This window comes from Pogona vitticeps, chromosome 2 (assembly GCF_051106095.1).
Source record: "Pogona vitticeps strain Pit_001003342236 chromosome 2, PviZW2.1, whole genome shotgun sequence".
Taxonomy (NCBI): Eukaryota; Metazoa; Chordata; class Lepidosauria; order Squamata; family Agamidae; genus Pogona; species Pogona vitticeps.
In genome coordinates this window covers 89,125,103-89,255,209 of record NC_135784.1, presented here as the reverse complement: position 1 = coordinate 89,255,209, position 130,107 = coordinate 89,125,103, and the positions used below count along the sequence as shown (strand labels likewise).

The 130,107-nt window shown below is 41.1% G+C and overlaps 1 protein-coding gene and 1 long non-coding RNA gene across 2 annotated transcripts; one reads left to right on the top strand and one right to left on the bottom strand.

The window, feature by feature from the left end:
- Window positions 1-17,531: 17,531 nt before the first annotated feature.
- Window positions 17,532-111,333, bottom strand: CLINT1 (clathrin interactor 1). Its single transcript, XM_020791329.3, has 12 exons — window positions 111,098-111,333; window positions 54,682-54,786; window positions 54,027-54,123; window positions 52,358-52,466; window positions 51,249-51,413; window positions 46,787-46,964; window positions 37,662-37,896; window positions 33,818-33,890; window positions 26,292-26,372; window positions 21,559-21,854; window positions 20,658-20,862; window positions 17,532-19,322 (listed from the first exon to the last, which is right to left on the bottom strand). The coding sequence occupies exons 1-12, from the start codon at window positions 111,136-111,138 to the stop codon at window positions 18,985-18,987; spliced, it is 1,923 nt and encodes a 640-aa protein (XP_020646988.3). The 5' UTR covers window positions 111,139-111,333; the 3' UTR covers window positions 17,532-18,984.
- A 49-nt stretch (window positions 111,334-111,382) lies between these two features.
- LOC140704445 (uncharacterized) lies at window positions 111,383-123,891 on the top strand. Its single transcript, XR_012083645.2, has 3 exons — window positions 111,383-112,639; window positions 113,297-113,341; window positions 117,458-123,891. It is a non-coding gene; the product is annotated as an uncharacterized LOC140704445 (long non-coding RNA).
- Window positions 123,892-130,107: the final 6,216 nt, after the last annotated feature.

Here is a 130,107-nt window from a genome sequence, read left to right as displayed (position 1 = left end):
GACGACAACGGCAAATGTTTAAACATTTACACATGGCCTCAAATCAGAGATTGTATTTGGTCACAAGCTGTGGACTTGCCCATATAAGCGCACATTAAAACATCCCACTTAGTCTTTAGGGTGCCACAATGTTTTTTGTCTTCCTTATTTGTTATTTTTGTTTTGCTTTTGCCTGATCCGTTAGCACAGGCCAACACGGCTACCTCTTCTAAAATGACAATGATGTCACGGTCCCAGATAAAATGCAAAAACCATCCCCTGAAAGACTAATACAAGCTCTGTAAGGGAACAATGGAGTAGGATGTGGGCTTTTCTTCGTCTTCTTCTTGCCACCAAGGGGGTCCTAGGCTGTAATTCCATTAAGCACAATAAACCTCCAGTTGAGTGAGTCAAGTGGTGTGAAAAGACATTGTTGATGCTGTGTGAGCTGTGGTGGTGCACTTCACCATGTCAAGCTTCTGAATGTCAGCTTGGGGAATCCCGCCACATCTTCTAAGCTAAAAGAAGGCACAGCAGGTTTGGCTTGGACTGAGGAAAGTTCTCCTCCACCCCCACTTCTTTTCCACCTCAGCTCAAGTTTTCTCCCGTACCCGCAGCTAGAGTGGTGAATGCATCACTACCAAGGGAGCTCAGAGCACAGCCGGTCTTTAAGTTGTTTGGAGATACCTCATTCACGCATACAAATGAACCTAAAGTGCATTTGCCCCCCCCCCCCGAGGACTTGAACCCATTCAATCTCTTTCCCCACCTCCGTGGGTAGATCGAACTAGTGCCAAAGAAAGGAAGAAAGACGATTTTGGTAACCCATCCTGGCATTGCCAACATTTTGTAAAAAAGACTAATTGCCAAGTGTCATATGCACGTGGGACCATTAGTAATTCCGTAGCTATGCAAATTAAAACAGTGATGTATGATTTATAGCTTTAATAATGTTCTGAAGGCTCTTAAATTTTAATCACTCGCAACATCCTTTTTAATATTCAATTACTTTATTAACTAATTAGGTCACTTGCTGAAAAAGCACATAAGGTTGGTGCTATTTTAATATCAGCTGAGCCTCACAAAATACCTTTGAAATAACGTGAATGGTTTATTTATTTTAAACAGATCATTAAGATGCTATCATTAATAAACCAATTATAGGGGGAAAAGCAGAACCCAAATTGCAATTGCTGTGGCCAAAGGCTTAGCCACTCGATAGATACACAGTTGCTCAGGTACAAGACTCAGGGGGCGCCGAGATAAAGAGGAGGGCTAGCTTAAATCATTTTATTAAATACCGTAGATTTCTGGTAAATGGGACCTTAAGGCTACTGATCAGTCTTGGAAAAAAACAGAGTGATGATGGCCAACTATGCTTTCTGTCTCTAGATATGTGGTGTGTACTCCCTGTTACAGAACAAGAACTAGGCTTTCCATTGGAGAAGACCTGCTGATTCTACACACACACACACATTGGATATATATTGGACAGCATCTCCATCCTTCACAATTCTCTCCATCTGTCAAGACCTGTGTGAGATGTCTTGTTTTGGATTTCTCCTATGAAGGTTTCCCCAAACCTCACGTCTTGGTTTGAAAGTTAAAATCTCTACAAGAACCACAAGGGGGCTATTATTCCAGGAAAAAACCTAAACCCTTCATTCTTTTAATGGGTTTCTAGTGGTGCTATCCTGAGTTCCAGAGTTCTTTGATCTAAGTTGGAAAATCACAGCCCTTTGTACATTCTTCAAATATGTATCTGTATTTTGGGATTACTTAGACCTGCCCTCTATCTCAATGTCAAAGTAAGGTGATTCCATTCAAAAGTTGCTCACCACACTTCCAACATGAATTGCTAACACCCAATGCCATTTCTGGCAATTTTACAGGTATAAGATGCCATCTATAAAACATCTTTAAAACTTTTTCTCTCAAGATTACTGGTTTAATCCATCTATAATTATGATTCCAAATTCGAGTCCAGTCATCTATGTCTATATTATAACCAACATTTTGTGCCCATTTAATCATCACTCCTTTCACCATTTCATCTTCTAAATTATATTCTAACAAAAAAGTATACAATGGTGCCTCGCTATACGATGATAATCTGTTCCACTGAAATCGCTGTTTAGCGAAATCATTGTCTAGCGAAAAGCATTTCCCCATTGGAATACATTGAAACCTGTTGTGTTCCAATGGGGAAGAATCGTCGTTGTCTAGCGAGGACCGGCCATAGGAAAGCCGCTTTGCGAACCGCCGATCAGCTGTTTAAATCGCTGTCTTGCAAAGCTTAGGTCCGAGAACACCTGTTTGCGAGCGCAGAGAGAGCTGTCAAAATCGCCGTCTAGTGAAAATCAGTTTGCGAAGCAGGGACCAAACATTGTCCAGCGAAATTCCCCCATAGGAACCACTGTTTTGCGAATCACTATAGTGATCGCAAAAAGCCAATGTCTAGTGAAAAAACTGTCATGCGAGGTAACTGTCTAGCGAGGCACCACTGTATATATATTTTTATAATCTTAACACTAGTATAAATCCATAACCCATCCACCTGGACCTTCCCTTCATAAAAGCCCATTATTTTGTCTTTTTAAAACCTTGATTCTAATTTTAACATTACCAACCAGTCCGCTGGCGACTCAGTTTCTAGACGGCTTAGGACAAACCAAGTGGATTCAGCATTGTGTCGATTGTTTAGTACTATTACAGCAGGCTCCTGCCCCTGTGTTTTCTCCTCGTTCCTCTTTCCCAGCAAACCTGTTTGCCATTGCATGTCAGTGTTACTGGAAGAGAACTGGAAGCTACAAACAAGCTGTTACTTGCCTCTTTGAATGTAACAGAATATTATGATTTGCCATAAAAAAGGGAATCAGCAACATGACTCCAAAGCTTTCTCACCTGAAGCTAAACTACAGTGAAGAGAAACTCAAATCCATGGTGGGAGTAATAATAATTGTCCTCACTTAAAAGATTTTGTGGGGATTGCAAGAATATCTTAAAGCATTACTCAATACTTAGCATCACTACTGTGCTGCTTTTCCTGATTTTTGTTGTTGTTAAGGATTCTGTGCTGGGCTTTTGTCTAGCTTCACTGGGCTGAATAAATCTGAACTGAACTGATTAATCAGGACGTTTCCACGTTAGCCGCTAGATTGAGATAATATTCGTCTCGTCTCTTGTGTGTTTTATTGTCACAGTACCCTGGTTTCCAATAAATGCCACTGATCCGGCCCTTACAGAGATAAACATTTCCTATGTTTGCTTCTTCAGTGTGGGCGATTCAGGGATGAGTTGTGAGGAACAGAACATTCCACTGTTGTGAAAGGTTTGAGGTCCGCTGTTTGGAAAAGCTGATGATACTCCTTCTCACTTTTAAGCAAAACCCTATTTGGATGATAAAGCTTTCCATATTTCAAGAATACATTGCCAAAAGCACAATTATTCAGTGATTAAACATAACATATTTATTTATGTATGATAATAGCTTTGTGGCACTGGCTGGATTTCAACAAAAATCAGTGACAAGCAGAAACACACACAGCCTTAGGGCTAATAGAAGTATTTACAGTGCACTATGCAGTATCAGTGGTTTTGAGCCCAGACACCAAGGTATGCCCAGTATTAGGCTGAGATGAAATTACCCTTAACATCAGCACCAAAGAATTTCAATTCCACTTTTAAGACCCGTGACAGATTAAAATGACAATATGTATTTATTTCTTATTTATCGCAGGAATGTCTGTCTCATCTTTCTTGGTTTAGCTTCCAAGGGAAGTGAATGAAAATCTTTCATACAATAATATTTTTTAAAATTTAAAAATTAAAAAGCAAATGCTACAATTATCTCATTACAGTATTAGTGAGCAGTGGCTAAAGTTCAAATAACAGTCATTCTGTCAACTGTGGACAGAAACAAAGACTGTTTTTTGGGGGGAGGGGGTTCCTTTAAAATTTAATAACCAAGGAAGGTCCTGCATATCTTTGTTGAGATATTTAATAATGATTGTGTGCTGTCAATTCTGACATGATGACCCTTTTCAGGATTCTCTAGTTAGAGATATTACAACCATATAAAACTTAAAAAAAACCCCCCTAAATTACATATTAAAAAAACAGTTCAATGGAGCATCTATCAGATATGTGTCTCCAGACAAATGTATAAACATGGAACAAACCAGGGGCATTTTTGTGACTCTGGGGTGACAAAGGGCTTATTGGGCAGATTAATATATCTATCAATCCTACATTTTGTTGGAGAAATAATAGTGTTGCATGTCAACCTCTTGCATTGCCAGATCTGCGTTGAATAAAACCCAGCTAATCCTGGACTTAATCCGGGATGAAACAGCAGATCAGGCTTGTATCAGTGAGACCTGGGTGGGCATAGAGGGCGGTGTAGCCCTTTCACTAATCTGCACACCCGGGTATTCCATCCAACATCAGGGTAGACTGGAGGGTCAGGGAGAGGGAGTCACCATTATCTATCAAAACACCTTAGAGGTTGTCAGGCTCTCTGCCTTGCGTATCTGTCCCAGGCCATCTTGGCAGCGGCACTGAGGTCCACCAGACTACTTGTTCTGGGCGACTTCAATGTCCATGCCAAGGTTGGGGCCACAGGTCCAGCTGTTGAGTTCTTGGAAACCACTTTCACCTGAAGCGGATTGCCCAGCTGTGTCCCTACCGTGACACCAGGTCCCTCATCACACTGGCCCATGCATGGGTAGTCTTGAGATTAGACTACTGCAATACCCTCTACATGGGGCTGCCCCAGAGACTGCAACAGGTCCAGAATGTGGTGGCAGACTACTGAGTAAGGTTAGAAATTACCAACAACCTGAGCGGCGCTCAGAGGCTTGTGGGTGGGGTAGCCAGCTAGGAGTTGGTTGGAGGGAACATGTGGGAGCTGTGACATTGTGTGGCACAAGATGTATTATGGAGAACGACTTAAGTTATTACTATTTCTAGCTGAGACTGCAATTTCTTCTTCTTCCCTCTCTTTTGTACTTCTGATTGTAACTAAAGTGCTCACATACATTTTTTCTATTGCTGTTGCTTTGTTTTTAATACACTCTGCTAACTAGAAAAGGGACTTACCAAATACCCACAACAAATTTTCCACTTAGCATGTATGGGATTAAAATAAATTAATAAATAAAAAAGTTCAGCAGTTTGAACTGAGGAAGGCAGAAATCACAAGTATCTGTGGTGTTGGTAGACTGAACTGCTGGTGTCAAAGGAGAAGTCAAGTGACTGCTGAACACCCTGCCCCGCACCCAGCCCAGAATCTCTCCTGGACATTCTAGTCATTGAGGCAAAAGAGGAGGCTCAGATCCCCTGGCAGCCAATCCATCAGCCCTTTTGCAGAGCTACAGGGGAACATGAGGTAGTTCTGTCACAGTGTGGATTAACCTTTAGTTTTTGGACTCCTCTCTGTTCTTCTGTCTTCGTTTAGTTTCCTAAACTTTATTTATTACTAGTACATGAACACAATTAAGACAGAGTGTGTGTGTAGGTGTGTTTGTTGTATGGGCTTTGAGCGGGAGTCACAATAATTAAGATGTTAGCATCTGTTTCTCTTGCCAAACATATTTTCCACATCTTCCTTTTATTTGTGGTGCAAATACCACGGCCTCCTGGCCTTTGTGCCTGGGGAACCAGCCTTCCTCTGTATAACAGTCTCCTTTGTAGCTGCCTGGATCTCATTCCTGAGAAAACGCATGTCCCAACACAGCACATCACACTCAGTAGTTCAGGTCTACCATAACCCATGGAGAACTCAGTAAGGTTGAGAGTTCGATTCCCCACTGTGCCTCCCAAGCCAAGAGCCAGCCTGTGTGGCCTTGGGCAGGTTGCAGCATGCCAGGGCACACCCAAACCCTCATTATCTCCACCTGTGGGAGGGTGTTCATACATGAATATGAATACCCTGTCTCTACTCGTGACCCCCATTTATAATAGCCAAGTAACCTGCGCCCACTGCCATGTTTGCATAAAAAGATATTTTTAATAGGGCAAAGTTATCTCTTCTCAGGAAGTAGAGGCTTCTTTCTCCCCCAAAGGGCCTGTTTCTCATACACACACATACACACTAACTTTAATATCCCACTCTGAAAGGTCAAGGAGAAAATTACAGTGGACCCTCGACTTACAGACAGCTCAACTTTCAGACTTTTCAAGTTACAGACTTCTCTGGGCGCAAAATTTAGGTTTGACTTGCAGCCGGAGAATCGACCTACAGACCAGGAAAAAACCCAAATGGAATAAAAATAGAATAAAAACCACTGGTTATGGGATTAATCGGTTTTCAATGCATTGTAGGTCAATGGAGACTCGACCTACAGACTTTTCGACCTGCAGCCACCATTCCAGTATGGATTAATTCCATAAGTAGAGGGTCCACTGTATTCAGCAAAGGCTACAATGCATCTAAGGCAACCCACAACCCCCTAGAAAACACTTTCCAACCTCCTTGGGGGTCACAACCTCCAGGTTGGGAATCACTGTAACAGATGGACATTGTAGTATTTGGGGGCTATGGAATTTAGAGGCGGCAACACGCAACCGGACATTTTATCCTCAACTTTGGGCTGGGCTACTCTACTGGCTTATACATGTAATATAAATAATTCATATAGTGCATACAGTGCACACACAAAAATAAATAAATGAAGAATTCAGAATCTCCTTTTCAGTCCTGAGACATCCTGAATCAAAGACCGAATCGGGCTTTGTTCTGCCTGAAACCCTGAAGGATGGAATGGGTGGTGGAGACAAGAAGAGACATGTGAGCTCTCCCCCTTGTATTGCTTCTCAATTAGTAAGGAAGATGTTTGTGTGTTTAACACCAAGGACATTCTGCAAAGGAACCTTCAGGTGCATTCAACTGAATGCTCTGCCTGCACTCGTATGATAGGAGCCTTATCAGATCCTGCAATGATACTGAACATGCTTACAGGCTCCTTTGCAGATCTTCACATTCAACATGTACAGATCTCGCTGACCCCTTGTGGGGAAGAAGGGATGTGGCTTACATGTTTCCTCACTACCCAGTGAGTCCCTTTTATACTTTCAGTTAAAATGCCTGAAATGCGCAGGGCTTTCTTGACATGCATCTCTTGGGACCAAGGCAAAATTGAAGAAGCTGAAAGTACATCTCGTGTAATAATCAAACCAAGTGCTGGGTTTGAGACAAAGAGCACTCTGATGTTTGATGACTATGACTGGGTTACCAAGTGACCTATATCAATCGTGACTAAATCTGTAGGTATACGCTTAATTAAAACGTAATGTGTATTACTCAACAGCCATGCATGCACAAATAAACTTTTTCTCTGCTTGCATGTAAGAACTTTCCCATTTGTCTTGAGCAAAGGAAAGAAATTCAGCTATTACGCATAAACCAGGATTATCCAATCTGCCAGCAGTGATGACTTCATGCACCAAAGGTGGCAACATGATTCCCCCTTTCCCACTTTTGGTACTTAAATAGAAAATAACTGTTATTTTGCAGCACCTACACAACCTCACTTTTAGATGCTATTATGATGGTTTCTTCCTTGGGAAGCTGAATCCCATTGAGGCGTGTTGACTGTCGAAGCTGCACTTAAAGTTTAGATTAATAATTTGTAAACTACTGTTCTGTCACAAGAATATGATCATTTAGTGCCTGCACTACTTCATGACAATAAATGTTAGCATTTTGGTAAGAATAGCATGTTTGCACCTAAAGTGAACGGTGTAAACCCAGTCGACACTCAGATGATGAACTATGAATTTTCTATTTAAGAAAATGGGGGGATGGGCAATTTGGTTGACCTGCTTATTTCTGGTAACTGCTCTTGGCAGACTTCTCTTTAAAAGGGTCAACTTAATTTGTGAGTAGAACCCTTGCAAAGTCCTGCAATTGGGCCTAGGAGCGAGCGTGGTAAATGTATCCAAAGATTAAAAATCACAGTGCCTCTAAAACTCATGCTCACTTCTGGAATTCAATTTTAATACCAGAAATAAGTTCAAATAAGTTCATATTGTGTTTCATGCAAAAGTTTATGCCTAGTTCTTCCTAACCCAAGCTAATTCCATTTTATTAATTTCTTGATGTGTGGAGTGGAATGAGGAAGAGACCTTTTGGCGGTGGTATTCATAGAATCAGAATAATGGAATTGGAAGGGGCCTATAAGGCCACTGCGTCCAACCCGCTGCTCATTGCAGGAATCCACATCAAAGGATATCTGACAAATTGTCTTGTTTTCTCTTGAATGCTTCCAGCGGTGGAACGCTTGCCACCTCCCAAGGTAATTGGTTCCATTCTCCTTCCATTCTCCTGTTGCTCTAACAGTAAGGAAGTTTTTCCTAATATTCAATTGAAATCCGGCTTCCAGTAACTTGAGCCCATTTTTACATGTCCTGCACTCTGAGATTATCAAGAACAGATTTTGCCCAGGTTTTGTTTTTTGTGGTTTTTGTTTTGTTTTTTGAAGTCAGTAGGAGATAATGGATCGCTGGTTGTAGCGAACATCCGTGCCCTCACCTGCCTGTCACCGCAGAACCTTGAAGAAGGAGCCTATGAGTGGATGGAAGGCGGAGCCAAAGGGGGCGGGGCTGGATATATAGACCAGTGTATGGAGTCTGAGAGAGATTCTGGTAGAGAGAGACTGTGTGAAACTTTAAAGTGAACTAAGAGTGAGTTACAGATCTGTAAGTTTTAAAGTTATAGCAGATTTGATTCAAATATAAGTGATTAGCAGCCTGTGATTTTTCTCTTGAATATTAATCATATATTAACCTCCCTAATCTAGTAAATGACTTAAGTTTCAAAAGCACATGTCTCCATGATTAAATGGTATTAAGGCAGTAATACCTGAAGAAAGAAGAAGAGCGAGAACCTCGTGAAGGCCTGAGGGGATAGGGGCTTCAGAGGAGATCGCTACACTGGTCCTATCTTAAATCTTACCACTTTTAGATCGGAGCAGGGAGGGGGGAGATGGAGGCAGATATAGATAGTATACTTATTGCAGTAGATAAATATGGATGACCCTGGTATCAGAGACCAGATGGTCTGCTGTCTTCTTCCATAACATTTGAATAGGAGGAACAGAAATAAAATGAATTAGAAATGGTTTTGTGTTCCTTTGCAAACCTTCTGTATCCAAATAGGCTCTAAAGATAAAACCTGCAGCTCTCTTTCACGCAGGTGTGTTTGATTACAACCCCACTTAGTTATCTATCCCCTTATTTGCATGTTGGAACAGAGCTGTCCTGAATGAATTTATACTCTTAAACCATCTTCCAGCTCCTCCAATGCAGATCAGTGTTCTAGGCTGCAATCTGATCTGGATTTATCTCAGAGTAAGACCCACTGAACTCAATGGGACTCCTTTCTGAGCAGATACTGTACGGATAGGCTCATACTGCTAGTTATGAAAAAGAAACAGGGAACTCTCAGCTTGGAGGGAAACCGGCAGCCACCTTACAGCTCAGCACCAGGACATAAAAAGGGAACAAAATGCAGCAAATGCACCCTGCTGTCACTTCCCATGTCTCGCAATGGAGGAGAAACAGAACTCTGTTTGCCAACACAAAGACACAGGTACCAAATAGTTGATGGTTAACCTCACCAGCCCAATTCAATGTGACAGTGACACTTCACAGGACATTGCCTCCAATCTCATTTGAAGCTGACGAAGATTGTTTCTGCTTTATATCTATTGGTTTATTAATGGACTACAGCCTCTTAAGCAGATGCATATTCATTAGGTAGCCAGCTGTTCCGAGGTTCCCAGATGTCAAATGTAGCTTTGTCTTAGAATGTGTGCACTTTTTTTTAAAGCCCCTTATCATGAAACAAAGCAATTGAGGGCCTATTAACAGAGTTTGTTAATTACTAAACTAGTACCTTATGGCACCCAATCATTTTTCACCTGTTTATGGTTTGAGTCATAAAACTCTGGGGATTTCCAAAAAAAGTCATTAAGCGTTTTAAAACGAAGCTCTACAGAATGTTAGGCTTTGCAAAATGGTGTCCGCAAGTAGAGTGGACCAAGATGGAGGGCTGAGTTAATCCTTCCAAGCTGAGGTGAAAGAGACTCAGAACCGTAATCATAGCTGCCTGGGAAAATTAAAGCAGGCAATTTGCATTCCACCTCCACTGCTGCCACATAGTCTTTTTGTTTTAAGAGAAAAAAATCCTAGTAGGATTATAGCTTCTAACTGGAGATGGGAGAAATGGAATGTATCTCTATAGCGGGTCAATGAGATGCATTTAAAAGCATTTTTACTGTAATTTCCTAATAGTTCAGCATGATTTTCGCCTATCTCTGAGCAGACCTTAGTTCTTCCTCTGTTCTGTACCATGCATACTTTTCACTGAGTGAGGAAGTAGAGATTGAGGAGAATAGTACAGATACAGCTATGTCATCCTACACGTAGAGCTGGGTCCCACCTCATTCATATTGCTCTTTCTCCACAGAACCTTGAACCAACTGGAACTGTTTGAACCCAGTATCTAGTGGCTGAAAACCATGGGAATATCACAGCACTGTAGTGCAGGAAGTACTATGTAGGTGTAATTCTACCATAGCAGCCTAAGTAAAACCTTATAGGAAGGAAGTGGAACAACAACAACAACAAATTAAAAAGAGACCCATTTTAAAATTAAAGAACATATTCCTTTGTAATAACCATATTCCCCTAATATATTTGCCTTAGTGCTTTGCTTCAATTTAATGTATTAGTTAAGGCCAAGTTTAATGAGAATTTTTATTTTCTGGCACTGCTTTACTATAATGTTCAAAGACATAATATCCTGTTCAGTGCATTCTTGTTGAAGACAGTCTCATCAGTACATTTTAAAGTGTTACATAAAGTGGCCGTCTGATAATTATCTCCGTATCAGCTGTAGCTCCATCTCAGAAGCAAAGGCATATAAATCGGTTGGTACTGGATTTAGCCAGTATTGTTTGTCAGTTGCTGGTGGGAATACGTTCAGTCAGAAATAGGAGCAATAAAACTACAAGCAGCAGCATTGTACCAACAACTAACCACTACTAGTATTTCATCTCCAATTACCTGCTGTGACAAACTTCAACATTCTAATGTCAATCAAATATTCTATATCAATGTACTGTATATTCTCACGTCAATCAACTAGAATATTTTGGATGCCAGAATGCTGCTGAGATTCCCTGAATGGAGCATTAGTCTTGATTTTAGAAACAATCCTCTTGCCAAGTTTCATCCCACCCCCCAACCCCCCGAGAGCCATCTGATTTGAAACAGAGCTTGGAAATTACTTTTTGGCTGAAAATTGTTGTGCAGTGTAACTTATAGATGTGAATTGCTGTAAGATAAGAACTCTCTATAGGCGTGTAGAATGCCACAACTCAGAATACAACAGATAATGTCTATGGAACTTTTTTTAAAACTTAGAGCAATTTCCTTCCAAAATGTCAGCACAATAGGATTTCAGCCTTTGAATAACTTTCACAACCCCAGCAAAGATATTTACCAGTGGTGCCAGATTTTTTGGAGAAGTAGTCCAAAACAGCAGCTTTTCTGAACCCTCAGTCATCTGACTCTTTTGTCCAAATTGATTAGGAATGTGGAAAAATCCTTCTAAGCACATCCGTCTTGACCATATCCACAAAATGGGGAGCTTGGTTTGACATTGTTCTAAACCATGCACCACCTCAAGAGGAAAGCCAGCTTCATCTATTCTCAGGCACTTACTTCCCTGTGAATGTTTCTGGAATCATAGGAATCACATCAGCAAATTTTCCTACATGACCTAAAACTCTCAGGCTACCTTTTCTGTAAGGGACTATGCAGCAAGCACATTAGATCTGTGATGCCACTAAAACTTTATCTAGTTAATATGGATAGACTTTTTGCTTCTATTTAAGTGTGAGTATATACATAAAATGTCATTGTCTTCCCTTTCCCCCCCTTTTGCCCATGGTCCCCACAATCTATTTCACAGAGCCAAAGAATTCTCCAGAATAGCACAGGTGACAGAGGGGGGGGGGTCTGTATCACTGTAGCCCCATGTTTTTCATTCTATGTTTATTTATTTATTTACAATATGTTTTAGCCGCACCATTGCCAGTGGCTTCAGAAGTAATACAAAATTAAGAAGAAAGGAGGTGAGGTGAGGGTTTGCCATTAAGGAAATGCTGTCTCCCAAATTCCATCACACCTTCACTCAAATTCACATTCTTCACATGTAGCAGAATATTGTCAACAGTCCCACTGTTGCTTTTAAAACACCTTTTTAATGGGCTGCTGCTGGTGGTATTGTTTGGTGCCACAGAAAATGACAACATATTTTGGATTGTGGCAGTTTAATCTATTAAAGGTACTGTACTGACCAGAGCACAGAGTGCTGTCCTCTGAAGATGCCGGCCACAGAGACTGGTGAAACGTTAGGAAGAACAACCTTCAGAACACAGCCAAAGAGCCTGAAAAACCCACAACAACCGTACTGTATCGACCTAAGACAACAGGTACTACTAAGACTTTTCATCACATGAAGTGGACAATCATCAAACCTGGAATAAAAAAATACTTCTAAGTAACTGTAGGAGAAACTGGATAAAGTATTAGAACATTCAATGCCAATTAAAATTCCACACTTCAAAAGATAGCTCGCTATCAAATCAGAAATGAAAGTAACAGTCTGTTTTTCATATATATTTTTAAATGAAAATTGACAATCTGAGTAATTAAATCAATGCACACCAATGTCTGTTTGCACTCATTGCCACTAGAAATCTGCGACACTGAAAATGAATGTCACTATTATGGAAGAGAAAAACGGGAAAAATCAGTGAGATCACCCAAGAGTCAAGCATACAATCAGGGGGCAGTGTGATGTAATCAGGGGATTTCCTTTAGAATGTGGAGGAAACCTGAGCAGAATATTCAATTTCTAAAAATTGCACAGTTGAAATTTCCATTAAAAAACCCCCCACATTTTAATGGAATCTAGAAACATAATGAAATATTGAGAGCCCAGCAAGAAACATACTGCATATAATTTTTTTTTTCTGTCTGCAGAACGTTGTAGTACTGAGGGCCCATTTTCAGGATATACCACTATTTCTTTCCAGGGCTCCCATCCAGAAACAGCACCTAGTGGCGACTAAGCATGTTTAATCTTAAACTGGTCTTGGTCCTTCCTACTTCCCCCCCCCCCCACATATATACAGATATACCCATATATCTGAAGGTATACACATACCCCTTCATGGATTACTGCCTTGTCGTGGCGAAGAGGCTTGACTAATTCAGAGAAGCTATGGGCTATGCTGTGTAGGGACACCCAAGACGGACAGGACATAGTGGAGAGTTCTGACTAAATGCGATCCACCTGGAGCAGGAACTGGCAAGCCACTTCAGTATCTTTGCCAAGAAAACTCCATGGACAGAAACAAAAGGCTAAAAGATATGATGCTGGAAGATGAGCCCCTCAGGTCGGAAGGTGTCCAACATGCTACTGAGCAAGAGCAGAGGACAAGTACAAGTAGCTCCAAAGCTAATGAAGTGGTTGGGCCAAAGCCATAAGGATGATCAGCTGCGGACGCACCTGGAAGTGAAAGGAAAGTCTGATGCTGCAAAGAAAAATACTGCATAGGAACCTGGAATGTATATATATATGAACCTTGGGAAGCTGGATGTGGTCAAATAGGAGGTGGCAAGAATGAACATTGACATCCTGGGCGTCAGTGAACTAAAATGGACGGGAATGGGCGGATTCAATTCAGATGATTATCATATCTACTATTGTGGGCAAGAATCCCGTAGAAGAAACGGAGTAGCCCTCATAGTCAATAAAAGGGTGGGAAAAGCTGTAATGGGATACAATCTCAAAAAGGATAAAATGATTTCAATATGAATCCAAGGCAGACCTTTCAACATCACGGTCATCCAGGTTTATGCACCAACCACCCATGCTGAAGAGGCTGAACTTGACCAATTCTATGAAGACTTGCAACACTTTCTAGAACTGACACCAAAGAAAGATGTTCTTCTCATTACAGGGGACTGATATGCTGAAGTAGGGAATCAAGAGATAAAAAGAACAACAGGTAAGTTTGGCCTTGGAGTTCAAAACGAAGCAGGGCAAAGGCTAATAGAGTTTTGTCAAGAGAACAAGCTGGTCATCACAAACACTCTTTTCCAACAACACTAGAGGTAACTTTACACATGGACATCACTCATTTCACACGCTAGCAAGGTTATGCTCAAAATCCTCCAAGGCAGGCTTCAGCAGTATGTGGACCGAGAACTCCCAGAAGTACAAGCTGGATTTTGAAGGGGCAGAGGAACTCGAGACCAAATTGCTAACATGCGCTGGATTATGGAGAAAGCCAGAGAGTTCCAGAAAAACATCTACTTCTGCTTCATTGACTACACAAAAGCCTTTGACTGGCACACTATGGCAAGTTCTTAAAGACATGGGAGTCCCTGACCACCTTATCTACGAGTATCTCCTGAGAAATGTATACATGGGACAGGAAGCAACAGTTAGAACTGGATATGGAACAACTGATTGGTTCACAATTGGGAAAGGAGTACGACAAGGCTGTATATTGTCTCCCTGCTTATTTAACCTACATGCAGTCTACATCATGTGAAAGGCTGCACTGGATGAATCCCAAGCCATAATTAAGATTGCTGGAAGAAATATCAACAACTTCCAATATGCAGATGATACCACTCTGATGTGAGGAGGAATTAAAGAACCTCTTAATGAGGGTGAAAGAGGAGAGTGCAGAAAATGGTCTAAAGCTCAACATCAAAAAAACTAAGATCATGGCCACTGGTCCCATCACCTCCTGGCAAACAGAAGGAGAAAATCTGGAGGCAATGACAGATTTTACCTTCTTGGGCTCCATGATCACTGCAGATGGTGACAGCAGCCATGAAATTAAAAGACACCTGTTTCTTGGGAGGAAAGCGATGACAAACCTCGATAGCATCTTAAAAAGCAGAGACATCAGCTGACAAAGGTCCGCATTGTCAAAGCTATGGTTTTTCCAGTAGCGATGTATGGAAGGGAGAGGTGGACCATAAAGAAAGCTGACCACCAAAGAACAAACCTATGCATTCTGAAGGAAATCAACCCTGAGTGCTCACTGGAAGGACAGATCCTGAAGCTGAGGCTCCAATGCTTTGGCCATCTCATGAGAAGAGAAGACTCCCTGGAAAAGACCCTGATGTTGGGAAAGAGGGCTTGGGGCAAGAGGAGAAGGCGACGCCAGAGAACGAGATAGTTGGACAGTGTCATCGAAGCTACCAACATGAATTTGACCCAACTCCGGGACGTAGTGGAAGACAGGAGGGCCTGGCATGCTCTGGTCCATGGGGTCATGAAGATATATATATATATTTGGTGGGGACAGTGCTTCAACAAAACTTGGGAGTCTGCCAGTGTTCTGGATAAACGATATTCTCTGTTAGTATATGATTGTAATAAGCTATGCTCATAGCTCAGTTTAAAGGCAACAGAAATAGTACACCTCTCTGGGACTCTGAAGACCTAGGAGAAAATAAATGGTCTTTAAGCATTTGTTACTGTTATTGTCATCACCTTGAGTGCAGCATGCCTGCTTACATTATGCAAGACTTCATTGATAAATCCCTCCTGTCCCCTCTTCTGCCCAAGACATGTCAGGCTCCTCGTTGCTGACAGATCGAGATGAAACAGATGCTGCCATAAATACTCTTGTTGAGTGGTTTCAGATGCAGTTTCTGTTTTGTAGAACACAGAGAGGGCTCCTGTTATCCAGGAAGCCGGCACCTGTGCTATCCACTCCTTTGCTAGGCTGCTTGTGCTAGAAAGCTTGGAATAAAAATGGGATTGTGAAGGGCTGCATCCTACAAAGAGCTAAGGACACTGCTTTTGATGCAAACGACTCAATCATCTGGATTTTCAGATGACACTTTCAGTCTGGAATGTAGACAGCACTGTAGTAAAGTGCACTCCTCTGCCTCCTTGCTAAAGAATTCATTTGATAGGGCTTGGGGCATCAAAATGTGAGACAAACAGGACATTGGGGTGGGGGGAAGGTAGGACTTCCTTGAGAACAGTTCCTGTTGCTGCAAAGGAGGGCTCCGAGTGTGATGAGATGGGATTTGTAGTTGAAATCTTGTAAGGAACATGGGTTTTGTAATTAAGAAATGTGCAAGAGAGGTTCCAGCCAAGGAATTTGTAACGGCATTATTATTCTGCTGAGCCCCAAATGGCTGTTGTTTTTCTGAGCATTGGGTCAGAGCTGGACTATTTCTGACAATTGTATCAGCACATTTGGCTGGATGCATTCATTGCCATCATCCATGAAGGAAATTCAAATACCGCCAGGATTATGTAAGACAGGGCTGTTTTGAAGCTCTTCTTTGCTGTCCTTTCTTGGACATAAGAAAACATAATATGATATTTTTTGGGGGGGTGGGTGGGGCTTGTATTTGGTGCCCTCATTTCAAAAGGTGTGTTGGAAAGTTATCACTTTCATATTTGCTGCTGGCCTTGAATGTGTGGCTATCCACCTAGTCGTCTCTGGAGAGCAACAGGACACAATTAAAATATATGAGGACTTCGTGCACCAAATTTGAGAGGTTTCACAATGTTTTCTCCCCAAAGAAATAACTAAGTTCAATATCACCACTGCTTGGTTCCAATTACTTCCAAAGCATTCTAGTTGAAAAATATATGGCTTGGCCTTTTGCTGCATTCAGACAGCCTTCCTGGATGTTCCTTACGTATGCTGGCTTCCCGACAGTACAATGAGATTTAAAACAAGACAATTGTTTTTAAAAAATCTACTCCCTCCCTTTATGCAGTGGCTTCTTGCGCACAGAGTTGTCTTCTACAACAGTTATACAAGGGAGTATTGTTTTTAATGGGGTGATCTCTGCCTGTGGAGCAGTGATATGATGCAACTGCAAATAGGATTCTGGCCACTTTCCACAATGCATCTTTCCCACCACGAAAACCAGTCTGCTGTTACCTCTTGTGATATGCATACTTCTTAACATCTGTCGCAATCCAAAGTTATAAAGACAATTCCCACAAAAAGTTCAAGGGTTTCAAAACTGGAGCTGAAGAGAAGGCGATCCGTCCCGCTCAGGCAGTAAAGCTTGTCTTGATTACTTTGATGTAACAACACTTGAAAGCTCCTATTCTTTGAAACTAATTTAAACACACTGAATTGTTGAAAGATTAAAAACCGCAGTCAGCTAATTACACTCACTCTCATCTCTTATTCAGCAAATGAATCACTTTTCATTACCACTTAGCTGAAGTACATGAATTTCTGCCTAATTAGAAATGTTGTAGATGGAGCATTAGCAAGGCTGGAGTGGGTCAAGATATCTTGGCTGCTTCATTTTTAATTCCTAACAGTACAGTCAGATAGGAAAGGCGGGAGATAAAAAGTCATTAAACAATTTTAAATTATTTATAAAAATTACTTTGCCCAAATTATAATTATTTTCCCCCCCAACCGCTTCCACAAACGTCAAATGGAATGAAAGAACCAGCAGCCCAAACATTGTTTTTAATGAACAGTTTAATGTTATGTATAACAGAACATTATGAAGACAATGGAAATAAAGTTTTATCAATTTAATAATAATAAAAAATATCCAACATAAGAAAAGGGAAGGCAATAAAGTTTCATACCTAGAATATAGTACTTATTTTCAATCGTAGCCCTGGCTTTGTGAACATAAACTGAACCTCTGCATTCCAGACTAAAAATCATGATCTGTGTGTGAACCTAAATACAGAATTATAGCTCAAGAAGGGGTTGGGACTTTAATTTGTTCTTTCATTTCTTTTATTTTCATTAATTCATAAAATCTGATTGCTACAGGTTTCCTTTAATAATATATATATATTTATATTTATTTACTGAACTCCTCTCTATTGGATTCCAGAATTGCTAAGGCCATATTTACAGAATAGACATGAAGTCACTGGATGAATAAGAATGAAATTCCACTGCTGTTGGATTAACAAAATGTCTAAAGGTATTCATTGCCAACTTAAAAGATGCAATTCTTCTCCCCGCCCCGAATAAAGTTACAAGAAAGTAACAATATATATTGTTGCTTCCCAACTGTCGGTGATGTAAACAGTGGCCCCTGAGTGCCCTAGGGAGTACGCCAATCATGACTGAAGTAGGACTGCAGAAAAAAACATCCTGAAACAAATCCCAACCATACATGTGTTTTCTCTAGATTCTTTGACAGGAAACTGTACAGCACCTTCAGATGAAGTTTCTGCCAGTTCTGCTTTGGGTATTACAGCAGGAAAAGCAAGAAAACACTCCCCAAACTTATTTATCGGCAAATCACTTGAAGAGGTCTATAATAAAAATTTGGGTACTAGAGCTGTGTTGCTGGAATAGTAGCAAAAGTATATATACATTCCAGGTCCCTTTGAATTAGCCATAATCACATATGTAAGCCATTTTTGGACAAAAATATATATATATTCTTATAAAAAATTGATCAGTATACTTTGTCTCCAAATTTGACTTAAGTGGTAGGAAAAGGAATGGATCCAATTACGTTAAACGGTTTCTAGGAAGGGGAAAAAGGAAAAGAGAAAGAAATCAAGTATAAAATTAGATTCACACAGATTTACTCAAGCCCCGAATTCTAGACTTCCCACAAGTTTCAAGTTAAAACTGGTTCTGCCAGCTAGAAAGGCTTTTAATCGTCTTGTTAAAAACAAGGCCTAGTCACTGCAATGTCAACCATTGGATTATCTGGAAGAACCTTTAATCTCACCAAAGCTTGAACAAAAGCAGTTTCAGAGTTTATAAAATGACCTTTGGGTGGTTTTTTAAAATGTGGGTTCTTTAAATGAAAGCGATAAAAGAAGGGGGGGGGAGAAGAAGACAAGGGGAAGAAGCATTTGATCAGCATTTTCCACCTTTATCCCAGCTTTATTTGTGCAGCTAAAATCCTTCATTCAATCTGATTGGTTTACAATCTTTATTTGCTAAAATTGGCAAAATTGGCAAAGGCATCTTGCTTCGGTTGCACAGTTCCCGGAGTCATGGAAGATGCCACAGCTATATTAGGGACTCCCATGCCCATTGTACCTGACAAACCCATTCCAGAGGCTGGCACTGCCATGTTCACATTCATTCCCATCATGCCCTGGTTCATCCCCATTGCACCAGTCATCACTGTGGGCATTCCCATTCCCACAGGAACAGTCCCTCCCATCAACGGGTTTACTGGAGGTCGAACAGGCATCATGCTGGGTGGTGAATTGAGACTCAATGTTGCAAAATTCTGAGACATCACATTCATAGGTTGTTGCATATCTGCAAGGGAGAAAGACCAGAGGTTTATTTCTTTCTCTTCTCCACCTGGATTATAGTAAGAATAAAGCAGAAAAGAAGTCCAAATTGATGCCCAGTCTTTAAGGGGTATTTATACCTTTCTATCTGCCTGACAGAAATGGATGACACAACTCCTAGATCTCACAGTTCCCGTCCTCTGATTCCCAGATGTTCCCCCCATATCTTCACCATGCTTCCATTCTACAAAGGGTGACAAATCATTTAAGCTCAGATATTTTAAAGCAGTGTTCCCAACCTTGGGTCCCCAGATGTTCTTGGATTAAAACTCCCAGAAGCCTTCAATACCAGCTACGCTGGACAGGATTTCTGGGAGTTATAGTCCAAGAACATCTGGGTTACCTAAGATTGGGAACCACTGTTTTAAACAATGGCAACTAACATGACTAATGGTAAAGGACTATAGGAACTGTAGTTCTAAACATCTGGAGGACCAAAGGTTACTCCACCATCCTCTGAACAATCACTAGTCACTATGCTCAGGGACCCACAAAGACAGTGTACTCCCTACACAGATTTTTTAAGGGACACTTTCCATTTTGAATTCCCCTTGCTCCTGATTAAAAGGCTTAGTAATGAGAAAGGGGCAAGGAAAATTCTTCCCAATTAGTACTTTTTTCTTCATTGCTTGGCGAGGAGTACTTCAAGAATTATGTTTAAAGAAGAAGAATGTATTTTATTTATTTATTTATTTATTTATTTATTTGATTTTTACCCCGCCCCTCTAGACCATGTAATCCATGAGAGCTCACAAAAACCTAAAATTCTGTTCGTCTGAAAGGTGCTACCATGTTTTTGTTTGTGCAGCAAGAGACAAGAGCTGGGAGAATGGCTTGAAGAGCTGGGAGAAGTTCCTGCCCCACCAAAGACTGTACTAGACCTCTGGATTCTCTGAAGTCCAATGCAGCTCAACATACACCTATTATTTTTTACACCTACTATGGCTAAAAAAAGAAGGGGCTGTCAATTCAAGTGCCTGGAAGCAACAACCAATGGTTAGTGGTCAGGGTCTATGGAGACTCCAACTAGAGCCTTCCCAGCCTTCTGGAGTTTAACTTGTTAACCTGAGTAAGGAAATATCATGGCCTACTACTATTCAGCAATTGTTCCTCCCACCATTTCATTTATGCGCACAATATATGCTGGTTACAGAAAAGAGGGAACTACAGGGGCTGAAGTAATCGGCAGCTCTGTGGTTTTTAAAACACAGCGTGATCATGAACATATTAAGAAGCACACCAGCAAATCAACCTCGTTAAAAGCAGTGTGGCAAGAGCGAGAGTGCAGAGGATCACTTACTCTGTTGCTGAATCATCGTGTTCAGTGACGGTTGCTGGGGTTTGGAAGGTTGCATACCAGGAACTAAATTGTCCAAACTGATATTAACACTGGGGTCTGACCAAGTGGAAGGCAGAGTTTTGCCGACATTTTTGGGGACCATCTCTGTGCCCAGGTTATACAGTGGATTAGGCTTCTGTATCATTGGGTTAACATTTTGCAAAGGCTAGAAACATTTAAAAGAGAGAGAGAGAGAGATCTTTAGAATTACAATATTCATTGACAATTATTGTTTAAGGTCTAGAGGGGGTAACTCATCCAGTCTCCCCCTTTCCAAAAAAGGAAAAAGGAAAAAAGAGGTGGACATTTATATTTGCCTGATGAACAGAAGAAGCTACAGAACAGACATTTCTGCAAATAAATCTTTCAAAAATCATATCTTCAAGTACTTTTTCTATCAGCTGGCAGCTTGCTGGAGCTATGCCAAGTGTCCTGTTCCCTCCTTGCTCCCCTCAAATATTTATCCCTCCCCCAGCAAGTCTATTATGGTGTCTGAAAAATTAGTTGTGAAGCTTATCGAGACAACAGGAGCAGACTTTTGACAGTCAAACACCTTGTTAGTAGGATAAGACTAATGTGAATGAGACGGTCCAAGACAAATGACAACCCACCCCTATACTGCCAAGTCAATGGGAGACGGTTTGAAGCTCACTGTACATTCTAGAATCCTGTGATTAAATTAACGAGGAAGCAACTGAAGTAATCAAACCACAAACAATGACCATCAGAGTAAAAACAAAAAAAGACAAGAGAGTCCTTGATATCTGTAGAAAAGATGCTTTAAGCTCAGGGTTCATCAAAACTACTCACAGAAACTATTTCTTACATGCAGGACTTTAAGGACTGTGTAGAAGCATCATACCTGAGACCTTGACATAGGCAGATTGAGGCTGACAGTGTTGGAACCCATCATAGAGAAATTCATGCTTTGGGAAGAGGTCATGGTGGCTTGGGAGGTACCCATCAAATCAAAGAGGTCAGCAGAATTTGAAGCCGCTGGAGGCTGGCCAAGAGACTGCTGAGCAGATCCAACAAAGAGCTCAACAGCTGGCGGAGCAGAGCCACCAAAGAGCTCTCCAGCTGAAGCAGCAGGGCATGGAGGGGCTTGGTTGAAGGCACTCCAGTCTCCAAACTCTCCATTCCCACTTGTAGCTGTACCTAGGGAGGAGAAAGAAAGGTAAGAGACTTTGAAGGAGGCATAGAACAAATGCCACATTCCATGAACTGAAACAAATGAGAGCCGAAGTGTGTCCATCCAGATTAACATCTGCAGGTAGAATCTCCATCTGGACATTACTTCCCTCATGAATATTCCAGCCATTTTAACAGGGTAGCAAAGAAAATTTGAAACACCCATGCCACCACCAGACAGGATGGCCAGCTAATGTGTCACCTGTGGACTCTGCGTGAGTGGGAAACAGATTTCCTAACAGGCAAACCTGAAGGAGCCAAATAAACTTCCAGTAAAACAAGTATGCAGCAGACACTGAAGACACCAAAGTTCAGTACCTGAACAGATACGCAGTACTCCAAATTCTGGAGCCACAGGCAAAGATGGGAGCATAAACTGGTCAATGCTTTGAATCAATCACTGTGAATAAGGCTGGCTCTATAATCGTAAAACTGGCAATTTGTTCAAACACCTCTAATTACATATAAATTATTCTTAAACTAGTATAACTAAGTGGGATACCAATACAATCATGGGCTTTTTACCTTAGCTGCCTTCAGGTATTTATATCACGTCTATTGTGCTTGTTGACAGCCTTGTGTTGTATTTACTGAGTGCTCTACGGGTGATTTGATACATAAGCATTGAAGTCTTACACAAGATTCCCAGTCTTTGCACATCACACATACAAGGAACTTTCAGGAAATGAATTCTGTTTCTTCTTCGAATGGAAGATGGCTTTCCCTCCATATTTTTTTTAAAAAATACATTCTACTTGAAAAAACATGGGAGCACATTTTCATGACACACAGTATGATGAAAATGTCTATTCTCCCTTTACAGCCAGGCAGTGTTCATGGAATCATCCCATGTTACCCACTACACTGGAGACATATACTGTATAACAAACCTATCTGATAAAGTGAAGAAGAATTTATGTTTTTGGTCTGATGGCTAGGCATATGTGAATACACTCCAAAATTACTTGTTCTGGAGATGAACCACTTGAAATTAACACAATTCCATTCTGCCACGGTAGTGTAGACAGAAACAAAAGGGGTTTCATGACTTGAAATCTGTAATTACATGAGCACTCCATGACTTTCGTCAGCTAAATGAATGAAAATGTATGGTTTCAGAATAATCTGGCTTGCACAGCTAGCTAGGAATTAGTGGTCTACAAACTTGCCTATTACCTAGAATTTAACTCACCTGATCTTAAAAGATGCTGCAATAATTTACACTCACATCAATAATCCTTAATGCTACCTGTGCACCTAGGTATAAAAACCCTTCCTTTAATTAATTTTACCTTCATAGGCGGATTAAAAATTTAAGGAAGGAAGGGCAGGGAGGGGAAAGATGGGCCACTTACATCTATGCACTACCCCCCCCCCCTTTAATGCAAGTAGTGCACTGAAATTCATTAGCTTGGGGCCTGACTGAAACATCTGCTTTGATCTCCCTTACAAAAGGGACTTAATTGGGAGTATTTCAATTAGTACTGCCTATTAAAAATTTAAGCACACTTAAAGTATTCCTGATGGATAAGTAAATGCTGAATATACAGATTCTCCAGTTACTGGACACTTATATCCATACACACAGAAAGGAAATGGGGAGAACAGAGACACATTTGTGACCCCTCCATCTTTGGAAAACTTTACCAAAGATGATTAATCAACAAAGATTTGGGGGGGACTTTATTATTACAGAAATGATTAATCATTGCTGGCTGCTTGCATAATGGTGATTGGTACAGATTAATCATATTAATACTGATAAACAGATATAACCAAATGAGATGGCATTATTTGCATAATGGGATTTGGGCACCTGTAAAATCAATGCGGAAGAGTAGAACTAAAAAAGTATTTAAGGACATAATTCTCAAATTAGGTCAATGTTTGACCTCTGCAGCGAGCACACCTCGCTGTGGAAGAACCTCTCCAAGCTGTGGGAGGAGGGGTTCAATTTATGCCACACAGCAATTCTTGTAGCACTACGCCAAAAATACAACAAAGACAATAATGGAGGGCCAATCACAACATTTGTGCTAGCACCTTCAACCCTGCTAGGGCTCTCAATGTAAAGTATAATGCCTTTCCTCCCTACTGGGCAATTGTAACTTAAGTAAACCAATATTAAACCAAATTAGCAATTCCCTGTTCTTCTCTGTCCCTGGACACAACAAAGTATTGCCTAAAGCAAAGCATCTATTTTCTGGGTTAATTTCAGCCTTTTCTCGCTACACATTGCACTGGGAGAGACGAATCATATTCAAATACCATATGAAGTCCTATCAGAGGCAAAATGAGAAACAGAACTGCTTTCCTAAGTTACTGCACATACACAGATCTTTTATTTACTCTTGCTTTATTTTGACAAGCTTCTTGGTCTAGAACAGCTCTTTTATAGCCACTTTCATACTGGCATCAAAGTGAGATCTCTGGCACTACCCCATTTTTAAGATTATGTAGGAAAAGGGTTCCACATCAGAATTAATCTAGGTTCATGCCTACCATCTCTTGTCTTCCAGGTAGTTTCCCAACAGTTTTGTTCCATCCTCTATTCATTTGGATCAAAATTTACTTACAATTTCTACTCAGCTTAACTTTGGACCTATTAAGGGGCTAAAATCCAGCACCATAATTTAAGTTGAATAAGGCTGAAGATGTCATCAGCTGCGGCAGTTTCTTGGAAATTAAAAATTTCCACCTGAGGCACCCTTTGAATCCATTACATGCAGGATGTACAGGGGAGTCTTTTGTTTTTGAAAATCACCATTGGTGGGATGATGTTACTGGCAGCAGTGATTTCTGGCAATTAAAACCTCTCCTTCCTGTGGTCCCGAAGGGCTTCCCCGTGACGAACAGGATCAAGGAAGCCTTGGGAACTTTGGGGGAGATTTTAATTTCTGACAAGCCTCCATAGTCGATATCAGACTGATGTAGTGCAGTGGTTCTTAACCTTTGTTACTTGGATGTTTTTGAACTGCAACTCCCAGAAACCCCAGCCAGCACAGTTGGTGGTGAAGGCTTCTGGGAGTTGCAGTCCAAAACTCCTGAGTAACCCAAGGTTAAGAACCAGTGATGTAGTGCACGTTACACTCCTGGATTTCAGCCTGTGATTTAAAATGATACAAAAATAACTAGTGATTAAAAAAAGAGAAATAAAATAGTTTGTGTCCAGAAATATGGCCACCTGCAAAGTATGTGATGCCAATTAAACGGTACCACATTTTAAAGCTTCTTGAAATCTATCATGTTTTGATTGCCGCTGGACAAAGTTCTGGAGAAAAGGGCCATTATATGGCAGGACCTGCTCCTAAGCTTGGATTGGTAACCAGCAGGTACTGAACCAGTGAGAGGCCAAGAGAGCTAACACCAGGAATCCTGATTTCCCAGAGCCCCTTCCATCTGGAACAAGCTTCCTATAGAAGTTTGCCAGGCAACATACCTATCAATTTTTAGGAGGTATGTAATTTAAATCTGCCTTTCAATGGTGTTTTTAAACAAGGATCTGAAATGTCCAAACTTGTTTTAAATTGTTTAATTCTGTAGGTTTTTAGCTAGTGACAGTGTTTTACTTATTTAACAGTATTGTCAGAAAACCAGCAGTCGTAAGATCGAATCCACGCGATGGAATGAGCGCCTGTTGCTTGTCCCAGCTCCCGGCCAACCTAGCGGTTCGAAAGCATGCAAATGCAAGTAGATAAATAGGGACCACCTTGGTGTGAAGGTGACAGCGTTCCGTGTCTAAGTCACGCTGGCCATGTGACCACGGAAGATTGTCTTCGGACAAACGCTGGCTCTATGGCTTGGAAACGGGGATGAGCACCGCCCCCTAGAGTCGAACACGACTGGACAAAAAATTGTCAAGGGGAACGTTTACCGTTACCTTATTGTATATTGTACTGCTGATTTTAATGTGATTTGTTGTATTGTGAACCATCCGAAGGGTGTTTGCACTATGGGGTGGTATAAAAGCTGAAATAATAAACAAATATTTGAACTTCAAGAAATTGTTGTTGTACAATGATATTTATGTATATTTTATATGGCAACAATGCATGTAGTCAATTCTTTTGGCACGTGTAAGTCAGGTGTCAATGAGTCCCCCACAAGGCTATAAAGACAACTGCCTTACTTTAGGCTGAATTAAGTCTGGTCTAAACATCACAAGAAAACACTTCCATCAGAAAGAGAAAGCTGAGAATCAATGAGAAGTTTTGTTGAAAGGATAAAATCAATGTCCGTCCATTAACAGCCTAATTTTCCTTCCCAACTACAACCCCCTGATATCTGTGCTGGGTGGTTGGTTAGAGCAGATCTGTGGTTTGCAGAAGGAGGAAAAATTGGGGAGGTCTTTTAAAACTGAAAAGAGCAAAGTTGTTATCCTGTTTTCCCTGGAAGGCACTATACCTTGCGATGAAGCACAGGTTGCAGAGGCGGCGGCGGCAGAGTTGAAGTCAGCAAATCCTCCAAAGGGGTCAGTGGAGCCACCTGAAACCAAAGGAATTGGGGGAAAAAAACATTGTTGCGAATTACTGCAGTACCACAATAACTTCATCAATACCTGACTTCACTTCATTCAGTAACACATACATTTTAAAAATGTATCTGAGTTATATAAGAACAAGCCCTCTTGAGGTGTTCAACAAGATCCAAGAAGGGAAATCAGGTTATTTTCCTTTCCCCTGGTATCTTCATGTTTGGAAAAAGATCTACATTAGAATGATAACTTATGTCCTTCCATGACATCTTGTAGGGAACTCCAAGTCTGGCATCCAGGTTCATCTGAATGCAGCTCATTTTCCTGCAAACCTGTCCCTGCAGTGCTACTAAGTGTTGTTGCGAGATCCCCTCAGATCTTACTGTGCCTCTGTGTGAATCTGAGGCATGTGTAACATGCATCTGACTTGTGCTTGGTGCAATGCAAATATCTGGGCACCTCTCATGATCTGCAACATTTTACTGCATAATTTTCTTATACAGTACTATACAATCTGGTATCTACAGTATAAACGTCCTGAGACCCTGGATTGCATTATGTCTGTCTGTCTGTCTGTCTGTCTGTCTGTCTGTCTGTCTGTCTGTCTGTCTGTCTGTCTGTCTGTCTGTCTGTCTGTCTGTCTGTCTGTCTGTCTGTCTCTCTCTCTCTCTCTCTCTCTCTCTCTCTCTATCTATCTATCTATCTATCTATCTATCTATCTATGCAATCATGCCCTTTATGGTCTCCACTGGCCAGTTACAGAGAGTTTTTGTCCCTGTGTTTTTGCCTAATGATACCATTCTGGTCTGCACAATACAACATACATGTAAGACAGCAGTTTAAATCATCAAGAGAAGTAAGCAGGAATTAGTCTAGAAGGCTGACAGCCCGCAGTGGGGACCAGGAAAGAGAAAATCAACACTGGCACAGGACAGAAGCCCAAGCAGCGAACGGAAACCCCTCTAAGCAATACCAATCAAACCTAAATTGAGGCCCATAACAACCCAAGTATTCTGTCCCTCCAATTCATGGAGATAATTGAGGTCAGGCAAATAGAACTACAGTAATACCTAGGTCTACGAAATTAATCCGTCATCCGGCACGTTACGTAATGCGGAAATTATGTAAGTCGGAATGCGGATTGCCATAGCAAAGGGGGTGGCGCTAGAAACCTCCAGGGGTGATGTGTCCTTTTCGTACAACGAAACCCCCCCCCCCCCGCAAAAAACATAAACCGAGGCATTATTTCTTACGGATTTCTGTTCATAAACTGAAAATTATGTAAACTGAGACTACGTAAACTGAGGTACGCCTGTATTCCTCCATATAGTTTGGATACAATTTACCACTTTCACAGTACACAACCAATGGCCTACATCTTACATCACTGTTTCAGTCATACAGCTCTACAAACAACTACAGTAATAATGGTAGAAATATTAAAATGGTAAACATTAAAATAATTACCCCCCAAGGACTAGAGAAAACATACAAATCCCTTTTGTTTGCTAATTCTCTTGCCTTCTATGAAAAATATAGAAAGTCTTCACGCATATTAAACCTGATGTGAATGAGCTGTCTAGGATTTCAGATTCCAGATTCCAAGGCATAAAGCCTACCCTGGTATTCACTTTTAAAGTATGTATGCTTTCTTTCCAGAAGAACATTAACATCCCAGTTGTAACCTACCAATGAATTATTTACTGCAAAATGCAGCATTTTAGCCATTCTTCCCTACAGCATATTTTATACATCAAAATAGAAAAGCTTCACATGATCTATACTTCCGATGTTGCAAGCTAGGAAGTGGCACTCTATGGGTAACGTTTTATTCTAAACAGTGAAATCCCTTTGTAGACGGATGCACCCTCTTGTGTTAACCCTGAAGGGCAAACCAGATGCAATGGCCGCAACTGGGGATGCATTATGTGTCCTGGGCAGGAATGGGACTACAATATGCAAAGATGAGGTCTCAATCCATTCCCATCTTTTTTGAGGGACAGGGAGCGGGAAGTGTCACACTTCTGACGAATAGCACCTTCCTTCCAAAGCTTTTATTTAATCCACCAAGAAAGTCCCCATTTCTTTATTCCTTTCTTTATAAGTGGTGTTTGTTAGTTGGCTTTTGAAGATTACCTTCAGCCTGTTATTGCTTCTTCACAGCCAGCCTCTCTGTAATAAAAGGGTTCAACTTGAGTAATGCATTCAGCAGTCATTTTCTTCCCCAAAACTACTAAAAGAGAGTTGGCCTTAGCTGTTACACTTTGTCCTTAAAAGATTTCACCTCCGAGCAGGCACACCCTTCGAAAGAGTAGCAGCCGCCGCCACTGCTGCTCAATTATTCTGCTTTTAGTGTTTGCGTACATTATATGGGTTACATCACAGCTGCTTAGCCTGCAGTGCTTAGAAACTAGCCAGGTGGGACTGTAACATCTGTGTTGCACTCAAACACCACCAGGGACAGCTTCCAACATCTGGTGCCATTTCTGAATTGTCTTATAGCTGCAAGACATTCTGCTCCATCTGCTGCTCTCAACTCTGTTAATTAAACTAGAACCATCTCCTTTTTAATAAATAGCCAGCAGTAACAAAATGAACAGTTCCCTGTCCTACTAGACATGTACTTGTATTTCTTCTTAATGCTATTTTATTTTTTGCCAATGTTAGGGATGCATGCCCAGCTTTCTGGTGGGAGCATCTTTCTTCAGAACATGTAAGAATCTGTTATCGAGTAGGAACTGTTAACAAGGCTATGACCAGAAACCTCTCAATTTTTACCAAAAGGTAAATACTGTATTTCATAGTCTCATAGCAAAGACACACAGGCTGTTCATTTACCAATTCAGACCCATGAAGCTGAGCTGGAGATTTATGAAGAGCTTCAGTGTGACTTCATTTATTCAATGGCTTGAGGGTGGACAATACATTTAGCTCACCAAAGACAAAATAAACGGAGCTGTTCTTTACCTAGGTTTGGATGCAACTGAGCCCTTCTACTGATAGAATGGCTCTTCAATCCAGTGGAGTCTTCCATGACCAGACAGATAGCAAGGTGATTTTCCCAGATTCCCCCATCTTCTACAGCCCCATGTACTCTCCATAACACTGCACCACAAGTTTCTCCTAACTTTCTGGAGCAGGTCTTAGACACATATAAGGGATTTGAGAAGGAAGGGGGAATCAGCAATAATTGCTTCTCTGCTCTGGACACAAAAGCCTACATGAGATCAAAGGCAAGGAAACCCAACTGCACTGAACCCACAGTGCATGCACTGTGCGAACATGTGCATACACAATGACACAGAAGAAATGAGTAGCAGGCAAGCCAGGCAATCAAAATAAATAATCTCAATCAACTGGTAGAGTAGCACAACAAGCTTATGAAATTTGCCAAACTTAGGTTCTCTAGAGCAGTGGTCCCCGACCCTGGGCCTCCAGATGTTCTTGGACTTCAACTCCCAGAAGCCTTCACCATCACCACTGCTCTAGGGGCTATCATAGGCATATGTATGTATATCTCCAGGGGCCAATTCATCAGATTTAGGGAAGGTAAAACCAACTTTGAAAACAGAGCAAATAGTGGTTTGTAGATTATAACCTTAATTCTTGGAACTACAGCTTTCTCACACCAATTCATTTTCTTAACTAATCATTTTGTTCCACGTCTTTGAAAGGAAGGGCTCAACTTTATAATCCATCCTTTGAATTGTGTCTAATCTGTTCCTCACAATTAGCTGAGAAGTTGAAAGAGTTCATAACAATCATAGCAATATGTTCAGTTTGAATAAAGCTTTCTCATTGAGAACCCAAGACCCTCCAGATGTTTGAACTTCAATTCCCAGAAGCCTCATCAGGCATGGGCAGTGGTAATAGATTATAGGAGTTATAACCCAAAACATCTGGAAGGCCAAAGGTTTCCCATCTGTGCTTTATCTACCATTTAGATAAAATTCTAAGTGGTAAATCTGAAACAAATAATACAACTTCTCTTCCTAGCTTTCATAACAATCATATTGTTTGCCTAACCATGTTACTTGCTTTATTATGAAATGCTTCATACAGATTTTTGAAAGCACACTCTTTGCCTTCTATTTTCTTTACAAAAGAAACCGAAAGTGGTCTTTCAACTTTATGCTTTTTTGCTATGGGTTCATATCTTGTACTGCAAGTAGCATGCTGGTCAAGAAAAGTGACCTGCTTATGAAGGACAGTGCTAATCTTCACAACGTCATCAGCTAGCCTTGAAGACTCCCAAGTGAGACCTGTCGTTATAAATTAACTCCTTCCATCTGCCTCCTTAGGGCATCAGAGACATTATTTGTGGTGGCCAGCTGGTACCATGTCTCATCTCTAGAACACATCCTAAATACTGATGTGGAAATAGGGAGCAAACTCAGTTTCTACCACAGCAAGAACAGGAGAATAATGGACATTAGTCAAACTGTAAACCCAGAAAAGGTTTCTCATTAGCAGGAACATAGCTTGGATGAAAGAGCTACATGTGTTGGTTTCAAAGCAACAGTCTACAAAATTGGGGTCTGTTGTAATACAGACATATAAGGATGGTTGAATTCTTACCCAACCTAATCATGGCAGGGTATGTGTACGTGTATTCCATAGTGCGAATATCCATCGCACTATGGAATGAGGTTTGTGGCTGGGATTTAAGGTATTGGAAGCAGCTTTTGTTTGGTGGGGTAGAAGCCACAATGAATCATCTCCCACAGGCCCCTTGATCTGTTCAGAAGGGTCAAAGCGACAGGACTCCTTCTATTCTCTATACTCTACTACTCTTCCTCTTGCACAGAAACAGTTTTGGAAAACATAAACATAAATTGTATTCCACAATAAACAGACTTCTGGCACTATTTCTCTGCAGGAGTTAAAATATAAAATATTTGCCACCATAGTGTTACAAACAGTCTTTAAGGAGAATTATTTTTAAAAAAACACACCACGGGATTTAAAGAGAATTATGAAATTAAGAACAGAGGTCTCAATACCATCACTACATACAACACATGCAAGCTTATATTAAAAAGGAACATTTAAGTACGCATAGAACTGCACTGTTTATAAATGTTAGAACTCCTATACAAAAATCAACATAGACAAACTGAAATAATTGTACCAGGGGGCAGAGGTGAGTGGTGGCCAGAGGAGATAAGGGAAGATTGCAAATGTAGCAGCAAAGATCCAGCCTGCCTTGCCTCCGGGTCATTACAAACTCCTTTGGTAACTACAGTGGTGCCTCGCATTACGATGTTAATTCGTTCCAGCGAAATCACTGTAGAACGAAAACATCATAATGAGAAATAAAAAAAGCCCTTAGAAACGCATTAAAACCTGATTAATGCGTTCCTATGGGCTTGAAACTTACCGTACAGCGAAGATCCTCCAAAGAATGGCCATTTTCGCTGCCCGTGCAGTGAGGAATCCATCCCAGAAAAGAGCGGGGAGCCATTTTTTTAACCCGGCGGCCATCTTGAAACTGCCGATCAGCTGGCCGAAAATCGTCGTTTTGCGAAAATCAGTTCCTGAAGCAGGGAACCGATCACCGCAAAGCGAAATTCCCCCATTTAAACCATCGTAAAGTGATCGCTTTTGCGATCGCAAAAAGTTCATCGTAATGCGATTTCGGCGTTAAACGGGGCGCTCGTCTTGCAAGGCAACACTGTATACATATTTTTTCTTAATACTGGGACCTTTTATCCACATTTGTTGCCATTTAAAATAATCATATACGCAGGAATCCAGAATACCAAATCATACTAAGAAAAGGCATACAATGCTGTCTTTTATCACCCAGTAGACTGGGAACAGCAAAAAATGCCTCAGCAACGTTTTTAAGTAGCTGCATGTGTTTGTGAGTCTATTGCCTTACAACAGAGTATGACCAGAAATGTCAAAAGTAAAATTAGACACTTTAGATGCAAATAAATTTAACTACCAAACACAATCCTGGATGTGCATCTATATACTTAAAAAAAAAAATCGTATTACCCAATAACCTAATTCTGCCAAACCTTTCTTCATAAAAGCTCACAGCTACAGCTGTGAAAAAAAAACTCTGCAAAGGTCCACAGGAGAGAGAGTGCCCCTGGAGGCTATGTCTGTACAGCCCAATGGTCACCTTTCTGTGGAAATTTGTGAGACACAGAGATCCTCGGGACTCCCATAATGCAACAAGGTGCTTCCTTTCCAAACAGCAACAGTAGAATAGGAACAGAACAGAGGTACAGAGAACTTCTGTAACTCTGGTTTGGGGGGCTTTCATTCCCATAATTCTGCCTGTGAGGTTCTGGGCAAATTATGGGGCTAAAAAGCCTGATTTTCCAAAAGCCCTATCTTTATTAATTGGCCTTTCCCGGGTGATGGCGATAGTTCAGGGAACTCTTTCTGCAAGCAATATCAAAAACTGTCTAGTTGGATTAGAGACATAGTACTATCTGGATACAAACCACCAAGACCATTATGAAACTGATAATGTCCCGAATAGTAAGGCAAGTATGATCTAGAGGTCACTCTTAGCTGAATTTCAGGAAGTGGCAATAACAATGTTGGACCAAGACAGGACTGTTGAAGATGCATCTCCTTGACTCGGGCTCACAAGAATGGAAATGAACCCTCTACCCTGAAGGTCTCTTTTATTATACATGCATAGAACTGTGCCAGGTTTCTACAGCTCCATATCTTTAGAATAGTGATGAAAACACACTATGAGTTGGGGGGGGAGTTCTTCCTTTGGAACTCTCAGCTTTCTCATTTAAGGTTATTGGCCTTCACATGCCCAAACCAACAAAGATGATCCTGCCTTGAAGTTAAACAGTCTGGAGCAGGCACAGGAAATGGAGAAGGTAGTTAACAAAGTTGGATTTGGTTTGGAGAAAAATATCACACTGGTCTGCTTTGCAGAGCAAAACAAAAATAATAATATTCAGTGAGAACCTTCTCTTTGCTTGGCATATGGGCAGGGAGAGAATATCAATTTTAAAGGGAACAAGAGAGATAATATTTCTACCGTCAGGTTGGGTCACCCAACTGTCATTGGACAGACAATGGCAATAAAAACTAGTGAGCTCACTTTTGCTGTATACATTTGATGTGACTTATGAATGCGAGTCATCCATTTTTACCACTGTCTCTCTCACACAATGTGTAACACAAGAGAGCTTTAGAAACTGACTGGATTACATGCTTTTAAAATTAATTATGAATAACACTGCATTCTAGAGTCATCATAGTTCCTGACAGACTGACCGAGCATGTACACTTCTAAAGCATTATTAGTCTATATAATATGGTAATTTGAACGCAGTTCCATGAATTTACGCACAGCTTTATGTTTAAGAGAATCATATCCTTCTCCATGGCTTTACAACATACATTATTTGGTATTTCAGTAAAGACTACACCTCCAGCAATTGCTCAAAGAGAAAATAAAAGGGTAGATTACCTGTTGGGACTGATTGATCAGCACCATCAAACAAAAGATCAACCAGGTCACTGGACGACTTGCTTCCGGGAACCTAAGGACAAACACAATTGCATTATTTGTAGAGATACTGTCTAAAAGAATGTACTATAGGCTGAAATCCTGTTGCACGGTTCCACATGTTCAGTGCAAATCTGTGTAGCATGTACGGTTACTGTAATAGAGTGGGTGGTTCATACCAAAAGCAGCAGCTGTTTTAAAACACTGAAAAAAGTTAGGTCCCAAATAACCAACAGTGAAAATGTAACACAAAAAGTGAGATGCCAGATGATTAAAAGGGAAAACCTAGGCAATCTTTTTCTACCAAGTTATTAAAGTTATTCCCATTTCTTCTCTTGCTATGAGAAATGGAATGTTTTAATGATATGATCCACTGATTAAATATTTTTGTGCACTTCATTTCATAAGGGCATGACGTCCTCATTATTACCGTATTTTTCGCACCATAAGACGCACTTTTTAACCACAAAACGGGTGTGTGTGTGTGTGTGGAAAGTCTGTGCGTCTTATGGAGTGAAGAAAACAGATTATATTTTCCTGTTTTCTTCTCCTAAAAAATTGGTGCGTCTTATGGAAAGGTGCGTCTTATGGAGCGAAAAATACGGTATATGTCTGACTGAATCTCTAGTTTCTATATAGGCTTTCAAAGGATGACAATGGGTGGGAAGTTGCATTTCCTAGAGCACCATGTCGTTTTTAACAATCCATGAAGCTTGGCACAGAATCAAATGCTACTATGGCAAATATACCTGAGGGTTTCTAGAAAACCTGCTCATTACAGTATTACTGATTAAGCAGACAAATAGCTCACTTTCATTTACTTTTAACAAGTTGTTCCAGTAGACATGTTACAAACTTTCATTCTTGGAGAATGCAAGCAGAAAAGTATGCTAAGTGTATCTCTGGATGTAAGAAAATTTGCATTATAACGCAGCTCTGATTATAATAAATGGAGATGGGCCCAAACTGGTTCTTGGTTCATCAGTGTCTATGAAGATGCTATTTTAAAAAAAAACCTGAGTTGGCTCGTGGTACAATTTGGTTTGGGCCCATCTCTAAATGAAGAGGGGGGACTTCCTCTGTAGCTCAGCTACATAGAATGCTCTTCCTCATTGGTTTCCTACGCCATGCCCCCTTGTATGGGCCCCAACACCCACTTTACTTGCTCCAAGTCTCCCCGCCCTTAACTGCCACCATTCCCCCTCCCTATATAATTCCCTATATATAGCTCAACAGGCAACAAAACTGGAAGAAGGCCCCAGATTAGCAGCAGCAGGGAGGAGGAGGCGTTGAGCAAGTAAGGTAGCTGCTGGGGCACATGAAGGGAGACTTTTGGGGTATGCGTGCAACTAAGTGAAATGAAACACCAATGATGAAAAAGTTCCTGTTCCTCCCACAAAACAAACCATGAACTGGCCTATTTTGTGGGTTTCTTGGTTCATGGTTCATTTTGTGCCCATCTCTATTAATGAACAGAATACCTTAGAACATAGGTCGGGAAACAGGGGTGAATTACCCCAAATTGGGTAAAAGTGAAAATTCTGGGGGTAATGAGCAGACTGCTACCCCTCTCCCTCCTTCCCTCCCTCCCTCTCACCCCACCCTCTGCAGCCAAAGCTCAAATTGTAAGCCTACTTCCTTCATTGCAGCAGGGCACTTCTAAGTGCTCCGTTCTTTCAGTAGATCGGGAGATAAGCCTCCCTAATTGGTTACAGCTGGGGATTAGCCCCAGGCAATCAATCAATCTGGGGCTTCTGAACGACGGCTTCCTCCAGAAATGACTGCAAACAAGCAGGAAGATAGAGAGGATCAAGAAGCAAGCAAGGGAAAGGAGGGAAGAAAGGTGCGAGAGACCGAGGACTTCATCAAGCTTATTTAAATGTACAAAATGGAGGGAGAAAATGGAGGGAGGATGGGTGGGTGGGTGGATGGATGTGTGTGTGTGTGTGTGTGAGAGAGAGAGACTTGACTCAAAACTGTGAAAATGAACAGGCAAGCAAAACTTTGAATTAAGGTGGCGGAAAAAGGGTGGCTTTTTAAGGTGCTGTCAAGGTTTATCATTACTTTCCTTCCAAGAAGCAGGCGTCTTTTAATTTCGTGGCTGCTGTCTCCATCATGGAGCCCAAGAAAGTAAAATCTGTCACTGCCTCCATATCTTCCCCTACTATTTGCCAGGAGGTGATGGGACCAGTGGCCATGATCTTAGTTGTTTTGATGTTGAGCTTCAGACTGTTTTTTGCACTCTCCTCTTTCACCCTCATTAAGAGGTTCTTTAATTCCTCCTCACTTTCTGCCATGCTTTTGCGTAGTCAATGAAGCAGAAGTAGATGTTTTTCTGGAACTCTCTGGCTTTCTCCATAATCCAGCGCATGTTAGGAATTGGGTCTCTAGTTCCTCTGCCCCTTCAGAATCCAGCTTGTACTTCTGGGAGTTCTCGGTCCACATACTGCTGAAGCCTACCTTGTAGGATTTTGAGCATAAACTTGCTAGCATGCGAAATGAGTGCAATTGTATAGTAGTTGGAGCATTCTTTGGAACTGCCCTTCTTTGGGATTGGGATGTAGACTGATCTTTTCCAGTCCTCTGGCCACTGCTGAGTTTTCCATTGATGATGATAAAAAAAAGCACACTGGTCCTTTGATATTGGGCTTTGGCACCAGGATGGGTGACCTTTAGCCTGGTTTGTTCCTTTTTGCACACCACACATAGAATGATTAAAGTGGTAGGGAAAGCCCCCCCCCCCCAATTCTGCATTGGCTGTCTCTAGCAAGCATGTCATTGCTAGCACCACTCTGGTGATGATTAAATCCTCTGCGAGCTAGCAAAAATTTAATGCAACTTGCTAGGAACGTTGGACACCTTACTACTCCCTATACCACATCATGGCTGGAGTACGTGTTACAGCAAAATAGTGCACATCTTTATCAAATTTGGTGCATCCTGCTAGTTCGGTACACAGCCTGTGTAGATACAATCATATTTTTAATTCAAATAATGTATGATTTCCTTCCTTTCGAATCAAGGGGGCAATGTCAGCGTATATAAATTTTTTTTTGGGGGGGGGGAAAGGTAAAAAAAGTCCCCTGACCCCTGACTTAGAAAATTGCAACCAATACCTTTTTATGAATTTGCCAACAGTTTCTCCAAATCTAATCCTGGTCAATTCTGGCCTAGGGTTCTGGCTCAGTCTCTTGAGTAGGCTGGTATGTACAGTGGCCAAAAACCTTTTGCTCAGCTACATAGTGTAACTTTTGAAGACAACTTGCCCCAAGTTAAGAAATCATTGTTGAGTTGCATGCTAAGTTACACAATCCTACTTGGTTCTTTTGGACAATCTGGGTCCATGTACCCACACCATGCAAGAAGAAGGACAACACTGCTCCATGTACCCACACCATGCAATTCGTCCAAGACTGGTGAAACCATCTTCCCAATGAACTTTGCAGGTCTTCTTTCTTTTGAAAAGATACATAATTTAATTTTTCCAAAAGACCTATGGCTCAAAATTGGTTTGGAGACTTGTGATACTGCTGAGGAAAGTTATTCCAGCTCATTTTTCATAGGGGAATGGGTGTGATGCACTGAAGGCTGATATTTCCTGACATCTATAAATCATACACATTAATCTGTGAGGTTCATGCCCTTGACTCCAATTTACTATTAATTCATAACCTATTGCTGTTACTAAATTATTCAAATTGTAATCTTGAAAATTCCAGATTTACCTCTTAAAATTGAGGATACCTTTGGTCAGAATGAAAGGAAAGGAGTTGTAGTACTGTGCCTTCAGTTACCCTCCTCCTACCTTTGCTGTAGACTGTGCAGCATTCTGCTCTGGACTTCCTTTATCTCCTGTGTAATGTGCAGCTGCTCCCAAGTCAATGGTTTTGGAAGGATTTGCGGTGCGTTTGTGCCTGGTGGTGGTGGTCTCTGTGGCTTGTGTAATATGGATGTGTTTTGTAGTCACTGTCTCCTCTTCATCTTTGAAATCTCCTTTTGGTGATTTACCTCTTCTAGATCTCTTCTCCTCATCGCTATCACTGAGAAAATAAAAAACAGTAAGAGCTATTCCACAGCCATAAAAAGAAACTAAACAGACTGAAAGTGATGTAGCCGATGTCAAGTAAATCATCTGCTGAAAGGTAAGCCCGTGTCACAGTTTAGGAGCAACACACCAGGCCCCTGTGTTCAGAGACATTATGAGAAGCTATTGTTCCTGGAGTAGTTTGACCCAGTCACATGAAAGGAGGAGCAAAGCTGGGGCAAAAAGGCTGTCTAGCATGCACTTCCATTTTATTCATTCCTATGGAGCCAGGAATCCTGGTTGATTATTATGTGTGAACGTGGCCCACGCAGAACAACTGTTACAGTTTAATCCATTTCTATACCACTCAGCATGCTTAACAATATCTCAAAGCAATAATAAGAATATGGAGAACGATAACGGTGAGTTCAATCAGAAATTAGCTGTGGAAGTTATTTTTTAATACTGCAAGAGCGTAATAAGCCCCCTGATTTAAGAAAGGCTGTCTTGTTATCAGCATGGAGGTGATATCAATTATGGTATACCCTGTGGGTAGCTTTTGTTTTCTACTAACAATAGTTTGCCTATTATTATTATTATTATTATTATTATTATTATTATTATTATTATTATTATTATTATTATTATTATTATTATTATTATTATTATTATTATTATTATTATTATTATTATTATTACTACTACTACTACTACTACTACTACTACTACTACTACTACTACTGCTGCTGCTGCTGCTGCTGCTGCTGCTACTACTACTACTACTTAGTTATGCCTCCTACTTCATCTCTGTATATTATCTACTAAGCCGTAAGGGCTGTTTAATTCATTAAGACCTCTGAACATATACCCAGCATTTCACTTTCTCCTCCATCAGAGATTACATACGCAAAATGATAAGTGGGACTAAGAGCAAGCCAAGTATAAAAAAATAAATCCACCAAGCATTGTTGCAGAGCAATTTCTCTTTGTTTCAAGAGGCTATGTGTAGAAACGCAAGCTCAAACAGCATGATGTAGTGACAATTCTTGAGCACACTGCTTCCATGGCACATAATGCACACTGCCAGATTCCCACGTAATTGTTTTATTTGTTCACTGATTTCCTGCCTTTAAATTCAAAATGCATTTTCAAGGCAGTTTATGCAACAGGTTGTTAACATATAACAATAATAAAATCAACAAACCATTATACAGCATATCCAATAAAACCTCAGAAGAAGAAAGCTAAAAACAGGCAGCCTTAAGAACCCTAAGTTTACATTAATTAAAACTCTATGCAAACAAGGCAGCCATGGACCTGGTGCCTAATACTGAAATGTCAGACAGCGCCCAAACACTAGTGGTGAGGTGACCACCATAGAAAGGACCTTGGCTACTATCTTGGTGGAACAAAAGTCATGGATATAGTCATGGCTGTTTTGGAAGATGCTGGTTGCGCAACCAGCACTACATCAAAAAGCCACAACAAAATCCATGACTGCACAACAAAGAAGCCAGCAGGATGCTTGCCCTTGTCTCTGGCTGGCAACAGCCTAACCAGAGATAGAGCATCTAGAGTGGCCTCTAATAATCACTCTAGTCAATGGACAATATAGGAACATCATACAGAAATCCTAAAGGAACTGTCAACAGCTCAGACCCCAAGAGATTACTAATACCAGCAAAGGATTATGATCCAGACATTCTTCTTGTTTGCGTCACTATCTCCATTCTAAATCCAAGATTAATAATCATAGAACTGCGGAGCTGGAAGGGACCTTATGGATCATCAAGTCCAACCCCTGTCAAGGAGACACAGTGGGGAATCAAACTCCCAACCTCTGGCTCTGCAGCTTGATGCCAAAACTACTGAGCCATCCATCAGATTCAGGTTAGATCTATTTTACTATGTCCAGCACCTGCTTCCCCGTCACAGAAACATGCTTGAATTGGGAATTGTGTCAAGGAAAATTCTAGGCTGGATACACAGTAATTTAAGCCCTCTTGCTTTAGATTATTTAAAGAATGCAAACTTGACTTAAAACCAATCCAGGGTGTTGTACACAACCTTCTGCCCACTGTGCGTGTAATTAGGATACTGCATGCATACATAAATGAATGCAACCCCTTTTGTCAATAAACTTATTTTCCAGCAGTTTGAGACAGAGGTACCGCACTCAGCACAATTAGATCCTGACCTGAATCACTAATAATTGCCATATTTTAAAAAGTTGCACTCACTCCCGTTTAGACCACGGATGCAGTAAAAAGGTGAAATGTGAATGCAAACAAACATATGATTTGAGCATTTCAAAAGTAATGTTCTATATTGCAGAAACAAGAGTTATTACAGAAAGGCAGACAATTAGTTATAGCTCTAATCAGGTGTTACCCTTAAAGATGGAAGGGTTGTGATTGTGTTACCGGTAAGTCTCAACCTCAGTATCCACAACTGACCTGGATTGAATCAGGTATTTGCATGTACTGGAGAAAAAGCTGAAAGGATATTGTAAGCATGTTTGGTTGACCATGCTTATAGTGCTTCACGACTGGGGAAATCATATTTTAAGTACCCGTGATTTTAACCACAGAAACATTGTGAGTGTAGTCAGTTAAACACACTTAAGAGGGTATTTTTGGATTTCTGTACTGAACACATGAGGGCCTAACTGACACCTAGGGGGAGACACAGGCGGTATCTGTCCTCATGCACTCACATCAGTAACAGGCATACCTGCTTTTAGGCTATAATACCTATGCAGATTTAGAATATAAACATAGGATTCTGGCAGCCCTGCTTTTAAAACTGAAGTGGGGACCCTGTCATTCCACCATTTTTTGTTACATGGCAACTCCTGAATATTGGCCTATGGGCTGAAATTCATGGGAATCTGAATCCTACAAGACCTAGAGGTCACGTTTCTTGAAGCAGATAGGAATTCAGAAAAAAAAGTTAACAACTATTAAACTGTTATAGTGAGTTCTTACTGAAACAGACGTTGAGCTCACTAAGTTAATAGAACTGTTAGTCCTTTTATTCACTAACTTTCCCAGCTCTCATTTAAAGTAACAGGTGCTTCTAAAGATGATCTATAAATGAGAAGCACGGCCAGAACACCTGACCCACTGGCAAACGGGTCTTCATGTGGCTAGTTTTGTTGGATTTAAACATGAACAGCTTGGGTGCTAACCAATTGCAGAAAAGAGATTATGCCAAACCTTTGGAATGAAACAAAACACAAATCCACAGGTGGGTAGTAATTTTACTAGACTTCACTATAAATTCACAAGCATATGTGAATTTCTGAATTCTTGAGAAATCATCAAGTGAGATGTTAAAAAACAGGGGAACCATGGAAAGGCAAAAATTATTAAGATGCCACAGCAGTCATTCTGTAAAAGAGTATGCTGTTTCGACCAATTCTAAAATAAGTTTGATTTTTTTAAACATCGTTGTTCTGTCCCTTTGTCAGAAGTGACTTATACAACCCTAATAGAACTTTCATAGTAGGAGAGATATTTACTTTCCCCATTACACCATGTTAGGCAACATTACCATTTTAATGTTACCATCATGCAGTATTACAGATAGTTTTCCCTCAAAAGTATTAATAATGCAATATAATTTTGTAGGAAACTATATATAGGAAATAAATTTTGGTAAACTCACAGAAACAGTAGGACCCCCCTCCTCAATAATTTTTTTTTAAAATGCAAAAAGTAAACTTCAATTTATTTACTGATTTCAAGTAAATCAGTTAGTGCCTACTCTTTCCTAGGAGTTTGCCCACCCCCAAAAACCTCAAATTATCTGGACTTTGGTCTGGTCAACCTATTTATTTATTTATTTATTTATTTATTTATTTATTTATTTATTTATTTATTTATTTATTTATTTATTTATTTATTTATTTATTTATTTATTTATTTATTTATTTATTGGACTTATATACCGCCCCATAGCGCTACAAGCACTCTCCGGGCGGTTTACAATTTTTAATTATACAGGCTACACATTGCCCCCCCCCCAGCAAGCTGGGTACTCATTTTACCGACCTCGGAAGTATGGAAGGCTGAGTCAACCTTGAGCCGGCTACCTGGGATTTGAACCCCAGGTCGTGAGCACAGTTTTAGCTGCAGTACAGCGTTTTAACCACTGCGCCACGATTGCTGATGCATGTAGGGCTTTGTCAGGATTATAGTGGCCCACTTTACTGCAAACACCTCTCTTTTTCCTCATCCCACTGATGCTTACACAGCAGCCAGTATGTACTGATCCGAAGCTATGTAAGCTCTATTCAATGCTTAGTACATTTTCATTCCATGGTACAATCCTGATAAAATGTTATGCCCAATGCACTCATAGAAAAAGAAGTGGAAAAGGAGGCAGGGATCTACACAGTGGTTTATAGCTTCTAAAAAGATCTGAATCAACATTGAAGATCTAGGATTAATGTTGAGTATGCATATATAAGGAAAAGGAGGAAAAAGAAACCCTGCTAGAACTTGAAGCTGTCTACACTCATTTGGGGGCCAAGCCTTTTCCTCTGTATGCTTTGTGGAGATATTTTCATAGAGAAGCAACTGAACCAGCTTGTAGGCACTGCCTGGATGTGTAAGAAGGACATCCACCTTTTCAGGAACCAATATAAGCTGATTTACTCCCTCTAGTGTGCAAGGCCCGGACAGATAGAATTTGGCAGAATGAACTAGAATCATGTTTCTGGAGCAAAGTAAAAGAACAAGACAAGCGTACCCATGGAATCCAATAAAAAAAGGAGGAAAAAAAAATACTTCAGTGCATTAAACATAAACCTTCTCACACACTAAAACCATGAAATAAAAAAGCAATCATATTTAGAGTAAGAGGATGCTGGTAATGGACAACAGAAAGGCAGCACTAATGTATTTCTCTGTTATTATCCTACTGGAAATACAAGGAGGAGGGAAAACCAAGCACCCAACCTAATCTCTTCCCATCACTGCTCAAATTTAAGCACTGCATTTGTAAACCTAAAGATGATACGGTATTTTTGGGAAGGGCTTCATGAGTAATTTATTATCTGGTTGTGGTTTCCCTGGTCAGAGAGTTTCAGAATTGTCTCATATTTCTTTTATTCTTTCTTCAGATTGATTTATGTACAATTATTTTTCTCCATATAACTGGTAATGCCTGTGTTGCTCTTCTAACAACTTCTCTGCTAGTAACCTTCTGAGTATATTATGTATAATCCGAAGTCTGAGTTCAGACTTTTCTTTAATTTTGAATCTTACTGGAAAGTTCCATTTTCATTTTTAGCTTCTTTTGAAAAAGCATAGTTTGTATTTTTTCCCCATACTTGATTTTTTTTTTTAAAAAAGTCTTTTAGGGAAAAAAAATCCCCAAGCATATCAACCAACAAATGCTGAACACACAAGTTAACATTTTTTCAAATTGCATTAAATCACTTTTTGAAAATTTGAGCCTCATGGTACAGTGATTAAACGTACTGCTGCCAAAACATTGCTCACAATCCGGGTTCAATCCCAGGTAGCCAGCTTGAGGTTCACTCAGCCTTCCATCCTTCCAAGATCAGTAAACTGGGGCACCCAGCTTGCTGGGAGGGGAGGCAATGTGTAGCCTGCATAATTAGATTATAAATTGACAAAGAGTGCTTTAAATGCTATGGGGCAGTATATAAGCAGAACACTTTGCTTTTGTTGTTGTTGTTTCTTTGCTTTACATTTTCTTGGGTTGTGGGCAAAAAGAGTATGAGTTGATCAGTTTAATATAACATTTCCATTCCTCTCTCAAAACAATTTTAAACTCCATGTGAAGAGCTTAAGATACTGAAAACTTCCAGCACCTTAATTTTATTTTTATTCTTTCAATACAATGTGGAAAAAACATGAGAGCTCCTACAGCTTTTATCTTATCCCGATGAAATTTATATAAATCGCCCAGAGATGTGTTTATCACTAATCAGCACGTCATACAAGTTAAATAAATAAAAAAATAAATAAAGTTTTCCATAATAATATTTAAAAAACTAAGTATCAGCTTGCTCTGTGGATGATGAAAGTTTGACCTAGTTGCTGAAAGGATAACCTTTGGAGGCAACACAGGTAGCAAAACTTGAAATATAATTTTACTTTCACAGACTGTTAATGGTCATACAAAGAAAATGTCCACTGTACTTTATGAAAGGGTTGGCTAAAAAGAGAGCACCATTATTACAAGTTAAAATGTTTTATCCTTTCTTGCTTAAACTTTCAACAAGATGCAAATAAAAAAGAAGCTTTATTTTAATTTTCTTCCACTCAGCCTCTACAGTCTAAAAACAAACAAGTTACCTCTTAATTATTTCTGTCACTGAGGCAGAATGAGACCAAGGCAGAATACTGCGGACTAATAAAAATATTGCCAGTTTCTGGACTACAGTGTGTAACTTCACCACAGGAAGCAATCTCTGATGTTTTTAACATTTTTCACAAATTATATTAAAATAAAATAAAAGCCTGCCCAGTCGGAATTTTACTAATATTGCTCGTGAATATACTGCTGTGACTTATATTCTGGCCAAACAACTCCACATTCTTTTTGTAGTAAGCAGCTAGAAATGCCATGGGTTGCAAATAACTCCATACATCAGGGTTGCCTCATTTGGATTGTCCTCCAGCCACATGATCATCCTGTATAACAGTGGTCTCCAGCCTTGGGCCTCCAACTCCCAGAAGCCTTCATCACCACCTCTGCTGGCCAGGATTTCTGGAAGCTGAAGTCCAAGAACATCTGGAGGCCCGAGGTTGGGGACCACTGCTGTATAACACAGACTGACTACTCAGATTTACCCGGGAGCTCACAAAGAAGTAAATGGCCATGCCTCTGATCTTGGGTTCCATGGATGTAAAGTGTTCAGTCAAGAATGTGTGAAAAATAAATAAATTTTAAAAGGCAGAAATACAACAGAATCCAAACTATAGCCTACTTCTTTTATGACAAACAGGGACCCTTCTGTTACTTTTGGCATCTGGAAATATCAAGGAGGCCAAAGGATTCCAGAGCAAAATCAGAGGAGAGTCAGCTTCTCGTTACCAATTTCTCCTTGGCATTTTCTGTACACTGTAAGTTGAACACTTCCCAGTCAATGGCCTACAAGACCTTTAGCACTCTCTGCTAGGAAGCCTCTAAATTTATGACCAGAAACATTCACAGACATTTACGTCAATGTTCTCAAACACTATCGTACCTGCTGAATATATGAGTCATGAGGACATTAAGGAAATGAATTAGAGATCTCACTGAATTTTGCCACTAATGGAAAAGGAGATCAATTTTGCGAGTTCTCTGTAGACCCACACACAAATCCCCACCCCCAAAATTGTAGGGCCACGTGTTGCTGTAGGCTGTACGCTCGTCAGCCTCTTCTCCTGGATCAAAGATCTTTCCCAGAAACTGAATGAGCTCTTCAGCACAGAGAAGGACAGCTCTGATTCTAAAACTTCTCTTCCAATTTTTAACATTGATCAGGTGAAGGTTTTATTAAAAAAAACCAACAACATGGTGTGTATGAATGATGTTTGCAAAGTAGAAACACAGAAGATACGACACTGATCCAAATCAAGACATTACACGGCTCCTCATTCCCACTTTTCCATGTGATTTAAGTAAAGACTGAATGACCACCTTTTCATCATCCCACAACTGTGAGAATGACTGAAGGTGAAAGTGAACATTTTCAATTTCACAGATATAAAAGCTGAGCTCCAAACTCATTAGGGGAAGATAGCAGCTCATCAAAAATGTTATTATTGAGACAAACTGTCTAAAAAACTGAAAGTAGATAGCTCAGTGACTTCGGCATCTGGTTGAGGAGTTGGGCATTCAGTTCTTCACTGTGCATCCAAGAGGTGCCAGCCTGTATAGCCTTGGGCAAGCTGCACAGTCCCAGAATGTCCCCAGAAGAAGGGAATGGGAAACTATTTCTGAGTACTGTCTGCTAAGAAAACACTGAAAAGTATCACCATAAGTCAGAATTAACTTGACGGTGAATTATACTGGCCATATAGCTCAGTGGATTAGGCCTCTGGCTGAGGAGCCAGAAAGTGAGATTTTGATTCCCCACTGTGCCTCCTGGGAGAAGAGCCAGCCTGTGTAGTTATGGGTAAGCTGTACAGTCCCAGGGCATCCCAAGAAGGGAATGGTAAACCACTTCAGAGTACTCTCTACTAGAGCTGGGCATGAATTGCTGGTTCAGCATGGTTTGTTTCCCTGCTGTACAGCTGACCCGTGGATTGGTGCCCTGCTTCCTCCAGTGGGCACCCACTTGGTGGCAGTGCCTGGAACCAGTGGTTCATGCCCGTCTCTACCTAGAAAACTCTGTAAAAGGTTGTCATAAGTCAGAATTTACTTGACACTGTGCAATTATAATTTATTACAGGGGTACCTCGCTAAACGATGACCCCGCTAAACAACGAATCCGCATAACGATGACTTTTTGCAATCGCTATAGTGATTCGCAAAACAGCCATTCCTATGGGGAATTTTTGCTGGACGTCGATTAGGTCCATGCTTCGCGAACCATTTGTTCACAAGACAACGATTTTTTCGGCTTCGCAAAATGGATGCCCTGTGTTTTCCGGACCCATGCTTCGCAGGGCTGCCATTTTTACAACTGATCAGCGCTTGCAAAATGGCTTCCCTATGGCGATCTTCGCTGGATGATGAAGTATTTTCCCCATTGGAACGCATTAAACTGGTTTTCAATGCATTCCAATGATGAAAGGGTTTTCACATGACGATGATTTCGCTAAACAGCGATTTTCACGAGATGGATTATCGTCGTCATGCGGGGCACCACTGTATTAGGTTGTAAAAAAGACTGTTAACAGAGCAAATGCTGTGTAACACAGCCGTACTAAAAGTACCTGCATCTTTCTGGAGAGTCATCTCGGTCTTTCCTCCGAAATTTACTGATAGTGTCATCGATTGTACTTCCAATTTTGTCACTCAGCTCACCTAGTTTATCACTAAATGGAAAACCACCTTTGTTTTTATCCCATTCTTCATCCCATTTTGATTTGGGCTCAGTATCATACCTTTCACCTGCAAAATCAAGGAAGAAAGAAAAACAAGCAATTAATCTGACAATGCACACTTTTTTGTTAACATTTTAACTGTACACATACTTTTACCTTAAAGAGTTTTAAAGCAAACAATGTTTATTGTGTTGAATCAACATTACCCAATCAAAGGCCATTAACTGGCATGAAATGCACTCAAGATATAACATTTACAACGATTATACAATCGTAATGTACTACATGTCATCAAAGCTACCAACATGAATTTGACCAAACTCCAGGAGGCAGTGGAAGACAGGAAGGCCTGGCATGCTCTGGTCCATGCAGTCACGAAGAGTTGGATACGACCTAACAACTAAACAACAATGTACCACACAGGATATCAAAATAGTGCCTTAGAGTGCAGAAGCAGGCTGAAAGGCAAGCTTCCCCATACCTACTGGCATGAGTCCTGGCTGTGTGAACTTGTGAGGAATACTGTAAAGCCCTTTCAATATTGTAAGTTTTCAGTATCATACTTTCAGGTAGCTGCTGAAGAAGGCTGAAAACATTTTAGGGACTGCAAATGTTTCCAAATTTTCTGAATACAGAAGGCAGTTATATCAAATCTTTAAAAACAGATATAAAAATGGATATCAATTTTTCTAACCTCAGATTTTAAGAGATCTTCATGAAGTGAAAGTGGAGCAACCGACTATTTCAAGTGTGAGTTAGTACTCATAATTTCTCAACATGCGATATCACTGCCAAAAAAAGTATCCACAGAAACAAAATTTGCTTAATCGCATAGATTTCCAAAACTTCTTACTGGCTGCTAACTGCAAGTGGAAGATGTCACATGTGCTGTCAGACCTGGTTAAGTCTGAATTTTGTTTAGCAATTTAGATTCCTCTGATCAGAATTTTGTTGTATATTTGCACCAGCAGAAGTTACCAGTGCAACTCTCAGTGGTCAAAGCTCAGAAAAACTTTCCGATGTCAGAGGAGGCATTTCCTCTTGCACACTGAGTCACACAGAAAGGGTGTTTACTAGCAAATGCCTATGATGACTTCATATCTTGGGGCAATTTGCACTGATAGTCTACCAGCAGGCACAGCTAAGAGGATCCCCGCCTCTATGTATCTTAAACCAGCTGCATTGTATAAACAGGTAAAACCATATGAGCTAAAATCCTGAAAACTGAAAATTCTACCAGTACAATATCCTCTAGAATCCCTAATAAAATTCCAATTAGGTATGTCAAAATCTTTCAATCTGAGGCAAAGGGTGAGAAATGTATTTCAAATGGAGCCCCCTTCTTCCCAGAGCCAGATTTTATTTTATTTATTTAAAAAATAGGACAAGACCACGTTTTGAGGGTTCCCCAAAACCCCTGGGTCACTCAACACCTGCAGATTCCCTATCTCTGACCTAAGGGGCTATCCTTGGCTCAAAGACATATTAAAGACCTAAGCAAAATCTTCTGCTTTCTGTATAAGGGTCTTACAGTCTGAGCCATAGTCATTTAATCTTCTCTATGGGACTTTCCAGAACAAAGATTGCCATTTAACTCATCTATGGAACTATCCAGGATACAGCGACCTACAGGAATCAAAAGCATGTCACCCATTAATTATAGAGGTGTGTACTATCCAACTGCTTTAATCATACGGAAACTCCACTCTAGTTTGTACTGGAAACAGGCCATAATCCTGCTGCTCCAAAGCACATGAGGCAGCTTACATCAAACAAAGGCTGCTCAAGACTCAATGGAATATCTCTTAACACGTATCTCTTGCCATCTGTAGCACTTTGAGGAAATGGACTTTTTTTTTGTAATGGAATACATTAGCTGCAGAAAGCATATACCCACAACTACTGTCCAGCAAGCTGATAGTTTTAAAGTGCAAATACTTTATAGAACAGTGAACAATCCTTGTCCATGTGCTGCCTTCTACTTTCATTTTGATCAGAATCCTATTATTTACAGCCACTGGTGTAAAGTCCAACAGCATGGTGAATTGGTACGAGTTAGGAGGTTAGTGCTTATATCTATTGTCACATAGCCCTCACTTTACTTGGCGTGCAACAAGAAATACAAGCCTGAACTTCTAAACTGGCAGCAATTTGTAATTAGGATCCATGCGGGTGCAATTCGACTGGTGGGTGCAAGTAATGGGAATCTGGCCACCCTTTACTGGGTTTTTAAAATGTTGTTCTAAAATAAGTCCTGCTTAAATTGATTTACTGTGCCATCCTGACTCAAAAGTGCACCAACAATAAAGGTTTAGCATTAGGCACAAAATGCTTCTGTCAGCAGAATCCTTCCCTGCTGACCACTCTTGAGAAATCTACTGAAAGAAAAGTCTGCTGACAGACCTGTTCTGCTGGCAGAAGAGTGTGAAAAGGGGGAATGGCAATGAATAAGCCAAGTTATGCCAGATCCAAACCTCCTCCAAGCTGGGGACATGGGCACAATGCTGGCATTACAGTGCTGACACAAACTTAAGTAATAGTGAGGGCACCCGTATGTAATTTTCAATATCCCAAGCATATGCGGGACTTGGATTTAGCATAGCTTTAGTTGGTCTCACGTTGGTTCAGTTGATTCCTGACCACCTTTTCCAGACAGAATTGTGCTTTTGGTATGTTTCCACAGTTTCCTCAGCATGTTCTTTTTCCTCGGGCCTTCTGTGCCTAGAAAGACCTTTTGTTGCCTGGGCTACATGAAGGACTTCCACATTTATCAGTGCTAAATTTAACAATCAGGCCCTTAGAGGGAACTATTTCAACAGCACATGACCACACCATCAGTTCCAGCCCCCTAAAATGATCAATAGCTTAGTTTCCTTTTACTCAAAACCCAGGATGAACAGAAATCACATACATATAAATATATTAAGGTCGAAAAGTATATTAAAAAGGAAAAGGAAAAGCTGCTTGGAAATTGCTTCTCCATGGTGTGATCCCATGTGCTGTGAAAGGTGCATCACAGCCACAAACAGAAAGAAATCCATATAGCTGGCCAATGTGGGAGGGAGGGGAAAAAACTTTGCTTATTACCCAAAGTAATTGACAGTGGTAACAACTGTTAATCAGTCCAAAGCTAACAGCTGAACTGTGCTGACCCAAATTTGATTATACTACCAAAGGATTCAAGATGTAAGGACCCTGCCTTTCTGTGATTGCTCCAGGCATTCAGAAGAGAGTCTAATGGAAAACTTCCACTATATACTTCTTGTCTTTTCTTCGAGACCAGAAGTAGGCAACATATCCTTTTCTTTTTAAGTAGAGTCTATGGAGCCCCAATCTTGGGTGTCAGCAAATGTGGTGCTGAAAATCCATCTAAATTGCACTTTTTGCTGCAAATAAGACATGGAGGGAGTATACATTTCGTTTTAATGGGGAACTATATTCCTTGAAACCTCCAGGATGTATTGTTCTTTAAAACAAGGTATCTGCTCCCCATGTACCATATTTTTCCGTGTATAAAACAACACTTTTCCCTAAAATAATTAAAGGAAAAATCGAGGGTTGTTTTATACTTTGAAGTAAGGGGGGAAGGGATCAAAGTGCTTTGATCCCTGTTTCCCCATCCAGGTTTTGCAAAGAAAATGTAGGGGGAAAAGCGATTTCTGCTTTCCCCTTACATTTTCATTGCACAAAGCAACTTTCCTCCTCCAGGTTTTGCAAAGAAAATGGAGGGGGAAAGTGATTCCTACTTTCCCCCTACATCTTCTTTGCAAAACCTGGAGGGGGAAAAGCTGCTGTTTGCAAGAAACTTTTTTGCAATCCAACTTTCTTGCAAAGAAAGAAATTTTGATTTAGAAAAGTGGGGGACGTTTTACACATGGGGCGTCTTATACACGGAAAGATACGGTACCTTGTTCTGAGCAAAAAATTATAGCTCTGTATTTTTAGCAGCAAGGTACTGATATGATGTGCAAGAAGTTCCACCTGTGTTACAGACCAAGGCTAGAACGTTAACATTGCTTATGTGGGGAGAAATCACATTGAATTTAATGGTCCTCTAATCACTTTCCTATCCCAATAATTTGGTATACAAGATCTACTAAAGCAGTAGTTCCGAATCTCAGGTAACCCAAGTGTTCTTGGACTACAGTTCCCAGATGTTCACCACCAGCTGCGCTGGCTAGGATTTCTGCAGTCCAAGAACACGAAGAAACACTATATCACACTGAAAACATGACAGCCATGTGTATTAAGCCACGCAAGTTGCAACATACATTCCTTATCCTGTCCCCATAAAGTCGAGCCAATATCATAACATGCAACAGCTCTGACCCTTCAACAGTGTTGGACTTACTGTATCTGAATCCTCCAACACTATCTGAAGAAACCCCAATGTATTTATCTTTGTTTTTCTTTGCTTTTTTCCTCTCTTCACGAAGTCTGTCATCATCCTGGGCAAATTCAACCATTTCTTTTACTTTCTGGCGTATATTTATTCCTTGGTCTTTGCCATTCTCATCTGTTTGAAAAAAGGGCACAGAAAGTCAGAATTAGGGAGCTCTGGTTAACCTCCAGCAGAGGGTATTTCGAAGAAATGCAGACAGAAACTGGATGTACTCCAAAATATAAGATTATGATATTCTAGAGAAATTCTCTAAAATGAGTGACTGCTAACATTTTTATACACGAACATTTACCTCAAGGGATAGCACTAAGCCACAGGATAATATCTGAGAGAAATTCAGTTTAGAAAGTGTGTTAACTGGTTTTGTTCTGTTAAGAAAGGTTAGCGTTGGGTTCCTTTTTTTAGAAACAAATTTAAAAACATGATGCTTGGAAACATGGTTTCTGCCAATGTTAACCCATTTAGAACAACATTCCCTCTTAGCCTTTTTTTTAAAGGGGGGAAGCCATCTCTCCCCTCACACCCCTTCCCCAATGCTAATTGCTAGATCTCTCTGTCTTGCTTCAAAACGGCATTTTTAAAAGGCTGTCAGCTGGAGCACACTACAAACTAAAATTTGCCTCACTTCTCGAGGCCTCTTTCTTATTCAGAACACACACTGGTCTTGCTGCCTTTGCACTGTAAATATTATTTGGTGGGAGGAAAAGAAATCCCTAGCTTCAAACAGATGTGTATGTTTGGGAGCTCTAACCTTTTCTTCCCATATGATTAAAGCTATTCCTTTACACACACCACAGGGGACCAGTCTCTAGTGCATATTTTAATATAAACCCGAACACTCATGTTGTGTTGGTTCTGTTGTTATTAGCCAGTCTTTTCTGCAAGTTCTTGTCTTCACTAATTAATACTCTAGGGTCCCACGTCTTGGATTCTGCACTCTTCACACAACCGGCAACAGTCACATTCTAATTAGAGTGGGGAAGCTTCTAAGCTGGTTCAGGTGACTGACAACTCCAACTACTGTTTTAATTTGCTTATAAGATTTTTCTATCGCTCACCTACAAAGTGGTAATTTTCCAGGGATCGCAAATCATAAATGTGTTCTCTGGCACTTGTAACAACACGCTCTGATCCATTCCTTATGAGGTAAGATAGGAGCAGCAGAGACTATAAAAAATACAAAGCACCTTATGATTATATGAACAAAAGCCATCAGTATTTTAAATGTAATAAAAAAACACCCAGCCTAAATGTAAAAAATTAGTGAAGAAAAAAAAACAGGATTTGTTCCTATTCAAACAAGTCAATTATAATGTTGTTTCTTAAAGCAAAAATAACTGACAGTACAGTGCACAAATGTAAAACTGCATTTACTCACCAAGATGCTAAAAAGTAGAGCATTAAATTATAAGTTATTTGCCTGAAGAATGACTGTTCTTGAACAGGGGGAAATGATGGTTAAGGCAATTTAAGAAAAAACAACTCTACAGAAAGAAACAATTTTCTTTTGTGTCTCCCTTTTTTTCCAATTGCCTTATTCCCCAGTGTTTTTCCATTTAAGAGCAATTTTTATGGCAATTTATTTATGTAGCTTTCTATGGAAAATGTGTTGATGTACAAAATTCACTATTTTCAGGTACATTTAAGGAAACTTCAAAACAAAAATAAGTAGAAAAGTATTTTAATTTTGTGAACTTCCTTACTGCAGGATTTCCCCTTTAAAAAAAAAAAAAACTATATCTGAAGTTATTTTGATGTCAACAGAAGCATGCTTATAATGTACAATATACTCGGAGCTGGCAGATAAATCGAAGTATCCTCAAGAAGATTAAATAATATGCATGGCGGCATTAAAAATTAATCTGCATTATGCTTTAGGGAAAACAATTACTATAACATAAAACCTACATCAAAAACCCATTCCAAAAAGGGAAGTATCTTAGAAAAAATTCCACTGAGTAGGCAGTCTTTCAAATCTGAATGACTTTTCCTGTAGCACCTTTTCCAGCACAACAAGACATGGAAAAAATGAGTACTGTGATGCTAGGAAACAAATATTTTATACTGAACATATTTACCAAAATTGCACCAGAGGGGCTACAGGGAGAAGAGGAAGAAACAATTGTTAAGTCTCCAGATAGATACAAGATAGAATATAATTAATAAAATTGTTCAGAGAGTGAAGCCAACACAACACATGAGAGATGCTAGAGATAAATATTGTGTCTGTTAAACAGATTTAACATAAACATGCAGAACAACTATTTTTAAAAACCCCAACCAAACAAAGCAAGACCAGGTCTCTCAGTAGTAGGCCAATAAGGTTATTTGCTTGTTTGTTTTAAAAGATCAAATTATGGAGAATCCCCTATTTAGCATTTAATGAAGCAATAAAAATTAAAGTTGCTAGAAGGCATTAATTTAAGAGCTATTTCAGAGAGAGTGAAAGAAAATATCTTGTTTTTTTTTAGCACAGGCTTCTTTCCTAAAACATACATTAAAAAGCAACTTGATTAAAATCAAGCTCATGCTAATTGCACACAGAGGATCTAGAAACCTATGAAGTTTAGCATGGATATTATGCTAATGAAAGCACAAAACTGAGTTAATTATGAGAGGACACTGTGGTAAAATTAAAACATTCACTTCTGTTTGTTATTCAGTACGTGCAATTTAGAACAAAATTAAAACTCAGAAAAAAGTGTGAAAAGCCACTTAAATACATACCTTATAAACTCTCCTCCAGTTCTTTTTGTTGTCTTTTAGCATTCGTGTCCAAAGCATGTTCATAAGTTCTGGAAACTGTTCATACATAAAAGTGGCCCTAAAAAAAAGAGAAGGAATTATTTTTATGGAGCTATTTTCAGTAATGGTCCGCTAGGACCTACCTTTGACAGCAGATGGCAGAACTGTTCTAAATTAGAAGCTCCATTGCCTAATGTAGAGCTACTGAGATTTGTACAGAAGTATTTCATACGCAGAATTACTCGGTAGATTAGCAATGCTGATAAGTCTCCCCCCACTATGGAAATAATGAAAAAAACTAGAGAAAGCCCACTGTTATTTTAGCCCATCATGACATTCATCTGCCCTCTGTGTTTATGAAGTAGCCCCAACTTCCTCATTTTGTATTTCTGAAAAACAGTTTGCAAGATCCTGGCCCATAGGAAATCTTCTATGCTCCAAATTATAATGCATTCAGAAAATAGATTTTAATAAACAGTAGCTGGTGGCCATCATTCTGAGTGTTGTACAGTTAATACTTCTTTCTCTTCATCTCATATTCCTCAGAAATGATGAAGCAGGAGCAGTCCCTTCCCCCATCATATATTTCTGCATAAAGATGTACCTTTCTTCACTGCTGAGTCAAATTATCACTTACTTGGCAATCTCTCCCATGAGTTGCCCTGAAGGTCCCCATGGATCATCGTTGGTTGCTTCTCGAACCTTAGACTCAATTTCTGAATAATTCATAACCACATTGGTGCTGGAAAGAACAGAATTAAATGCATGCACAAAGATTAGCATCAAAACTGAGAAACACATGAAAACTTAATAATGACACTAGTGGGTACCTTAATGAGATACCTCTACAGGGTGGGAAAGAAAACATCTTTACTGGAGAAGCTACCCTGAGGATACTCCAACACATTTAACTATCTTTAAGAAGGTTTTACTATTCCATTAACCTTCTCGAGTATAGATCTGAGACTACAGATTACATTAGACTTGGATCCAGTCCAGTTCAAAATGGCTTTGATTCAAATTAGAAGTAAAAGTGAACTGCTGACAACAATAGTAGCATTCCCTGTCATAGCTAATTTGCTTTCTTCCACACACGCCAGAGCACACACAACAGTGTTTTGCAACATATTCAGAACTTGAGTCAAATGAAAGATGTACTTTTTCAAAGGCACCTACATATTAAAAGCTAAACAACATAACATCGCTTTGGCAGACACCAACTCCACTACAAGAAGCAGGGAAAAGAATCACTTTCTTGACTTGGAGGTGGTAGTACCACATGGCAAAAAAGCATATTACCTTCCTCCTTCAGACAAAAATAATGCTAAATATCATCTATATATTCAAGTTGTGCTTGTAAATGATTTATGCACAAACACAAGAAAAATAAAAAGTTTTAGTACCAGCAAAATAAAGTACTTCTGTCCGATTCCCAGCTTTTTATTTTTCCTTTTTCAAATTTCTGTATAAATCCTCAGTGGCAAGGTAAGGCTAATTAATATGCCTTTACAATTTTCCAATGCACATGGGAAAGCAGATTCTTCCTTACAGAACATGATGGCAGCAGATATTTTAAAAAATCGGATGTACAAGAGAATTGCCACAGGGAAACTTCAAGAAGAAGACTATTTTGGAACCACTGTGTCTAGAGCAGAGATATCTCCCAAATTCAGGAGGAGAATTCAAGTCTGAACATTCCACTATATCCAAAATGCCCCAACTGCTAAGAAACTGAGATGTTCTTCTCAGCTAGTCTTTTAACAGTTAGGAAGTTTTTTCCCAATATTCAACCAAAATCTGGTTTTCTGTAACTTGAGTCCATTGTTCCATGTCCTGCACTCTGGGATGATTGAGAACAGATCCTGCCCCTCCTCTGTATGACAGCCTTTCAAGTATTTGAGAAGTGTTATCATATCACCCCTCTATCTTTTTTTCTCAAGGCGAAACATATCCAGTTCTTTCAGTCTTTCCTCATAAGGCTTGGTTTATTTATTTATTTATTTATTTATTTATTTATTTGATTTATATCCCGCTCATCTGGTAAATCTATACCACTCTGAGCGGTTTCCAGCCTTCAGTTGAATATCAGGAAAACTTTCCTGTTAGAGCAGTACAACAATGGAACCAATTACATTGAGAGGTGATGAGTTCTCCAACACAGCAGGCATTCAAGAGAAACTTAGACATTCACCTGACATATATCCTTTGATTTCGAGCAGGGGATTGGGCTTGATGGCCTTATAGACCCCTTCCAACTTTACAACTCCTTGAAGACCCAGAAGTATCAACTGGGTGTCAGCTCCCTATCCATCAGGCTCTAGTTTAAAATGACCAAGGTAGCCTGATCAGGCCTGGCGTGCTCTGGTCCATGGGGTCATGAAGAGTCAGACACGACTTAATGACTAAACAACAGGATTTTGCAGCTTTCAGCACACTAAACAACAGCCTGATCATCCTTCAGGAGCTACTGAGATTCATGACCAATACCTTGAGATAATACTTCAGGTCCATGTAGATACTTTCCAACAAAAACAGACAAAATCTGAATCCAAGGTAGACAAAGGAGGGTTCCCATATAATTCCATTTGTGTGCCTGTTTTGGATTGGAAAACCTTCTTATTGAATGGACAGCTTACTGAATGAAACTAGTTATCTTATCAAACACCTGATATTAAAGGTGATAGAAATTTTACCCATTGCACCTAATATACCAGATGCAACTCTGGAAACTGAGTGAGAGGAAATAGTGTAACAGAACAGTGAAAGAAAAAGGGAGATATTATTGACTGCATGTGTCAGCTAGGAATGCTTCTGGCTTCACTAGTAGTCTCCATGAATAAACTGAGGTTGGCTATGGCCAACAGGAAGTGTTAATAAGCCTTTTCCAGAAAAACAAAGCTCTTGTTACAAACACACACCCATTTATAGTAGAGGTTCAACTATTGCAGAGTATTCCCTGGCCATTGATGAAAGAAGATTCATTAAGATACTGGAGCAGCAACTGCATTAGCTACTCCTTACCTTCCAGGCGTGCATCATGGCATAGGTTCTTACCTATACAGAACTTCATGAACTCGGACCTAGCTAAGAAAGTCTTGTCTGTTCTCTTGCACACTCTGTACATCTTAAGCCACAAGGGTCATGGTCAACATTATCCAATGAAGGAGATAAAAACTGGACAAAACACTCAACTTATTTTAAGAGTGGCCTTCCATTTGCAGAAAGTGTTCTAAAAAAGGAGGCCTTCCCCTCATTGCTTATACTGCATTTTGCCAACATTTCATTTTTTTAGTTTCACTTTATTATGGTGTTTCAATATGCCATGTAAGACTCTGGAATATAGATAAGGAATGACAGAAACTTGAATAAATAAATAACAATCTTCACAGCCAATGCCTGAGATTCAGCTTTATGTATTCTCTGTCTAAAGAACATAGACCCTGTGTTTCTGAATTAAATAAGTCAACAAATGAAAACCATTACATATATTAGAATATGTGTCAAAACAGAGCAGATCTGTATAGCAGCAATTAGATCTCTGTTTATTCACCATTAAAGATCATCTCATCAAAACATATGACTCAAGCCTAAGGTTCTGCAATTCCCTTTTACTATAGGCAAATGTTAACCTCATGCCGTTTTTGATTCCCATTCATATGGAACTTGTTTTCAAGACAGGCTTCAGAGATTTTGCAGCTTTCAGCACACTAGTTTCCTTGTCTAATGTAAGGAATACCTGTGGATCAAATGGGAAAGGTTCTGTTTTTACGACCTTTCCCCAAGCCCTTGTTTGAAGGGCTGGGGGAAAGACTCTAAGATGAAGTGTTTCCTATATTTCTTCAAGTTAAATGCTTAAGATTGCAAGTCATGCAGGAAAGAAAAGCCACAAATCACCCATTAACACCCACCCACACCACTTCAGTTAGAATTGAAGAAAAGTTCAAGACGCAAGTAAATCTACGAGAAAGGCAAAGGAAGAGATCAGGGAAAGCTAAAAACACACACACACACAACTCAAAATTACAAGCCATAAACAGCACTCCGTGGGGCAACACACTCAGTTTCTGAATCCATCCTGCTATAAAAACATTGTTCTCCGTGAACAGAAGAAAGTACTCATAAATCCCAAGAAACGAGGTAACATTCCAGAAGAAAAATCTTTCAGTCACATTTCTTTCAGCAACAAATGTAAACTGGGCAGCGGAAGGAGAAGGCGGGAGAAAGAGGGTTGTGTAATTTGGCTACGTTCCAGGCCATTTAAAAATAACCATTTCTAAAAAGGTGGAAATCTAGTTTTATTCTTCCTTTCCCATGTTTTCTATGGCCCTAAACCCATGCCCTACCCATGATGCCTGTGACCTTTGAAGCAGAAAAAAAAAAATTCACTTCCAGATGTGAGGGGAAAAAGTGACTAGTCTGATTGCCAAGACTTCCTGTGACGGATATAAATTTGATTGTGGAGGACACTTTCAGACACCAGGGGGGGCTCTCAGTTTAGTTTATACTGGGCGTCTTCCAAGGAATCCTGTTGGATTCCATGCACAAAATTCTTTGCAAATAAAAACGGGCTGCACAATAGCTGGATTGACAAATGGACTCTGAATACTTTAAGCTTAAAGCTTCTTATAATCCAAAACATTGTCTGGCAGGGACCAGCCTGTTATTTTTAAACCTAAGCATCTGGATCTCTGTCATGAACATTTCTGAAAAATGACCGTACCAATAAAACTAAACAAAACTCACTTCCAATCTCATTGCAGTTTGAATAAAAAGTGATGTGTGTGGGGACAAATGTTAGACATACAGTCAGTGTTGTAACAGCTATGAACAAAAACAAGACCTCAGGCCAGGTGAAAGTTTAATATTTGTTTCCAGCAGCTTCTTCATGAAATAGGTACTATAAAACCCCAGTCAGCTATTAAATTGAGTCCTGTTCAGACACTCAAGATTATACATCGCTGTGCACACAAGCAAGGCATAGGCCTGTATGTTATAATCTTATTCTTACACCTGTGACATGTGTATTTGGACATTTGTGTGAATATCTGCAGAAAGGAAATCTACTCAAATCTGAGTGTAGACTTTCCTTCTGCAAACATCTGCATTAAATTCTGATGAATTTGGGGAAAATTATACTCTGAAAGTCCCATGCTAAGTAACCAGTCTTATCGAACATCAGTATTCAAGTAAGAGATGCACCAAGAGGCAGGAACACTTGGGGAAGGCAACATCATGTGCATGGCATGGTAGAGGGCATGCACGTGAATGGACACAGACATGGGCTTCTGAAGACCTAACTAATGTTTTAAGCTATCTAAAATTTGTATGTCACTCTCATATCTTCTTTGCTAGATAGCATATAAATTTGGTAGTACGACTGCTAAGAAATTATGCAAGAGTAGACCTCTCAGGAAACAAGAGAGTAGACATTTATTCTAACAGCATTTATCTTGCTGTTTGGTTGAGAATATTGGCAAGGTGGAAGTAACCAAGACTTCTGGATTTCTTTGATTTCAAACCCGAGAGGTCACCACGAATTTCCCTAGACAGAATTCTGTGAGCTTTAGCAAATAAATCAAAGTCCTCACAAAAGTCCTCAGTTATATGCAGGTGGGGAATGAAGGTTCAATCACCTATTTTGTTCCCATGAAGAAGACAGGGAGATAGGCGGAAGTGTCTAAGCTCCGTGGGAGCTGCAAGGGATTAGGGGACTGATAGCTTTTTGAGTGGCATCCTGTAATGCAGAGGTCATCAACCCCCGGTCCGCGGCCCATTGCCGGTCCGTGGCTTAAACCTCACCGGGCCGCCAAGACAGACCTCCCCCCCGTACTCACCCCCGCACAGGTTGTCTGCACCTGCGCGCATGCTTGTGCGCCTGCGCAAACGGCGGTGCGGTCTCCCAGAGCCCGGCTGGAAAGCTAGCAGTGTGGAAGGACCCATCGGCTGAAGACAGGAGCCCAGGAAATTCAAATGGCCTTCCCATGTGGCTCTGTCTCCCGCTGCGGGGTCCCTCCATGCTGCTGGTTTTCCAGCCTGGCTGGAAAGCCAGCAACATGGAGAGATCCCACGGCGGGAGACAGAGTGGGGGGAGATAGGCTTGCAAGTGAGAGCGGGCGGGCAGCAGCAGGGAGAGACCCCACAGGAGGCAGGAGCCTGGGCGATGGTGCAAGGCGAGGAGGGCTCTGGACAGCCCTGACAGCCTGCCCACTCTCCCCTGCAAGCCTGCCTTTGCCCCCCTGCTCTGTCTCCAGCCTCTGTCTCTGGCTGGAAAGCCAACAACATGGAGAGATCCTGCGGTGGGAGGCAGAGGGGAGGGAGGCAGGCCCACAAGGAAGAGCGGGCGGGATGTCAGGGCTGCGCGGAGCCCTCCTCGCCTTGCCCGATCACCTTTCACACCCAGCCGACAGAGCCCTGGAAAAATTCAAAAGACCTTCCCCCTGTCCTGACTCCTGCAGGGTCTCTCCCTGCTGCTGCCCGCCCGCTCTCCCTTACAAGCCTGCCTTCCCCCCCCGCTCTGTCTCCAACTGCGGGGTCTTCCTGGAAAGCCAGCAGCAGGGAGAGACCCCACAAGAGGCAGGAGCGGGGGGGGGAGATCTTTTGAATTTTTCCCAGGCTCTGTCGGCCGGGAGCGCAGGGTGATGGGGCAAGGTGAGGAGGGCTCCGCACAGGACTGACAGCCCCCCCACTCTCCCTTGAAAGCCTGCCTTCCCCCCCTGCTCCATCTCCAACCGCGGTATCTGGCTGGAAAGCCAGCAGCAGGGAGGGACCCCGCAGGAGGCAGGATGGGGGGAGGTTTTTTGAATTTTTCCAGGGCTCTATTGGCTGGGAGCGCAGGGCGATGGGGCAAGGCTAGGAGGGGTCCATGCAGCCTTGAAATCCCCCTGCTCTCCCTTGGAAGCCTGCCTTCCCCCCGCTCGCCCAAGAGGTGGCCGTGTAACACATGAGCGTGAGGGGCGTGCCATTCATAGTGGGTGGGATGTCAGGGCTGCGTGGAGCCCTCCTTGCCTTGCCCAATCACCCTGCGCTCCCAGCCGACAGAGCCCTGGAAAAATTCAAAAGACCTTCCCCCCCCGTCCTGCCTCCTGCGGGGTCTCTCCCTGCTGCTGCCCGCCCGCTCTCCCTTGCAAGCCTACCTTCCCATCCCACTCTGTCTCCAGCCGCAGGATCTGGCTGGAAAGCAAGCAGCAGGGAGACCCTGCAAGAGGCAGGAGCGGGGGGGGGGGGGAGATCTTTTGAATTTTTCCCAGGCTCTGTCGGCTGGGAGCGCAGGGCGATGGGGCAAGGTGAGGAGGGCTCTGCACAGCCCTGACAGCCCCCCCACACTCCCTTGCAAGCCTGCCTTCCCCTGCTCGCCCAAGAGGTGGCCTTGTCACACACAAGCGTGAGGGGCGTGCCATTCATATGCACAATCTGGACACGCCCACCCATGAGCATGGGGATGTGCCCACCCCCGAACCTGTCCACGCATGGAATCCATACCCCTCAACCAGTCTGTGGTTCAAAAAAGGTTGGGGAACGCTGCTGTAATGGACAGAGACACAGAATTCTGGTTCAGCAAATTCCTGATGAATTCAGGGGAATAAACTCTGAAAGTCCCATGCCTATTAACCAACCTAATCAAACATCAACATTCAAGTAAGAGGTGCAGCAAAGCAATATTTGATTTTTCTGTTAACAACTCTTTGTATGTATAGCCACTATTTCTTGAATGGCTTATTCTAGGGATGTAGACAAAGAAAGTATTTGTTTTTGTTTATTTTGGGGGTGCCTCTATTGTTTTTGTTGTTTTCCATGAAAGGGACTGGCTTTTTCAGGTAATTTCATTTCATCTTCCCTCATTTGTTCTTCTGACACTAGTAAAAAAAAAAAGCCTTAAAGAACCCATAAAACAACCACCCCCCAAAAAAACAGAGGCAAGGCTACAGCGAATAAATCTACTCCAAAAGCAAGCAATTGTACAATCAACCACCACAACACAAAACAATTCCACCCAAAACACATCAAAATTCACAACCTTATCAGTGCAAATATACAGTGGCTGAAATCCTGTTGCTTAATGAGTAGCAACCACTGTAGAGAATCAAATCATTAAATCAGCCTACTTTAGTTATGACTTACTACTCTGAGCAACAGGATTTCAGTCAGTAAATTAACCAAATAACATTTTTATAAAAAAAAAAAATCTGTGAAATAGGGCAAGCACTCCCTCACACAGGGGAAAATTAGCAAAATAAATACACACACATACAGCCACCAATCTCAAAACCCAAGTAAAGCAAGGCAAGAAAAATACTCAAAGATATCCCTGGCCCAATGACTAGGATATGGGGAGATTTCTCTCCCCCCACCCCCCACTTGATATATTTCTTCCCTTTGAGTCCAACATAGCAACAGGCACAAAAATAATCGTCAAAAATATGGGAGAGCAATCCCCCCCCGAAAAAATCAAGGAAAAAGACGAAAGACTCAAGAGACATAGGCAGGTAGCTGGGCAGAAAGGGAGCACAAGATGGAGGGCACTAGGAAGGCGCTCACATATCTGCCAGAAATGAGTAGAGTGGAATGAAAAAAGCACTCCCGCTGGGTTCCAACCAGTCCAGGCCATTTTACACCCATTTCTGCCCAGCCCAACAGCAGCCCTCATGACACTATTTCACAGACAATTTCCCAGGTGCTTCAATACATGTTGGATGAAATGTCAAACAAAAGAAGGCAAATGAAAAATGCAGAAATTTTCAGGTACCCTTTCATTTAAAAAAAAAAAACCACCTGTTTTTAATAGGATCCTTTTCAAAAGCCAATGAAAGATCATGAAGAAAACAGAGCCTCTTTCGTGCATTTTTTTTTAATTTTTGGGAAAAAAAATTCCCATCCTTACCTGGTTCTTGCCAATACAGATATTATCTAATATAGTGGTGCCCCGCAAGACGATTACCTCGCAAAACGCTTAATTCGCTAGACAATGAGTTTTTGCGATCGCTACAGTGCTTCGCAAAGCGGTGGTTCCTATGGGCAATTTTCGTTGGACTATGTTTCGGACCATGCTTTGCAAGACGGTGGTTTTTTTTTTGAGACGGTTTTTTGCAGGGCAATTTTGACAGCTGAGTCCGCGACTCGCAAAACGGGTGTTTTCGGGACCGTTTTTTGCAAAACAGCGATTTTTTCAGCTGATCCGCGCTTCACAAAATGGTTTCTCTATGGGTGATTTTCGCAAAAAGACGATTTTTCCCTACTGGAACGCATTAAACGGATTTCAATGAATTCCAATGGGGAACCACATTTCGCTAGATGATGTTTTCACAAGACAGCGATTTTTGCTGAATGAATTAACATCATCTTGCGGGGCACCACTGTATTCAAAATTTCCTCTAAAATTTAGTTCCCAAATAATGTATACCCATTTTAATAATGAAAATACACTGGAAAGAGCTTTGACCATAAACACTTCTTTCCATTATTTTTTTTAAAAAACAGAAATGCAATTTCAGAACTTTCCATATAATCACCTCATAAATTTGTTATTAAAAATTTCACTTGTGGCTTTTTTTAACCAGTCTAAACTGTAAGATAACAGGTCAATATATTACAGATTCCAAGTGATATTTCCAAAGGTTTAAGAGCACTGTAAAGCAACCCGTTGAACATAATAGTTCAGTGAGCCACCCACTGTTTCTCATCTGAAAGTGACCTCCTGTCCTGAATTTTTATTACAAGGAAAAGATGGACATGGAAACACTGTGTTTCATTCACACTGAATTCTTTCCCCAATCTCCTAAAGTTAGCCTTCTCTACTGTAATTGTAATTTCTGCCATCCTTCACAAATGCCTCCCTGCCTTCATGGAGCTTGTTCTTTAAGATCTACATAAACTATGAGATTTGAAGCAACTTTTAAGAGAGATGTAGTAGAAAAAAAGAAGAAGAAGAAGGTATTGGTAAAGACTATTTCTCTTTCTTCCCCACAACCAGAGTATGAGTAGCATTCTGTTTCCAAGTATTCAAGGTAAAAAAAATCAATGAATTATTGTGAAAGTGCTGGAAGAAGACTTAGGAGTCCTGGTTTCAAGTCCTCACAAGCCCATGAAACTCACTGAAAAAGTCACATTCGCCCATCGTAAGCAACTGACAGGTTTATTGTCAGGACAGAGCAGAGGAGGACAACCATATACACTTCCTAGATCTCAAGGGTGTATGTGTGTGAAATATAACAAATCAAAATAAACACCTGAAACAAAATAAATAGAATACTTAGTGTCAGAGGTGATAAAGCAATATTCTAGAGGAAATTAACTAGAAAATATTTAATTCAATTTTTAGGGATGTTCTCTATGAGGATACTGTATAGCAGGGGAAAATAGAGAGACACTAAGCTAGTGTTTTAGGTACACAAAAATGGAGTTTAAATGTTGCAAACTGTAAGGCCTGCCAATGCAATTACTTGGCCCTTGATACCTACAATATATCATCATTACCTTATTGATTTGTGGGCGACACCTGTAGACTATACCAATGCAGAAACATATACCCTGTCTAATTTTGTAACATCCTTAGTTGGAACACAGAAAGTAACATCTGTAATAACTTCTCTTAAAGTATGCTTAGAAATTATTTGATCTAAGAAGGCTAATGAGAAACATTTCTCAAACCTCTGAAATGGCTGAGGAAACAAGCAATGGAAGTATAGTTACATAGTTAAACTTTATACTATCCAATGTACATTACAAAGCAATTATGGCATTGAGCATAGATGGAATTTCTGAGGAACAGGTCTATTAAGTTTGCAACAAAATATTATGGTTCCTGAAAAGTATCTCAAAGAAAAATATTTTAAAAAGGCTATGTGCAATATATCCTTTAATGCTCTGTTCATGCAGCTTACAGAACAATCCTTAAAACTATTTCTATCAGCTCAAGATGATTGTCATAAACTGAGGCAGCATCAAGTGAACAACTTTGAACTGAGGCTAAAACTCTGAGCACACACATCTGGGAGTCACTGCACACATGGAGCTCAGCTAGACATTGTTCCAGGCAGGCAAAGAGAATCTTGCCCTGCAAGTCCTTTTTCATTAAAAAAGGCATATTTCTTTTTTTCTTGGCAGAAATGAGAAGTGTGCATCAGAATCAGCCAAAGTCTGAAGGCCAAGTGGGCCCATTCAAATTGGTCTTTGTGCTTCCCAAGAGAACATCTCCAAACCTACCAGAAGAGACAGTAACTCGAATGAAAATATTCATTGGCAACCTGTGCCTTAGAAAGGAAGATACATTAATCATAAAAAGAGTCTATTTCAATGAAAAGACTGAAGGTGGGATTTTTACAGGTTTGCACTCTCAAAGCCTCTATCAGCTTACCTGGTGACAGAACGAGGCAATGACCCTGGAGGAGTGGCATCTAAGAGTTCTTGACTCAGGCATATGGCTTGGCAGTGCCTACCATTTGGTGCAATTTTCAACAGAAAATTGAACACAGACTTCCAAAGAATAGCAAGGAGAGACAAGAGGGCCTTCTTAAATGAACAATGCAAAGAAATAGAGGAAAATATTAGAAAAGGAAAAACCAGATATCTGTTCAAGAAAATTGGAGATATTAAAGGAACATTTTGTGCAAAGATGGACATGATGAAGAACAAAAATGGGAGGGACCTCACAGAAGCAGAAGACATCAAGGAGATGTGGCAAGAATACAGAGAGGAACTATAACAGAAAGATCTGGATGTCCCGGACAACACAGATAGTGTGGTTGCTTACCTTGAGCCAGACATCCTGGAGAATGAAGTCAAGTGGGCCTTAGAAAGCCTGGCTAACAACAAGGCCAGTGGAGTTGATGGCATTCCAGTTGAACTATTTAAAATCTTAAAAGATGATGCTGTTATGGTGCTACACTCAATATGTCAGCAAGTTTGGAAAACTCAAAAGTGGCCAGAGGACTGGAAAAGATCAGTCTACATCCCAATACCAAAGAAGAGCAGTGCCAAAGAATGCTCCAACTAATGTACAATTGCACTCATTTCACACGCTAGCAAGGTTATGCTCAAAATCCTCCAAGGTAGGCTTTAGCAGTATGTGGACCCATAACTCCCAGAAGTACAAGCTGGATTTTGAAGGGGCAGAGGAACTAGAGACCAAATTGCTAACATGAGCTGGATTATGGAGAAAGCTAGAGAGTTCCAGAAAAACATCTACTTCTGCTTCATTGACTACCCAAAAGCCTTTGACTATGTGGACCACAGCAAACAATGGCAAGTCCTTAAAGAAATGGGAGTGCCTGACCACCTTATCTATCTCCTGAGAAATCTCTAGGTGGGACAGGAAGCAACAGTTAGAACTGGATATGGAACAAATGATTGGTTCAAAATTGGGAAAGGAGTATGACAAGGCTGTATATTGTCCTCTGGCTCATTTAGCTTATATGCAGAATTCTTCATGTGAAAGACAGGACTGGAGGAATCCCAAGCCGGAATTAAGATTGCTGGAAGAAATATCAACAATCTCAGATATGCAGATGATACCACTCTGATGGCAGAAAGTGAGGAGGAATTAAAGAACCTCTTAATGAGGGTGAAAGAGGAGAGTACAAAAATGGTCTGAATCTCAGCATTAAAAAAACTAAGATCATGGCCACTGGTCCCATCACCTCCTGCCAAACAGAAGGGGAAGATCTAGAGGCAGTGACATATTTCAGTTTCTTGGGCTCCACGATCACTGCAGATTGTGACAGCAGCCACGAAATTAAAAGACACTTGCTTCTTGGGAGGAAAGCGATAACAAACCTCGACAGGATCTTAAAAAGCAGAGACATCACCTTGCCGACAAAAGTCCAAATAGTCAAAACTATGGTTACTCTAATAGTGATGTATGGAAGTGAGAGCTGGACCATAAAGAAGGCTGACCACAGAAGAATTGATGCTTTTGAATTGTGGTGCTGGAGGAGACTCTTGAGACTCCCCTGGACTGCAAGGAGAACAAACCTGTCCATTTGTTCATGGATAGGTTTTTTTCTCTTCTTTTTCTCTCTATTTGTTCCTATCTTTCAAAAGTTTTATTATTTATGCTGTTGTATATATGTATACTTTTATTATTTGAGGATTGTTAGCCGCCTAGAGTGGTCCTGAGTTGGCTAGATAGGCGGGATATAAATTAAATAAATAATAATAATAATTTTGAAAGAAACCAACCCTGAGTGCTCACTGGAAGAACAGATCCTGAAGCTGAGGCTCTAATACTTTGGCCATCTCAGGAGAGGACTCCCTGGAAAAGACCCTGATGTTGGGAGAGTGTGAAGGCAGGAAGAGAAGGGGTCGACAGAGGATGAGATGGATGGACAGTGTCATCGAAGCTACCAACATGAATTTGACCCAGCTCCGGGAGGTAAGTGGAAGACAGGAAAGCCTAGTGTGCTCTGGTCCATGGGGCACGAATAGTTAAACATGACTAAACGACTAAACAACAACCATCTGGCGCTGTCCCTTTGCTCTGCTAATTGCTTCCATCACCTGCCTCTGCATACCTGCTTCCTCCAGCACACCTGAAGTACAGCCTCTCTGGAAGGAGCCAACTGCTCAACATCTGCTACTCTGCATGGCGCCCATGCTGCAGCTGGCTTTTTCTCTGCCTGCCTACCTCGGCCATCTCACCTGACTCCCTGCTCTGCCAGTTTGTAAGACTCTACCACCAACAGCTGCCAATGTCAGCCTCTGCCTGCTGCCACCAGCTAGTTGGTCCCTTGATGCAAAAAATCTAGCTCACACACCCAGCATATCATCAGCCACTTAACACAACAGGATTAACCAAACAAAATCACTACCTTCTGCTTCTGCTATTTGCCCACCTGTCTGATATATTTTAGGCCTCTGACATATTTTTAGGCCTCTTCTATTACCACAGAAACATGAAGCTCTCATGCACCAACAGAGAGCAATGTCCCCTTGACAAGAGTGACTAACTCTGGATAGCTCTGTGACTTCCTGTTTTTTTCACTCCTAGCACCTTCCTTCTGGCTAATGAAGTGTTCAGTTGCTACTGCTCTCCATGTTATTTTTGCAGGCTTGAAGCTCTAAGTCGAATCAAGCCTTCCAAATCCATGAACATCTGCATGGCATCTTGACTCAAGTGAAGTAAGACTGTCAGAGTATCTTACCCTTGTGTGGATCCTAGATGCACTAAAACTAGTCAAGTTGTAACACTAGTTTACTTTGCCCACAAAAGACTAGGTTGCTACAGGACTGTGTAGCAGAGACTGTTCATCAGGAAGCATACCCAGTACATATGAGATGGGATGCAGCAAAGACGGAACTGTATGGTGGCTATTCTTCTAATGCCACCATTTTATACTATTAGAAAAGTTTTTAAATGGTTTCCAATAATCATTAATTCCCTAACCTCTATGCTTATTCTTCTATAACTCTGTACGCTTCTCGCTTGGGGAAAACCTCTATATGTGTCGTTTTCATAAAGCCTGACCAATGTGTACAAAGACACACAGGAAAGTGAAGCAAATCATCCTTTCCCTCCCAGTTTTGGGGACTGTACTTCCATTGAAAGACCATGCCACCCATCTTTTACACTCCATTTAAAGGTCCTAACTTAAAGCCAAGTTTATTCTGTGTGTCATTTTCAAAATTCAAGCTGATGACTTACACTTTTCAGTTTCTTCCAGATCTGCTATCGATAGACAGACAGACATAGACAGACAGGCAGGCAGACAGATGGATAGATAGATACTGGCCATTACATTTTATACTTTTAAGGCATGCACCAAAACAAAGTACAAAAACAAAATACAAGAAATAACTCTGTAGCTACTTATTTGAAATCTGGCAGGCATTACCATGTTCCTAAGGAGCTACCATCTCTGAAAATTTCACCCAATTCTGACAAACACAAAAAAACGCACAAATGTTCCAATGATAGCCAATGGGAGACCAAGTTCTTTGGAAATCTGAATCTCAACTCAAGGGTGTGATCCCAATTAAATCAGTCAGGCTTCTAATTAATCTGAACCAAATCTCAGCCAAATTGTCTGAATTATCCCATCAGGCACAAAACTGAATGCTGTGGTCATGCACCACTGACAGAAACATTGCATGGGTTGTTAAATTAAGAATTAACACATTTTGCATTACCTTCTCTACTTTGGACTGCAGACAAGCTACTTATTGTGTATGTTTATATGTATTGAACTTATGTGTATTGAACTTATTGTGTATGTTTATATGTATTTCAGCATTCTGGGGGCCATGGCCCTTGTTTAACAATGCTGAATAGAACAAGCAATGCTAGCATTCATTACAAGGTCACAGGAACATAAGATGCTGCCTACTTTCACTGCTACCAAAGTTCTCCCGCATTATGGTACAGAATGAATCTTAGTTACATGGGAGCCTTGCTATTGCATGAAAAACATGCACTATGTATGTATACTGAAAAATCAGCATATGATGACTACACTCCAAAACACATGCAATGTGGGCAATCTTTGCAGCAATGTTCTTTATAAAATATAGTGGTGCCTTGCAAGACGATTGCCTCGAGGGACGAAAAACCAGCAAGACGATTGGTTTTAGCGATCCCTATGGTGCCTCGCAAGACGTTTTTTTCTATGACCATGCTTCGCAAGATTTTTTTTCAAGACCAATGCTTCACAAGACTAATAAATTTCATTCGTCTTTATGGGAACCTCACAAGACAATTTTTTTGCAAGACAGCGATTTTCGCGGAACGAATTAAAATCGTTTTGTGAGGCACCACTGTATACCCTGTCTAGGTTTGCTTTTGGTACTATAATGTTCAGCCATGTGCTTTTTGTGGACTCTCTCTCTTTTAACAGTTTAGTTCTTCCTTCCTACAGGGCTAGGAAACATATCTTAGTTTTAGAAAGGTGATCCCACTTTTAAATCCAATTACAAGCAACTGACACGGTGCTGCCTTCCTCCCACCCAGCTCCATCTGCCAAAAAGAGTCTACTGTAAGTGGTTTTCCAGAAATATTTTTCATTTGCAATAAAAATACTTATGTAATGCTTCTCCAGCTGAGCCTGAAATGTCTTCACCAGAGCATTTAATCAGTAACAAGAGAAGCTTGGGCTCAAGAACCCCAGCACTGTTCATGAGCCACTAGAGGCCAGCAAAACACGTGAGAAATATTAACATCTACACCTACAGAGAAGGAAGGTTCTACCCTAAAGAACTGATCTTTGGCTCCAGTGAACTAACCTCCATGCAGTAACCTGTTCTAGAGTCTCAGAATACAGTGGCCAATTATTCTACATTTGAACGAGATTTAAAATCTTCCTGTCTCAAGATGACTAAGGCAACTAACATTAAAAAATAATTATGCACACAATAACAGTGGATATGTTGCAAAACAGCAAATAATACAATCACAGAAATAGTGGCAGGAAACCTGTCCTTATAACCATAATTATATAAAAATAGATAAACTTTGTAAAGCCATGGCTTTGCAGCCTTTCTATAGGATGGTAACTTATTTGTGTCTTCTTCTACCTTAAAAGTTTTAGTTTTTCCTTGGAAAACACAGATACAATTGACCTTCACTGATATATCTGCCCCATTCTCACAAATTAGGTTCCTCTAAAATACCAGAGATAAGTGAACAGGAGAGGGACCTAAATTGTCCCATATCTCATCTTTCTGATTTTGGGTGCACCACGGAATCCTCTCCCTTCCTAGTGCCAATGCTGAAATGAACCAAAAACAGGAAAGCTACAAGAGGACAGGTACCTAGATTCTGTGACATGAATCAGGTTAACAGAAATAGGACTGCCCAATTCAATCCTCTACTTCAGCCTCTTGCAATCTAGTGTCTTCCACACAACTCCAACCATTCTTGTACAGTGACCAAGCCAGCCATCATCATATTAATGAAAAACATCTGTATGCTACCTGTTCACTTAAGGCCATGCACAGGGATTGCACAGAATAATTTGGTCCTTCAGCAAGATTTCTGAAGCCAGCAAGCTGGATTCAATATCTTATTCTTCATTTATTCACAAGCAATCCACACTCTTAACAAAATTCACCAACTCTAATATATTTCAAAGTATTTCTGGTTGTAGCCAACGATAGCAAGATAAACTGGGAAAAAAAATAAGCCAAGCAAAACATCCTGACGTCCACTATTTGAGTTATGACTTAGGGGAGGAAGGAACTATAAAAGCTATTTCCTGCTCCTCACAACTTCTGTGGTTAAAAAAAAAACACAAGAAAACAAGATAGCCCATTACATAGAACACTTTTTTTCCATGATAACTGAACATTGAGAACACACTAGATTTTTACCTCAGTCTCACTGGAGACTCTCTGTTGTGTTAATGGAAAAACTTCCCTTTTAAGCTGAGCTGAAATATGTGTTTCAGGACTTCCATATTTGTCAGAATGGTTTAGAGAAGTTTGAAAGATTAAATAGTAAGGGAACATCTTACATGAGCATTTAATTAAAAGTCCTCCCTCCTCCAAAAATATTTAAAGGCCGCAAAGGCCTAGTTTCATGTTTTGTGGGGAGGAAGTCACCTCCTGCTGGTGAGGGTTTTAAGCTATTTGGTGGTGGTGGGCAAAAAGCATCAGACTGATCTTTCTTTCCCCTTGTAACTCATTTCATCAGTGAACAGAGAATGAACATTAAAAAAGAGTATGAACTTCGTCCTTTTAACACTTTAGTGCCTTTAATTTTTTTCCTTTCAAGTCTCTCTCCCCTTATTCACATTTTTGTCACTTTAACCTTAGTACAGCATGAATTATATTTCAGGGCATATTCTTGTGGAGGATTTGGTATTAGGTGAATAAAGTTTTAAAGTCAAGATATGCTGTGACACCTCAGAGGATAACCCATTCAATGCAGTAGAAGCTTTTCATAAGCAACAGCTTACACTGAGTCTGTATTAACTGGGATGAAAATAGGGCATAGTGTTTTAAAGTTGAATTCACACTTTGCTTTACTGGCAAGTGAAGGGACTGTACTATACTTGATTACGGTCAAAGATCAGTAAAAGTGAAGGGACTAAGACTGAGTAGGCTGTGCTTGAATTCTGTAGTTTGCAGTTAGGCAGCCAAACAAACCCAAACATTGTCTGGGTATTTGGGAAACCTGGATTCTTCAGCTTGGAGAGATCAGAGATTTGTTTGTTTACAACATCTATATTCTCCCATTATCTGTAGATCTCGGAACATAGTACGGCAATAAAAGCAAGGTGAGATTATTTTAAACCTGTCTAAACAATCTAGGGACGTGGTGGCGCTGCGGGCTAAACCGCAGAAGCCTGTGCTGTGCAGGGTCAGAAGACCAAGCAGTCGTAAGATCGAATCCACGCGACGGAGTGAGCACCCATTGCTTTGTCCCAGCTCCCGCCAACCTACCGGTTCGAAAGCATGCAAATGCAAGTAGATAAATAGGGACCACCTCGGTGGGAAGGTAACAGCATTCCGTGTCTAAGTTGCACTGGCCATGTGACCACGGAAGATTGTCTTCGGACAAAACACTGGCTCTATGGCTTGGAAACAGGGATGAGCACCGCCCCCTAGAGTCGAACACGACTGGACAAAAATTGTCAAGGGTAACCTTTACCTTTACCTAAACAATCTAACATAGTTCAACATTGTTAATCTGAGTAAAGGAAACAGAAGGAAAAACATACATAAGTCAACACATCAGGACGATGCCCTGGCCAGTGACTGCAAATATTTGAATGATGAGCTGAGCTCCATCTCAATGCTGAAATAAGGCCAAAGTTACCACCAACCAATCATCCCTCCCAGAGAAGGACACTGCACAACCAAAGTACCATAACAGAGAAGGTTCTGTCTTGGATTTACACATAACATGTCTCATCTAATGGGTCCCAGTTGTGGTTCATGGAGGGCAGTCTCCTTGCTCTCAGTGTTCAAGCAGCAAGATACAGGAAGTGTGCCAGGGTTTAAAATGAAATCACCAACACTTTGGGACTCAGAACATAAGATAAATCCAGTTTTCCCTAAAAGATATAATGTAATTCCTACATTTTGTTCTGGGAAGTATTACAATGCTTTCTACATGGGGCTGTCCTTGAAGGTGGATCAGAAGATGCGACAAGGGCAAAAAGGAGCAGTCAGGCTGGTGTGATCATATATCACCTGACATGTTTGCACTGGCTGCTAGTATGCTTCCAAGACTAGTTCAAAATGCATACGCTGACACTTAAAGCCCTAAAGGACTGGATGAATCCCAAGACGGAATTAAGAAAAAATATCAGCAACCTCAGATATGCAGATAATACCACTCTGATCACAGAAAATGAGGAGGACTTAAAGAACCTCTTAATGAGGGTGAAAGAGGAGAGTGCAAAAAATGGTCTGAAGCTCAACATCAAAAAAAAACTAAGATCATGGCCACTGGTCCTATCACCTCCTGGCAAATAGAAGGGCAAGATCTAGAGGCAGTGACAGATTTCACTTTCTTGGGCTCCATGATCACTGCAGATGGTGACAGCAGCCACAAAATTAAAAGATGCCTGCTTCTTGGGAAGAAAGTGATGACAAACCTAGAAAACATCTTAAAAAGCAGAGACATCACCTTGCCAACAAAAGTCCAAATAGTCAAAGCCATGGTTTCGCCAGCAGCGATGTATGGAAGTGAGAGCTGGACCACGAAGAGGGCTGACCACAGAAGAATTGATGCTTTTGAATTGTGGTGCTGGAGGAGACTCTTGAGAGTCCCCTGGACTGCAAGGAGAACAAATCCATCCATTTTGAAGGAAACCAACCCTGAGTGCTCACTGGAAGGACAGATCCTGAAGCTGAGGCTCCAATACTTTGGCCATCTCATGAGAAGACTCCCTGGAAAAGACCCAGATGTTGGGAAAGTGTGAAGGCAAGAGGAGAAAGGGATGACAAAGGACGACATGGTTGGACAGTGTCATCAAAGCTACCAACAATTCACCACGGAAAAAGAAACAAAAGGCCAACTCCTGTTCTTAGATGTCATGGTCATATGCAAAACTGACCTCGGACTGGGACACAAGGTCTACAGAAAACCCACCCACACAGACCGGTACCTACACAAAAACTCCAACCACCACCCACAGCAAAAAAGAGGCATAATCAAAACACTGGTAGACCGTGCAAATCGGAACTGTGAAGCTCAGTTTCTCCAGCACTGAACACAACCATCTGCATTGGGCCCTACAGGCAAATGGCTACTCCAAAAATGAAATCACAAGAGCCATCAAACCAAGAAAACAACACCAAACTGAAGAAGAAGAAAAAACCCACTAATAAAGTATTTCTGCCATACATCAAAGGGGTCACGGACCACATGGGGAAACTTTTGAAAAAACACAACCTACAAACAGTATTCAAGCCCACCACAAAAATACAACAAATGTTACGGTCAGCAAAGGACAGAAGGGACTCCCTCACCACTGCAGGGGTATACTGGATACCTTGCAGTTGTGGCCAGGTATATATTGGAACCACAAAACGAAGCATCCACACCAGAATCAAAGAACATGAGAGACACTGCAGACTAAAACAACCAGAAAAATCTGCAGTAGCTGAACATGCCCTAAAACAAATGGACATGAAATTCTATTTCAAAATATGGAAATACTGGACAACACCAGCAATCATTATGTGAGACTGTACAGGGAAGCCATTGAAATCCACAAGCACCAGCAGAACTTCAACAAAAAAGAGGAAAGTTTGAAACTCAACAAAACTTGGCTCCCAGCTCTCAAAAATACAGCATGCAAAAGGTCAACGAACTCTATCCAGCCACAAGGACCGGAGATCACTACACACAAAAGACCAGCTAATGACACCCATCAACTACAGTGACAGATAATCTCTCCTTATCACAACAATACACCCACAACAAGACACACTAATCACCCATCTACAGAAAAAGACAAAAGCCCATCTCACAGCCATAAATACTCCACTCCCAAGCCAACTACACCAGAGCACAGAGTGCTATCCTCTGAAGATGCCGGCCACAGAGACTGGCGAAACATTAGGAAGAACAACCTTCAGAACACGGCCAAAGAGTCCAAAGAACCCACAACAACCATTACCAACACGAATTTGACCAAACTCCAGGAGGCAGTGGAAGACAGGAGGGTCTGGCGTGCTCGGGTCCATGGGGTCACAAAGAGTAAGACACGACTTAACGACTAAACAACAACAACAAAAGCTCTAAAAGGTTTAGGACCTTGCTACTTGTCTGAGTGCCTCTCCCTCAAAACCTGGCACTCATCCCACCTGCAACGCATATACTGGATGCTATGGGTGGCCACCCCAAGGGAGGCCTGGATATTTGCCAGCCAAAACTGGGCCTTCTTTATGCTGGCTGCGTTGTTATGGAACTCTCTCCCGATAGAGGAGGAACGAGCCCTTCCCTCCTTGGCTTCAGAAAACAAGTCAAAACATGGCTTTCACAGTCTCACCCTGACTAACTTGGTTTTGATCACCTATACTCTGTGAATTTTGGAACAACTATTAAAAAAATTAAGTATGAAGTGGAATAGATGGCAGCAAAACAGCAACATACTGTATATATAAATTAAGTACCAAGTGCAACAGATGGCAATAGATATATCCTTTTTTATATCCTTTTTTGCATTAGTTATTTTATTCTTAAGATACCTGGTTTTGTGCGATATTTTATTAGTTTATTACTGTAGTTTTATTATAGGTTTACATTATGTTATTGTAAGCCACCCAGAGGAAGGACGAAAGGAAGGACCGACCGACCAACAGGCAGATGGATAGATAGATAATTCAGCTGCTGCATTCTGTGTTAGCATACTCAATCTCTATGACTTCCTAAAACATTTGAAAAAAATTAAGATCTAGATTCTAACATGACTACTGTTTCCCCGAAAATAAGACAGTGCCTTATATTAATTTTTGCTCAAAAAATGCATTAGGGCTTATTTTCAGCGGACGTTTTATTTTACAGTCATGTCATCTTCTTCTGGTTGCTGCACAATGGTGGAGTGTGGGGTTTTACTTAACTGGGACTTATTTTGGGGATAGGGCTTATATTATAAGCATCCTGAAAAATTATACTAGGGCTTATTGTCAGGTTAGGCCTTATTTTGGGGGAAATAGGTTAGCATTTTGAAAGCCTTCAGTGTTTTTCAATTAGCAACAAATCAATAACTAGCTATTCCAAACAAGGGCCCAATAAAATTGCAAGAAAATTGGGCTCTTCTCAAGTTTCAGAGCAATGTCATTCTACCCTGACCTCTATCGCCCCTGTAACAAGCATGTTTTAATTTGCCGATTTGTTAAGACATCTACATAACTTTACTTAATCCTGGTTTTTTCAAGGACTTTGTGAGGCCCACCAACTACAGGAGATAACAAATATGTCTTTCATTTTATAATTGCAACTAAGACTAAGTCGTGCTGACCCACTATGGCATTTTACAGATCCCACTTGAAGTTAACTATGATAGACTTTAAAAAAAATCTCAAAATTTATATCATAAACTACTCTGTTAAAAGACACGGGCCCAAAGCAGCAAACGGTGTTCTACAAACAACCATCCAGCATGAATTTGTAGACTTCTGACACAAGAAGAATGCAAATATGAAGCATGGTAGTGATTTCCTTACTTAAACACTTGACCCCTCATACGGAAAAAAGCTGTTTATTCTTCACTGATGAATATACTAGCCTATTGATGGCTGTTAATGAGCTCTCTTGTTACTGTTTTAGTAGAGATTGTACCAAGATTTAAGGAGATCAAGAGCATGTGATTATGTTTGACTGCCACTTTAATCATTTAAGGAAGTTCTTGAAAAACACAAGTATTAAGGGGAGAAAACATAAACTGAATAAATAGAATATAGGAGACATCATTTCACAACATTTAAGCCCAATCTTTACTGTCCTTCCACAAGCAGGCGAAGTCCTTTCTCTTCAGGCAAGCTTTCCCTGAGTGAATGGCTGCTGAGTGGGATTTTTAAATGAATTGTTGTTGTTTAGTCATTTATTTATTTATTTAATTTTATTTAATTTATGCCAAGGCCTATCTACACCGAAGTCTACTCTAGGCAGCTAACAACAATAGATAAAATAAAAACAATATAATAAAATAAAATAAAAACAACAGTAGTAATATAGCTCAAGATGGGAAAAATATTCAAGTGATGATGACAGGAGGGAAAGCCTGCCTAAAGAGCCAGGTCTTAAGTTTGCTTTTGAAAGTCGTGTTAAGTCTTTTCCGACTCTTCGTGACCCCATGGACCAGAGCACGCCAGGCCCTCCTGTCTTCCACTGTCTCCCGGTGCTGGGTCAAATTCATGTTGGTGGCTTCGATGACACTGTCCAGACATCTCATCCTCTGTCGTCCCCTTCTCACAACACACGTTCACACTTCACACTTTCCCAACATCCAGGGAGTCTTCTCTTCTCATGAGATGGCTAAAGTACTGGAGCCTCAGCTTCAGGATCCTTCAAAATGGATAGGTTTGTTCTCCTTGCAGTCCAGGGCACTCTCAAGAGTGTCCTCCAGCACCACAAATGTGTTTTGGTGTTGCTTATGTTTTTTGGTATTGTACTGATACAAACTTTTGTCTTATTGTTACTGACATAAATACTGTCTTTTATTGTTGTGAGCCACCTTTGATCCTTTTTAAGGAGAAAGACGGGTTAAAATATTTTAAATAAATAAATATAAAACACACACTAGAGACAATTTTCTCACCTTGTAGTTTTCACCCTCCTATTTACTCTGCCCCTTGCATTTCAACTCTGAGCCAACTGTGAGTCACATTCTTTCATTAGATTATGGTTAAGCAAAGATTTTTCTTCACCTAGCAAGTGTTAATTAGCTTATCTATGCTTATATGTACTCTGTCAACCATCTCTTAATGACACCATTAAAAGCTCCTGTCAACCCTAAGCACTATTAACAACCCTTAATGACCACTGATTGACTGGACAGGCTGGACCCTTTTTATTTTTGTCACTTTTCATGTTGCCTTCTTCTCTTTGTTTGTACAGTATAAACATCTCCCTAGGAACTAGTGAAACTGCACTGTATGTCTAGGAAAAACGGGATGCATACCATGAGTGTTTATGTCCAATACTTTAAAGGGCTACAAGACACTGTTGCTGTTTTTCTGCAACAGATGACTAATAGAATTACCCTCTGGGAAATACCAGGGTTCTCCAGGTACGGCTAGGAAACAATCTGATCTGAAAAACTGGTCAGCTGTTATTGGTTGCAGTTGGTAACACTGAACTAGATAGACAGATAGATTCTTATTTTGTTAGTTGATTGTCTTCCTCTCTTCTTTCTGATTTTGCTGGGGCGAGGCAATAGGCAAGGCTAGCTAGATTGTCCCAGAGAAGTATTTCCAAATAATCTCTGGTATCAGCCACCTCCAGCTGATTTTGATCTCCTTGGCCAGAAGCTACTTCTAAACATTTAGCTCCAGAGTGGCTACATACAGTGGTGCCTCGCTTAGTGATCTTAGTGATTGAGCGATTAAATCTCTTAGCGATGGACTTTTTGCCATCACAAAAGCGATCGCTTAGCGATGGTCCCTATGGGGAAAATTCGCTTTGCGAGGATCGCAGGGAAGCCATCATCGCAAAGCCTCCATTTTTGCATAGCTGATCAGTGGTTTCAAAATGGCTGCCGGAAAACAAAATGGCCACCCGCTGTTTTGCCTCGCTTAAGAGGCAGCGAAAATGACAGCGCTATGGAGGATTTTCACTTAAGTTAAGTTTTTAAGCCCATAGGAATGCATTAAACACATTTCAATGCATTTCTATGGGCTTTTTAAAATCGTTTAGCGATTAAATCACTTAGCGACGTTTTTTTCCAGAATGGATTAACGTTGCTAAGCGAGGCACCACTGTATAAGGGACTTAAACTACTCATTAGTATGTGTCTAGGATGCAACAGAATAAAAGCTTTTTTTTTGTCTGTGTGTGATGGGCAATCAAGCCATGTTCAATTTATGGTGACCCTAGTACTCTTTCTCAGGGTTGCTATAAGTTGGTTCTGTCTTGATGGCACAAAACACAAACACAGTAGGCTTTCTGAGGTGGAATAAATAAGTGGAATGGACACAGAACACTATGCTATGCTGACTTTCCTCTGTATCAGGGCCAGTATGAACATCAAATTTTTTCTTTGTTGCAAAATGCTACAGACATGGTGATTTCATCATCACCCTAGGAAATGGCATACTAGTTTTCCTTTTCATTGGTTTTGCTATTCAAAAAAAAAAAAAATCAAGTCTGATGTTTCATGTGATACTGCACGTCTTTAGCACTAGTCAATTCAAGCATAGCTTACCAAATTACTTTTTGCTCTCTTACGCAATAGGGTTTACTACAGCAATTAGCTGACGACTTAAGCGCCATTTCTGGGGAGCAAAGTCCAATGAATTCAGCGGCTATTTCTTCTAAATACCACAGTACTTTGGACTGTGCTCTATGCCCAATGCTCCAGCAACTTCTTAACATTACTTCTTAACGTTAGGCAATTCACCTTCAGAAGTTACACTGCTAGGGTACCACCTACACAAGATTTGAGTCATGAAGTCAAATATGGCTGAACTACTGAAATTCTTCCCAAATGACACTAACATTGTTGAACTTCCACACTATTAACGTGGCTTTAAGATAATTTGGTTCTTCTAATCTTGAGAAACTAATTAAGATAGAGGCAGAAACATGGCCAATTAATTTGAACTACTTGCTTGAAATCTACAATAAGGACACATTTAATGCTATAGTTCACATTAAATTGGTGCAATCCATATGAAGGTTGTGAAGAAGACAGGAGCATAGATTTCCTTGATGGCAAGCTGTTGCACTACAATCCAGGGCTTACTGCATGTCCCAAAGAGAGAGGGGAAGAAATATGAAAGCCCCAACTTGCCACCATGCCCATCTCACTGAGGGAAGAGAAAGAATAAATGGAAGGCAAGATCAGGAGAGCCAACACTGACCCAGAGTTGACACTGGTAGAAGAAATGTCAGTTTTTGGACTGAGTAAGGGGAGGGGAGGTTGAGGAACCAAGACAGGCATGATTCACTGGGGAAAATTTTCCCACCTACCTAACCTCATGGTGGGCAATATTGGCTCCCATGCAGGAGCAATGTAACAACAGAGGAGCCCTGACACCAGGACCAAAGTGAGTAGACTACCCAACACCCCAATAATTGGAACTGGGCTCATCAGAGAACGCTTGAATATCCCAGTGAAGGGAACTGGGAGGTTCAAGACTTTGGAGCCAGACACTGGACTAGTGCAATTAACTAGGACTGAGGACTATGAACTTACTGTATATTTATTGGCTGTTATCCCAGTCCAAGTTCTAATAAATCCAGTTGAGTTTTACCCTTCATGTTGTGAGCTTATGGAACAAAAGATAGAAGGGGGCATTCCAGAGATGGCCAGGACTGGCAGGGCTCAGAAAAAGTGCATTTCAGAGTAGACATGGGAGGGGGGGATCAGAAAAAAATAGACTCCCCTTTTAGAATGGGAGTCCCCACCAGATCAACAGTGTGCACACAAATGGAAGTAGGAAGCTGTGAACCATTACTACTGATTCCTGAAGATGATACCAAACAGCTACATGTTTCAATCTGTATTTTAAACCTCAACCATCCAGAATGCTTGGATGGTTTTGAGTTTTTGAGTTTTAAGAAGCCATTTTGCCTGTGCTGCCTAAGAGTAAGAGACAAAATCCTATATTAGAGGAAAATGTATGAAGTTTAAATGGAAAAGCCTTCAAGCAAACATCAAGCTTTTCCCCTCAAGCCTAGCCTCTACTGTCTTATACCCCAGCCCCAAAACAACAGCACTGTTTCAGGTGGAATAAAGGTTTTGTTTCACTTGCTCCTCTAACCTCCATTTTGTTCCATTTCTTTCAAACCTGGCCTTCCAGAGTCAAGCAATGCTACTGCATGGCCTTGTCATCAACTGTTTCATGATGATGTTCCCCACAGCGCTACTGCAACCAAGTCTCGCAGAACTTTATAAAACTAATAATATATAATATTCAATAAGTGCTTACCGTCTTTTAAATAACTGAAAATAAATTCTTTCTTTTGAGACAAATTATATGATTCCTTTGCTATCTTCAAAAAGGCATGTAGTATCTGGTTAGTAGTATCAATTCTACTTAAACAGTAATGTGATCAACATCATTCTAAAAGTATTAAGAAAAAGCAAAGCACTGAATGGGGGGGTTGGATTTAATGGCCTTATAGGCTCCTTACAACTCCATTATTTTATGATACATAACCATATATTAGACAAATTAGACATCAAAAAGATATTTTCAAAACATTTACAGTATTAAAAAGTCTCAATAATAAGCATTATGGCCACATTTGTTGCTACAGCAAAGGCAACAACTGCATTCTCATTAAGTCATGAGTTCCACACTTTCAACTAGCTTGAAATTCAAATACAAAGGCATCTGAAAAAGAGCTAGTACGGTTTTTTGCAGTCACATTTCTTTACACACTTGTTTCCTGTAAGAGGCTACACCCTGTTTATCTCCAAGACAATAAGAAATCTCAACAACTTAAGAGACAGCATTCGCGAAACTGGTTATACTAGTTGAACAAATAACCATCGAGTCCCAGAAATACAGAAATATACCACTTTGTCAGCAAATATACTTAAGACATGAAATGAAACCGGGTAAAAGAGCTTAAATATCACAACTGGATTTACTCCCCCTTGCCACCTTAAACATTTCAAAAATGTGTTCTGATGGGCTTCCAGTTCTCAAGCCAGACTTTGAGGGTGTATAGTGGGGGGGGGGAGGAGAGAAATCACCCACACTCTATTTTTACTGGCAGAAACCATTCTGTACAAAATGGCAAAATTTGATTGAACCCCAAGCTTGTTTAATGTTCACATTTTTAAGTACAGTGGGGCCTCGACTTCCGAACGTCCCTACTTACGAACATCTCGACTTATGAACAGCTCTGGTCGCAACATTTTGTTTCAACTTGAGAACAGAGCTTTCACTTACGAACAGAAAAAAGGCAGGGGAAACAGGCAGGCAATTCAGATTTCTAACTGTAGGTGGTGACCGAGGCTGCTTTGTACTGTAGCTCTTTCACTTTCGGCAGTTAGAGAGTGTCATTGTTGTCGGCTTGGGAGAACCTCCTTCTGCTTCGAAGTTGAGTGTGTGTGTGTCTGTGTCTGCAGGGAGGTAAGCTGCTGTTTTCTCCTTTTAAAAACTGTTCTGGGTGGGTTTTGGCTGGGGCGGGTATGTTTCTGTGCTGTGTTGTTGGTGGCTTTAGTGTTTATTTTTGGAGGTTTTTCTTCTTCTTCTTAAACCTCAGCAATGGAGATGGCTTTGTAGCATTCAGGCCTGCCCTTACCTGTCCGTCACAGCTGGGCAGTGGAACATCAGCCAATGAGGGGACGGAAGATGGTGCAGAAGGGGGAGGAGCTGGGATATATAAATGGGTGGATGATGTAAGTGAGGGAGAGAGATTTTGAGAGAGTTAGTGATGAGTGTGTCTATTATTTATTTATTTATTTATTTATTGGACTTATATACCGCCCCATAGCGCTACAAGCACTCTCCGGGCAGTTTACAATTTTTAATTATACAGGCTACACATTGCCCCCCCAGCAAGCTGGGTACTCATTTTACCGACCTCGGAAGGATGGAAGGCTGAGTCAACCTTGAGCCGGCTACCTGGGCCTTTGAGCCAAATAGTCAGTGAGGGAAGAGTCTGTGTGTGTCAGTGAGTGAGAGACCTTGATTAACATCTTGTGATTTAATTACTTTATTTTGTTAAACCAACAAACAAGTTTTTGTTTTGAAACAACACTTGTCTTTTTAAATATTGGATAAAATTGGTGGCAGCAACTGAAGAAGAAGAGTGAGCACTCCTGGAGGCCTGAGTTGGTAGAGGCTTCAGCGTGCTCGCTACAGGCTTTAGAGTTTGTTTTTGGAGGGTTTTTTCCTTCTTAAACCTCAGCAATGGAGGTGGCTTCCGATCGGGCTTACTGTGTTCTTTTTAATTTTTTGTGATTTTTTTTCTTCAGCCGGAACAGATTAATCAGTTTTCAATGCATTCCTATGGCAAATGGTGCTTCGACTTACAAACATTTTGACTTACGAACACCATTCCAATACGAATTAAGTTCGTAAGTTGAGGCACCACTGTACACAGCTATCCTGATTTAGCATTCCACGTGTACTTTGCTGTGTACATCAACAGAGTTTCCGTATATAGAGACTGCCATGTGTATCAAATGAAGCTTTGTACACCTATGCATCTGGACCGCTCACCTGTCTGCAGGTGGGAGAACTCCCTTGCAGGATGCTTCATCTAGGCACTTCACCACCCAGAAAAATTCCTCTTGGCTCTAATAGGCAGATATAAAACTACAGTGGTGCCTCGCTTGACGTTAATCCATTTCAGCAAAATTGCTGTAGAGCAAAATCGTCGTCAAGTGAAAGTAAAAACCCCAGTAGAATGCATTAGAAACCGGTTAATGCATTCTAATGTGCGAAATACCTCAGCGTAAAGCGAAGATCCTCCATAGGGCAGCCATCTATAAGCATGGGGAGGAGGTGGATGAAAGGCAATGTAAAATATAGGTAGCATGGTATAGGTCTTATCACTGGCTGATAATGGTCTATATGTACTTGAATTAAATTTATGGTACACAAATTTATGGTATATAAACTACACAAAGCTTTAAGTGGTAATGGTTCTTAATGCCACTGTTGACTGCTGTTCACTTTACATGGTTCAAATGTTATTCTGTTATAGTTTATTAAATATTTTATTACACTATTTGGTTCAGAATATATTTTCCCTGTTTTCCTCCTCTAAAAATTATGTGCGTCTTAAGGTCCGGTGTGTCTTATGGAGCAAAAAATACAGTAACTCAAATGACATTTGAAATAGTATCTCTAACAATTTGGGGGCACAAAAGAGAACAAATAGGTGATCGGGTTAGGTTTATGATATGTATTATTCAGAATGCATTTAGAATTTGAAACTATAGTCAATAAGAAACTGCAACAACTCATACCAATTCTTTATAAGGCTTTTCATACATATGACCAACTGCTTAAGAAACTTAGAAAAAGATAAGGTGCCCTAATATGCACAGATCATTGGAACCCTTAAAATGAAGGCACACAGGGAGGTCTGAGGACAAAACATAGCGTGTCATGCGAATGTTCAACATGAACATTCAAAGGGTTTAATGTGGGGTACAAACCCTATCTCCCTACATGCCCAACAACTCTGAAGATCTTTGGATTTATTAAAGGGAGGCTTGTGTGTTTTAGTATGAAAATCTGGGAATTTCTAAATGCGAGTTCAACATGCTTGCAAATGTCTCTGGGCTCAGGAACCCTGATAAGGCAGGATTCCCAATTAAATATAGGTGTGTTTACCTGGATGCACATGAAACTCTCCTGCAGACATCAACACTACATATAAGCAGTTCTTTAGAATTATTGTTCATTTAAAAAATTGTACGCCACTTCTAGTGCCCATCGGGGGAAAAAGGATAAAAATAAAATACAATTTAAATAAATAATTAAATACACACTCAGGTATCCAGGGATGCATTACCATCACCCTTTTAATCTTTTTGTGCAGAGACCGAGTGCTTGCAGAGGCCTTCTTATGTGCTCTGAATATGTTAAAACATGGAATGGTGAGCGCCCCAACACTGGAGACATTCAAAAGAAAGTTAGGCAGTCTTCTGTCAGATGTACTTTGACTTGGATTCCTGCACTGAGCAAGGGACTGGACTCAACGGCCATACAGGCCCCTTCCAACTCCATTATTCTATGATTCCATGGCAAGTATTTGATTGCTGGGTCAGACAAAGGGTTTAACAAGTAATCCAACATTCACTGTCGTTCAGATGCCTCTGGAAAGCTTTATAAGAACTGGCCTGACTGGATAAGTCAGTCAGATGCCTCCAGAACGTCTTCATAAAATTGACTGCCTCCTTTTGTTCCTTCCCAGAATCTTGAACGCAGAGATTCTAGTCTGAGATGAAGTGGTGGTGGTGAGGTTAATTGATTCCTACGTAAAATTCATGATAGAGAAGCTGACTACACAGCTATGGTAGCCAACTGACATTCCTCACTATACAGGCACCAAAAATGGAGGATCTTTGCTGGATGAGCAGGTATTCAGCCCATTGGAATGCATTAACCGGGTTTTAATGCGTTTCAATGGGTTTTTTGTTTCGTTTGACAATGTTTTCGCTCTACAGCGATTTCGCTGCAACGAATTAACATCGTCAAGCGAGGCACCACTGTATCAGACAACACAGAACTGTGAAGATCACTTCGTGAAATAACACAAAGATGTATAACAATTTACCAGTGCCTTGTGCTAATTTTTTAAAAGTACGGATTCAAATATGTTAACAAGCAAGAAGACCATAACCCAGGTATGGGTGGAGTATCTAAAATTCAAGTACAGTGTAAACTTGTAATTGACTTCAGAAGTGAAAATTTGGAGAGGAGGGGACAGTTCATGTGGAAATATAGTCAGGCTGTATATTATATGGAAAGATGCCTTGATACAGTATTATATTTGTTCAGAACTCCTATCTCAAAACCAACCAGGGTTAAGCTATTAAATTGCTGGTGCATGTTAAAGGTGCATTGCTAAACACCCTTTAGTTAGACTATTACTTCTAGCAGATGGCTTTTAATGTCACCTCATGCACACTGCTGTGGCGGTTTTATGTGGTCCTGCAATGCCATTATTATCAGCACCACAAGTATTTTTATTCTCACCTGTCAAATTGCATGCATAAAGTCCAGAGGCCTGGAACAGATGACTAGTTTCTTAAACAGACCCCAAAGAGAGGAGTTTATTTTCCCCTTGATGTATGTAAGAAAAATTAAGGAAGTCCAAAAGCAATTCAGGGGTGTTCACTGCTGGCTGCAAGAAACCATCACTATGTAGTTACCAAAAACGTCAGGGAGAAACAGACCATGAAAAATTCTACTCTCCCCTCAGTAATGGAGCTCAAACTCCAATAAAGGGGCAGGGAGAATTAATGCTCTCCTTTAACATCTTCACTTAAAGCGAACAAAGCAGCTCACGCTGTCACATACCAATTAATCTACACTTAACAGCTAGTGCTTTTCACTAACTCCACAACCCATGCTGCCCTTTAATTTCAGCTAACAGTCATCATGTGGCATTTAGCAAGAAGTTAGACAATTCAAGTGCTTGTAGAGAAGTTATTTGCTGAAGTAATAAAAAAAATTGGCTTTGATTAGAAATTATGAGATTTGTTTCAGGACAGCCTAGTTAAAATTAACTACACTTAAGTGCTTTATTCATGCATATGCTTTATTCATGCATACAATGCCTTCCTTATATCTATAATAGAAGGCTGCATGATCTGGAGAAGTAGCAGATCCAAGAAAGTTTAACCATGATTCTGCTCCAAGTTTAGTTCTGACTTGATTATGTATTTTTACTCTTGTTATTTCCACAATGCCTATATAATTTGTGATTACCTTGACAAATTTTCTGGGTTTTCCCTCCCATTGACCTAGGACTGTACAAACAAGGGATTATCAAGCACCTGTCAGGCTACAATTTATAGTGAGTGGGCACCATTCAGTTTAGTGCAGGGGTGTTGTGGCTTGCCAATTTTGGGGCTGTAGCTCCCAGCAGCTATGTTGGTGAAAGTCAAGGTTCCCCCTAAGATGTGTGGTTGCGTGCGCGACTCCACCTCCCTCCCCACAGTCTTCCTCCTCTTCCTCCATGCCGCAATCATTTTCAGCCCCTTTGGTTCCAGTTGCGACAAAACCCCACATGTGGGGGGCGGAGGCGCACACACAGGAGCACAGCCTCACCCACCAGGACTGAAAATTAGATGTTGGTCAGAACTGATGGAATCTAACAACAATGAACTGCCAAATAGCTCAGTGGTTGAGGCATCTGCCTACAAAGCCAGAGGTTGGGAGTTCGATTCCCTTCCTTGACACAGGCTGGACTTGTTGATGCATAGGGTCAATTCCAGATTTGCAGATCTAAGATAATAATTCTAGGAACATCTGGAGGGTTAAAAAATTCCCTACATGGGTTTTGTAGATCGCAAGTTACGATGGACCAGTCTGGAATAGATACCATACACAGCACTAAAACATTTTGTTTGTACAGCAGATTCCCATATCTGTGGGATCAGTATCCACGGTTTCCATTATCCATGGTTTACTGCAGCCCTGTATACAACATACAAGAGGGCAGGTCTTTTGGCCTTTAACCCACCCCTTGTAAAGCTTTATTGTGGGCTTTGCTAATATCCAGGTATCAGGTATCTGCAGTAGATCATGGAAAGGATATTTAGTGGATACAGGGGTCTTATTGTAGAATTATTTATGAAAAGATTAGCATAGCATTTTAAACCAGTCACAAGTATTCTGATGTTACTAAAACAGGCACTTGAGAATCTCACATCTACTGTATTTTTTGCACCATAAGACTCACTTTTTTCCCACAAAACAGGGGGGTGGAAAGTCTGTGCATCTTATGGAGCGAAGAAAACAGATTATATTTTCCTGTTTTCTTCTCCTAAAAAATCGGTGCGTCTTATGGAAAGGTGCGTCGTATGGAGCGAAAAATACGGTATGTTTCAGTCTACTAAAAATTTCCTTGAAATGTTTCTGCTCTCAATTGTTCATGTATTTCACTGCAAGTCATCACTGTATCTGTGGACTATATCTAAAGTTACAATTTCAAAGATGACTTAACTATCCAGAGATATCAGTGTGCAGGAGAGGGGTCAATCCTTTCTTCTTCTGATGACCAAAGATTTCCACAAGCAGAGCAACAGCAGGAAGATTTTACTCCATATCTTAAAATTATTTACATCCAGTCAAACTATAGTTTCAACGCACATGAATGATACACATCATCTATCCATTTGTGGGGAGAAAAGCAGCAAGTGCTATCAGATTAATACAATGACAGCAAATTCCACTTCCCCTCTTTTGTTGTTTAGTCGTTAAGTCGTGTCTGACTCTTCGTGACACCATGGACCAAAGCATGCCAGGCCCTCCTCTCTCCTAAACTTCTAAGCTTCTAAACTTCCCCTCTACCACATACTTATCTCAACATCTCATCCCTCTTCCTGACCTCATAAACTGTGACAAGCAACTGAGACCAGCCCAGCTATGCAACGTTCATATCCATTTGCCTTGTGAACTTTAATATGTGCAAACTATTACTGTAACATTGTCTAACCTGACTTTCCAAGAACCACAAAAGAGGGTATATGGAGCTGATGCACTCCCAGAGCTTGAATAACCTGCAGCGTGAGGGCCAAATGAGGTGACAAGGTGACAGACACTGAGTTAAACTTGAAGAAGACCACAGCCAGTGCTTAACAAAATGTAAATTAAGCACAACCCCCTTCCTCATATTAAGCATTCACGAAGGTCAACAACCCCAAAACATGTGCCTGAAAGATGATGAGCAATTTCTTCAATCATTTTGTGCATAGCAACCTACATAGCCTGGCATGTGTACGTAGTACTTAACTGTTTAAAAATCTGCGGTCTTCCTGGAAGCCATGCTCTTTTTTTCTGGAAACTACAACACTGTAATCCCAAAGTTACACTGACCTTCCTGCCATTTCACAGTGGTGAGAGAAAGACGCCACCATGCTCAAAGACATTTGTCTTTACTGTTGCCTCCAGGTATCCATACTTTAAATCCTGTTACTGAAAACAAGGTTGAATCAACTTATTCATAAGGAACATCTGATGAAGAGCAAGCAAAGTCAATTCAGTCATGTAGTGCCACGAGAACATCTATAGAACAGACTGAAAGAGCTCATATTTGTCCTCTGTTCGTTGGCTGAACAGAAGCCTATGAAGAGGATGGATGATCAGCGACAAGCCACTATTTGACAGCTTTCCTCTTTGAGCTTTTTGGGAGGAAAAGACACAAAGGATGACAAGAAAAACGTGCACATTTCATACATAAAGCGGTGTCAAAAAGGAATAGGAGTTGAAGTTAGTCACACAAACTACAAACCTGTCAGATATAACCTAGGTTGAAGGGAGATGATTTAGAGGAATGACTTTATAAAGTCTGCAAAACACAGTTATGAAATCACACACAAACTTTTTATATTAGTGACATATTCAAGATGTACATACACTTATTCTTTATACCAAGGAACATGTGCACAAGTGCCAAAGACTTTGAACAATTTCCTTTGGAGCACATAATAAACATACAGGTAACCTTCATAGTTAAAGTATAACAACTAAATTGTAGTTTCAAATACAGTGGTGCCTCGCACAGCGAGGTTAATCTGTCCCGGATTAACCCTCGCTGTGTGAAACATCACTGAGCGGTAAGAAAAAACCCACTGGAACGCATTAAACGTGGTTTAATGCGTTCCAATTGGGCCGAATACTCACCGTTCAGCGATGCTTCCCTATGGCCGGCAGCCATTTTTGCGCCCTCCCCTCGCTGAACGAGGGCGCGGAAATGGCTGCGATCAGCTGTCCATCGGGTCCAAAATGGCCGCCGGAGCAGCTGAAATGGCCGGCCGCAGCGTTTTTCGGCTGTTCCGGCAGTGTTTTCACGCCCTCCCCTCGCTTACCAAGGGTGCAAAAACGCTGCGCGTGGCCATTTTGGGGTCGCGCGGCAGCCATTTTGGACCCGCCGGCCAGCTGATCGGCGGGTCGCAAAGCGAAGGTCGGTAAGCGAACTGCTTACCGACCTTCGCTCTGCGATTTTCGCCCATTGGAGGCATTGCTCTGCGATCGCAAAAGCGTCACCGTAGAGCAAATTCATCGCTCTACGGTGCGCTCGTTCTGTGAGGCACCACTGTATATAATCTGTGTTGTCTTTGTTAGGAAAGACTTCATTTAGCTTCTAAACACAAGGTCCATGAGAAAAACCCAGCTTATGACAACTTAATTAACAATCTTACTGCATTTGTCAGTGTTATATACATCTGTTTGAATTGTGGTGCTGGAGGAGACTCTTGAGACTCCCCTGGACTGCAAGGAGAACAAGCCTATCCATTTTGAAGGAAATCAACCCTGAGTGCTCACTGGAAGGACAGATCCTGAAGCTGAGGCTCCAATACTTTGGCCATCTCATGAGAAGAGAAGACTCCCTGGAAAACACCCTGATGTTGGGAAAGTCTGAAGGCAAGAGGAGAAGGAGACGACAGAGGACGAGATGGTTGGACAGTGTCACCGAAGCTATCAACATGAATTTGACCAAACTCTGGGAGGCAGTGGAAAACAGGAGGGCCTGGCGTGCTCTGGTCCATGGGGTCATGAAGAGTCAGACACAACTTAATGACTAAACAACAACAACAATCTACATCTATCATAAATTTCATCACAGAGCCAGTGGTCATTTCATATTCTTGAGAGTGAGAGGACATGTCTAGACTGGACATGTCAGCAAGTAGCATCCTGCCTGTAAAGCACACCATTGTTCAAAATAGGTGATCATGTCTCAGCCTTAACAAGAGCAGAGTTGAAACCCACACAGTCAAGGGTTAAATGTTCTTCTACTCTGCATGATCAAACTGCTCTTTGCTTTAGGACTGATTGTTCATGCTGATTAAAATAAATCTTCAATACAAAGTAAAATTAAGTGACATTGCAAAAAGGATGTTTTCACGGAGGTCAAGTAGCAAGAGATAAATATGAGGGCGTAATTTTCCTGTCAGCTGAATAATGTGGTTTGACAGATCATTCATCATAACTTGGTATCTACTATTTCTAGATCAAGAAGCAGATCTTAGTCACTGAACAGCTCATACAAGACCAACATTTCCAGGAGACAACTCTCTGTTCTAAAGGAAAACTGTACACAATATCTCTTAAAATAGTTAGCACAATTATTTCTCCCCCCTCATTGCTGGGGGTATCTTACTGCTGTAAAATAGTGAACCACCACTGGAGTTAACCAGCTATAGGCAGCAATGAAATATGTTTTTCTATATATGCAGAGCTGAGTGGAATAAAAACTATAGCAGGGTTGTCAATGACAGGACGTTTTGGAGATCACTCACTCATCACATTGCTGTAAGCCAGAGGAAAATTGACAGCACATAGCAATAAATAACAAGAGGAACATAGCAAATTTGGCTTCTTTCTATGGCTTCCATGTTCCTTGAAAATGCTCAGCTTCTCATAGTTGTGGTCACCCAAATTTGCAACTCAACACCTTAAGGAAAACAGCTGTCTACATAAACAAAGTTTGTATGGCTAGAAGTAGGGATATGCAGTCCCCCTACCTTGATTCAATCTGTGTCTGAGTAAGAGCATTTAGATCAATACCTGCTCATTTTCTGGCCTTTTGGACATAACTCCAACCTATCCTTTCCTGTGTTGATACTTGTGCATTTTTGGATCCTATGAAATTCATTCAGTGACTGGGAAAATTCAAATGGCTATGGGCAGGTTGTGTGCGTGGTTGAGTTATTTGTAGAAGAATGATTGCCCACTTCCAGCCCAGAGAACACGCACCAAAAAAAGCTGAAGACTGCTATTATGACCTTGTGAAGAAAAGAGAAACTAAAGGGAAAGAGAGACACAGTGTCTAACATCCTAAAGTGAAGTTCTGATCTAACCGCAAGAGTGCAGGCATTCATCTCTACGCATACATGCACACTCAATCACAGTAGTGTAACAAGAAGAGTTTTTTTTAAAAAAGAAAGAAAAGAGCTAATATGCTTCTGTAGCTGTACACTGCAGAAATTGGCAGGCTTGCATTTTTTTTCACATGTTAGCTTATTCTCTTTTCACATGTTAGCTTATTCTCTGATTGACAGTCTGTGTGCATGCATTTTCAAAATAGTCATCAGTTTATTTCATATGATGCAGGAGAGATTGTTATGCATCAAAATACAGTGGTGCCTCGCTTAACGATTTTAATTGGTTCCAAAAAATTCATCACTATGAGAAAACATTGCTAAGCGAAATGTGGTTCCCCAATTGAAATGCATTGAAATCTATTCAATGCATCTCAATGGGGGGAAAATTACAACAAATTTAAAAAGAGTCGGAACAAAGTCAAATTAGTTTACCAAAGGATTTATTAAGTGCACTTATGATTTCAAGCATTCTAAACATGAGGCTGTCAAAACCATCGTTAAGCGAAACAGAGGGACACAAACTGTCATCGCTATACGAAGCATGGTCCCAAACATCGCTATGCGAAAATTGGCCATAGGGAACATCGTTAAACAGAACGCTAGATCGCTCCGAAAAAGCCATCGCTAAGCGAATTCGTCGTTAAACGAAGCACTCGTTAAACGAGGCACCACTGTATACCAACGTGGTATAGGAGCAACAGGCATAACAGACTCAGACAGGACCTATGTGTAATATATCTGATGTTCTGTAGTTTGTCTTCTCTAAAAACACTTCACCAACATCATTAAGGCTTGTTACTTATTTCATTATTCACTCATACAAATTAAACAATGTTACCTCCATTGATATTTAATAACCTAGGAATTCTGCAGCAGCAGTGTGATCTAGCTGTGACAATATTATTTCAAAATATTGCTGTAAATGTTATTTCACACATTATTAAAGAAAAAAATTAAGAGCATTTCCCTTTGATTTCTTTGTGAGGCCCTAGACTTCACATTTCATACGTGAGAAGCAAAAAAGAGCAGAATCTCCCAATCATTTTTTAAAAATTTGATGAAATTTCTTCCCCCATCCCCCAAGTGTTCACTTGCTTTTTAATGATGGAGACTATACTATAGGTTTGTGCTTTGAAAATAAAGATCCTGGATTAACAAAGACTGCTTCCTTTCACCAAAATTTTCTATATTAATCCAACAGTTCATAATGAATCTTGGTATATCTCAGCATACCAGTGTGTTATCGTACAAAGGACACAAAATCCAACTGCAAAGCTCTTTATGTCCCTCTGAAGAGCCAAAACATGGTCAAAAATACTGTAAAGTTTGTTTCCTAATATTACCTAGTTTAGATGCATATGTGGTGACTTCACTTAACAGGACTATCAGAAAGATTTTCATAAATTCAAGTAAATCAATAAACGTAGTTTACAATGTAAGTATCATCAATAAATGCTCAGATACAGTCATGCTCCGCTTTACGATTACTCTGTTTAACGACGAATCCACTTGACGGTGAGGTTTTTTGTTTGACTGGGTTTTTCCTGCTTAGCAATGATCAGTTCCCTGCTTCGGGAAACAATTTTTGCTTTACGGCGATCAAAAACAGCCGATCATAGGGTTTAAAAATGGTCGCCGGCTGAAGAAAATGGCCCCCCACTGTGCTTAGGGACGGATTCCTCGCTGCACAGGTATGGAAAATGGCCACTCCTATGAAGGATCTTTGCTGGACAGTGAGTTTTCAGCCCATTGGAATGCATTAACCGGGTTTTAATGCGTTACAATTGGCTTTTTTATTTCGTTTGACGATGTTTTTGCTCTACAGTGATTTCGCTGGAACGAATTAACAAGCTAGGCACCACTGTACATAGTTCCTTATAATGGCCCCTTCACTAATAACAACACCACTTGGCGGTTGCACAGCTTTGGTATGGGTTGTTTCTCATTGCAAAAAACTGAAACAGCTTTAAGGCTTAGTTATTAGCAGAATAACCCTATGTGAAAAATAAACTGTTATTTTTGGTCTGGCTCTACCCACCACTAGAATGCTCCCCCCAAATCTTCTCTAAAAATTAAATTCAGCCATTGAGCTGGAAAATTTTGTTTACACTTCTATGAAGACATGGTTGATTTAGAGCAGATGAGGGAAGAAAGCTAAGACAGGAAAGCAGCTGAAGAAAGCTTGAACTTCTTTAGTATATATAAACTAGACTGTTAATTTTCATAACCAGGGCTTGAAAAATTTTAGAATGTCCCACCAGTCAGTCAAAAATTTCACCAGTCAGCATAACTGAACTATAGCTTTGCAATTATTGGGAATCACTGATTTATACCCTCAGACCTGCGTTGCTTTATTACCTTCGTGCTTGTGGGGTCATGAAACTTGTATTGAATGCCTTTCTTTTAAATGTCTGTCTAGCAAAAATGAAACTGAAAGCAAAACTGCCTGGCCTCTTAAGGAACCATGGTTTGCTCCCACCCCAGGATGTGTCCTAGTTCGGTTGAAACTGGGAGCAGGGAATCTCCATATTCTCCAGCATGGGACTACTCTATATTCTCCTGCAGAGCTATATCTCTATGTACCGCTCAAACTCTCTTCTCACGAGAAGAGGGCAGTTTTCCTTTTGCAGTGGGAGGGGGGAGGACTGAAGGATTAGAGAGAGAGAGAGGCGGAGGGGAAGGAAGCAGGCAAGGATGGAGGGAGCTGTGACTTGTCGATCAGCATTTTTCACTCGTCACAGACAAGTGGACGAGTGCATTGTTCAAGCCCTGTTAATAACATGCATGTAACACACTAAATACCTTACAGACCACTACCAAAGGAGGTAGACAGCCTTCTCATCATTTCAGAATTCCTAGCATTATTTCTGATAATTTTATTTAAAAATATATATAGTCAGATTTTCATTTTTGGAACAAGACACACACACACCCATTAAAACAGGGGTAAACAACCAGGTGCCCTGCATATTATTAAACTCCCATAAGTCCTAGCTTTCACAGCCAATAGTGAAGGATAGCAGAGGTTGTAGTCCAAAACAACTGCAAGGTTCCAGGTTGCCTACACCTGAGTTAAAATTGCAAATGGTGGTGCTGAATCTACTTTTCAAGCAGATCCCAGATGTTATCAATGTAACAACATAATTATGTGCTTTTGTGCATAGCTCTGTCTAAGCAAGGGTGGCTGCGTACATGGATATAAAGTACTCAGAAGCCATTTATCATCCCCTCCTCCTGGAGTGCTCTGGGACTGTGCAGGCTGCCCAAGGCCACACAGGCTCCATTTGCAAGGAGGACGTGGTGGCGCTGCGGGCTAAACCGCAGAAGCCTATGCTGCAAGGTCAGAAGACCAAGCAGTCGTAAGATCGAATCCACGCGACGGAGAGAGCGCCCATCGCTTGTTCCAGCTCCTGCCAACCTAGCGGTTCGAAAGCATGCAAATGCAAGTAGATAAGTAGGGACCACCTCGGTGGGAAGGTAACAGCGTTCCGTGTCTAAATCGCACTGGCCATGCGACCACAGAAGATTGTCTTCGGACAAACACTGGCTCTATGACTTGGAAACGGGGATGAGCACTGCCCCCTAGAGTCGAACACGACTGGACAAAAATTGTCAAGGGGAACCTTTACCTTTTTACTGATGGGATCTCAGCATAGCCTCTGGCTATGCAGCCAGATATAGAACTCACTGAGCTATCCAGCCAGGTTAGTTCTTCACAAACTTACAAAATTTGTTTCTTAAACAAACTAACTTGAAGCAGATTATAAAGCCAGCTTGTTTAACTAACCAGAAGTTGTTTAAAACCACAACCCCTGGATAATACACAAGAAGACACAATGTGTGAAGAATGAAACCAAATGTTGCTGAAGGCCATCTCCCAGCTGCACTGGTGGAGAAAAAAAATGGAGGAGGAGATCTTTAATTAAGGCTTGCTTCACTTTGTAGAAATAGCATTAATTCTAGCCTTACATACAAAGAGGTTTGGTGCCCTCGCCATATGTTCAGCATTTTGAAGATGGATTTGCCAAAACTGAAAATGAATTGAAAAACTGAAACTGACAGGAAGATGAGCCCAAATGACATGTTAGGATAAACCGAAAATTCTTTTAAAATCAGATTTTTGAAACTTTAAATCATTTTTTTTCTTAATGAAACCCCAAGTTTTGCTCAAAGAATAATATAGTTTACAGTAGTACCTCGGCTTACAAATGCCTCGGTTAACATAATTTTCAGTTTACAAACGGAAATCCATTGAAAATAATGCCTCGGTTTGCATTTTGTTTGTTTGTTTTGGTTTACAAAGAAAGTTTCTCCAGGATGCATTGTGCTTGGAGGTTTATAGCACCACCCCCGTTCTTATGGCAACCCATGTTTCAGTTTACAAATTTTTTACTTTACATAATGTCCTGTAGAATGCATTAATTTTGTAAACCAAGGTACTACTGTATATGTCTTCTTTCCTTTTCCTGTGTGGTCTCAAGATCAGGTTAGTTAATTTCCATTATTGACAGATCATGGCTACTAGTGCCATATGAATTGACAAACTGTGACCAATGTTAACTATGACTTATTTGAAACAAGCCACCTTCAAGCCACAAGTTTTAAAGCAGAATTATTTGAATTATTTAAACCAGTATTTTGGTTTTCTAAATATTTTGATCCAAAACAATTGGGAGAGCCACAGGTTCCTTAATTCTGCCCTAAATAAACACACTGCTTAGGATTCTGATTTAAAAAACAGCACTGGAAAATTGAAATCTGAAGTTTAAAAAATTATGATATGTTTAGTGTCCTGTCAGGGGAGGAGAAGGCATGCTCTCCCTATTGCTGATGCCTCATGTTAGCCTATTTGTGTGACATCCAGATTTGGACATTGAATTTAAAAAGTTTCCTCTATGAAAATGAAGAATGCAAATGTAGTAATTTCCCAAATATGAATATTAAAACATTACCTATCAAAAGAAAGTTCATTTCCATCTGATAAAAAACAAACTGTCCTAGCCTCCCCAATTACTATCGAACCTTGTTTTGACATGTCAGCTACGCCAGTCGTTTGTTTGGGGGAGGATAAATGGATTGTTGTTGTTTGTTGTTTTTAAATATATTTTTAGTATTGATTTTAAATACCATTTTAATATAAGACTTTTAGATTCCGCTTTAAATATTTGTATGTATACTTATTGTTTTCAGCTTTTAAATATTGTCTTTTAATTGTTTGGGTTCTTTTAAGGAGAAAGGCAGGGTTAAAATATTTTAAATAAATAAATAATAAAATAAATAAATAAGTCTGGGACAAGCCAGAGTGAAACAGAAAACAGCAGAAGTGGAAATCAGAACAAAAGTAGTCCAATATGTAAGTCCTCACATTTTTATATTATAACATGAATTGTTATGGCTGTGCTCCTATTATCCAAAAGACCATACAGAAATATATACCGTTTCCCGAAAAATAAGACCTAACCTGAAAATAAGCTCAAATGCGTTTTTTGGAGCAAAAATTAATATAAGACCCTGTCTTATTTTCAGGGAAACACTACCTCCTCCTCCTCCTCCTCCTCCTCCTCCTCCTCCTCCTCCTCCTCCTCCTCCTCCTCATAATAATAATAATAATAATAATAATAATAATAATAATAATAATAATAATAATAATAATAATAATAATACAGTGATGCCTCGCTTCACAATGTTAATTGGTTCCATAAAAAAATCGTTATGTGAAAACATTGTTAAGTGAAACACCATTTCCCATAGGAATGCACTGAAAACTGGTTAATCCGTTCCAATTGGAACAGATTAATGCTTGCAATCATTAGCCCACCTCCTGAAACCTACACAGACTTAATTTGGTGTTGTTCTGAGTTGTCATTAATTTTCGGTGATTTTTTCTCTCTCTCATTGAAAAGCATTTTTTGTTTTCTCCATTGAAAGCCTTTGAACGAACCATTCAAAGGCTTTCAATGGAGAATTTTAAAAATCACCAAAAATTAACGAAGACTCAGAACAACACCAAATTAAGTTTGCATAGCGTTCAGGAGGTGGGCTAACGATTGCAAGCATTTAAAACAGGTTTCTAACAGTTTAAGACACTTTTACAGGAGCGAAAAAGGGACATCGTTAAGTGAAATTCCCCCATAGAGAACATCGTTAAACGATGGGGGAAATTCCTCTAAGAAACCCATCGCTGTGTGAATTCATCGTTGTATGAAGCAATCGTTGTGCGAGGCACCACTGTAAGAATAACAACAACAACAACAACAACATACATTTACATAGACAATCCACAAACAGATGTAATGCCTGACTGTAAGATTTAGTTTAGATTTTTAAGCAGTTTAAATAGTTTAGATTTTTTTCAAAATACAAGATTAATTATGATTTCAACATGATTTGGTGACCAGATTTGCATTCCTTATACAAAATATATGAAAAACTATCAAAAAGAAGCTTTAAACCCATTATTCAAAATTGCCTTCATTTAAGTCCATAGATATAATAGATTTATCACATAAATACTTTGTTAATATATGCTGTTCTTACCGACAGAGCATTCCTCTCTATCACAACAAGCACACACAACATCTTTGACAAGACCACTGCTAGCTTCATTTTAAACTTGTTCTCATTTTGAAACCGCCGATCAGCTGGAGGAAAATCGTCATTTTGCGAAGAACCGGTTCCCAAAGCAGGGAAGCAATCATCGCAAAGCGAAAAAAACCCATTCAGACCATCGTTTTGCGATCGCAAAATGATCGTCATAATACAGTTTCGCCGTAGTGCGGGGCAATCATAAAGCGAGGCACCACTGTACTTTAATTTTTATGGCTGTTTTCTATAGAATCGTGCTAGGGTTCCATCCTGAGGAAACCTGGGATTCGTGGCTTGATGAGGTATGTAGAATTCTTTCCTAGAGAGTTTAAGCATATTTCTCTGAACCACAGTAAAGAATTCCAAGTACTTCACCAAATATGCTTGAGCTCTCAAAGAAAAAAAATTTATATACATCATCAAACCACAAATCACAGATTTCCATAGGATGGCATCCTAGCAGATAAATTTGCATCAAAGTGACATAACTGTGGAGTGCAGACACAAATTCAAATGTCTAAAACAGTAGCTCATTATCCTCCCAAGACATAACTTAAGCATTAAGGAAATATACATTCTTGGTTATAACATAATCTGACAGTGATATAACTTTGACATTCCGTTCTGCAAGCTACACTTCTTGATCTAACACACCAACTTGCCAGGACTGGTTTGTCCATATACACTTGTAGGCTAATGTTCACCGCCAGATTAACATTGTCAAAGTTCAAAGAGTAAATGCTGGCTCACTGGTTCTCCAAGAACATTACACAAGGATAACTAATACTGCTAAATGATTCCTGCTTTTAATATTTGGCGGTCTCCCCTTGTTGCTACCTGGCCATAATTTATACACTAAAACAAAAGAGAGAATATTAAAGAACTTTTATGGAGTGCATTTTGAACTGCTGCCCCGTTCCATTACTAATGTCTCTATAGAGACTAAGTGCCAGCTATTAAACACATACGTTCAGATAGGTGAAACATACTTGAGTAGAAGGTACAAAAGGCAGTCGAACAAAGTTTTTTTCCCCCTACTGGAAAATGAACCCTAGAATTTCATTTTAAAAGACAAACTGGTTAGCTGGTACTTTTTCTTCCTCTTCTGCATCTGTCTGCACTATGTGCTAAAGTAAAGGGAAATAATGCAATAAATCTTGCTCAACAGAACTGAAAAGGAGTTAATTCTATTTCGAAATATTAACTTCACAGCAGAAACACAATTAGAATGTGGGAGGAAACAGTTGCTCTCAAAATGTATCTTCTCAACACGGACACACCAATCTATCCAGGTATCAGTGAAACACTCATTCAAAATGGAAGTATCATCTTAGCAGCTCACAATGTGCGGGCATTTCGTGACGAAGGAGGACAGAAAGATTTAAGTTACCAGGTTAACAGTACAATGTCAGGCTTGTGATGACTGGCTATCAGTGTTACAGTCAAGTTCTTACTTGCTGCTTGGGAATTTCACGTATTAAAGAAAAACTGTTTTGGGCTCATAAAAACAAAGGTCAGGTTTGTTTAAATGCTGACTGTTACATAACAGCACTGATGTTACCTGTCTGTCATGGGTTTGGAGGGAAAGTTCCATCCTATGGGGAGTGGAAGGCGGGACATCAGGAGGAGGGGCTGTACTGTATAAATATGTGATGCCTGTGTGGTGAAGAGGAGATGCTGAGACAGACTGTGAGACACTGGGTTGGGACGAAGCAGCAGCTGGGGAAGAAGAAGCTGTTGTGGGAGTCTGGGTGTCTGACAGGGTACTACTGTGTGTCAGAGTACCAACCTGATAAGTTCAGGTGTCTGTGGGTTAGCCAGAACTGATGGGTTCAGGGTCTGTGCTTTAAGTTAAAGGTTCTAGGTGAACCAAACTGTATGCTTGTGTGTGTGAGAATAAGCCACGTTACTTTATTTTATTCACCTGATTGTTTTATTTACCCTGTTTGTATTTAAAATAAACCTTATTCTTTTGTTGTTTAAAAATCCATCCCTGGTCTGTGTGACTTATTATAGGGAATGGTTGGTGGCAGCTTAGTAACTGTGTGATAGATCCCAGTAGGTCTGGGTTTGTCACATTGATTGGTGTCCAGCGTGTGGGATACGACTGGTCCAGTTGTCCAGCGGTCCAGCAAAGCCTTGGCAAGTGTGCCCAGAGCAAGGGGGGTCTAGTCAGGGACAGTCTGAGGCGCGTAGGTAATCTTCTAGGTGTACCTCACGGGGAGGTGCACTAGTAGAAGAACGTGCCAACTGGGGAGACTTAGATTAAGGTGCTCTGAGGCAGCCTGATTTTGGCGGGAAAACGCTGAGGCAAAACTGCGTAGCAACAGTGAGCTAGCTTGCCAGCTGAGAGGCCCAGCAGAGGGGGGTAGGCTCTGACTCGATACTGTTGCAAATTTAGTGCTGAAGAACAGCAGCAATCTCTAGGAGAGCTGGTTCTGAGGCAAGAAGGAAAAAAGTGGTCGTTTTATTTTGAGGCTTGACTTTTTAAAGCAGCCTGTTCTGAGGGGGGATTATGCCCTTGACTCGAAGTCAAGTAACAGACATGGGTGAAGTGAAAGACCCCCAGATTGACCAAGGTTCTGAGGATGAATTTGGCTCAGTGCAAGGTGACAGCACAGGAGAGCAGGACCCAGAACTCAGAAAATTACTCCTAGCCCAACAGCATGAACTGAGGGTGAGGGAAATGGAGGAAAGGGAAAGAGAGAAACAGCGGCAATTTGAAATAGAGAGAGAGAGAGAGAAAATTGCTCTGGAGAAAGAAAGAATGGCGTTTGAATTAAGAAAACTGGAAATGATGAACCAGAACAATAATAATAATAGGGATTCTGAGGGAGGCCAACTGTCTAAGGCTGACCTGAAGAAATTCCCTGTGTACCACAAGGGAGATTGTCCTGAGGTGTTCTTTTCCTTAGTGGAAAGAGCGTTTGTGGACTTCTCAGTGAGGGAAACTGAGAAGATGACCATCATGCGTTCTTTAATCAGTGGTAGCCTGGCTGAGGTTTATGCCGAGATGCCTGAGGAACGGATGAAAGATTTTGCAGAGTTTAAAAAACTGGTGTTCGCAAGACATGGGATAAATGCAGAGCAGCTGAGACAAAGGTTCAGGTCCCTCACCAAGAAGCCAGAACAGACTTTTACCCAAGTGGGGGCCCAATTGGTGAGGCTGCTTGAGAAATGGCTGTCGCAGGAGGGAACAGAGACCTATGAACAGCTTAAAGACTTGATAGCCCTGGAACAGTTCTATTCAGTTCTGCATGGGGAATTGAAATTCCAGGTGAGGGAAAGGAAACCGAAATCTGTGGCAGCAGCCGCAGAAATCGCGGATTTTATCTCCCAAATAAGAAAGCCCTTGGGTGAGGGGAAATCTGTGGGTAAACCCAAAGAAGCCTACAGCAAGTACTCTCAGGGACCAGGGAAAAGCCAGCAAGGGGGAGGGGCCCATGGTGAAGGGAAGCCCTCAGACATGAAACCAAGCCCTCAGAATTTGGAGGGAAAACCCAAACAAGAGGAGAGAGAATCAAAATACACCAGAAAATGCTATTTCTGTCAGGGAAAGGGTCATCTGATCTCAGAGTGTGAGAAATTGAAGCAGCTAAAAGGAATGGTGCCTCAGAATTCTAGTGGGACCAAGCCAAAAGCTGTGTTCTGTGTCCAGAAAGAGCAAGGCTCAGTGTCACAGAGGGAGCCTGTTGCCATAGCTACTCAGTCTGGGACAGCTACCTCTGCTGATCAGGCTGAGGAAAATGGTCCTCTGGTGGAGGTAAAGCGCTGCTTGCTGATAAAAACAGATTCTCAGTTGTTTGAGACAGCAGGGGTGGACGTAGGAATACTTGACCGTCAGTATAGGGGGCTGCGGGACACTTGTTCCCAGGTAACCCTGTGCCATCCAGATATCATCCCTAGGGAGTTTATAATCCCAAATGAGAGCATGAAGGTGGCAGGGATTGAGGGGCAGGTAATCTCTCTGCCAGTAGCTGAGGTACCTGTCAACTTTCAAGGCTGGAGGGGAGCTTGGCGCCTAGCAATTTCATCGACTCTGCCAGCAGCCGTGCTCGTGGGAAATGACCTGGCTGAACATGTGAAACGGGTGCTAGTGATTACACGCTCACAAGCCACCACAGGGACAGTTCAGGGGGGTAATGATGAGCCAGAGACGGAAGCAGAGGGGAGTTCAGAAGCTGTGGTGGAAACCTTAACCACAGACAGCAGATTTGGACAGGAGCAGAAGGCAGACGCCACTCTCCAAAAGTGTTTTGAACAGGTGACTGACGCCCAGCTAACACCTGAAACCCCAGTGAGATTTCTGGAGAAAAAGGGGATTCTGTATAGAGAGACCCTGAGGAATATCTCAAAAGGGGGAGATGGGATCAGGAGTCAGCTAGTGGTACCTGAAAAGTATCGCCCCATGATCTTACAAAGGGGTCACTCTGACATGTTTGCTGCACACTTAGGAGTGAACAAAACACAGCAGAGAATCACACAGAATTTCTACTGGCCTGACATAGGGAAGCAGATCAGGGAGTTCTGTAAACAATGTGATGTGTGTCAAAGGCAGGGGAATAACCGCGACAGGACCAAAGCAAAGTTGTGCCCTTTGCCTGTGGTTGACACTCCGTTCAAATGCATAGGGGTGGATATTGTGGGACCTTTGCCCAAGGCCACAAAGAGGGGGAATAGGTTCATACTAACAATTGTGGACCATGCCACAAGGTATCCTGAAGCCATACCCTTGACAAACATCGAAACTAACACAGTGGCCGATGCTTTGGTGGGGTACATGTCCAGGATGGGATTTGCCTCAGAGATAATCACAGATTTGGGCACATCGTTCACGTCAAAGCTCATGAAACGCTTATGGCAAATCTGTGGAATTAAGCTCAGGGAAGCCACTGCCTATCATCCTGAAAGTGATGGGGTAACTGAGAAGTTCAATGGGACTCTAATGCGCATGATTAGGGCTTTCTTGGCAGAGAATCCAAACAATTGGGACCAGAAGCTGCAATCCCTTTTGGTTGCTTATCGATCAGTGCCACAAGCCAGTACCGGGTTCAGTCCATTTGAACTTTTATTTGGGAAAGGGGTGAAGGGGCCCCTTGATTTGATCGAGCAGGGTTGGGGGCAGATCGCCCAGGGTGACCCACAAGACGTTGTGACTTACATAGACACCTTGATGAATGACCTAAGGAGAAACCTAGAGCTAGCAGCAGAGACCCTGCCAGCTCAAAAGGTCAGAAAGAAAGCTTGGGATGACCAGGAAGGCAGGGAGAGGCGCTTTAACCCAGGGGAGGAAGTGCTTTGGCCTAGGCTCTGCAGAGAGAGCAAACTGCAGCTGGGTATCCCAGAAAGAAAATACTTGGGTCACAAGGTAGGGGGAGGAGTGATAAAACCCCTGGAGGCCAAAATAGAAGCTGTTCGTGATTGGCCCAGACCCAACACCAAGAAAAAAGTCAACTCATTTCTTGGGTTGGTGGGCTACTACAGAAAGTTCATCCCGAGGTTTGGCGAGATTGCGGCTCCGCTGACCGATCTGACGAGGAAGAAGGCTGATGACCGCATCCCGTGGACCAGCGACTGTGAGGCGGCGTTCCAGAGGTTGAAGAAGGCGTTAATCAACTATCCTGTCCTGCGTGCTCCAGACTTCGACCGGGAGTTCATCATCTACACCGATGCGTCTAACAGCGGGGTAGGAGCAGTTCTGTGCCAAGAGGATGAGAATGGTGACCAGCATCCAGTGTCCTACCTGAGTAGGAAACTTCAAAAAGGTGAGAGACATTTGGCAACCGTGGAGAAGGAGTGTTTGGCCATAGTCTACGCGATCCAGAAGGCCAAGCCTTACATCTGGGGAAGACATTTTATTCTGTGTACTGACCATTCACCATTGCAATGGTTAAAGACGATGAAAACCCACAATAGCAAACTTATGAGGTGGGCTTTAAACCTACAGGACTATGACTTTGAAGTGAAGGTGGTCAGAGGGTCAGTGAACTGTGTTGCTGACGCCTTATCAAGAAGACCTGAAGACTGAAGACGGCGAAAGAACATGGACTATATGTATATAATGGTGAACAAAAAGTTAAAATGTACCTGTGTTTTGAATTTGGGTTTGTATGAATAAAGGTAAATTAATGTAATGTATATGGTATATGTTTAAATGCCTATTTGCTATGGTTAACTTGGAGTGTAAGTATATGTAAGTATTATATGGTATGTATAAATGTTGTTGTGTATTTTATGCAGGTTGTTTTTTTGGTGAAAAGCACTTTTAGCTTTCCCCCTACAAAACAACTTTTAAAGAGGGGAGGTGTTACATAACAGCACTGATGTTACCTGTCTGTCATGGGTTTGGAGGGAAAGTTCCATCCTATGGGGAGTGGAAGGCGGGACATCAGGAGGAGGGGCTGTACTGTATAAATAAGTGATGCCTGTGTGGTGAAGAGGAGATGCTGAGACAGACTGTGAGACACTGGGTTGGGACGAAGCAGCAGCTGGGGAAGAAGAAGCTGTTGTGGGAGTCTGGGTGTCTGACAGGGTACTACTGTGTGTCAGAGTACCAACCTGATAAGTTCAGGTGTCTGTGGGTTAGCCAGAACTGATGGGTTCAGGGTCTGTGCTTTAAGTTAAAGGTTCTAGGTGAACCAAACTGTATGCTTGTGTGTGTGAGAATAAGCCACGTTACTTTATTTTATTCACCTGATTGTTTTATTTACCCTGTTTGTATTTAAAATAAACCTTATTCTTTTGTTGTTTAAAAATCCATCCCTGGTCTGTGTGACTTATTATAGGGAATGGTTGGTGGCAGCTTAGTAACTGTGTGATAGATCCCAGTAGGTCTGGGTTTGTCACATTGACATTTAAAATTAACTCAAAAGCAAGCAAAACACACCACAGCACTTAAGTAAAATGGCTGCAACTGGCAATTACCTTTCAAGACAGACAGTGTCTCACTGACACACTGAGGGCATTCCTGGGCAACAGTTGCAGGCAACACTTCATTTTCTGGTGAATTGTTTGTTTCTAAACTCTCCCCTATGTGATCTACTCCAGCAGAAGTAGAAGAGAGATAAAACAACATAAAATCCTCCACAGTATACACAACAGAACTACATAAACTGTATGGATCAGCCCCAAACTAATCCATCATGTGAAAGGCATAGCATGAAGCATGGTGGCTTTTCTTTTTCTTACACACTCCCACTTACCGTCCCACAGCTTTTTGGAAAGATTTATTCAATTAAAGCTGACACTGAGTACACACTTGTAGAACTGGCTACCCAAAGAGTTTTTAGTGGATTTAACACTTCTTAGTCAACAGATCTGGTATTGAAAACACTGAGAGACAATATTTTACAAGCTGATCATAACCAAGTCAACCACTCACGCAATGGATGCAAGCATGAGCACTTTGAGTTTTTCAGTGCTTGTGCAAGGAGATGTCCAGCATCTCCTTGTGCAAGCTGAAGCCCTGTGCATTCTAATGGTCAACAGCAAACATTATTTTAAAAAAAATGTTTTGTTTTTGCCTGACATGTTAACTTAAGTGTGCTCAATTCAACCTTTTCAAAAGCAGAAGTCTGAGTTGCAACTACAAGCGTGAGATACACACTGCAGAACAAATACAGTGGTCAATATCCTATAGGTGTTTGAGATCAATATAATTTCCCCATAGCTAACGGATCACCCAGTTAGCTGCAATTAGCCATAGGGAATTACACAAACCTTACATGAGCACCTAAGGGATTACAGCCAGGGCCGATTCCAATCACGCACCCACAATGCACTAAGTTTGTAAACACCTATCCACTAACACCACAGACCAGGCACTAGTGCACTTATCCAGCCCCCTGTTTTTAAACACTAGACCTATAGTTCCCAACCTTGGGTAAGCCAGGGATTCTTGGGACTGCAATTCCCAGAAACCTTGGCCAGCACAGCTGATGGCAAAGGCTTCTGATAACTGCAGCCCAGCAATACCTGTGTTACCCAAGGTTGGAAACCACTGCACTAGACAAAGGCTGCACTCGCACAACACAGTAAACCAGAATATGTGCATTTCTGTTCATGAGCAGTGTCTTGATCCATCTACCCAAGGTTGCTGCTAAGCTGGGCCTGCGCACAACTCCCCTGCCCTCCGCACAGCTCTCTTCCTTCTCCACGCAGCAATCGCATTATATTCCAGTCGCAACGGAACCCAGTGCGCAGTGGGGCAGAGCTGCGTGCGCATGCACGCAAGGGCAAAGCCATGAGAGAGAAAGGCGGAGCTGAAAGTTAGAGGGTATGTTGCATCTACCTCTTCATTCTGATCTGGCCTCTCCTGTCAGTGAGATCTGTACAGTATCCAGGAAAAAAAACACTTAGTCTTATACACAAAGCCAAACTCCTGGCTTATCCAAACTACTTGTAAAAGAAAATAAATAGAACTGGCTGCTTAGCATGCACTAATACTTGCAAACTAAAAGCCAGGTTTCTTTGCAATCTTGGCTCGCACTTTTATGCAAATATAGCCAAAGTATGTCATTGTTTAAAACTGATATTTTCACTGTTTTTTTTTTTGTATGTGATGTTTGCTACTTTTATCCATGATAAGTGAAGCAAAGCGAAGGTACTCTGTTCTCAGCATTACAATGTTCTACCCTACCTTGAGAGATTCTACATAGAGAGGAGTAGAAATAGCATAACATTGTATAAACTATTGCTGACCAAGGTCTCTGGTGGTAGTAGCACTTGACAAACGTTCAACTGACAGAGGCTATAAGTTAGTTGGGATACAAAGATTTTATTAAACATGTGGCCTTTTGGTCATGAAGCAAGATCCAGTAAGAAATAGGGCTGGTCATGCAAGACAGTCAAAGCAAACCTAGGGTGTAGAATACATTTGTGTTTGTACAAACAGCAGCTAGGTAACTACTTGTATAACGACTTCTTTTAGACACTAAAAATGGTACACTAACCTAAGTTTCCATTATTTACTATATATTACAGTACAATCAAATGGAACACTAAGCAGCACAGACAAGCCAAATGTCTCATTTTGAAAAGAAAGAAAACATTTTTGTTTGCATACCAAGCATTTTCCAATCGATACATTTTCAACCACAGTTTCTGTAAAGTTATGTTCTCAGTCCAATAATGTACAATGTGAAGCACAATGCCAAATCCTGTGTGGCTTCTTCAAGGTCAGAATAGATCTAAAAATAAGCCAGTTACAGCCAAGACTAGTGCAGATGAATGCAATGTTGCTTTCATACACTAAGAATACTCTCTTTGAACAAACTCTTTGAATAAACATGATATAATTAATCAATATTAATTTTGTACAAATATTGTACACAGTATTGGAAAGCCATTCTAGCTGTGTCAAACTGTGCTACAGACCTGGTTTTCAGACTTAACGCTTAGTCACATGCCTTCTGTAAACTTTCTTGTGAGGCTTTTGGCACACATGCTTCCACTGGATCTCGGTTTCACCAGCTGAAATCTGTAGCTTAGTGTAGTACGTATGCAACTAGAGTAAGCTCACTAAATCAGAAAGGACTTGGAGAGTCTACTTTGTAAGTACCATTGATTCAATTGGCCCACTCCATTTGTAACTTAACATGCTAAGCAACAGGATTTCAGCCATAATGTGATTTTTACAGAAAGAATGTTTTCTCGAAGCATGGCTTAACGTTCCTCTACAGGTATTCAATACTGCTGTACACATCTTCACCTACAATGTACCTACAATCATGCTGATATAATGTTCATAGGAACCCATGATTGATTCTCTTAATTCAAGACTCAAATTCTGCAGATACAGTGGTGCTTCGCTAGATAATGATAATCCGTTCCACTGAAATCGCTGTTTAGCGAAATCATTGTCTAGCGAAAAGCATTTCCCCATTGGAATGCATTGAAACCTGTTTAATGCATTCCAATGGGAAAGAATCGTCATTGTCTAGCGAGGATCGGCAATAGGAAAGCCGTTTTGCAAACCGCCGATCAGCTGTTCAAATCGCTATCTTGTGAAGCTTAGGTCCCGAAAACACCTGTTTTGCGAGTGTGGAGGGAGCTGTCAAAATCGTCATCTAGCGAAAACCGGTTTGCGAAGCAGGGACCAAACATTGTCCAGCGAAATTCCCCCATAGGAATCACTGTTTGTCTATGTCTAACGAAAAAACTGTCATGCGGGGTAACTGTCTAGCGAGGCACCACTGTATTTTTCCCAATAATACCCACAAGAGAAGACTAGATATTGCATCTAGTTGTGTATCTCCCCCCCCCCCCCGCAATACCATTATGTGCTTCCCAAAGATGTTCCAGAGGGCAAATGACAATATGAATCCGATCTGGGGAATATGTAAGGAGGAGAGGAAGTTTTGTTATACAGACAAGTGTCTATTTGGGCTAAAATTTAACATCATGCAAAGGCATGAAAAAGGAACATTCCAACAATATGTACAGAAATGTGGATGCTTTGTTTCTGACACTCCATTTCTCAAGGATTACTAAAACAAGATTTACTTTATATTTCATGTTCCAGCACAACAATGATCCCAAAATGCTTACAGTAAAGAGAAGTAGATGAAAATGTCAATTATGAAATTGCTGATGTATTTTAGCACATGGAAATACCATACTGCATCCCTGAACCATGGCATTCACAACAAATATTTTACCCACCAAAAAGATTGATAAGACATTACAGATCTAAAGGTTTTTATTCTGAAATGCTGCCTTTGGAAAAACTCAAACCTTTGAAAGCAAAAAGTAAACCAATTCAGTTTGGGGAGGGGGGTATATTCACAGGAGTCTGCTAGCTTTGTTTCTTACACTATTGAAGCCTCAGTCAAATATACTATAGGTCATGAATGGCACTCTGGATGTTTTAAACTACCATTCCCACAGTCCTTTATCACTGACAATACAAGTTGGGAATTCTGGAAGTTGTAGTCCAAAATATCCAGAGTGTCAAAGGTTCGGTAAAGGTAAAGGTTCCCCTTGACACTTTAGTCAGTCGTGTTCGACTCTAGGGGGCGGTGCTCATCCCCGTTTCCAAGCCGTAGAGCCAGCGTTTGTCCGAAGACAGTATCTGTTGTCACGTGGCCAGCGCGGCTATACACGGAATGCTGTTTACCTTCCCACCGAGATGCACCTATTTATCTACTTGCATTTATATGCTTTCGAACTGTTAGGTTGGCGAGGAGCTGGGACAAAGCGACGGGAGCTCACTCCATTGTGTGGATTCGATCTTACAACTGCTGGTCTTCTGACCCTGCAGCACACAAAGGCTTCTGCAGTTTAGCCCGCAGCGCCACCACGAGCCAAAGGTTCACCACCCCGCTATAGGTAATGTAAGGTATAGATTACACAAAAAACTCAACACCAGTTTTTTTAGCAGGTTCTCAAATGGATGAAAAGACAAGTTCCTGGGCATTAAATGTTCTTGAGAACTACATTAACTGTGTCATGTTTAGTAATACATAAAATACGTTGTTTCAGGAAAAGGGCATGCACACAAAGAGTTTTTCACTCCCTACCTAAAAGCCAGGGTGGTGCAAAACTGTGTATTTGCCCAGCCCCCCCCCTTTTTTTCTACAGGCAGACTTCAGAACTGTGAAAGCACCTATGTTAGAAAGGTTAAACAAGCCATTAAGCTACTTTCCACTAATGGCAGATGGTCAACTTGGTGGGTTAGGTACCTGTATTGGGTTGCGAAACCAGAGGGTGGGAGTTAAATTCCTCACTCTGCCTCCTTGACAGAGGCCGGACTCAATGATCCAAAGGGTCCATTCCAGTTTTGCAGTTCTAAGATGATGATGATGATTAAATACTGTCCCCTAAAAGGCCCCAACATTAACAGCCCTACTCAGATCTTGCATCTACAGGTATTAAGCAGGCTCAAAATGTTATCAGTTACACAAACTACCCCACCCTGTCAGAACCCATCACATCCCTGTACTTTGTGCATTAAGTTGTTTTTCCTTTTCTAGTTCACCCAGGCTAAGCAGAGAGAAACAGTGACATAAATAAAGTCAAGAGGGAGAAGGCCAGAGACAAATATCTGAACATACCCTGCATCTTCAAAAGTGATCCACATTACCACCGTTCTACAAGCAAAGAAAAGCCCTGAGGTTCTCTCAAGTCAACCAACAGGAGGTTCACAAAGTTACAAACCTCCATGAAGGATTTTGTATTCACACATACACAATGAATGGGGAAAGGCACCAATAAGATCTGCCAACAGTTATTTTAAGGGTAAGGTACTGGGAGGGAAATACACTACTGATCAAGTGTAATCAGCTTGGGGGGTGGTGATAGGGAGGAAGGCCCAAGACACCCATAAACTCTACAGAGTTGAAATGCCAGGAGCCCAAAAGCAGCGACGAAGGTATTATGGACGTCAGCCATCCTGTGAGAGGAATGTCTACGACGCAGAAACTATATAATCCCACAAGAGGGTGAAAGATCTGCTCACAAGAACCAGTAGCTCAACCGTATCAGTTACAGCAGGTGAAACCTAAGAAGTTTTCGGCCAGGAGGAGAAGGGAGGTGAACAGAGGAGATAAACAGCCCACGGAAGAAATCTTGATTAGGGACTCTCGACTCGCCCGGAAGAAAGTGCAAGATCTTAGTTTCGGGATCCGACGACGTGGCCGTGGAAATTACCAGGTGTGGAAAGGAAGGGCGCCAAGGTGGATGGAGCAGCGCCAAGGCAAGGAGAGGCGGTGGGAACCAGAGAAAGGAACTGCGATCGGGAAAGAGGGAGGGGCTGTGGGAAGAGTTTGGTCCAGAGGGGCGCAGGAGCCCGCTGGGTCCCCAGATCTCCCCCCCCCGACACCCCATAATACTCACGCCTTGTCCACCAGCTCCCGGACTTTCCACATATTGAGCATCGTGGTCGTCGTGGCGCCGAGAGATCCCCTCCCGGTCTAGGCCCCTGCCCGCGCCCCAATCTTCTCCTCCCTCTCCTCCTCCTCCCACCAAAGGAGTCCACCTAGCCGCTCGTCAGCCACGGCAACGCCAGGCCAGGCCCGTCTAGCCGCCTCTGCCGCCGCCGCCTCAGCTTCGCCAACGGGAGAGATACGGTTCTGCCTCCGGAAACCGGCAGCTCATGGCCGCAAGGCTTTCTGGGACATGAAGTAAAAGCTCTTCTCCGACCCTGAAAGGCGAAGAGCCGCGTTCTAACGCACTGCATGCTGGGGGATGTAGTACTCCCGGGTTTCTTCCCCGTGGCAGCAGCTTAGCGAAAGCCCTCTTCCCCCGCCCTTCCATTGCTCCCGCGTGGTTTGCTGGGAACGAAAGAGTTTTAAGGAAGAGAATGTTCTCTTTGAGAGATACGTTAAGTTAGAGTTATTGGAAATGGTGTGTGTGTGTGTACGTGTTTAATGGTGCAGCGTCTTCAAGGGAAAAAAAATGCAGGCTGAAAGAAAGTCTCAGGAGTTTTGACTTCCATACAGCTGTGACTGACCTGACAAAACACCTAGTGTAGGAAAAGAAATATTTATGTGGCCCATTTGCAGAATTCAAGAGGCAAATCTCTTTCTATGATTGGGTCTTGTGGAGTTGAACACATTGTCTGTCAGGATGAATTGGATATGGGTACCTTTCCCACCTTCTCCTGTCTTCATAGGAATTCTTCAGTCTCGAGAGACTATGGTAACATGCTCTGTATGGAGGACTTGGAACAGCGTCTAGTGTTTTGAAGCTGTACGTGAAGCTAGAGTGTCCTCTCCAGGGCACAAAGCCTGGGTAAAATAATATGGAGGATAGGCTGTTACCCAGGCAGTAAATCCCCCCTTTCCACATCACTGAAGTAGTCCAATGGAAAGGCAAGAGCCAATACAACTGGTTTTCAGACTTAAAGCTGCCTCCGGGACTCTGGTTCCGGATTTTGCCTCGAGGTTAACTCCTGAAGCCTTTTCCATAAGTGGATATAGCCACAAGGCAGTGGAGGTATGAAATCGGAGTTTTCCTTCTCCTAAATGGACTGCCTTCCAGGCTTTGGACCCAATAGTCCATTGAATTTTAAAAAATGATGGTTCCAAAGCAAAGACAAGTGCTTTCTGTATACTTGTGCCATTGTTTCCAATTTGCTACCAGTAAGGAAAACAAGGCAGGCAGAGACTTTTTGCCCCTCTCTGAGGTAGAGACATGTTGTCCTCAAGAGACAAGAATCTGGAAAGCAACTGAGGCTCGCTGTCAGCATAACCAAAAAAGAGAGAGGAAAAGACCCCAGAAGATGTTTCCTCAAGCAAGAGATCCAGGGTGGGGAAGTTCATTCTAACTTGCTGCTTATGTTGCATTTGTGTCTCTCCTCCGAAATCCCCAGCAGGGTTGGTAACTGATGACAACTCCAAAGAGGGAAAAGAGTCAGAGTCATAACACCACTACCAGGTAAAGTATTCTAACAGTTTGGGGACTGAAATAGGTGGCAGGGAAGGCCACGGAGTCCTCCGGAGGCGGAAGCTGCTTTCCTGGGGGGTTAGACAGGGCCTACCAGGAGCTCCATTGGCAAGTCGATTCAAAATTTTGCGGCCGAAGCTCTTCGTTTCTTGGATTGAGTCATCATGGAAAACAGCTTGGCAACAACTTCTAAAAACAAAAAAGAGGAAAAGACCCAAGACCTTTCCTCCCACAAAACAAGTGGGGTGAGGAAGACAAATCTATTTTACTGCCTTTGTTGCAGTTACCTTTATACTCCCCCCCCCCAAGGAAATCACCCATTGCCAGAAGTCACAGCTCCTGTGAACAAGATATGGAGGCATGATACCAACATCAGGTGAAGTATTCTTACCCGGGGGGGGGGGATTAGACCAGGCCTACCAGAGAAGACCCAAGACCTTTCGTCAGATAAAACAACTGGGGTCAGGAAACCAAGGGTTTTATACTTCATCTGTTGCAGCTGTATTTATACCTCGCCAAGAGAATCACCAGCAGACAAGAACAATGGTGCACTGGTGCAAGAACCATTGAACTGACTCATATATGATTTCTTCAGGATGTGTCTTATCCATATGTTCAATAGCAATCTTTCTTTTTCTTCTGCCCTAGAATGAACATGAGCAGATCATGGCCACCAGCGTATGGCTCAATCAGGTAACCATCCCACGGGTCTTCAGTTTAAACCTCCCAAACTGGAGCAGAAACAATGAAGCAGCTACTTCATATTTACAGCATCTGATCCTGATCTCCCAGTGACCATTTACATGCCCCTCTTCATGCGCAGGATGTATATCTGCATTTATCCTGTCTATGATCAGGATAAATGCAGATATACTTTTATAAAGAGAGAATGGGTGGAGATGTTCCCTCAGATTTTAAAATCGTATCCATAGGGATAAAAAGGGTGTTGCATAGTTTCTAGTGAAATTCCTTTTTGCCATACAGTGGAAGAACAGAAACAGTCACCTGGCAGGACAAAGTTCCAAACAGAGTAGTCCTAGAACAAGATGGAATGTTTAGCATGTATACATTACTGGAACAGCATCATCTATGTTGGCTTGGGCATGTCGTGAGAATGGCTGAGGTTTGGATTCCAAAAGATCTTCTATATGGAGAATTAGTGCAGGGAAATCGCCCCAAAGGGAGACCAAAGCTACAATACAAGGATATCTGCAAGCGGGATCTGAAGGCCTTAGGAATGGACCTCAACAGACGGGAAACCTTGACATCTGAGCGTTCAGCCTGGAGGCAGGTGGTGCATCACAGCCTCTCCCAATTTGAAGAGACCCTTGTCTAGCAGGATGAGGCAAAGAGGCAGTCCCGAAACCAGCAAAATCAGGGAGCTGGACAGGGGACAGATTGTATTTGTCTTCAGTGTGGAAGGGATTGTTACTCTCGAATTGGCCTTCTCAGCCACACTAGATGCTGTTTCAAGTTCTCTATTCAGAGCACGTTACCATAATCCCTCGAGACTGAAGGATGCCTAATCTAGAAGTACAGGGAGATCCATGGAAGAGAATTGCTACAAGTTCCCCAGAGTCCACCCCTTTCTCATTAACTGGCATTTAAAGTCTCAGTAACTCACTGTTAGACATTTATCGAAAAAAGAATTTTTAAAATCCTTTGCTTACAATTGCTTAAAAATTACAGACTTGTATATGCTGCTTTTTTACTGTACACATACATAGCAACCAGCTGAGCAGATCAACAACTGTCACCAGACTAAGGAAAGGGAAAAAGTACTCAGATGAAAGGCAGGGCTCTCTTTCAGATTAAAGTCTGGAAAGGATTGCCTAGTGCTGGATAGATAAACAATCACCCCAGCCTAGAAAAGCCCTTCCCAGTGACACAAACTACAGGCAGCATGTGAGGTTGTAAATAAAACTCCAATAGTGAGGACTGTAGAGATTTTACTAGTCAAAATTTTGTTGCTTAGTGTAATAACGCACTAGAGTGGACTCATTGAATCAATTGAGATTTAGTGAGTGAACTCCAGCTGATTCAAATGGGCCTATGCTAGTTACAACTTACTATGCTAAAGTAAGTCACAGAGTAAACACATTTAAATCAGTGGAACTTACACAAGAGTGACACCAAATCTTTATTGGTGGGTTTACTCTTGTGCAATTTACTATGCAAAGCAACAGAATTTGGCCATAGAGTTCAATGAGGCATAAGGTAAAGGTTATATTGGATCAGTGCTCAGTGCTCTTCAACATTTCTTTTAATAACCTGGATCAGGTGTTGCGGGAAATGCTTATTAAATTTGCACATGACACAAAATTGGGTGGAATAGCTGAAACACAGAAAGATCCTAGAAGAAACAAAATTCAAAACCATCTTGATAGGATGGAGCACTGGGATGAAAACGACAGAATGAAATTTAACAGGGATGAGTGCAAAGTTCTATATCTAGGGGGCAAAAACCAAACATAGTTACAAGATGGGGAAAAATTTGGCTCAGTAATATTACAGGCAAGAAGGATCTTGGGATTGTTGCAGATCGAAACTAAATATGAGCCTTCAATGTGATGTGGCTACAAAAAAGGCAAACACTGTTTTAGGCTGCATTAACAGAAGTGTAGTCTCCAAATCTGGTGAGGTGTTAGTTCCCCTCTATTCAGCACTGGTTAGGCCTCTCCTTGAATAAGAAGGATGCCAACAAACTGGAGCAAGTTCAGAGGAGGGTAACAAAGATGACAAGGGGATTAGAAACCAAGCCCAGTGAGGAAAGACTGAAAGCAGCAATTTCCACATTGTTTAATTTGCTATTATTTTTTTAATCTCCAGTAGTGTACAGAGTTCCTTTTCACTCTCACAAGTTCAGAATTTCTTCTTTAACATCCCTACATATAGCATTAATCCAGGTTCTGTTCCAAATTCTCAGACCTACTCCCATATTTCAAATTAAGGGAACCAGAATCTAGTCCTGAGAAGGAAAGAGCATTTAGGGACTAAGGCTTGCCCTAACCAATAGTTTGTGATGTGGGGCAGTCCAACAAAAGAGAAATGTTGAAGGGCTAAACAGAAAACATTGCAAAGAATGGCTTCAAATTTTCATTAATATTTCACATCCATGCTACGCTTCATCTTCATACAAAATACAAGTAGCACAGAGAAAAGGATTACGAATTGAAGTGCATACTGCTGTGCAGTCCTAAAGCAGACTCATTTTCTATGGTTTAAAAAAAAAGGCTATTTGGCATCCTACGCATGTCTATCCAGAAGTCCGAGTATGTCAAATGAGATTTACTCCCAGCTACCTAGGTGTAGGGTTGTGGTTTAAGTGTTTTCTAATCACTGTTTGTAAAAAAACACTTCTACACAAAATGTCTTTATGGATATGGATTTGGAAAAATATTGTTTACAGAAAAAGAAATAAAATAATTGGAAAACAGTCAGGTTATACATGTGACCAATAAATGTGGTCACAAATTTATGTGAACAAATTTGTTGGTCACATAAATTTCTATTTATGTGACCAATAAATAGAAATTCACTTTACAGCACACAATAATTGTGTGCTGTGAAGTGAATTTCAACTTAGGGTGACACTTTCCAGGGTTTTCTAGGTAGAGAATAGATAGAAGTGGTTTGCCTTTCCTTTCTGGGGTTTCCCTGGGATTCTGCATCTTGTCCAATGTCACAAAGGCTGGCACAGTGGGGAATCAAACTCCCAACCTCCGGCTCTACCGCCAGAGACCTAAACCACTTAGCTATCTAGCTAGCCACTAATAAATAGATATGGCTGTACATAAAACTTGGCTGGATGGCTCAGTGGTTTAGGCATCTGTCTTCAAATTCCCCGCTATGCTTCCTAGGAGAAGAGCCAGCCTGTATGGGTTTGGTCAAACTGCACAGTCCTAGGATAGCTCCAGAAGAAGAGAATGGTAAACTACTTCTCAGTGTTCTCTACCTGAAAAACCCTGAAAAAGGTCTTCATAAGTCAGAATTGACTTGATGGCACATGATTAATATTATACATATAAGAACACAATAGGATTACTTCTGAGTAAAGCTGCATTTCTTTGTACTCTTACGCAACTCTTGTCCTATTAACATTTTCCCTTGGAATTGGAAGTATTAGATTTCATGCCTTGGTGCATGTAGAGAACTTAAATCAATTAGTAGCCTTAATTAGTCAATTAACCTTATAATAAATCAAGAGGTAATAAGGATGATAGGGAAGTTGAGTGTAGTTTTCTTTACCTCAAAATGGTGGTCCTCATCTGTTCTGGATTGGAACCACATAGACATTGCTCATCTGTTCCAGGAAGCTACATTTGGGTCTCTGGGAGTGTTGCTGATATTTATTTAGAATCAGTTAAGTTTAAAAGGGGGAGGGTACGGGAATGAAATCATAAAGGAAGGGAACAGAGAGAGAGAATGTAAGAGAGGTGCTTCAGTGCAGTGGGTGGGAAGTAGAGATTTCAAAACTTCATATGGCTGTCTCCCTCTCTCTACATTTCAAAACAGGGAAGTGGGAGATAAGAATAAAACAATGGATCAACAGCTATGGCACAGCGCTCCCTTATAGTCTCCTGAGTTCACAGGTTGACTGGTTTTAGCATGAGGGTGGTTTATTGTCTAGCGCAGAGAAATGTTGTGGTCCCAACCAAAGGGACAATGGCTCAAAGGATAGCTATAAAATGCTGTATTTTATTCTCCCCATATTTTACAACCAGTACACAATTATTTGTTGTACACTTTTTAAATTACATTTTGTATATTTTAACTGTATATGTTTTATGAATTTGTTTGTTTGTTCAGTCATTTAGTCGTGTCCGACTCTTCGTGACCCCATGGACCAGAGCACACCAGGCCCTCCTATCTTCCACCCCTCCCGGAGTTGTGTCAAATTCATGTTGGTTGCTTCAATGACACTGTCCAACCATCTCATCCTCAGTCGTCCCCTTCTCCTCTTGCCTTCACACTTTCCCAACATCACAGTCTTTTCCAAGGAGTCTTCTCTTCTCATGAGATGGCCAAAGTACTGGAGCCTCAGCTTCAGGATATGTCCTTCCAATGGGCACTCGGGGTTGATTTCCTTTAGAATTGATAGGTTTGTTCTCTTTGCAGTCCAGGGAACTCTCAAGAGTCTCCTCCAGCACCACAATTCAAAGGCATCAATTCTTCGGCGGTCAGCTTTCTTTATGGTCCAGCTCTCACTTCCATACAACACTACAGGAAAAACCATAGCTTTGACTATTCGGACTTTTGTCGGCAAGGTGATGTCTCTGCTTTTTAAGATGCTGTCAAGGTTGGTCATTGCTTTCCTCCCAAGAAGCAGGCGTCTTTTAAGGCTGTACACTTTTTAAACAGCATTTTGTATATTTTAGCCACATAATATGTTTTATGAATTGTTTGTATATTTTTAAACTGCATTTTGTATATTTTAGCCATAAATATGTTTTATAAGCTGGTCACCTGACGGTAATAAATAAATTATTTTAAACAATTGGATCAGATTGTTTTTTTCCGGTCAGGCTTTATTGTAGGGCTGATTACACTACTGAAATTAACCAAATGATGGATTGCAGTTTTTGAAGTTGGCTTAAACATTAAACGTCACTGGATGAATAATGTCTATTTGACGAGACTTTGAATTTGGGTGAGAAAAGTGTTCAAAAACCTCCATTTGGTTCACAGTGCACCAGCCAGACTGGTGGGAGATACCTGTTGTGCCTTCCAGGCTCTATGAAAGGTGGTGTTTTTAACCTGGGGATTTAAATAATCAGCCTGACATCAGAACAATTCAAGGAACACCTCCTGTATAAACTGCCTTTCATGTTACCATCAATAACTGAAGACTTGTCATCTCCCACGCCATCTCAAGTATGCTCAAGTGTGACAGGCATTTCTTGACTGTGGTAATTAGGCAAGAAAGACTAATTTATAAATTATAGACTCCTTTCACTAGAGAATGCATTATGTCACCTTAGGAGCTTGAATATTCTTACGTAGCCTGATTTTTTAATAAAACCTAGGGGCTATGTTGAAATTGGTTTGTTGGATAATTGGTTGCTTTTCCTTTCTGTGTTGCCGACTGTAGTGTTTTTATTTAAAGTTGTGTACAGGCTGTTTTACTTAATGTTAGCCATGCAGTCAGAAAAAGAAAGAAAATATATACATTTTTTGTCAGTAAACACCATAATAATACTACCAATTGCCAGTTTAAACACTGATAAGATCTGCATGGTTTTGATATCTAAATTTAAAACATGCAGTAAGGCATTTACTCTTTGAGGTTAATGTGTCCAGATTTTTTTACTGGAGCTTAGACGGTTGTCAGACTTTATTTGCCCTCCATTTGTCCATACAGACTTACTCTCTCATGTAATGTTGAATGAGTGCATGTCTTCATCTGACAGATGTTAGAGGGTTGGTGAAACACCACTACTTAATTGCTTTTCCAAACAGCAGATGAGCTCATGATCTGCTGGTAAAATCTAGACTATGCAGTCAATAGAACTCCTTTTACAATTTGAGATAGTAGAGTCCACATACAAGTTACTATCTTACCCACTGCTGTAGTTTCAGAAGATGTAGCCTTGTTACCCTGGCATATCAAGCCAAAACCAAACCAAACAACCAAAGAAGACAAAAACATTGTGGCACATTAAAGACTGAATTCCATATCTTAACATGAGCTTTTGTGGACAACCCCACTTCCTCAATCCATTCTTTGTATCTGCAGAATACTCTTCTTTGTGAAAGAGGAAAAGTCCACAAAGTTCTGTTGCAGAGTTTCAAATTATGGGTAAAATTCCTTTTGGTACGCATAGAAATACAGAGACTCACAAAGGAGAATTGCTACAGATTCCCCAGAGCCCACTCCCAGAGGACAGAGTTATCTCTACTGGAAAGAAGTTCCATAGTGGGGATACAAAAAGACCCTGCCATGTAGATTGACCCACAGGACATATTCTTGAAGGGCACCACGGATTAGTTGATATTGGGGAGAAGCACTATTTGGATCAGAATGTTTGGGTCCAGCTACTATCTAACAAGGTGAAATGCTCTATTTGTCAGAGTTAACTCATTTGTGCAGCTCTTGTATTGCATTGCATCATTGCTATTAATTGTATACAATCGGGTGATTTACCCGAGAAATTTTAAAACAGTAAAAATGCAAAACCAAATTACAGAACCACGAGAACTGAAACATAATACAATGATAAAAGCTGGATTTTTGTTCTGTTTTCTAACCTGCAGGTTTAAATGTATGTTAAATCTAGGCTAAGGAAAATGTAAGGGGGTTTGGCCTGTTGCCGAAATGACAGCAAAGCAGATACTGGGGAAATATCTCTGGTTACAGCTAGGGGTACAAACACTAAGAATACCTTCTTCTCCATATCATACCATATACCATGCCTCCAATGGCAAAAGCTTCTAGTGAAAGCTTTCTGCTGGAACAATTTGGTGGTGGTAGGTTTTACGCAGATGATACTAAGCAGTATTAGCATAATAGTGTTCAGCACATTAGTTGGTGAAATGTTTAGTAGAGCTTGCAATTAACTTATGATATTTAATGTTCAAATCATTACTTTTGAGTTAAACTAGATAAATGCATTGAATATTTTGAAATTAGAAATTTGTAAGCAATATAAAGCATTAGCCAAAGTCCGACTGGTGTTTTTGTAAGATTGTGTAACTTGTTGCAGCTAATTGTGGCTAACTGACAAGATGCCAGGAAATGTCTTGGATGCATGCCTGGTAATTTGCCCACTTGTACAAAAGAAATACACTTTGACACCTCATGATGGTGATTAGGCATCCTTCAGTCTGGAGAGACTATGGTAACGTGCTCTGTATGGAGGACTTGGAACAGCGTCTAGTGTGGCTGAGAAGGCCGATTCGAGAGTGACAATCCCTTCCACACTGAAAAAAAATACAATCTGTCCCCTGTCCAGCTCCCTGATTTTGCTGGTTTTGGGACTGCCTCTTTGCCTCATCCTGCTAGACAAGGGTCTCTTCAAACTGGGAGAGGCTGTGATGCACCACCTGCCTCCAGGCTGAATGCTCAGTTGACAAGGTTTTCCATCTGTTGAGGTCCATTCCTAAGGCCTTCAGATCCCGCTTGCAGATATCCTTATATCGCAGCTGTGGTCTCCCTCTGGGGCGATTTCCATGCACTAATTCTCCATACAGGAGATCCTTTGGAATCCAGCCATTAGCCATTCTCACAACATGCTCAAGTCAATGTAGATGTCGCTGTTTCAGTAATGTATACATGCTAAAAATTCCAACTTGTTCTAGGACTACTCTGTTTGGAACTTTGTCCTGCCAGGTGATACCAAAAATGCATCAGAGACAATGCATATGGAATGTGTTCAGCTTCCTCTCCTGCCGTGCATGAAGGGTCCAGGACTCACTGCGGTACAGGAGTGTACTCAGGAAACAGGCTCTATAGACCTGCATCTTGGTATATGCCATCAGCTTCTTATTAAGCCATACTCTCTTTGTGAGTCCAGAGAACGTGGTAGCTGCTTTGCCAATGTGTCTATCCAGCTTGACATCTAGGGAGAGAGTGTCAGAGATTGTTGAGCCAAGGTACACAAAGTCATGAACAACCTCCAATTCTTGTGTGGAGATGGTAATAGAGGGAGGTGAGTCCATGCCCTGGCCCATGACTTGTGTTTTCTTCAAGCTGATTGTTAATCCAAAGTCTTGGCAGGCCTTGTTAAAGTGATTCACGAATTGTTGGACGTCTTCAGCAGAGTGGGCAATAACAGCTGCATCATCAGCAAAGAGGAAGTCCAGCATGCATTTCAGATAGACTTTGGTCTTCACTCTCAATCTAGGAGGTTAAAGAGCTTTCCATCTGATCTAGTCCAGAGATAGACACCTTCTGTTGCAGTTCCAAAGGCATGCTTCAGCATGACAGCAAAAAAGATCCCAAACAGGGTCTGTTTGAGGACACAGCCCTGTTTCACTCCACTTCAGATATCAAAGGGATCTGATGTTGAGCCATCAAAAACTACAGTGCCCTTCATTTCCTCATGAAAGGACCTGATGATGTTAAGGAGGTAAGGTGGATATCCAATCCTGGGAAGTATTTTACAAAGGCCGCCCCTGCTAACCAAATCAAAGGCCTTTGTAAAATCTATGAAGGCCACAAAGAGTGACTGTTGTTGTTCCCTGCATTTCTCATGCAACTGTCTGAGGGAGAATAGCATTTCCGTGGTGGATCTATTTGCTCGAAATCCACAGAATCACACTGTGATTCTGGATAGACTCTGTCTGCAAGACCTGGAGTCTCTTCAACACAACATGGGCAAGCAGCTTCCCCACAACACTGAGAAGAGAGATGCCACGATAGTTATTGCAGTCACCCGTGTCTCCTTTGTTCTTATACAACGTGGCGATGTTTGCATCCTTCATGTCCTGTAGTACTCCGCCTTCCCTCCAGCAAAGACAAAAGATTTCATACAGTTTGGCGATGATGTTCTCTTTACAGCACTTCAGCACTTCAGCAGGGATGTTATCCTTTCCTGGTGCCTTGCCGGAGGTGAGGGAATCCAAGGCCACTTTTATTTCTACTAAAGTTAGTTTGCTGTCCAACTCTTCCAAGACAGGCAGGCACTCAATGTTATTTAATGTTTCTTCAGTTACTACATTCTCTCTAGAATATAGCTCAGAGTAGTGCTGCACCCAGCGTTCCATCTGCTGTGCTCAGTCGTGGATGATCATGCCTGTAGCAGACTTCAAGGGAGCAGATTTCTTCTGTATTGGACCTAAAGTCTGCTTGATAAGTTGACAGCAATTAGCCACTGCTAGTAAATTAAACCTTACATGAAGACTAATAGGATTCCAGCCATTACTTTCAAATGTTATTCATTAGATACTTCAATTAGAATGGAAACCTGCAACTGTTTATCTGATAATATATTAAATGGAAAATGAAATTTCAAACCATTGACCTTTTCATAGAACCTAAAATGCAAAAGAGTTGGCAACCAATGACCGGAGAATTTGGAGAGGAATATTGATAGTTAGGATGTTACCACATGAAGGAATCTCTGTAGTTTTAATCTGGAAGTCCTTGGGAACTATCCAAACACACTCCTTTGAGGTGGCTGTAAAATAAGAAATGAGGTGGCCCACATAGAAGCAGCAAACCAGAATAGTGGTCCTAAATGTTCCAAAGCGTAACAACGGGTGGTCCAAACCAATGGAAGACAAGCCGAAGTTCTCACATGTTAGTGATAGGTGGGAAAGAGAAAAGAACTGACAGCTATGCTGACTTCAACAGACACCCAGTTATTCAGGAAACCATTTCAGAAAGAGCCAGATAAGGGAGCGCCAAAAGAAAAAGCTGAATGTGGGGGGAGGGAATCAGGATCATGTATGCCATGCAGGCAAGAGCCCTTTTCTTTACATTTCCATGAAAGAGCAGACAAATTGAAGGAAAGAAATTTGGACTCATACATTAAAATGACCTCGGGAGAAATACTAACTCATCTAACTTGTCAGTAACACATTGCATGATTTGCCTCCAGCAGTTACTCAGGATGACTAAACAGATATTATAACAACTCCCTTATGAGATAAGAAACACTGAAGATTTAGGAGAGCAATGGCACAGCTGTAATTCCCCCACCCACCCCCCCGGTTGATAATGTTTAATTCTTTGTTGACTACAACTTGTCATATCTCATATTATTTCTGAGCATAGTTTTCCAAAGGATCAGCATGAACCTCATGCAATTATGTTTCTGATTTTGTTTTTTTATGGGATTTTGCCTGTTAGTGTTGCCTAAGGCGGTCTGTTTACATAGTTCATCAGAGAAGAGAGAGGAGGAGGGAAAGAAGGGCTTTCCTATGCCCTGTTTCATTCATGATAATGGGTGATGATGCTGGACAGACGACATGCCTCAACTACCACATCCCACACAACAGCCCTCTGAGTACAGTGAAGGCAAGGCAATCTCTTACAACATCACTGAATAATCAAGTTTAGGCTTGCATACCAGGTCTCTGAAGTGTCTTTTAAATAATCAAGATTGAGTATGTTGGGCAAGAGGCTTTCCTGGGTTGGAACATTTTTACCTGGTCTCTTGCCCAGGCCAGGTACCAATTATGTGTTTGTCTAAATTTATAATCTATCCCAAGCTGAAGGTAATGGTAGGATAAGTGATGATGAGACACTCCAAATTTTCACATTAGAACAGAAATACAATTTAGTCTGTTTAAAATGCACTTCAGAATGCATGTCATGGATGGTTTAACCCTTAGGGGTCATTCTAAAAAAAAAAAAAAAAGCCCTGTATTTCCATATTGATGAGTGTTCAATGAAAGGGGGACACACAACTAGGTGAGAGATACTAAGAATGAAGAACAGGCCCAAGAAATGTTCTTGCCTGGATTGACGGACACCCACTCCACATACAGAACATGACTGGAGTGGCAGTGGAGTGAGTGCACAGGACAGCATCCTGCACCACATCAGAAAGCAGCAAGCCAGCTTAAACCTGTGCCATGCACAAGTTGGATGACACAAAGAGCTTTGTCATCCAACAGCATGTTTCCATGTTGTGCTTCCAGCATCCAGTGCTTGAAGCATCTGCTTCATTCTGCCCTACCACTGTGCCCCTCCTGCACTCAGAACGTAATGCAAAAATGTCATTTCAGATTGGTCAGTTTCAGATTTACAAGAAGATATGGAAGAGGAGAAAGGTGAGGAGGCATTATTTAAACCAGTGGTGAAAGACTTTGCTTCCACTCCAGAAAGCGGTCTAGTGCTGAACCCAATGACAAGTAGGGCCAAATCCATAAGTACACTCACGCATACGCACACCATTCACTTACTCTATTTACATACCACCACAGACAAAGCATGCCTTCATGCATACTGCTTCTCTCTCTCTTTCCCCTGCTCTCACACACAATTCTATTCGCTCATTATTTTCTAGTGATTAGTTGAGCAACATGTAATGGGCTATGGTGATGAAAGTGAGATTTCTGTTGAAATCTCATACTGCAAGTTTTAGCTTATATCCTAATCTCACTTTTTACCCATATTAAGCAGATGTAGTAATGGACATGGATGACAACTGAGGGTGTGATCAGACAACTGCAAAGGAACATACCTGATCACATTGGAAAGAGTCATTTTAATGGGTGCAGTTTCCTATATAGTGACATTTCCATGTGCTGGGGAATTCCTCCAGTCTAGCTTTATAAGGTAGAAGCTTGGGCACGGATAAGGGTATGGCCTGGAGTACATTTCCCCACACCTTGTGTGATTGCCAGGAAATAAATCAACTGGACAGCTCCACAAGTAGCCTGATTTTGTAATCTGTTTCATCATGTGATAAAACTTTGTTCCATAGAAAAAAACCAATTTTGCTGATTGAATGAGGAGACTTGTGGCACAGCGGTTAAACTGCTATATTGCAGCCAAAACTGTGCTCACAACATGGGGTTCAATCTCAGGTGGCCGGCTCAAGGTAAACTCAGCCTTCCACCTTTCCGAGGTGGGTAAAACGAGTACCCAGCTCATTGGGGGGGGGGGGCAATGTGTAACCTGCATAATTGTAAACTGCCCAGAAAGTGATTTAAGTGCTGTGGGGTGGTATATAAGCAGCACACTCTGCTTTTTTCCTTTTCCTTTTTGCTTTTTATTATTGTGCTCCCCTGTATTTTCCCTCATTATCTTGCTTTTCCTCTCATACCAACATTTATACTGTAAAGTCCCTGAGGCAGGGACATGTCCTTTTCTACTATGTGGTGTCATGAATACTTATATCAATATGTCAGCAAATAAATGATATTTCTTTGTTGACATACTGACATAAGTACAATATCATTCCATATTAGCCATAATTGACTTGAGACCTGTTAATACTCTTTGGTCCTTTGGTCATTCTTAGGATGCAACATTTATGATATTGTATATGACAGCTGACTTGGTAGCGTAATAGGGTGGAGTAACAGGGGTCAGGAGTTTGATTCCTCACTGTGCCTTCCTGGAGAATATATTGCTGGAAAACGTTTGCTGGATGACTAGGAAAAGAGGGGGACCTAACATGAGACTGGTTGACTCAGTAGAAGAAGCCACAGCCATTAATTTGCAAGACTTGAACAGAACCTACTGACAAAGGCAATGTTACTAGTAAGGGTGGGTGTAGGAAGAGAGAACTTAACATGAGGAAAAGTAGCTGCAACCAACCATTCTCGTTCAAAACAACAGCAGCAGCAACAGCAGAACTGCAGAGCTCAAAGGGGCCCTATAGAACATCAAGTCCAGCCCCTGTCAAGGAGGCACAGTGGGGAATCAAACTAGCAACCTCTAGCTTCACAACCAGATACCTAAACCACTTTTTTCTATTTATCTGATTTTTAAAAAAAAGTTAGACAAAAAAAGGTCATTTGTTTCTGCATATTATTATTTTTAGTTTGAGGTTCCCCCATTTTTTAGTTGCCTTATGGAATGTTGATTTGTTCTCTTGAACAACATCTAGTACTGCACTCCTGTGCATCCATAATACAGTTGAGAGGTGCTGTGAAGCTGATAGCATGAATGGTGCAATTAATTAAGACCTTGGGTGGTAAAGGAAACCACAGAAAGAATTTATTGTTTTAGTTGTCGGTGGAAAGACAACACTAGATTTCAAACCTATATTTTGACAGATAACAGGAGAAATATTCAAATGGAATGATCGAGTGCAAACAAATTCCTCAGTGCCCATGTCCACACACCTCGGTAAAAACAAAGCAAAGCATGCTGCTTATGTACCACCCCACAGCACTTAAAGCACTCTCTGGGTGGTTTACAAGTTAATTATGCAGGCTACACATGCCCCCCCTCCCAGTGAGCTGGGCACTCATTTTACTGACCTTGGAAGGATAGAAGGCTGAGTCAACCTTGAGCGGGCTACCTGGGATTGAACCCCAGGTCATGAGCACAGTTTTAGCTGCAGAACAGCAGCTTAATCACTGCGCCATGAGGCTCCTGTAGACCTTAAGTGTAGGTGTCACTGCTACTCATTGATCAAATTCACTCAAAAGAGAAAGTTGCAGAAGACGTAGCTGTGTTAGTCTGTGCAAGCACTATAAAAGTAAAAAAGGACAAAAACACGGTAAAATCTTAAAGACTAACTTCTATATTTTTTCATGTGAACTTTTGTGGAAAAGTCCACTTTCGTCTTATGTCTAATAAAGTGGGCTTGTCCGCGAAACCTCACATTAAAAAAACATAAAAGTTAGCCTTTAGGGTGCCACCACGTATTTTTAACTTTTTATTTCTATTTTGCTTTTACGAAGGGAGGGGGGGAGAGAGAGAGGAGAGAGAAAAGAGAGAGAGAGAGGGAGGGAGGGGGAGGGAAAGAGAGGGGGAGAGAGAGAGGGAGGGAGAGAAGGAGAGGGAGGCTAGCCACCTGAGTGGGAAACTGTTGAGGGCTCAGGGAACTTGGACTTCTCCCAGGAACCCACCCCATGACACCTATGGCTGCTGCACTGCAGAGCAGGAAAACGTCCATACATTTGCTTGCAAATAAGCCATATAGACACCATGCACTTTTGGCTATTTGTTTCCTTCGTTTATTTGCAGGAGAATCTCACACTCTCAGAATTCTCCAGGAAATGTGATTTTCCTTTTAAAAAAAAGGTGAAGGTCTATTGCATGCCTTGTTTGCTATCAAAACAAAACAAAAACCTAGAAGTTATTTTTTTTTAAAAAAAATTGTACTTTTGCTGTCAAATCCTGGAAGCAGAGGTGCCAGTATGGCTCCTGATGGGAGCATAAAAACAGCTGCATGTTATATTCACCCCTAATCTGTATATTTTGCCACTAATTTGGTTGGCCACTATATGGGTTTAGACTGGATTCAGAAAATTCCATGTCATAAGCAGTTTGGTGATGCCTTTCATGGTACGAGCAAGCACACACTGATCCCAAAGAGCCTCTGATTTCTGGTGCATTTAGTGCAAATAGTGTCTGAAGGGTTCAGTGAGATCTCTAGCAAAGCAGGGTTTTTTTGTTTTTTTGTTTTTAGGGATTTCTTTGAGCTCTGCTTAAAAGGCATGCTTGTGATTTTGGAACAGCTCTCAATTGCTCAGCAGTTTGAGTGGTTTTGTCAAGGCCTAGCAGAGAGGTGCACGTCAATGACAGCAAGTACTCAGTGTGAAAATGCTGGATGGATTCTGAAAGAGGTGATTGCCAAATGCTCCCCTTTCCATTGGCCAGGTGCTTCCTTTATGGTTGGCTTCACTGGATGTGCAACCACAAGTGAGTTTGGTCCCAGGGGCAAGGCCCATTTGGCGACTTAAGTGCACTCTCTTGTCATGACAGATTTCTCCCACATATGTACATTTTTCAGGTTTGCATGTCTTCTGTCAATGCCTCCAACTCTCCAAGGGACAAAACGTCAACTTCCTACATTCTCACATTTGACCGTTACTAAAAATCTGTCTGTGATGGTTCTCGGAAAATGACTTGATGGGAAAGGGTTTTTGACAACTCCAGCCTCTCCAGAGCTCTTACCTTGCTGATCCTCTTCTTCCTTTATGCCTTCTTCTCAATACCAAGACCTTTTATTCCAGGTGGCACCATTTATCATTCTCCTATGCCCTAGCGTACCAAAAGAGATGTGCAGCAAACTGTTTCCCCCTTAGAAAACTCCAGCAAACAAGACTCGTGTAGTTTAGGAGATTAGCATTTTTCTCTAGAGGTCTGAAATCTCAGAGGACGAAGGCTAGTATTAAACTCATGCCAAAGTGAGTAGTAGCAAAACTCATATGATTTGAGGGACATGGGATTTGGGTTCATTGCAAAACGATCAGGGCTGTTTCTAGCTCATGAATAGAAAAGTCAGGATGGTTTTCCCCACCGCTTACGACTGTTACTGCCTATAACTTCTGGCAAAGCAAACTTTGTATCTAAATGTACAGTATAATTAAGCTAGACAAAAAAGTGGGCTGAGTTTCACTTTGCTCCTTTAAAACAAAACATTCTAGGACAACAGCAGAAGGCTAAAAGAACCCAGCAATGGCTTGTTGTGCTCTATTGTTTTAAATACATGGGGGTGCTGTGGGTTAAACCGCAGAAGCCTCTGTGCTGCAAGGTCAGAAGACCTGCAGTCGTAAGATCAAATCCACGTGGCGGAGAGAGTGCCTGTCGCTAGTCCTAGCTCCCTCCAACCTAGCACTTCAAAAGCATGCAAATGCAAGTAGATAAATAGGGACCACCACAGTGGGAAGGTAACAGTGTTCCGTGTCTAGTCACACTGGCCACGTGACCATGGAATATTGTCTTCGGACAAACGCTAGCTCTATGGGTTGGAAATGGGGATGAGCACCGGCCCCTAGAGTCAGACAAGACTGGACAAATTGTCAAGGGGAAGCTTTACCTTAACCTTTACCTTTTACCATTGTTTTAAATGTGTTTTAGTATTGATTTTATTAGTGTTTTTAATGTAATAGTTGTTCAACTCTTTTTAAATATTTGTATACCCAGTGTTTTTATTTTATTTTATTTATTTCATTTTTATACCGCCCGTCTGGCTCCCAAGGCCACTCCGGGTGGTTTACAAAAACAGTAATAAAAACAATAACATAGAAAGCAGAAAGAATCAAAATGACCAAACAAAATATAAGAGCTACTAAAACAAATTACACTAAGAAGTAACACAATAAAAGCAGAGGGTTGAATGTTAGTTATTAAAGCATTATTATATCAGGATGGTTTAAAACCTGGGAAGGCCTCTCTAAATACTCACTTTTTAAAAGATCTTTTGAAGGTTCCCAATGAAGGGGCCACATGAATTTCGGTCAGGAGACTGTTCCATAGTTGCAGAGCAACCGCCGAGAAGGCCCAGTTTCTGTTTGTCTGTAATTTTTCAGGCCCCTCTTTTAGCTTTTAAACATTGTCTTTTTAATGATGTAAGCCACCTTGGGTTCTTTTTAAGGAGAAAGGCGGGATAAAAATATTTTAAATCAATCAATCAATCAATCAATCAAGCAAGCAAGCAAGCAAGCAAGCAAGCAAGCAAGCAAGCAAGCAAAGCATTTAAAATATATCATCAGCATTAAACACATAGCAATCAGAAATGCAGTTGACTTCCCCTGTATTCTATAGTCAATAATTCACAGGAACTGTACTGTTCCTAACCACTCCTGAATGCTGAATTCAAAATACTGTGCCAGAGGATCAAATAACACATTCAGGAAATGTATATCATTTCTTCTTCTTACAACCTTATTGCAGCCATTGTTACGTTGAAATGATAGTAAGAAAAAAATGTAAATGTAACTGTTGCAAATCTTTCTCTACTCAGATTGGCTTATCCAACTAAAGAGAAATTCCACACCACAAACATCATCTTCGAAGTATATGGCCAAACCACTGATGAAAGATGAAGAAAGAGAACCCAAACTTGTTATATTCATACTGCTAAGACAGGGAAATGAACTTGTGG

What these genes read in the sequence shown, in the direction of transcription:
- CLINT1 (XM_020791329.3), bottom strand. Translation starts at nt 111,138, where the DNA reads ATGCTCAATATGTGGAAAGTCCGGGAGCTGGTGGACAAGGC. An exon ending in TGTTGGAGGATTCAGATACA is followed by an intron (nt 46,965 to 51,248) that starts GTAAGTCCAACA and finishes TTGATTTTGCAG; the next exon opens with GTGAAAGGTATGATACTGAG. An exon ending in TGCCTATGTCAAGGTCTCAG is followed by an intron (nt 20,863 to 21,558) that starts GTATGATGCTTC and finishes AAATGTTTCTAG; the next exon opens with CCTTTGCAAAATGTTAACCC.